The 136219-nt window shown below is 45.7% G+C and overlaps 1 protein-coding gene across 1 annotated transcript; it reads right to left on the reverse strand.

The window, feature by feature from the left end:
* Positions 1 to 9107: 9107 nt before the first annotated feature.
* On the reverse strand, positions 9108 to 103180 carry CDK12 (cyclin dependent kinase 12). The gene is made up of 14 exons (XM_069751667.1): positions 101399 to 103180; positions 92821 to 93684; positions 75864 to 76040; positions 73468 to 73607; positions 48269 to 48439; positions 47994 to 48183; positions 47856 to 47912; positions 46220 to 46321; positions 46016 to 46093; positions 31120 to 31236; positions 30800 to 30931; positions 20603 to 20805; positions 20005 to 20439; positions 9108 to 12915 (listed from the first exon to the last, which is right to left on the reverse strand). The coding sequence occupies exons 1-14, from the start codon at positions 102409 to 102411 to the stop codon at positions 12224 to 12226; spliced, it is 4371 nt and encodes a 1456-aa protein (XP_069607768.1). The 5' UTR covers positions 102412 to 103180; the 3' UTR covers positions 9108 to 12223.
* Between the last annotated feature and the right edge of the window lie 33039 nt (positions 103181 to 136219).

Consider the following 136219-nt stretch of genomic DNA (forward strand, 5'->3'; position numbering starts at 1 on the left):
GCGCGCGATCTGCGCTGTCATCCCTTTCGTCGGTGGGGGCGGCCATCTTCCTGGGGCCGCGCGTGCGCAGATCGAGTGCTCTGCTGCACGGGGCTTCAGGAAAATGGCCGCGGGATGCCGCGTGTGCGCATTAGAGATCGCGGCGGCCATTTTCCCAAAGCCGAGTTTGCATCTCGGCTTTGGGAAAATGGCCGCCGCGATCTCTAATGCGCACGCGCGGCATCCCGCGGCCATTTTCCTGAAGCCCCGTGCAGCAGAGCACTCGATCTGCGCACGCGCGGCCCCAGGAAGATGGCCGCCCCCACCGACGAAAGGGATGACAGCGCAGATCGCGCGCTGTGTCTTCACCACCACGCCACTACGCCACCAACGTAAAGCTGAGGAAGAACCAGCGATGTCACCACGCCCTCCCGACCTGACCAGCCTGATTGACAGGCGAAAACGGCGACTTTGGTAAGTTATTTCTCAGCATACATGGGGAATCGGGGTACACTACATACACTATAGGAACACACAGCGCAGGCCCTATTTAACAGTATTTATAGCTCAATCTCAAAAAACGGGGTGACAGGTTCCCTTTAACTCATCTCCTCTTACCCAGGAAGTAATTTGTTTCATGTCTGAAGTTTTTTCTCTTAAAGTGGGTTCTACTCATGTGGAAAAATTAAGATGTTTTGCTCTAGATAATTTGCCTGCTGGACTGGTACTAGGAATGCCTTGGCTTCAACGCCATAATCTTATCATTGATTGGGTGACAGGGAGATCACTCAGTGGGGATAAGCAAGGTACTGGATGGTGAGACAGAAGGATAGTAAGGTGGAAGCCGGAGGTCAGGAAGTCCAGTAAGCGAATGGATAGAAACACAAAGCAGGGAAGCCACCAGGATCAAACAGACCAGATAAGGCACAGAGCGCAAACAAAACAGTATGCAGATGCACACCAGGGAGTCAGGCACATAGCCAGAAGGAACTTATAAAGGTACCTTCACACAACGATAATGTTAACGATATCGTTGCTTTTTGTGACGTAGCAACGATATCGTTAATAAAATCGCTATGTGTGACAGCGACCAACGATCAGGCCCCTGCTGGGAGATCGTTGGTCGCTGAAGAAAGTCCAGAACTTTATTTTGTCGCTGGATCTCCCGTGGACATCGCTGGATTGGCGTGTGTGACACCGATCCAGCGATGTCTTCACTGGTAACCAGGGTAAACATCGGGTAACTAAGAGCAGGGCCGCGCTTAGTAACCCGATGTTTACCCTGGTTACCATCCTAAAAGTAAAAAAAACAAACACTACATACTTACCTACCGCTGTCTGTCCCCGGCGCTGTGCTCTGCACTCCTCCTGTACTGGCTGTGAGCGTCGGTCAGCCGGAAAGCAGAGCGGTGACGTCACCGCTCTGCTTTCCGGCCGCTGTGCTCACACAGACAGTACAGGAGGAGTGCAGAGCACAGCGCTGGAGGACAGACAGCGTTAGGTAAGTATGTACTGTTTGTTTTTTTTACTTTTAGGATGGTAACCAGAGTAAACATCGGGTTACTAAGCGCGGCCCTGCGCTTAGTTACCCGATGTTTACCCTGGTTACCGGCATCGTTGGTCGCTGGAGAGCGGTCTGTGTGACAGCACTCCAGCGACCAAACAGCGACGCTGCAGCGATCCGGATCGTTGTCGGTATCGCTGCAGCGTCGCTTAATGTGAAGGGGCCTTTACTCACAGAGAATCCTAGTCCAGCCTGGGTATAAATATCCCGCCCAGATCCAAAAGGAGGCCACAACAATTAACCCTGAGAGGGCAGGACATTGACCCTGTCCAAACCATGACAGTATCCATTTACATAGATTATGTTTAGTGTCTTGGTCCTCCATCAGGAGTTAAGTCACTGCGGACAATTGTCATTTGCCAGGTCACATACAAGCCTGGCATGCATTGTGTACATGTTATTTTCTAATAAATTGGATAATTGCAAAATACCTGCAAAAACCTGCTACAATATCCGCAGCATGTCACACCACTCCATGCAGAAGCAATAGCCACTGGATACAGGGATTTTTGTGTACTCACTGTAAAATCCTTTTCTCCGAGCCACTCATTGGAGGACGCAGGACCGTGGGTGTATGCTGCCCAAACCAGGTCAGTGACAAAGCAGTAGGAGATCATAAACATCAAATAAAGACACAACATGTCAACAAAAGAACAATAAAATAACCATCAGGTTAACAGGGTGGGTGCGGTGTCCCCCAATGAGTGGCTAGGAGAAAAGGATTTTACGGTGAGTACAGAAAAATCCCCGTTTCTCCTTAGCCTCATGGGGGAAAGGGGGGGGGGGAAGAGACAGAACCGTGGCACGTCCTAAAGCAGACCCTGGGTGGGGATCATAACAGATCAAACCCCACATACCAACTGACTAGAGGTGCGCTACTGCCACCCGCAGAATCAGTCTTTCCAGGCCCGCATCTACGAAGGCCTGAGTGTGGATATTCTGGTGCTTCGAGAATGTGTGCAGACCGGACTAAGTTGCAGCCTTGCAGACCTGTTCCGCCGACACCTGGCACCAAGAGGCACAGAAGAAAATTCCATTTTGTATCTGGAGGACACCAGGTCCCTGACCCATTCATCGAGAATAAGAGAGCCAGGCTTGACAAAACAAAAGTAGGTGACTGCCTACTTTGCTGGTGTCGACCGGATAATCCATCATGTACTTTGAGGTGGGAAATCCCTTCCTGCGACTGTTAGGAAGCACAAATAAGGCTTCCGACTTACGGAAGGATACTGTCCGCGAGATGTACCTTCTGAGAGCCCTCACCCCATGAGTGCCGGGTGCCGGGCAAAACAAGGTCAGAACAATGTCCTCGTTAAGGTGAAAAGAAGAGACCACTTTGGGCATGACGGACGACGACGGACTGAGAACCACCTAGTCCTGGTGAAAAATTAGGAGAGGGGCTCGATAGGACGGGGCTTTTAACTCAGAGACCTTCCTGATTGACGTCACCACGACTTTCCAAGAAAATGTCAGCGAGACGTCCTTCAATGGTTCAAAAAGTCTTCTGAAGAACACCCTGGACCAGGTTAAGGTCCCAAACATCCAACGGCATGTCGAGATCTGACCTTTGAGGTAGCTAAGCGCCAGGCCTGAATCTAGGCTGGTCTGGAGGAACTCCAAAATGGTAGGATTGGAGAAGACGAGGGGAGTACGTCAACGGCCTCTGCATCATGCAAAAAAGGTTTTCTAGGTGTGGTGATAGATGCATACTGATGCAAGTTTCCGGACGCTAATCATGGTAGAAACAACCTGTTGGAAGAACCCAGCCTGGTTTAGGACCCAGGATTCAATGGCTAAGCCGTTAAACACAGGGCCCGTGAGTTCGGGTGGCAAATTGGGCCCTAGGAGAGCAGATCTGGTCTATCTGGCAGTCACCAGGGGATGTAATCAATGAACTGCACTAACTTTGCCTACCACGCCCGGTGTGGCCAATCCGGAGCGACTAGGATCTCTGGGACCTCTTTTGCCTTGATCTTCCTGATGACACACTGAAGTAACAGAAGCGGGGGAAACACACAGAAGATGAAACTGACGCCACAGAAGAACCAGTGCATCCACTCCAATGGATTCCGGATCTAGAGACCGAGCTATGTACACGGGTACATTGGCGTATAAACTTGAAGCCATCAGATCCCGGTCCAGGTTCCGTCTGCGATGACAGATCCGCTGGAAGACCTCTTGATGAAGTGTCCACTCTCCTGAGGCGAGACCCTGATGCTGAGGAAGTTTGTCGCCTAGTTTCCCACGCCCGGGATGTGAACTCTAAGATGACCGAATGCTGATCAGCGCCCCTGGGAAGTGTGCTGACGAACGACCGCTCCCAAGCCGAGAAGACTGGCGTCGGTAGTTACCCCCAGCCACTAAACTGGGAGAAGGAATTTCCCCTGGTTGAGGGAAGATCTGAACGCCCACCCACTGAGCAACTGCTTGACCAGAGGCCCAGCCGGTCAAGAGGATATGAAGAAAAGATGGATGCTAGAAACTCCCTCTTCCCCATCGTGGTGATGACCGAGCAGAGCGACTCCATCCTGAAGCACCAGATCTTGACAAACTTGTTTAAAAGTTTCAGGTCCAGGATAGGACGTACCGTTCCGACATTCTTTGGAACCACAAATAGGTTCGAATAGAAGCCCTCGAACTTCTCGTTTTTCTGGAACCAGAATAATGACCTTGTGGTGGCGTAGCGAATCGAAGACTCAGTAAAAGGATTGTGTCCGCGCCTCTGTTTTGGGTGGGGATGAGTGGGGAAGAACCTTTCAAGAAGACAAGAAAATTCTATTTTGCATCTGTAGGACACCAGGTCCCTGACCCATTCATCAAGAACGACACGCCTGACGAAACCAAAGTAGGTGACGGCCTACTTGATTGTGTCAATCGGAAAATATATGGGACCTAGAGCCCTATATCTGGCTGTTTGGGACGGATCTTTCACGACTGGTTGGGTCTATACGAAACCTCGTGGCCCCAGTCCCTACACAGAGAGCGTCCCAATCTGGAAGAGGCGGTCATAGTGGACCAGCCCGGATTGCTGCGAAAGGACTGGAAAAGGGTGTTGCTGATGCCGAAATGGCCGCCTGGTCTTTTGCTGGAGAAGTAATCTACTTTTCCCACCTTTGGTGTTGGAGATAAGCTAATCCAGCTTCATTCCAAATAAACGACCACTCTGGTAAAGCAGAGACGTTAAGGACCTTTTAGAAAGAGTCCACTCGCAATTCCCTGAGCCACAATGCTCATCTAATGGAGATGTCGTGTGCAGCCGCAATAGAGGCCCCATTAGCTGCTTCCAGGGAAGCATGCACCAAATAATCCCCAGCTAGGGAGATCCGGTCTGCCAGGTCCGCTGCCTCCAGGGGAAGGTCACTATCCTGAATGGTTCTGGACAGAGTATCAGCCCAAGAGACCATAGCCTTAGCTACCCACGTTGCGGCGAAAGAAGGAGAGCCGCGTCTGACACTCCAAAAACTGAACAGGCCAGACTTTCTAACTGATGGTCCATGGGATCTTTAATGGAAGAACCATTTGGCCAGGATAGGAGGGTTTTGGTGGTCAGACGCAATACCGGAGGAGACGAGGACACTTCCTTCCATAGATCTGAAGAAAATAGATATCTCGTTTTAAGTGGTTTCTCCATGCAAAGAATTTTTCCGGTCGCTCTCTGTGCCGCTGGACCATGTCCTGAAATTTGGGATGGTTAAAGAAAACCTTTGAGAGCATCTGGTCCAAATGAAGGACACCCTGTGATCTGGGGCAGAATTAGAGTCCTCGTCAATCTTCAAAGTCTGATTGACGGCCTCAATGAGGCTATCCAGCGTCCCTTGATAATCCTGGGAATCTAGTACAAATAGTATATCGGACTCGGACTCCTGGTTACTACTTTTGAACCCTGGGTGAGCGAGAAACGGAGCTCAGGCTACCGAGGCACGAGAGGCCCAGGAGACAAGCTATGGACCCGTTTCCTAGATGCCTGTGGATTGTTTGATTGAGAACGGCCCCTCCTGGCCGGCGACTCCTGTTAACTAGAGGAGCCTTCTAAGACAGGCAGACAAATGCCCCGACCAGTGGGGGTGGTCTTAGAGGGACTCAATCGCTTTAGGCAGAAAAACCTTTGACTGTGACCGGTACACTAGTTTCAGTGGTGGCGGAGGACTCCTGAGCACAATTGGGATCACAGGCCTTATTGGATGCTTTAGGGAGAGACATGGCATACCCCAGAATGTCCCTGCTGCTGTTGATGTGCTCCAATAGGGAGGATCAGAGCCCAGTGACCATTGCAGAGGATTATATATACACTGCTCAAAAAAATAAAGGGAACACAAACAAGACTATAACTCCAAGTAAATCAAACTTCTGTGAAATCAAACTGTTCACTTAGGAAGCAACACTGTTTGATAATCAATATCACATGCTGTTGTGCAAATGGAATAGACAACAGATAGAAATTATTGGCAATTATCAAGACACTCAAAGGAGCGGTTCTGCAGGTGGGAACCACAGACCACATCTCAGTACCAATGCTTTCTGGCTGATGTTTTGGTCAGTTTTGAATGTTGGTTGTGCTTTCACACTCGTGGTAGCATGAGACGGACTCTACAACCCACACAAGTGGCTCAGGTAGTGAAGCTCATCCAGGATGGCCCACCAATGCGAGCGGTGGCAAGGTGGTTTGCGGTGTTTGTCAGCGTAGGGTCCAGAGGCTGGAGACACCACCAGGAGACAGGCCAGTACACCAGGAGACGTGGAGGGGGCCGTAGGAGGGCAACAACCCAGCAGCAGGACCACTACCTCAGCCTTTGTGCAAGGAGGAACAAGAGCACTGCCAGAGCTTGGCAAAATTACCTCCAGCAGGCCACAAATGTGCATGTGTCTGCCTAAATGGTTAGAAACGGTCTCCATGAGGATGGTCTGAGTTCCCTACGTCCACAGATGGGGGTTGTGCTCACAGTCCAACACTGTGCAGCACGATTGGCATTTGCCACAGAACATCAGGATTGGCAAGTTCGCCACTGGTGCCCTGTTCTCTTCACAGATGAAAGTTCACACTGAGCACGTGACAGACGTGAGTCTGGAGATGCCGTGGAGAGCGATCTGCTGCCTGAAACATCCTCCAGCATGACCAGTTTGGCAGTTGGTCAGTAATGGTGTGGGGTGGCATTATTTTAGAGGGCCGCACAGCCCTCCATGTGCTCGCCAGAGGTAGCCTGACTGCCATTAGGTACCGAGATGAGATCCTCAGACCCCTTGTGAGACCATATGCTGGTGCGGTTGGCCCTGGGTTTCTCCTAATGCAGGACAATGCCAGACCTCACGTGGCTGGAGTGTGTCAGCAGTTCCTGCAAGATGAAGGCATTGAAGCTATGGACTGGCCCGTCTGTTCCCCATACCTGAATCCGATTGAACACATCTGGGACATCATGTCTCGCACCATCCACCAACGTCACGTTACACCACAGACTGTCCAGAAGTTGGCGGATGCTATAGTCCAGATTTGGGAGGAGATCCCTCAGGAGACCATCCGATACCTCATCAGGAGCATGCCCAGGTGTTGTAGGGAGGTCATACAGGCACATGGAGGCAACACACACAACTGAGCATCATTTCCTTATCTTGAGGCATTTCCACTTAAAGGGAACCTGTCACCCCGAAAATCGCGGGTGAGGTAAGCCCACTGGCATCAGGGGCTTATCTACAGCATTCTGTAATGCTGTAGATAAGCCCCCGATGTTACCTGAAAGAGGAGAAAAAGACGTTAGATTATACTCACCCAGGGGCGGTCCCGCTGCTGGTCCGGTCGGATGGGCGTCTAAGGTCCGCTGCAGCGCCTCCCATCTTCATTACTAGACGTCCTCTTTTGATCTTCAGCCACGGCTCCGGCGCAGGCGTACTTTGCTCTGCCCTCTTGAGGGCAGAGGATAGTACTGTAGTGCGCAGGCGCCGGAAAGGTCAGAGGCCCGGCGCCTGCGCACTGCAGTACTTTGTCTGGCCTCAACAGGGCAGGGCAGAGCAAAGTACGCCTGCGCCGGAGCCGTGGCTGAAGATCAGAAGAGGACGTCTTGTAATGAAGATGGGAGGCGCCGCAGCGGACCGGAGACACCCATCCGACCTGACCAGCAGCGGGACCGCCCTTGGGTGAGTATAATATAATGTCTTTTTCTCCTCTTTCAGGTAACATCGGGGGCTTATCTACAGCATTACAGAATGCTGTAGATAAGCCCCTGATGCCGGTGGGCTTACCTCACCCGCGATTTTCGGGGTGACAGGTTCCCTTTAAGTTGTATCAGCCTGTAACTTCCCTTTCCACTTTGATTTTGAGTATCATTCAAAATCCTGACCTCCATGGGATATTCATTTTTATTTACATTGATCATTTGTATGTTTTATTGTTCCCAACACATTCCACTATGTAATGAAGATTTGCAACCAAAATATTTCTGTGACATCTAGGATGTGGTATTTCAGTGTTCCCTTTATTCTTTTGAGCAGTGTATATCACCATCCAGATCTTATCCTGCCTGAGGCCCCAAGTGAGCGGTCCTCCACAGGGGAATAGGCAGGCTGAAAGAGCAGTGAGGAGGCCTGTTACAAAAGGTCTGATGCGACCGGTATAGGAGCTGCCACCATATGCGACCAGGGGGCAGGTGAAGAGCGCTGCTGGCAGAAAATACTGCCACTGAGGTTCCAGGAAATGTCACCGTGGGCATGACGTGGTAGGCGGTGACAGCGCTATTATCCCATGGATACGGGAGCTGAAGTACGAGGGCCGCCGAGAATTCCAGGGGAAAGTCTTGCAAGGAACGAGATGCGCCAAGAGGACTGTGGAGTTGGCGCCATTGTCTGAAGAAAATGGGCCAAGCACCGCCGCGACATCATGACAAGGGCCGGAGGGGGAGGAGTTTCTTTAAAATAGGCCCAAACCGGGGCCTAAATTTATACATGCCAGCCGGAACGCACCCGGAGGAGAGCGAAGGCTGTGGCCTAAGTGCTTCACCCGCTGGTGTCGGAGCCCTCCACCAGCGCCGCTGCATTCACCAAACCACGTCCCGGGCTCACACTTACTGGTGGTGTGCATCCCGGTCTGGAGACCGCCGCAGCGCAGAACCTGGACTGAGAAGCGCTCCTCCCTTCAGGTCAACTACATTATGGAAGGTGCAGGGAGCCCTCAATCCACCATTCCTTTGACAGGGAGGTGGAGAGGGACTGTCTGCCCTCCATTCATCGCCGCTGTTCAGACACGGGCGATGCAGTGGGGGCCGCACGGACACCATAGAGCCTCTGGACATCCTAAGGGTGGACTCCTTTAGGATGGAGCAGGGCTGTTGGTCCGGCTGAAATAAGCATGGCTCAGAAGAGGGTACATGGAGGCGACACGGTTCTCATCCATTGTTGGTGTGGGGAGATCGGAACCCTGAAGGGAACCGTCGCCCCTAAAGAAGCTCAGGCATGGCTTCAATGGTGGAGGAGGGGGTACGCGGAGGCGGCACTCCACGTTCTTGCCTGTTGTTGGTTTGGGGAGATCAGAACCATGAATGTTTTTATATTAAACGTGTAGTATATTTAAACAATTTTTGGAAATATTTTATTTTTCTCCATATCACAAACTTTATTAAGATTGGAAATTCACAATGGCTACTGGGTCTATTCGACTCATACTTCTCTGCTTTTTCAGGAAATTCACATGTACATTAGCAGCAATAGCAGACTCTGACCCTATCATTTGTATCGAAGCACAGGATTCAAAGAAAACGCATTTAACAAAATGGAACAAGATAAAAGCCAACAAAAATGCCTAGCATTTTAAAATTCATCATTTTGTGCATTTTAAATTACAAAAGAAAAGATTGTGTAATCCAAATAATATGTTGTAAATGGTCCCCATACTATGTCCCTCTTTGATAAGCTTAGGTTCTCAATATTATAACGTACTGCAGAAAAATCACTGGAAATTAAAAATAGTTTTCTGACGGATTGTTTGTCATACTAGGTCTATGGTGGCCTTAACATTCTGGTCGGCGCTTGGCACTAAATTTTTTAGGCTAGAGAAGTGACAGTGGGTTCATACAGTCTGATCAGAGGGTCGGGGAGTGTTTATGTCCGATAGACACCTCTCCATTATTAATCCCTGGGCTTGAAGTCAGCGGACATAAAATAGCTGACACCAATCCCACTTGCCACCGCACCAGGGCAAGTGGGAAGAGTGGAGTCTAAGCGCAATAATTGGAGCATCTAATGGTCATGTCATTTCTGGGGTGGCTGAGAGCTTATGTTCTTAGTCTGGAAGGGAACTGTCTGTTGGGGGGGGAGCCTTTGCTGGTTAGTAAGTTTGGGGACAGGCATCATAATTTTTTCTCTTTTTACGATGGGGGGGGGGGTCCCCCTATAATAACCAGTAAAAACTAAGCAAACAGCTGTGAGTGGTTATTAGTATTCTGGAAACCTTTATAGCTATTGGCCCCTTCCTAAAACGCCAGTCAGCTGTCGGCTTTTTTTCAGTTGGTTAGGAAAACTACAGGGGACCCAACGCCGTTTATAAAAAAAATTAAAAAAAAAATGTAATATGCGTGATACGCTGCGAGTGCTGACTACAAGTCTCATCAGCATTGCCTGGTCTCGCTGATCACACTGCGACAATGATGAGATCTGCATTCAGCACCCAGGAACAGTGCGAACTGTACGTTTTTTTTCCTAGGCACTGATGCCACACATATGGTACACGCAGACACATAGCACCAGTACTGTTTTTTCCAGTACCAGAAATAAATAGGGTTGCCCACTACTGGGCAAGACAACCCAAACTTGATCAATTCAGGACCTCGAATAAAATAAAGAAATCTATACTTGGCATCGATATCATCATTCCGTGAGAGTTGTGTGACTTGTGTCACATGCAGGCTGCAATCATTAGATGCAGCCGTTACTATTTTGTTAAAGTGGATGCCTTCCCAGTAAGAACATTGATAACATGCGGGCAAAGACTGGATATTCAGTGGCTGCAGCCAGTATGCAACACAAGTAGTCACGTCGCTCAATGGGAACAACAGCGCTGCTGCAAGAGGCAAGCATGGACAGCTTTTATTTTAATTAAGGTCCTGAATTTATTAAGTAGTGGACAAACCCTCTAATCGTTGAGTGACAATTGAATAAGTTTGCATAAAATTTCCTTTAGACTGTATCTCTCTAATTAAAATGAATCAGTAGCACTACAAAACGTTTCCTTTAAAAACAAAGAAGTCAATCAGGTAAATACAGAACAGACAGATCTGCGTGTGATGGCGACCATATGACAATTTTTCTTTTTTAAAACTCGACTTAGCCATCAGGAAAAAAAACCCCATAACACTTGGATAGATTTGTCAAACCTAAATGCAAAGTGCTTTTCCTCCTTGCAACCAGATTCCCTTTTACATGTTTTCTTAGAAGTCTCTTTTTTAACTGAAAGGACTTTGCTCTATTTGGTAGCTATACAACAAGGCTGACTACACACATCAGACATTCATTGTGCAAGTACGGAGCGCGATGTAAGGAACGGACTCCTGACCCAAACTCTACAGCCTTATATATGCCTAGGAGGCTGATGAATTTAGGACCGGCCCAGATATCGTAGTCTGTATTTGGATCATGAATGTTGGTGGTATAAAACCTGCCTGGCGGGTCCAGTTCTTCTACATACAAATAAACAAATTTATCAAAACTGGTAACAAATCTCTCCAAATCTGCAAAAAAAGGAGTTTGGGGTTAATACAGTGTATGCGGCTTACCATTATAGCAAATGAACAATACAGGATCGAAACAGCAAATTCACTTAGTAACCATGTAAAATCACCAAATTTAATTTTAGCCATTTGTGTTTATTGATCTAGGCCCTTTCAACAGCTGGAAAAAAACAAAAAAACAAAAAAAAAAACAACCTTTCACGATGTCAATTGCATTTCATAGGAAATAAAAAGGGAAAACAAAAATTTGAAATTTGAGTCACAGTGGCCAAAAAAACCCCTAAAAAAACAAAAAACTTATAGTATAAACTTAAAAGGGCATAGCAATAATACCTGTCCAGTCTGTTTTCGTAGATCTCCCTAAAGTCAGACGATTCTCTGCCAAATTTGAGGTAAATGAAAAAGTGCCGCAGATTAGAGAACAGTGAGACGATGTAAGTCTATTCCAGCAGTTTATGACAAGGGAAAAAAAATGAGCATAAAAAAACAAAAAAAACAAAACGTGTTTTTACACAGCTAGCTGTATTCATGTGGTCTCTCTCCTGTTTGTTTCCTGAGCGATAAAACTTACCACTTAATCGCCATAAGGGTCTATATGCAACAGAATCAGCATGGCGAGCCCTTTACTGGCAGAGGAGATTACTTAAAACACATAACCTGTACTACACAGCCTGCCATAACGATCTTAAAACATGGATACTTGCCATTTCTGATGAACCGTCACAAAATAGAAAAATTAATACGGGATGAATAAACTAAGTCAAAATATTGAGGTGTCCAACACACATCGGTGGAGCAGCAATGAACCATTCTCAAGTCGGCACCACTTTTCTCACACCCCTTTTCCCAACTAAATTTCAAGGCTCTGTGGGTATAGAAGTATTGCAGCTATTACAATTAGCCACATTGTATCTGTCACCTTTATGGGAAGCAGATTGGAAGGATGGAGGTTTCATGGCAAAGTCACTGAATTTCAGTAAGGGACTCCTCTTCCCCGGCCTCCTCTCGGAGTTGCACGGGTTGGTGCTCTGTATGCCTTGCTGAAAGCCTGAGAAGGGGCAACCCAAGTTTGGTTTGTACTTGCTACTGCAGTCTCTGACCCCAACTCACTGTAATTAGAGATTTTGGCTTCTTGGTAAATGTGAGAACTGTTACTGATCTCCTCTATTTGTCCAGTTGGCGGTACTGTGCCAGAGTGCATTCCTAGAGGGACCCTTGTAAACCTGAGGTCTTGATCCCCTGGGAATTGCAGGGATCCTGTTCCCTGGTAACCGCTTGTGTCCTCCAGTTGTGCTGGGAATGTCCTGCTTTTAGCTACTGACTGAGGGGAACAATCCCCAAGTGCTTGCCCTGAGTCTCTGTCATCAGAGCCTACATTATATACATCCTCTGGGCCCTCAGAGCTGCAAGTCCTGGAGGACAGTTTTCGGGATAAGTCTGAGGGTAGTCTGTGACCTTCTCTAACCCCTTTCACAGGGTCTGGGTCCACTTCAGAAGGAGTTAATTGTTGAATCTGGGCGGTTGTTACCACTGGATTCTCATCTGCAGCATCTCCCTCTGGAATGGGTGGTGGAGGAGGGGGACCCGGAGGATCAGGTGGTCTCTTTTCTGGAGGCAGGATACGAGGGTGAGAAGCTGGGGAAAGGTTACCTCCTTTGACACCATCTTAAAAATGCATATAAATAATAGAAGGAAAAAAAAAACAAACAAAAAAAAAAAACACATTTACACATGGAAGCTCACACAGATTGTGAATGCAAAAGAGAGAACGACATTAAAAAATACATTACAAGCTATACTGCAAAATAACTACTGCAAATATTTGTGCATGGGGCAATATAAAGTGGACAATCCCTCTTACCTGTGTTCTGCCAGCTCCCCAGTTGTTGTAAAGACAGTATATCTCAGCAAGCTCCAGAGTACAGAGCCCCAAACTAACCATATCCTAGTCTAATATTCAATGATCTGTGCACCATTATCTCTCATAAAGAACACAGATACATTTATTCGAAGTTTGGCTTTTCTCAGTCAAGTCAATGAGAAAACCAAGCAAAAAATGTAATATATTACTCGCCGGCCACACACCGTACAGGCACAGCGCATATCAGCACTCTACTGTCTTATCAAATCCATAGACTGTGGGGCAGCAAACAGGGCACAGCACTCCGATTCTGGTACTCGCGAGGATCCCAGGTGTCAGACCCAACAGTTTAATAGCCATGACCTATTCTATGGATAGATATTAACTAGGTATAACCAGAATATAATGAGGTCAGATATTCTGACATTCTGGGGAATGGATTGTTTTCTCTATTTAATTTAGCCAAGGAATAAGATGCTTCTAAAAGAAACAAAACAAAGACAATTACCCCTGATATCTGACCCTTTCTGCCGGATTGGAAGAAAAGATGTCCTGATCACAAGTCAACCTGATCGTTCAGTGAATTAGTGGCCTCAGCGGCCAGGTAACCGGTCGTCATCACTTCCACTCTGAGCACTATGTGAGCTAGGTGTCCTGCCCATTATCAAAGAAAAATCTATTTGTTTTACCCCAAGCAACAAATGAGCTTGGAAAGTTCTAAATTCTCCATGAATTCTTACAATACTCACTTTCCAATTATTGGCATTATTGTGATGTAGCAAATCTTATACTTAACGTCACCCCCTAAGACCAGTACATTACTTGTCAGTATGCCAGACCACATCACTAGGGTAAACCGTTTTTTTTTTTTTTTTAATATTCACATTGCAAAAGAGTTAACGTTTTTTGTTTTAGACTGACATACCTGTATAAAGGCTTGTTTTCAGCAGTGATTTTTTTTTTTTTTTTTTTTTTTTTTACAGAACTAGTATATTAGTATGCAGAACTAATTATTTGGGAGGCAGAAATAAAAAAATTAAAAGTTAAAAAACGCAATGCTGGTACTATTACTTTTATGCTGTACACTTTATAGTCTAAAAATCATTTTTTTATTATATAATTACTCACAAGGAGCTGTTTATTTTTTTAACCAGTACAACACTGGGAGCCATTTCCCCTTCATGCCCAGCCTTATTTTACAGTTTTTATTTTTTTCATAAGTGCACTTTAAGAAGCTCTGGGAGAAGAAAATATTTTTTTTTGTTCGGTTATTGAAATAATTTTTGTTTTTTTTTGCAATATGTGTGAAGTCATTTTTTATTTATATTTTATGCAGATATCAAGGAAAAATATAAATAAAAAGTTAGTCAATTTTTAACATTGATTTGGACTGGCAGTGGCTTTTTTTTAAAGGGAACCTGTCACCCCGAAAATCGCGGGTGAGGTAAGCCCACCGGCATCAGGGGCTTATCTATAGCATTCTGTAATGCTGTAGATAAGCCCCCGATGTTACCTGAAAGAGGAGAAAAAGACGTTCGCTTATACTCACCCAGGGGCGGTCCCGCTGCTGGTCAGGTCAGATGGGCGTCTCAGGTCCGCTGCGGCGCCTCCCATCTTCATTCCAAGACGTCCTCTTCTGATCTTCAGCCACGGCTCAGGCGCAGGCGTACTTTGTCTGCCCTGTTGAGGGCAGAGCAAAGTACTGCAGTGTGCAGGCGCTGGGCCTCTGACCTTTCCGGCGCCTGCGCACTGCAGTACTTTGTTCTGCCCTCAACAGGGCAGACAAAGTACGCCTGCGCCTGAGCCGTGGCTGAAGATCAGAAGAGGACGTCTTGGAATGAAGATAGGAGGCGCCGCAGCGGACCTGAGACGCCCATCCGACCGGACCAGCAGCGGGACCGCCCCTGGGTGAGTATAATCTAACGTCTTTTTCTCCTCTTTCAGGTAACATCGGGGGCTTATCTACAGCATTACAGAATGCTGTAGATAAGCCCCTGATGCCGGTGGGCTTACCTCACCCGCGATTTTCGGGGTGACAGGTTCCCTTTAAATTGTTATTTTTTTCCCATTTATTTCGTACATTGAGCCCTCACCCTCTAAAAGTTCATTAAAGATCTTTGGGTGTTTTAACATTTACATACTATTATTAATATTGCTAATTTTCCTTGTACATTGCAGAGCAGATCTGTGTCTGCTAGGACCCTGCAGAGACTGTTCCCTCCCGGTGATCACATGATTACTGGGCCAGGAAGTGTAAGCACTGTCAGTACTTCCTATATTGGAGAATAAACAAAACTTGTTCAGTAATGTGTATACAGCAATTATGAAGGCTATTGGGAGTCCCAGCCATTACTTACAGCCGGGTTCCTGTTCCTGCAGCTGCATAATCCTTGTGGCTGCAGACTCTGCAAAGACATTCCTAAACAAGCTTTGCAGAAACATTTGCAGATTGGCCATAAATTTTCAGACGTTAAGCAGCCCGCAAGTCATTGAAGCTTCCGCAAGGGAACTTCACCATACAAATTCTTCTCTATTGCAGTGTATCAGGACTGGTAACCCATTAAGGAGTGAAGGAAGGGTTTAAAATGGGCTTCCCCTTCTCAAAGTGATTGTAAATTACAAGACTATGCCATCATTTTATGACTGGTGGGGTCTGACACTGATTAAAGGATAAAGTTATCATTGAACAGAAGCCCTGCCAGCCACTGGAAAATGCTAGGCTGCAGTTTCCGAACGGATCAGTTTTTCTTCGGATCAGTAATCATCCCTGAGGTTGGACCCCCACTGGAGGGGTTAATACAGATTAGATGATGGACAGTCTGGTAAGCGGCAACCAGTCCTCTAGCGATAATCTCCTGCTGATAAAACACGGATTGTATTGATAATACAGAAAACTGCTGAGCAAGTAAATCACTTGAATCAGGTTTTCTGTCCCTACATCTTGCTGCTCCCACATGTTGACAGATTGCCTTTAATGAGGAGATGGAATTACCCTTTAATTAGACTACCATTGACCAGAGGTGATGGTATATTCTTGAAATATAGTTCTAATGAGAAATATAAACCTTACTACAAATTTTCATGTAAAGTCAATGCACGTGAGAAGTTTTGTTGCTTCCAAATGTTACCATCTACCAGCACAAATCTAGACGTCCATGCACACTAAACTATGTTTGTTGAGGTGGAGAAAATTTCTTAACGCTACATTAAAAAAAAAAAAAAAAAAAAAAAACTTGACATAGAAGTGGAAAATGATGTTGTTAGTCACACATTAATCTAAAACTTGGCCAAGACACAATTACCGTATTTTTCGGACTACAAGACGCACTTTTTCCCCCCCAAAAAAGGGGGGGAAATGGGGGGTGCGTCTAATAGTCGCAATGCAGGCTTACCGTGGCGGCAGAGGTGCGGTGGCAGAGGTGCGGTGGCAGAGGTGCGGTGGCAGAGGTGCGGTGGCAGAGGTGCGGTGGCAGAGGTGCGGCGGCAGAGGAGGTGCAGTAAGCGGGGTCCCTTTCTCCGGTGAGGTGATGCAGCAGCCCGGTATGCAGCAGAGCCAGGTGAATCCTGTTGTCATCGGTGGTGGTGGCCATTTTCCCGAGGCCGCGCGTGCGCAGATGGAGCGCTCTGCTTCCCGGGGCTTCAGGAAAATGGCCGCCGCGATCTCCATTTGCGCACGCGCGGCCTCCCACGGCCATTTTCCTGAAGCCCCGGGAAGCAGAGGGCTTCACCTGCACACGCGCGGCCTCAGGAAGATGGCCGCGCCCACCGATAACAACAGGATTCACCCGGCTCTGCTGCTTACCGGGCTGCTGAGTCACCATACCGGGGAAAGGGACCCCGCTTACTGCGCCTCCTCTGCCGCTGCACCTCTGCCACCGCACCTCTGCCGCCACGATAAGCCTGCATTGCCTGCACGGTAAGCCTGGGACCCCTCTCACGCCATACCTCTCACTGCACCTCCTCATCCCAGCACCTCCTCATCCCAGCACCTCCTCATCCCAGCACCTCCTCATCCCAGCATCACCCCACCTCTGCCGACACCTTGCCTCCTGTGACCCTGCTCTGCCACCGCCAGCCCTCAGGTAAGATACTGTAAATTCGGACAATAAGACGGACCCCCATCTTATAAAAAATCTTTTTTTCTGCAATTTTCACCCCAAATTTGGGGTGCGTCTTATGGTCCGGTGCGTCTTATAGTCCAAAAAATACGGTAGTTTCATGAGTCACAGATAGCAAAAAAATCCTTAACAAAACTTATGGACTTAACACTTACCTACAATGCACATACCGTATGTACTCAAGTATAAGCCGAGATTTTCAGCCCATTTTTTTGGGCTGAAAGTCCCCCTCTCGGCTTAGGCTACTTTCACACTAGCGTCATATGACGCACGACACAATGTGTCGTGGCAACGTACCGACGCATGCTGTGAAAGCGCAGCACAACGGGGGCAGCGGATGCAGTTTTACAACGCATCCGCTGCCCCATTGTGAGCTCCGAGGAGAAGGGGGCAGAGTTTCAGCGCGCATGCGGTCGGAAATGGCGGACAACGCACCAAAAAACGTTAAATTCAACGTTTTTTGGTGCCGACGGTCCGCCACAACACGACGCAACCGTCGCACGACGGTTTCGACGTGTGGCAATGCGTCGCTAATACAAGCCTATGGAGAAAAAACATCCTGCAGACAACTTTGCAGAAAAAACGCATCCTGCAAAATGACGCGTTGCGACGTGCGTCGTACGACGCTAGTGTGAAAGTAGCCTTATACTCGAGTCATACCCAGGGGTCGGCAGGGGAGGGGGAGCGGGGCTGTCTAATTATACTCACCTGCTCCTTACGCAGTCCCTGCACGTCTTATCCCTGGCGACGGCAGCTTCTTCTTGTACTGAGCGGTCACATGGTACCGCTCATTACAGTAATGAATATGCTGCTCCACCTCCCATAGGGGTGGAGCCGCATATTCATTACTGTAATGAGCGGTAACAGTGACCGCTCAGTACAGGAAGAAGCTGCGGTGCCGGGAAGCAGGGACTGCACAGCGCCAGGAGCAGGTGAATATCACGCAGCGCTCCCCTCCCCGTTATACTCACCTGCTCCTCGTTCTGGCGCCGCTCCGTCTTTAGCGTCTTCTGCAGTGACGCGCAGGTCAGAGGGCGCGATGACGTGGTTAGTGCGCGCCCTCTGCCTGAACGTCGGTGCAGAAGACGCTGAAGATGGAGCGGCGCCGGAACGAAGTCAGGTGAATATTGCAAGTGCCGGGGGCCTGAGCGATGGAGAGGTGAGCATGTGATTTTTTTTTTTTTAATCGCAGCAACAGCAAATGGGGCAAGTGTCTGTATGGAGCATCTTATAGGGCCATAACGTTTGTGCAGCACTACATGGGGCAAATATCTTTATGGAGCATCTTATGGGGCCATAATTAACGTTTGTGCAGCATTGTATGGGGCAAATGTCTGTATGGAGTATCTTATGGGGCCATAACATTTGTGCATCATCTTATGGGGCCATAATTAACGTTTGTGCAGCATTGTATGGGGCAAATGTCTGTATGGAGTATCTTATGGGGCCATAACATTTGTGCATCATCTTATGGGGCCATAATTAACGTTTGTGCAGCATTGTATGGGGCAAATGTCTGTATGGAGTATCTTATGGGGCCATAACGTTTGTGCAGCATTATATTGGGCAAATTTGTCTATGGAGCATCTTATGGGGCCATTATTAACCTTTATTCAGGATTATATGGGGCATATTTTAATATGGAGCATCTTATGGGGCCATCATAAACTTTATGGAGCATTATATGGGACTCTTGATTCAATATGGATATTCAAAAACACAACCTACTGATGTCTCAATTAATTTTACTTTTATTGGTATCCATTTTTACTTTTGACATTTACTGGTAGCTGCTGCATTTCCCATCCTAGGCTTATACTCGAGTCATTAAGTTTTCCCAGTTTTTTGTGGTAAAATTAGGGGGGGTCGGCGTATACTCGGGTTGGCTTATACTCGAGTATATACGGTATGTTAAAAAGAAAAGAAACATTACTGTATATTAATACAAAACTGTGTGATGTACAATGGATGCTCATGTTTGCATTAACTCCTTAACGGCAGTACTCACTGCTTCACAATCTCAACTCCTATGCGCCCGACTAAATCTTCTAGGTATCACAAAGCTGGGTCCCACTATTAGGGTGGAAAGCAGCAAAAGAGGCCTTCACTCACCCAGACAGTGGCGACTGTATGGGCAAGGTTTGGCCTGCTAGAGCTTCCTACTGGCAATAGCCAATTCTTTAAGAAGCAGGGCCTGCAGTTAACAGCTAATCACAGGGATATTTTACAGGATACTTTATTATTAATCTTTTTGGCAAATGTAATTGAAGTGTTTGTATACTGTGCAGGTCAAGTGTGAACGCTACCGAATGGGGGTGAAAGACCGGAACGAGATGAGAGGTTAGCTCATATTATTTATGCCAATGATAGGTGAAGTAATAGAAGAAAGGAGGGGAGGGGTGAAAGAAAATGGATGTAATTGTGCAATACACAAGCGATATGAAGTTAGGATTTATTAACTCCATTATACATATGCCATCTACAGTTCAATCTTTCAAGGTGCAATAAATGGTGCAAATAAAAAGATTAAAAGAGAATGGTTTAAATTTTACAGTTTATTATAAACCAAAATACACGAGTGTGAGGTCTCTGGGTTCTCCACTCAATAAGCTAGAAAGCCTCTCCCTGTTGCATAGAAAACTACAGAGTGCAAAGACAGATGTTTTATACACCAGGTCTTCACAGTCTCCTCAGTTATTAAAAATAAGGCCCTGCCGTGCCTACTTGTAAATTCAGTGTGGATAAGACGGGTGACTCAGGGTGAGCAGAATTTACCTGCGTCATCCTCCTCCAACACCGCGCTCTCCTCTTCTTCCTCTGGTCTTAACTGTACAGGTGGATTTACGCTGCTCTGTTCTCCATTGCTTTCCCCAGGGGCTTGCACCACCTCCTGAGGTTTGATGAACTGGCTCAAAAGGACAGCTAAGACGTTCTGCACATCTCCCTGAGTTGACAGCCCCTCCACTTCTGCTTGTTCTTGGGCTGGATTTTCTTTCTGGAGCTCCACTGTCTGGACTGGTGCAGGAGTGGTAGTCATTGCAGTGATAGATTGGTTAAGCGCATCCAGTTGTAGCTGCATGTCTGGGTTGGCCTGAATGTTAAGGAGCTGGGATATCTGGGCAACACTGAGATCTGTTTGACTTTGGAGTAGATTTAGCAGGATAGCCAGTTCACTCTGATTTAGCTGCTGTGTAATATCCACCAAAACAGCTAGAAAGGAAAAGGACAATATTTTATAAATGCAATTGTCTTTAAGTAACTTAACATTTTAAATTGCATTTGGACCACATCCAAAGAAGCCAAGTTTCCTGAAGACAAAATCAGACAAAATTTTACCATCATGTCGTCCACAGATTTACATAAGAGTACTCACCAGAGTCTGCTGTACTAATCTCAGCCTTCATAGGTTCAGGGGGTGCGGGGCTACTGTTTATTATAGGGTCTGCTGAAGGAGCAGTCACACTTTCCTTTCGTGGAGCCTTAATGGCAGGAGGCTCTTCTATAACAATGCCACTTTGCCGCTGTCTTCTCCGCTTCTTACTCCAAAGCTCATGGCAGTCCTGCCAATGAGGGAGGCTGCAGGTAAAGCATTAGAAAGGAGAAAAGTGTTATCATAAAAAAAATATATCCATAAAGAAAACATAGCTATTGACATTACATACTACATATATTTAGATAAACAGTGTATAGCTATATATACAGTGGTTACGGAAAGTATTCAGACACCTTTAAATTCTTCAGTTTCATTGTAGCCATTTAGCAAATTCTAAAAACTTCATTTTTTTCTCATTAATGTACACTCTGCACCCCACCTTGACTGAAAAAAAAAAAAAAAAAAAAAGGTAGAAATGTTTGCAAATTTATTAAGAAAAACCAAAATATCACATGATCATAAATAAGTGTTCAGACCCTTTGCTCAGTATTGAGTAGAAGCAGCCTTTTGAGCTAGTAGAGCCATGAGTCTTCTTGGGAGGTCTTTCACACCTGGATTTGGGGATCCTCTGCCATTCTTCCTTGCATATCCTCTCCAGTTCCGTCAGGTTGGATGGCGAACGTTGGTGGACAGCCATTTTCAGAGCTCTCCAGAGATGCTCAGTTGGGTTTAGGTCAGGGCTTTGGCTGGGCCAGTCAAGAATGGTCACAGAGTTGTTCTGAAGCCACTCCTTTGTTATTTTCGCTGTGTGCTTAGGGTCATTGTCTTGTTGGAAGGTGAACCTTCGGCCAAGTGTGAGGTCCAGAGCACTCTGGAAGAGGTTTTCATCCAGGATAAGGGTTGATCGATCACCATAAAAATCGGATCGGAAAGGATTGGTCCGATCACACTTGAAAATCGGCGATCGGGAATTCCGATTCTCATTGAAGTCAATGGGGATAAAAAAAAAAAAAAAAAAAAAAAATCGGCATTCCTAAAACACCTATTTTACATTGTGGTGTTTTCTAAATGAATAAAAACGCCAAAATAACATGTAGAATTGGTAATCGGAGGCAGCGGAGCCAGAGAAATCAAATAATAATGGGCACAAGTAATGTTTTTAGTATGAATAGCGGTTATAATGGGCACATTTGGTCTACGGGTCAAAATAATAACGTAATGCTTGGCAAACTCTTTGGAATTTACTTTTTCTTCATTCATTTCATTTTATTCTTCAATGGTGGGCACGGCGTTGTAGATACCATTATCACGCCTATGGATCTCCCAGGCTGAGGTGCCTGCTTCGCTCTTTTTTCCGCTAAGATCAAGGGTAAAAATAGTTATTACATGATTGTCTGTCGCTTCCGCTACAATCTACGCCTGAGATGCAGGGAGGCCATACACTGAAACCAGCGGGGAAAACCACAAAATTCACTATAGATACTGAAGACCCGAAATCACACCAACATCTTTCTGACCCATGTCGCACACGACAAGATGCTCGAAGGCTCTAGTCTACAGCTAACGCCCAGTCGCCACAGTCAATAAAAATGTTGAAGAGATCTAAAGCTGCGCACCACAATCCAAAATAGAGTGCGCTGTAGCAAGAGTCCAGCCTACATTTTTGTCTGCACATCATTCCGCGGCAGCAGCATTGATGCCATGTTTGCTGTTCCTTGCCCTGGGTACAATAAATGGTACCAGGTTCTACCCACTATTAATTTCATTTTTTTTGTTACCTTTCATCCTTCTTTCTTAAATAGCTCATTCTGATAGCTTTTTTTAAGAAAATGTGTTTATTGTTAAAAAAATAAAATAAAATTTTGCTTGCCCTATTCCTCTGTTGTGTCGGAGTAGGTTTAAATATAAGAACTTTGTATGGTTTAGCGACATTTGAAAAAATACACCTTCCGGGAGGCCTGTCTCAGGGGACTCTCACCGGGAGGGATCAGTGTTCAGCTTGCCCCGCAGCAGCAGGGAGTCTCCAGGGGTACCACGAGGAGGAATGGACTCACCCCCATACACTGTTTCGCCGTCTTCTGTTTAGACTTATTTTTTTCTTCTTCTGCATTTTATCATTCTGCTTATTCTTTTTTTTCCTGGTCTTCTGGTATCTGGTTCTTTGGTTCTGGTGCTCCTGCTCTGTGGACAGCTTCCTCCCAGTCCTGGAGGCACTGAGCTGACATGTGAAACACTCAAAGTAGTCCCCTCAGGTGGAAATGAGGACATCATCGAATGTACCAGTGTATCTTGGAACTCTTGCATTTTACGATCCCGGTTCAACGGTGTTATCAGGGTTTGTAGGTGGTCCCGGTAGCGAGGATCCAGGAGGCTGGCCACCCAGTAATCATCAGTGTTGAGAATGCGAGCGATACGGCGGTCGTTTCGAAGGCACTGCAGCATGAAATCACTCATGTGTTGCAGACTGCCAAATGGCCACGCCCCACTGCCCCCTGCTTGAGGCGTGCTGCTCTGTCTCCTCTGCATCCCCCCATCCTCGCTGTAAATAACGACTACCAGTGTGTGGTGTACCACCCTCCTCTGGCCATACTACTTCCTCCTCCAATTCTTCCTCCTCTTCTTCATCAAAAAGTGTTCCCTGTCTGGACCTTTGTGAGTTGCCGTGTTGCCTGGCTAACAACCCACCCGTAGAGCTGTCGGTAGACTGTCCCGATACAGAAGTCATTGTCAGCATTTGTTCCTCCTCCTCCAAAACTGCATACCTGATCCCCAACAGTTTTTTCAAGGAGGCATATGAGGGGTACAGTGATGCTGACTATGGCATCATCCGTGCTCGACATGAGAGTGGAATCATGAAAGGGCCGCAAAACACAGCAGATGTCCTTCAAGTAAGCCCACTCGACACATGTGAAGTGTGGCCGGCGAGTTGTGCGACTCGTTTGTGCCTGATGCAGCTGGAATTCCATTACTGCCTGCTACACACAACCTCTCCAGCATATGCAACGTGGAATTCCACCTAGTGTGGACATCGCATATGAGGCGGTGTTCAGGCAGGTTAAATCTTCGCTGCAGAGCTGCAATGAGCGCATTTTGTATGCTCGAACGGCGCAAGTGAGCACACTCGCCAAGGACCTTGTGCAGAAGATCTTCAAGATCCGGATAGCTTATAAGAAAACTCTGCACGACCAAACTTAACACATGTGCCAGGCACGGGATGTGCGTCATATTGGCAACACCCAGAGCTGCCACCAGGTTTCGCCCATTATCACACACCACCATACCTGGCTGGAGCTTGAGCAGCCCAAACCACTGGTCGCTCTGCTGCTTGATGGCATTCCACAGCAACTCTGCAGTGTGGCTTGTATCCTCCAAACTAATTAATTTCAACACGACCTGTTGACGTTTGGCCACGGCAGTGCTCAACTTGGTCATGTCAGTGGACGGTTCACCAATACTTGTGAATGTAGATGGTGCCAACTGCTGTGCGGAGGAATCTGAGGAAGTGGAGTAGGAGGAACAGGCAATGCGAACGGACAAAAGTCCTGCAATCGTTGGCAGGACCTGCGCAGTGCCACTATCCACTTCTGTACCAAGCTCCACAACATTTACTCAATGGGCAGTGAGGGAAATGCAGCATCCCTGACAGTGCTTACTGGTCCACGCATCGGTGGTCAGGTGGACCTTGCCGCTGATGGTGTTAAGTAGCGCACGCTTAATTTTTTTCTCCACGTGGTGTTGCAGGGCAGAGGCGGATTTTTGACTAAAATAGTGGCGGCTAGGAACACAGTATTGTGGGACTGCCAATGCCACAAGGTTGCAAATGGTGTCAGTGTCCACCAGCCTGAATGATAGCACTTCAAGGGCCAGCAGTTTGGAATGCTAGCATTGAGGGCCGTGCGCTGGGGTGGCTTACCGGAAATTTCCTTTTTCGAGCCCATAACTGTGGAACGGATGGCTGCAGGCTAGAATGGGACTGTGAGGAAAACCGGGATTGTGAGGTTAGTGGCGGTGTGACAGTGACGATGGCTGTCTGTACACTACTGCAGGAGGACGTTCCCTTTCTCTCCTGGGAGGAACAAGCTACAACGTTAGTGGAAGAGGTGGCACATGGAGCTTCAGGTTGCACAAGATTTTTTATGTGACTTGTCCACTCCAACGTGCTTGTTCCTCAAATGCCTCAACATATTGGTGGTATTGAGGTTGTGGACGTTTTTCCCTCGCTTCAGAGTTAGATGACACAGATTGCATCTGACTGTTGTAATGTCACCGGCAACTTGGTCAAAAAAGGCCCAGGCACCACATCTCTTTGGAGCACCTCTTGCACTAGTTTTTGCGTTGGTCCTGCTTCTTCCGGGTGATGAAGTGGAGGCTACAGGCAACCAACTCTCGCCCCACACTCTACTCCCTTTTTTGGCCCTCTGCTGCTGTACTGTTGTGGGAATCTCTTCCTCTGAGCTGCTACCACCACTTTGCTGTCCCTCACACCATGATGGATCAAGGATATCATCTGTTGGACCCTCTTCGAACACCTCAGACGATTGCTCCTCCCATGTCGTTTGTATATTACAGGACGCACCAGCTAATGTCACCTGAGTTTCATCATCATCTGATGCGTACTGTGGTCGACTGACTGTGTGCACAGGGTTACCCGCCTCTTCTTCTTCTGAGAGAAAAGTTTGGCATCACTGCTTAAAAGCTCTTCTTCCTGTTGTTGAATACTGCCTGACTGGCCCCCTGATCGAAAGGCAACAGATTCTTCAAACAGAAGTAAAGATGGCTCCTGTACTGGTCCCTCTAACTGCCTGGGTAATTTGGCAGGTGGTGGTGAAGAAGCAGAGCGGTGCTCTACACTGACACAAGCGGACCCTGTGCTCTGTATCTCAGGGATGAGGAACGAATTGAAGTCGATGCCACAGCTGCCATCCATCCAACAACGGTTTCAATTTGTTCCTCCCCCAGCAATGGGATACCACGACCTCCAACAAAGCTGCGCGTGAAGGACTGTTCCCGGGAATAGCTAGTGGCTGAATCACTTGTGCCCACAGCAGGCAAAGATTCTCCACATCCTCTCCCTGCAACACCTCCGAGACTGCGGCCATGTCCCTTACTCCCTGCCTTCCTGATCTCTCTAGACTTAGATGGGCGGAAGAGTTCTCCTATTTAGTGTGCCTAAACCTGTAAAGCTGCAGACAGGTGTAAAACACTAATTGGATCTAGTTTGGCGTAATCTTTAATAGAAACTGGTGTGGCCTAAATGAATATGAACTGGTGATGTGTGAACTGTATTTATCAAAATCTGCTGAATATGAACTGGTGTTGTGTGAACTGCATTTATCAAAATCTGAAAGGATCACAGAGTTTTTGTAGCAGTTGCACCGTGGGGGCGTAATCTACGGTGCAAAAGTGGACTCTACAAATATTCTGCGAATACTAGGTGAGAATGTGCAAGGCGGCACAATCCCACAACAAAACTACGGTAGTGTGATTACACCTCGACTGCTGCACAGAGGTGTAAACCGACACTAATTGGAAGTATTGTGGTGATTCCAATTAGAGCGCAATCACACACAAAATGCAGGTGGTAGTATTAGGAGTTTTTTTGTAGCAGCTGTACCGTGGGGGCGTAATCTACGGTGCAAAAGTGGAAGCTACAAATATTCTGCTAATACTAGGTAAGAATATTTCCTAATTCCCACACCTCTCCCCTTCCCAGTCCAAAATAAGAGATATAGGATCACCCAACTAAATAACTTTTGTTCCCTCTATCCAATTCTCAACGGCTGCAGTCCGAACAAAATAAATGATTGGTGGATGGTGTGCTGAAACAGCAAAAAACAGGCGCTGCAATCTGCAGAGAATGCAGTAAGCAGACCAGTGTATTCTGCACAGTGACGCTGCTGGCTCCTCAGAACTCTGTGCAGGTCTTAAGAAAAAAAGCACAGGGTAGTGAAGCACAGTCAGTGAAGGTGCTTTAACACTGGAGGTGTTAAAAAGATAGGACAAAAACGCTAATAGAGACAATATTTTCGCTCTCTCTCTCATGACAGAGACAAGCTCTCCCTAACTGAATTCACAGCAGAGTGAACACAAAATGGCGGCGCCAGCCTTTTAATAGAGCCCCATCACAGCCAATCACAGTCATGCCAGTAGATAAAATGCCTACTAGCGTTTCAGGATGTGCCCACACTTCACAGGCTCTTCATTGGGTGGTTCATGTGTCAATCACAAGCATTGTGCAAAAAAAAAAAAAATGCACTTCCGATTTCCGATCACATTCAAAGATCGAAATCGGTATTCGGAATTCCGATCATAGTGAAAATCGGTATAATTCCGATTTTACATGATCGGATCGAGCAATCCTATCCAGGATATCTCTGTAATTGGCCTCATTCATGTTTCCTTCAATGACAACCAGTCGTCCTGTCCCTGCAGCTGTAAAACACCCTAATAGCATGATGCTGCCACCACCATGTTTCACTATTGGTATTGTATTGGGCAGGTGATGAGCAGTGTTTGGTTTTCTCCACACATACCGCTTAGAATTTTCACCAAAAAGGTCTATCTGCGTCTCATCAGACCAGAGAATCTGTTTTTTCATAGTCTGGGAGTCCTTCATGTGTTTTTTTTAGCAAACTCTATGCAGGCTTTTATAGGTCTTGCACTGAGGAGAGGCTTCCGTTGGGCTACTCTGCCATAAAGGCCAGACTGGTGGAGGGCTGCAGTGATAGTTGACTTTGTGGAACTTTCGCCCATCTCCCTACTGCATCTCTGGAGCTCAGCCACAGTGATCTTGGGGTGGTTCTTCACCTCAGACCAAGGCTCTTTTCCCACAAGTGCTCAGTTTGGCTGGACGGCCAGGACTAGGAAGACTTCTGGTGGTCCCAAACTTCTTCCATTTAAGGATTTTGGAGGCCACTGTGCTCCTAGGAACTTTGAGTACTGCAGAAATTCTGTTGTAACCTTGGCTAGATCTGTGCATTGGCCAGTTCCTTTGACCTCATGATTCTCATTTGGTCTGACAGGCACTGTGAGCTGTGAGGTCTCATATAGACAGGTGTGTGACTTTCCAAATCAAGTCCTATCAGTTTAATCACAGCAGGACTCCAATGAAGGAGTAGAACCATCTCATGGAGGATCACAAGGAAATGGACAGCATGTGACGTAAATATGAGTGTCTGAGCAAAGGGTCTGAATACTTATGACCATGTGATATTTAGTTTTTTCTTTTTTAATAAATTTGGAAAAATTTCTACATTTCTATTTTTTTCAATCAAGATGGGGTGCAGAGTGTACATTAATGAGAAAACAAATGAACTTTTTAGAATTTATCAAATGGCTGCAATGAAAAAGAGTGAAACATTTAAAGGGGTCTGAATACTTTCCATACCCACTGTATATATATCCATATATCATACTACAACTTTCAAATCCACATCAAGATCTAGCAGCAAACTTCACTGGAGAAGTTGTATTTGTGAAGGCAAACATGGAAATGCTTTGAATCAAACAATTATATTTACATTTGTTTTTTTTTTAAGCTTTATTTCTTGCAAACTATAAACTATGTAGGATACAGTTTAATGTAACGAGTTTTACATGCAGACTACATAGCTTGAAAAAAGAAAAATCTTGAAAAAGAGACATCAGAAAGTTACTGCACTAGAGGGTAATTAGAAAGTCATTTTTGGTCAAACAAGAGCTTTGAAAGGGATTTCCAGTTTTCGAGCAGAGGTTTGTTAAAAAAAAAAAAGCACGAAAACAGTCTCCCTCCCCACAGATGTAGCACTCAATCTCCCCCTGTGCTCCTGCCGCTGTCTGTAGCACTTGCAACAAAAATGAGCCCAGCATCTCTGCCGTGTTGACCACAAATGCCAGTCAGCTCAGTTATTGGTTATACACAGGGTGGGCCATTTATATGGATACACCTAACTAAAAAGGAAATGGTTGTTGATATCAACTTCCTGTTTGTGGCACATTAGTATATGGGAGGGGGAAAACTTTTCAAGATGGGTGGTGACCATGGCGGCCATTTTGAAGTCGGCCATTTTGGATCCAACTATTTTTTTCCAATGGGAAGAGGGTCATGTAACACATCAAACTTATTTAGAATTTCATAAGGAAAACAATGGTGTGCTTGGTTTTAACATAACTTTAGTCTTTCAGGAGTTATTTGCACACATTTTATAAGTGGTCAGAAAATTGTAAAGTGCTGCCCATTGTGTTGGATTGTCAATGCAACCCTTTTCTCCCACTCGACACACTGATAGCAACACCGCAGAAGAAATGCTAGTCTAAGGGGGTCAGATTCCATGTAAGAATGCTCAGACCTGACACCCATAATGTTCTGGTGCACCATCTTGCTGGAAAAACTCAGGGAACATGCCATCTTCAGTGCATAAAGAGGGCAACACATCATCATGTAGCAATTTCAGATATCCAGTTGCATTGAGGTTTCCATTTATGAAGAATGGCCCCACTATCTTTGTACCCCATATACCACACCATACCATCAATTATGGTTGTCAGGTTCGAGCATTCCTACATGAACAGTATCCTGGAAAGCGGAATGGTCGTCGTGGTCCAGTTGAATGGCCAACAAGGTCTCCTGATCTGACCCCCTTAGACTTTTATCTTTGGGGTCATCTGAAGGCAATTATCTACGCTGTCAAGATACGAGATGTGCAGAATCTGAAACAACGGATACTGGAAGCCTGTGCTAGCATTTATTCTGCAGTGTTGCTATCTGTGTCGAGTGGGAGAAGAGGAATTGCATTGACAATCCAACACAATGGGCAGCACTTACAACACATTTCATAAGTGGTCATAAACTTGTACATACCTCATGAAAGAATATAGTTAAGTTAAAGCCAAGCACAACATTGTTTTTCTTATGAAATTCTCAATAAGTTTGATGTGTCACATGACCCTCTTCCCACTGAAAAAAATAAAGTTAGATCCAAAATGGCCACCACCCATCTTGAAAGGTTTCCCCCCTCCCATATACTAATGTGCCACAAACAGGAAGTCGATATCACCAACCATTCTCATTTTAGTTAGGTGTGTCCATATAAAGGGCCAACCCTGTAGACATGAGTTCAGGGCTACAGACACCAGTAGCAGCGGCAGAGGCACAGAGCTGGACCTGGGGAGGGCAACTAATGTAAAACTTGTTTTTACATAATAATAATAATAATAATAATAATAAATAAAAAAACTGGGTCAAGGGTTTTCCACAACCCGTGAACAGCTTTAAGCTTCCTATACAGTGAGAAGAATGTACGGGTTGCCAAGAGTGATGCAACATGAAATTTAGCCAATGACATAAGTCAGTTTATTTTTTATATAATAGTTTTTTGCGCTTACAAAATTCTGCATGATGAGATTCTGCCCCTCACATGCCTCCACTTAAAAGGATTCACCAATAACATAACAAAATGGGCTTTGTCATGTAACTCAAACAGCAGTCCATTCTAGTCACATGTCAGGACGGGTTGCAATATGAAAAAACAGATTCCAAGACATTGTCTCAACTTACAGAGCAGCTGTACTGCAAGCACACATACTGGAGCTGCTGGAGAAGCTCTGTGAATTAAGACATACATCTTCTTGAGGCAAACTGAACATTCTTTTAATATATAATCTCCAGTCACAGTCTTTCTCTAGCAGTGTCTGTACGCGTGCTTTTGGTACAGCTCCTCTGTCAGTCGAGATACAGGTCTTTGGAATGGTTTCTTCAAGACTGCAGACCATTTGACATGTAATTAGGACGGGCTGCCATTTGAATTATGTGATGGAGCCTTTTTATTACATTCTTGGGAGAATCTCTTTAAAGGCTCATGCACATAGTTCCTTGCACACATAGCCTGGATGATGCTTATGATTGTAAGCTTGTGAACAGAGTTCTAAATCCTATTAGTATCTTGAATTATGTGTTACTCTGTGATGTCTGATATTGTCTTAACATGTCCCCTCTGAATTGTATACTGCTGCAGAATATGCCAGCGCTATAGAAATAAAAATTATTATTATGGCACAAGGAGTTGGTAAGAATTTATATTTCACAATTTTTCTACAGTAAATACCTTTGTACTATGGCATGAATTGATTTAACAAACACATTGAAGGCTATAAGGGTCCATATTGCACATCTGTACAATGTAAAAAAGCTGCAAAATATTTAGACTTGTATGAGCTTACTCAGGTGGTGGCATCTTATGGACATCAACATCCTTTAGGAAGTCGCTCAAGAGAGCCTGTTCCGCAGTGCAACGCTTATTGGGGTCCAGAGTTAGCATGTGGTCCAGTAGATCCAGTGCAGGGGTAGGGATGCTTGTAGTCATCAGGGTAAAAAAAATAATTTTTTTTTTACATGGAGATTAACAAAATGACAACATTAAAAACATGAGTGAACTAAATGGATTACAGTACAACTGAAATTTCCCAGTTTCACCAAACACAATAAGATCTAATGTTTGCAAGATTGCAAGTACATTTCACAGAAAATAAACTAGACTCACAAGGAGAACTCCTCTCGTAACCGTCGTCTATACTGTTTCTTGGGCTTCATGGTGTTAAAATATGGCAATTTAATGACATCTGGCCAAACTGCTGGACAAGGACTTCCACAGAGCCGACTACAAAACAAATATAGCCAAATTTAATCCCAGTAAGAAAACATATTTGCTATGACTTATGTGGGAGGAAGAACGTTACTTCAAATATTTATTCAGTGTCCACAAAGTGAAGGCCCACTCATACATCTAATTATCAGACGATGAATACAGAGGGGGAGGGGAGACTTGTGAGCTAGAAATCCACAGCAATCACTAGAAGTGTTAAGGTACCGTCACACTAGACGATATCGCTAGCGATCCGTGACGTTGCAGCGTCCTCGCTAGCGATATCGTCCAGTGTGAAAGGCAGCAGCGATCAGGCCCCTGCTGTGCTGTCGCTGGTCGGGGAAGAAAGTCCAGAACTTTATTTGGTCGCTGGACTCCCCGCAGACATCGCTGGATGTGTGACACCGATTCAGCGATGTCTTCACTGGTAACCAGGGTAAACATCGGGTAACTAAGCGCAGGGCCGCGCTTAGTAACCCGATGTTTACCCTGGTTACCATCCTAAAAGTAAAAAAAAACAAACACTACATACTTACCTACCGCTGTCTGTCCTCCAGCGCTGTGCTCTGCACTCCTCCTGTACTGGCTGTGAGCGTCGGTCAGCCGGAAAGCAGAGCGGTGACGTCACCGCTCTGCTTTCCGGCCGCTGTGCTCACACAGACAGTACAGGAGGAGTGCAGAGCACAGCGCTGGAGGACAGACGGCTGTAGGTAAGTATGTACTGTTTGTTTTTTTTTACTTTTAGGATGGTAACCAGGGTAAACATCGGGTTACTAAGCGCGGCCCTGCGCTTAGTTACCCGATGTTTACCCTGGTTACCGGCATTGTTGGTCGCTGGAGAGCGGTCTGTGTGACAGCTCTCCAGCGACCAAACAGCGACGCTGCAGCGATCCGGATCGTTGTCGGTATCGCTGCAGCGTCGCTAAGTGTGACGGTACCTTTAGCATTACATTTTGCTCACACAAAAGTGGCCTAGGGCTTAACCCCTTAGCGCAAATGGTCATACCAGTCCATCCACGCTGAGTTCGCATGTGTGGAGGGGGCTCAGGAGCTAAGCTTGCTCCACAGACAAAATAGGTTTTTAAAAGCAGCGACAGGAGCTTGTTTTCATCACTGCTGTGTAACCATTTAGATGCTGCAAGCATTTAAATGGAATGATCAGCAATGTGTGCACCGGCTCCAAAGCAACACGTACGGTGTGTACCGATGGATGGTCAAGGTAGCAGGGGGCTTGCTGAATACCATCATGGTATTCCTGTGAAATTCAGCCAAGTACCATGAGGACAAAATAGAAAGTTTTAAACAAATAAAAAATATAGATTTTTACAAATATAGAAATCACAACCTTTTCCCCAGTTACATATAAAGAAAGACTTAAAGAAGAAAAAAAACAAAACAAACAAAAAAAACAAAACAGAAAACTCACCACAATTGGGTATTGCTGGATGCATAAAAATATGGTCTATCAAAATATAAAATTAACTAGTACAGTAAACACAATACAGAGAAAAAGTCAACACTATCCAATTATTATTATTTTTTGACAAGGTTTTAACCTTTTTTTTTTTCCAATCACTTCAATCACAAAAACAAAAAACTAAACCAATTTAACCCCTTCCCGACCTTTGACGCCACGTAGGCGTCATGAAAGTCGGTGCCAATCCGACCCATGACGCCTATGTGGCGTCATGGAAAGATCGCGTCCCTGCAGATCGGGTGAAAGGGTTAACTCCCATTTCACCCGATCTGCAGGGACAGGGGGAGTGGTAGTTTAGCCCAGGGGGGGTGGCTTCACCCCCTCGTGGCTACGATCGCTCTGATTGGCTGTTGAAAGTGAAACTGCCAATCAGAGCGATTTGTAATATTTCACCCATTATAACGGGTGAAATATTACAATCCAGCCATGGCCGATGCTGAAATATCATCGGCCATGGCTGGAAATACTAATGTGCCCCCACCCCACCCCTCCGATCGCCCCCCCAGCCCTCCGATCTGGCCGGTACACTGCTCCGGCTCCCCTCCGTCCAGTGCTCCGCTCCCCCCCGTGCTCTTGTCCGCTCCCCCCGTGCTCCAATCACCCCCCGTGCTCCAATCACCCCCCGTGCACTCCGATCCACCCCCCCCCCCCCCGATGCTCCGTTCCACCCCCCGTGCTCCATTCCAGCCCCCCCGTGCTCCATTCCACGCCCCCCGTGCTCCGTTCCACCCCTCCCGCACTCCGATTCCCCCCCCCCCCCCCCCCCGTGCTCCCCCCCCCACCCCATCATACTTACCGATCCAGCCGGGGTCCCGTCCGTCTTCTCCCTGGGCGCCGCCATCTTCCAAAATGGCGGGCGCATGCGCAGTGCGCCCGCCGAATCTGCCGGCTGGCAGATTCGTTCCAAAGTGCATTTTGATCACTGAGATATAATCTATCTCAGTGATCAAAATAAAAAAAATAATAAATGACCCCCCCCCCCGCTTTGTCACCCCCATAGGTAGGGACAATAAAAAAATAAAGAAATTTTTTTTTTTCCACTAATGTTAGAATAGGGTTAGGGTTAGGGGTAGGGTTAGGGGTAGGGTTAGGGTTAGGGGTAGGGTTAGGGGTAGGGTTAGGGCTAGGGGTAGGGTTAGGGGTAGGGGTAGGGTTAGGGTTAGGGGTAGGGTTAGGGCTAGGGTTAGGGTTTCGGTATGTGCACACGTATTCTGGTCCTCTGCGGATTTTTCTGCTGCGGATTTGATAAATCCGCAGTGCTAAATCGCTGCGGATTTATGGCGGATTTACCGCGGTTTTTCTGCGCATTTCACTGCGGTTTTACAACTGCGATTTTCTATTTGAGCAGTTGTAAAACCGCTGCGGAATCCGCACAAAGAAGTGACATGCTGCGGAATGTAAACCGCTGCGTTTCCGTGCAGTTTTTCCGCAGCATGGGCACAGCGATTTTTGTTTCCCGTAGGTTTACATTGAACTGTAAACTCATGGGAAACTGCTGCGGATCCGCAGCGTTTTCCGCAGCGTGTGCACATACCTTTAGAATTAGGCTATGTGCACACGGTGCGGATTTGGCTGCGGATTCGCAGCAGTGTTCCATCAGGTTTACAGTACCATGTAAACATATGGAAACCAAATCCGCTGTGCCCATGGTGCAGAAAATACCACGCGGAAACGCTGCGTTGTATTTTCCGCAGCATGTCAATTCTTTGTGCGGATTCCGCAGCGTTTTACACCTGTTCCTCAATAGGAATCCGCAGGTGAAATCCGCACAAAAAACACTGGAAATCCGCGGAAAATCCGCAGGTAAAACGCAGTGCCTTTTACCCGCGGATTTTTCAAAAATGGTGCGAAAATATCTCACACGAATCCGCAACGTGGGCACATAGCCTTAGGGTTAGGGTTGGAATTAGGGTTGTGGTTATGGTTAGGGGTGTGTTGGGGTTAGGGTTGTGGTTAGGGGTGTGTTGCGGTTAGGGTTGTGTTTAGGGTTATGGCTACAGTTGGGATTAGGGTTAGGGGTGTGTTGGGGTTAGTGTTGGAGGTAGAATTGAGGGGTTACCACTGTTTAGGCACATCAGGGGTCTCCAAACGCAACATGGCGCCACCATTGATTCCAGCCAATCTCGTATTCAAAAAGTCAAATGGTGCTCCCTCACTTCCGAGCCCTGACGTGTGCCCAAACAGTGGTTTACCCCCACATATGGGGTACCAGCATACTCAGGACAAACTGCGCAACAATTACTGGGGTCCAATTTCTCCTGTTACCCTTGTGAATCAAAAAAAATGCTTGCTAAAACATAATTTTTGAGGAAAGAAAAATGATTTATTATTTTCACGGCTCTGCATTATAAACTTCTATGAAGCACTTGGGGGTTCAAAGTGCTCACCACACATCTAGATAAGTTCCTTTCGGGGTCTAGTTTCCAAAATGGGGTCACTTGTGGGGGGTTTCTACTGTTTAGGCACACCAGGGGCTCTGCAAACGCAACGTGACACCCGCAGACCATTCCATCAAAGTCTGCATTTCAAAAGTCACTACTTCCCTTCTGAACCCCGACGTGTGCCCAAACAGTGGTTTACCCCCACTCATGGGGTATCAGTGTACTCAGGAGAAACTGGACAACAACTTTTGGGGTCCAATTTCTCCTGTAACCCTTGGGAAAATAAAAAATTCTGGGCTAAATAATTATTTTTGAGGAAAGAAAACGTATTTATTATTTTCACGGCTCTGCATTATAAACTTCTATGAAGCACTTGGGGGTTCAAAGTGCTCACCACACATCTAGATAAGTTCCTTTCGGGGTCTAGTTTCCAAAATGGGGTCACTTGTGGGGGGTTTCTACTGGTAAGCCACATCAGGGGCTCTGCAAACGCAACGTGACGCCCGCAGAGCATTCCATCAAAGTCTGCATTTCAAAACGTCACTACTTCAATTCCAAGCCCCGGCATGTGCCCAAACAGTAGTTTACCCCCACATATGGGGTATCACCGTACTCAGGAGAAACTGGACAACAAATATTGGGGTCAAATTTCTCATGTTACCCTTGGGAAAATAAAAAATTCTGGGCTAAATAATTATTTTTGAGGAAAGAAAACGTATTTATTATTTTCACGGCTCTGCATTATAAACTTCTATGAAGCGCTTGGGGGTTCAAAGTGCTCACCACACATCTAGATAAGTTCCTTTCGGGGTCTAGTTTCCAAAATGCGGTCACTTGTGGGGGGTTTCTACTGGTAAGCCACATCAGGGGCTCTGCAAACGCAACGTGACGCCCACAGAGCATTCCATCAAAGTCTGCATTTCAAAAGTCACTACTTCACTTCCGAGCCTCGGCATGTGCCCAAACAGTGGTTTACCCCCACATATGGGGTATCAGCGTACTCAGGAGAAACTGGACAACAACTTTTGGGGTCAAATTTCTCCTGTTACCCTTGGGAAAATAAAAAATTGCAGGCTAAAAGATCATTTTTGAGAAAATAATTTTTTTTTTTTTTTTTTCATGGCTCTGCGTTATAAACTTCTGTGAAGCACTTGGGGGTTCAAAGTCCTCACCACACATCTAGATTAGTTCCTTTGGGGGTCTAGTGTTGTGAATTCTGTGGCTGAGTTCACTTCTGTGGTCACAAGTGGTATTGCAGTCTCTGGGCTTCCTCCCTCAGGTGTTTTGGTGAGCTCGTTGGCTGCCTTGCTATTTAGCTCCACCTGAGTCTGTCTTCCTTGCTCCTTGTCAATGTTCCAGTGTTGGATCTGAGCTACTGCATCTTTCCTTGGGCCTGCTGCTCTGCTAGATAAGTGCTTCTAGTTTGTTTTCTGTTTTTTCTGTCCAGCTTGCTATTAACTTTTGCTGGAAGCTCTGAGAAGCAAAGGGGTGCACCGCCGTGCTGTTAGTTCGGCACGGTGGGTCTTTTTGCCCCTTTGCGTGGTTTTCGTTTTAGGGTTTTTTGTAGACTGCATAGTTCTCTTTGCTATCCTCGCTCTGTCTAGAATATCGGGCCTCACTTTGCTGAATCTATTTCATTCCTACGTTTGTCTTTTCATCTTGCTAACAGTCATTATATGTGGGGGGCTGCCTATTCCTTTGGGGTATTTCTCTGATGTAAGTCAGGCTTGTATTTCTATCTTCAGGCTAGTCAGCTCCTCAGGCAGTGCCGAGTTGCATAGGTAGTTGTTAGGCGCAATCCACTGCTGCTTATAGTTGTGTGAGGATAGATTAGGTACTGCAGTCTACAGAGATTCCACGTCTCAGAGCTTGTCCTATTGTTTTTGGTTATTGCCAGATCTCTGTATGTGCGCTGATTACTGCACGCTGTGTTGCCTGATTGCCAGCCATAACAGTCTAGTTTCCAAAATGGTGTCATTTCTGGGGGATCTCCAATGTTTAGGCACACAGGGGCTCTCCAAACGTGACATGGTGTCCGCTAATGATTGGAGCTAATTTTCCATTTAAAAAGCCAAAAGGCGTGCCATCCCTTCCAAGCCCTGCCGTGCGCCCAAACAGTGGTTTACCCCCACATATTGGGTATCTGCGTACTCAGGACAAACAGGACAACAATATTTGGGGTCCAATTTCTCCTATTATCCTTGGCAAAATAGGAAATTCCAGGCTAAAAAATCATTTTTGAGGAAAGAAAAATTATTTTTTATTTTCATGGCTCTGCGTTATAAACTTCTGTGAAGCACCTGGGGGTTTAAAGTGCTCAATATGCATCTAGATAAGTTCCTTGGGGGGTCTAGTTTCCAAAATGGGGTCACTTGTGGGGGAGCTCCAATGTTTAGGCACACAGGGGCTCTCCAAACGCGACATGGTGTCCGCTAACAATTGGAGCTAATTTTCCATTCAAAAAGTCAAATGGCGCGCCTTCCCTTCCGAGCCCTGCCGAGTGCCCAAACAGTGGTTTACCCCCACATATGAGGTATCGACGTACTCGGGAGAAATTGCCCAACAAATTTTATGATCCATTTTACCCTGTTGCCCATGTGAAAATGAAAAAATTGAGGCGAAAAGAATTTTTTTGTGAAAAAAAAGGACTTTTTCATTTTTACAGATCAATTTGTGAAGCACCTGAGGGTTTAAAGTGCTCACTAGGCATCTAAATAAGTTCCTTGGGGGGTCTAGTTTCCAAAATGGGGTCACTTGTGGGGGAGCGCCAATGTTTAGGCACACAGGAGCTCTCCAAACGCGACATGGTGTCCGCTAACGATGGAAATAATTTTTCATTCAAAAAGTCAAATGGCGCTCCTTCCCTTCCGAGCCTTACCATGTGCCCAAACAGTGGTTTACCCCCACATGTGAGGTATTGGTGTACTCAGGAGAAATTGCCCAACACATTTTAGGATCCATTTTATCCTGTTGCCCATGTGAAAATGAAAAAATTGAGGCTAAAAGAATTTTTTTGTGAAAAAAAAGTACTTTTTCATTTTTACGGATTAATTTGTGAAGCACCTGGGGGTTCAAAGTGCTCACTATGCATCTAGATAAGTTCCTTGGGGCGTCTAGTTTCCAAAATGGGGTCACTTGTGGGGGAGCTCCAATTTTTAGGCACACGGGGGCTCTCCAAACGTGACATGGTGTCCGCTAAAGAGTGGAGCCAATTTTTGATTCAAAAAGTCAAATGGCGCTCCTTCCCTTCCATGCCCTGCCGTGCGCCCAAACAGTGGTTTACCCCCACATATGAGGTATCAGCGTACTCAGGACAAATTGGACAACAACTTTCGTGGTTCAGTTTCTCCTTTTACCATTGGGAAAATAAAAAAATTGTTGCTAAAAGATAATTTTTGTGACTAAAAAGTTAAATGTTCATTTTTTCCTTCCATGTTGCTTCTGCTGCTGTGAAGCACCTGAAGGGTTAATAAACTTCTTGAATGTGGTTTTGAGTACCTTGAGGGGTGCAGTTTTTAGAATGGTGTCACTTTTGGGTATTTTCAGCCATATAGACCCCTCAAACTGACTTCAAATGTGAGGTGGTCCCTAAAAAAAAATGGTTTTGTAAATTTTGTTGTAAAAATGACAAATCGCTGGTCAAATTTTAACCCTTATAACTTCCTAACAAAAAAAAATTTTGTTTCCAAAATTGTGCTGATGTAAAGTAAACATGTGGGAAATGTTATTTATTAACTATTTTGTGTCACATATCTCTCTGGTTTAACAGAATAAAAATTCAAAATGTGAAAATTGCGAAATTTTCAAAATTTTCGCCAAATTTCCGTTTTTATCACAAATAAACGCAGAATTTATTGACCTAAATTTACCACTAACATGAAGCCCAATATGTCACGAAAAAACAATCTCAGAACCGCTAGGATCCGTTGAAGCGTTCCTGAGTTATTACCTCATAAAGGGACACTGGTCAGAATTGCAAAAAACGGCAAGGTCTTTAAGGTCAAAATAGGCTGGGTCATGAAGGGGTTAAGTTTGCCATAATTGTACTGACCTAATCATGTTTCCAGATCATTTTAACTATACAATGAACAGAGTAAAAACAATGGTGGCATTGTATTTCTATTTTCTATCACTTTATGCTTCTTGCAATTTTTTTCCCTTTTTAAGCACATTGTATGTATAAAAAAAACAAAACAAACAAGCAACTTTGAAATGTACCTCTTATTAAAATTTCTCTTTGTTCTCAGGAATTTCTAATCCTATAATTTACTGTTAATAGTCACGGTTACCGGCCAACACTGTAGTTTATCAGAAGTGGCCGTTGTTTAGGCAAGAAGCGTATGCTTAGAAGTCCACTGCTATAGAGCTTGTGAGCACTGCTCTGAAGCTGGCCAGATGCTCCTAAGATGTGCAGACAGTACACAGTTCACCAGATTAAGCTGTTAATCATGTGGAGAACACCACTCCCTGGCACTTGGGAGCTGAGAGCAGTGCAGCTTTGAAAACTGAATGCGAGACACTTTTAAAGCGCCACTCCAGCGGGGTTTTTTTTTATTGCACACCTGGAGTGACGCTATAAATCAGGGGTCATCAAACTACGGCCCGCGGGCCACATGCGGCCCGCCACGGACATATATCTGGCCCCTGGGCCTGGCCGATATTGAACTTCACTACAGTTCAATGCCAGCGGGCCCTGTAATTGTGGGAGGAACGACTAGGCGGCAAGGAAAAGCGATGCGCAGCCCATCGTATGCAGCCCAGACCACGCGATTGTCGTCACGCCACGTGTTCCAGAAGAAGACGGAGTCCAGCGGGCGCCTCTTCAGAGCAGCAGGGGACATAGGTGAGTACTGTTTTGGTTTTTTTTTAACACTGGGTCCGGTCTATCATGCCTATTGGAGACCTATGCTGCCTATTGGGGACATTTACATGCCTTTTTGAGACTCTCGCATCACACCAGTCTGAGCCTGAGGTAAAAGCAGAGCTCCACCAATATGGGCACTGATGAGACTGAAAGGATATGGACTGGCGAGGATGCATTGATGGGCACTGATCAGACTGCATTGATGGGCAGTGCAATCTGTATATCACTTGTGTGGTCAATTTTATTGCTGGTATATTGTTTTTGTAGCGCTGTATGTATGTATGTATGTATGTATGTATGTATGTATGTATGTATACATACACATTATATATATACATACATATATATAATTATATATATATATATATATACATATATATAATTATATATATATATATATATATATATATATATATATATATATATATATATATATATATATATATATATATATACACACATATATATATACATACACATACACACACACATTTTACTAATAGGAAAAATTGAAAAACCGTGCGCTGGATCTTTACGACGGTTCTATAGAAATTCATTTTGCTCAACATGTAGAAAGATTACCCATATGGTGCGCTGCAATGTGTATTATATGTTTACAGACTTGCCAGAGGAAAACCCAAACTTTACTTGTCAGAAATGCAAGGTTATGACTCTGGAAACAGAGACTTTTTTTTGCAACGGAGTGTTTTTGGTTTTACTGTGGTCTTGTGTCTTCAACTTTCTTGGTGGTGTGTGAACATGTTCCTACAGACTTGTTCAGTGTGCAAGTAGCCCATGTGTTTCTGTTTCCATAATTGTTCTCTTGTGTCTACAAGACTAGGGAGTCCACCACTCCTTGTAGGCTATCTGCTCAAACGCTGTTCCACTCAGCATGTCCACATGGACATTTCCTCTCTGAGCCCTGCTCTTACAGGTAATATACAGATGATCAGGTTTTTAAATACATCAGATAGGTATTGCATACATCAGTTAGGACTGCTCTATATGGGTATACCTTGACGTTTGGTGGAGCAGCTTAGTATACATTTTTTGCAAAAAAAAACATAACCGAATACCCTGTTTTTTTACATCTTTTTATCTTTTTACTAGCACTTGCTGACTACTGTGATTTTTTTTTTGCAACAGAGTGTTTTTGGTTTTACTGTGCTCTTTTGTGTCTTCAAGCTTAGGACTATGTTGGAGGAAAAGGTGCAAAGTCTTAAGTAGAGAATAGCTACACTGAAGCTCAAAGATTATGAGGATTTCCTTGACAGAACAGAAGAATCTCTTCAGAATGTTGCAACAGAAGAACTTTTCAGTGTTCCTGCAGAAGCTAATGACAGTAGAAATATCTATTCAGAATATTCGAAGAGAAGCACCTTTTAATATACCTGCAGAAGAAGAGAAGTGGAAGCATGGGACCCAAAGAAGCAGGAGGATGAGGAAGCAAATCAGCACCCATACTGCTGGAGAACCATTACCAGGCTCTCCCGCAGCACAATTTTGAAGATTTACATTAAAAAAAGTGCTTTACTTGCAAAAAATAAATAAATAAAAAACTCTAGTAAGAAACCGGAAGTCTGTTGAAGGTAGAAAACGAAGCACTGTGGTGAAAAGAAAAAAAAAAAAAAAAAAAAAAAGTGGTGGTCATTGTGGATTCCCTACTGAGAAGAACATAAACCATTATCTGCCGACCGGACATTACCTCTCGAGAAGTGTGCTGCCTTCTACATGCCCAAATCACAGATGTATCTGATAGGGCAGGGGTCCCCAACTCCAGTCCTCAAGGCCCACCCACAGGTCATGTTTTCAGGATTTCCTTTGCATTGCACAGGTGATGCAATTATTACCTGGGCAAGACTAAGGAAATCCTGAAAACATGACCTGTTGGTGGGCCTTGAGGACTGGAGTTGGGGATCCCTGTGATAGGGTATCAAGACTCCTTAGTGCTACAGACGACTAACCAAGCCTACTAAAAGACGTAGGAATAAATTACACAGCAGAAAATGACAGACTAGATGCAGAGACTTTGAATTCTATGTTAGGAAAACATATCTCCACAGACACCCAAGCTTTAGAAAATGGTAGCTCTGCAGAAACAGTTGGGTAAGAACACAAGAAGAGAAGAACAGAAATGAAACTATTGTAGGTGTTTACTATAGACCACCTGGACAGACTGAAGATATGAACTCTTTACATCAGATGTCTCTATTCCCAAAAACGTATGACATGGTCATGGGAGACTAACTATCCAGATATTTGTTAATCTTTAAATAATAATCTTTATTTTTATATAGCACTAACATATTCCGCAGCGCTTTACAGTTTGCACACATCATCATCGCTGACATCGATGGGGCTCACAATCTAGAATCCCTATCAGTATGTTTTTGGAATGTGGGAGGAAACCGGGGTACCAGGAGGAAACCCACGCAAACACGGGGAGAACCTCCGTGCAGATGTTGTCCTTGGTGGGATTTGAACTCAGGACCCCAGCGCAGGAAGGCTGCAGTGCTAACCACTGAGCCACTGTGCAGCCCCGCGCTGTTGGGAATCACTCTCAGGCAAAAGTAATGGGTCCAGAAATACACATACATATTTGGTATTGCTGCGTTCAGAGTTAAACGATCTATTAAGCTATAAAAAGAATTAATTCGGTCGGTAAATATAAAAGTGTCAAAAAGTCAGAATCACGTTTTTTTGGTCACCGCAACATTGCATTAAAATGCAATAATGGGCAATCAAAAGATTGTATCCACACCAAAATGCTATAATTAAAAACGCCAGCTCGGCACGCAAAAAATAAGCCCTCGCCCAGACCCAGATCACAAAAAACAGATGCTACAGGTCTCGGAAAATGACATTTTTAAAAAAAAAATTTAACCCCTCTCTGCCATTTATCGTACTATTCTGTCCATGTGACCCGAGACTTACTTCCATGGACGGAATAGTACATCATCGCGATCAGCCGCGAACATGGTGGAGGTGCATGGCCGATCGCAGCCGGGTGTCAGCTGATTCTCACAACTGACAGCCGACACTAGGTGCCAGGAGCGGTCACAGAAATACGAACACGATCCCACCATTTCGGAAGCCGTCGAAGGGGACGACAGCCCCTGTGCCTTTGGATTGGGGACCCCGGACGTGACGCGGGGTCCCAATCGCTGCCATGGTAACCCGATGTCCTGACGACATCCGGGTTACCAGAGCGAAGAAACTTCCTGGTCATGCGCAGCGCATGATCACAAAGTCTCCCCGTCAGTGCAGAGCTGACAGCTTATATGGCATTCAATTCAAGACAAAAAGAGTCCTTGAATAATTAATAAGTCCATATCCAAGGGACAACACTTCAATCTTTCAAAAGACTACACAACTATATTCTTTGTACACCATGTTCACAGAGATAGGTGCCAAAGAAAAATTTGAAGTGACAACAGATCAATTTTTAAAACTATATTAGTTTTTATTCAATTAAATAAAAAAACATAAAAAAGATATTCAGGAACACGAGACAACTGGAAAGAATGGAGATTACAAAAAGGAAATTACAGCAGACATAATTAAATAAAAAGTAATAGTTTTAAAAATTGATCTGTTGTCACTTCAAATTTTTCTTTGGCACCTATCTCTCTGAACCTGGTGTACAAAGAACATAGTTGTGTAGTTTATATGGCATGCAGATGCTGCTTCATCTGCAAACTATAGAAGCGATCAGCCTGCACAAAATGATTGTCCCATAGTGGGACAAAAAGTGTAAAAGTCAGAATAAAGTAAAAACAAAAAAACAAATGTTTTTAAATCCCTAAAAATATATAAAAAAAATAAATTAAAAAAACAATATTTATTCTAATCATTAAATAAATATTTGAACGAAAAAAAATCTAACTAATATAAAAGTACATATTTGGTATCGCCGCATCCGTAATGACCTGACCTATAAAACTGTCCCACTAGTTAACCCCTTTAGTGAACACCATAAAAAAAAAAAAAAAGACAAAACAATACTTATCAAACCGCCAAAAAAACGTGGAATAACACGCGATCAAAGAGACGGATATAAATAATCATGGTACTGATGAAAAAGTCATCTTGTTCCGCAAAAAACAAGCCCCCATAAAGCTCCATCAGCAAAAAAATAAAAAAAAGTTATAACTCTTAGAATAAAGCGATGCAAAAATTATTATTTTTTATCCAAAATAGTTTTTATTGTATAAAAGCGCCAAAACATAAAAAAATGATATAAATGAGGTATCGCTGTAATGGTACTAACCTAAAGAATAAAACTGCCTCATCAATTTTATCACACATGGAACGGTATAAATACCCCACCCCCCCCCCAAAAGAAATTCATAAATTGCTGGTTTTTGTTCATTCTGCCTCCCAAAAATTTGAATAAAAAGCGATCAAAAAACGACATGTGCCCGAAAATGGTACCAATAGAAACATCAACTTGTCCCACAAAAAAAGAAAAAAAAAAAAAAAAAAAATAGACCTCACATGACTCTGTGGGCCGAAACATGGAAAAATTATAGCTCTCAAAATATGGTGATGCAAACTTTTTTGCAATTAAAAAAAAAATGTCTTAGTGTGTGACAGCAGCCAAACATTAAATCCTGCAATAAGGCCTCTTTCACACGTCCTGTTATTTCCGGTACCGGAGGAGTCAGAGTCCGTGTGTGTAATACTTGCGGCACACGTGTGGCGTGCGTGTGCTGCATCAGTGCCACATGGATGGGCACCAGGGAAGAAGCGTTACAGTAAGCGCCATTTCCCGACGCTGAGTGTTGAACACAGCTCTCATCATTCTCCCTGTAGCAGCGGCAAGTGGGGTAATAGTTGTGGGGTTGATGTCACCGGTGACATCAAGCCCACAGCTTAGCAATGGAGAAGCGTCTATAAGACACCTATCCATTACTAAACCTTAGTACACAACATGGTAAAACCCCGCAAAAAACAAGCCCTCACCTAGCCATATTGATGGAAAAATAATAAAAAAAGTTATGGCTCTGTGAAGTAGTTTAGCGAAAAACCAAAGCAAAAAGGTTAATCTTTCTTTTCAGTTTTGAGTTAAAGATATGCTCGTGCTCCAGGGCGGCCTAGATATATATATATATATAGATATATATATAGATATATATATATATATAGATATATATATATATATAGATATATATATATATATAGATATATATATATATATAGATATATATATATATATATATATATATATATATATATATATATATATATATATATATATATAGATATATAGATATATATATATATAGATATATATATATATATATATATATATATATATATATATATATATATAGAGAGATATATATATAGATATATATATATATATAGAGAGATATATATATATATATAGATAGATAGATAGATAGATAGATAGATAGATAGATAGATAGATAGATAGATATATATATATATATATAGATATATAGATATATAGATATATAGATATATATATATATACACACACATACCCTTCTGCAGGCAGGCCTCGGTGCTGCAGCATGACCCCATAAATAATATATTTAATTATTGTTTTTGATGGCATACGTAAATTTAAAAAAAAATCAGTCTGAAACTGGCGCTGGCCGTGCCTGCGCAGTAGCAGCTATCGGCAATCCGATAGCTTTCTCTAATAAGATACATTAAAGTTTCACATTTTCTTGTGTACTATGGAATTATCAAACTTCATTGTGCCATTAATGACATCATCATGAAAGTCTGACAAGTCTACACCCACATAGATAAAATAGATTAGTCTCCTTCATTGGACTAAATCCAACACCAATTGAGCAGCAAAACACATTTTATGTACTAGAACAAATCCAACAGTCTGAAGGAAGCACGAGTCATTTTGCTATGGGCCTCCGACCACTGTTTGCAGCTCTATGCTTTTCTTTTGCTCAGTGGATTATACTGAAATCAAATCAATTTTCCTATAATAACGATTATTCCCTCCAGGAACAGACTTCCTCCTGTACGATGCAAATAAGTATATACAGGAGAATAAAAAAAAAAATAGATAAATAAATGTACCTAATTAATTCAAGTTGTGCCAACTCCTGGTTAGCCTGGAATATAGGTTTCTTTGTGAAAAGTTCACCCAAGATACAGCTGGAAGGAAATAAAAAAGGTGAAGAGCATAAACTTGAGTTAAATTATTTTCGATTGTTTCGGGATCCAGTTTATAGGTTCCCACAATACTGATAGCCATTTATCAGCTTAGTTACATCATCTTACCCACAACTCCACACATCGATGGCAGGAGTGTATTTCTCCTCTCCCAGCAGCAGCTCTGGAGGTCGGTACCAGAGTGTTATCACCTTATTTGTGTATGGACGGCTAGAAAGAGAAGGCTGCATTAGGTATTGGAACTGATCCTGTCATACTATACTAATTAACATTATCATGGCGGTTATATCTTGTACAAATTCCCAGGATGCTCCTGACTACTGGCGTTTGTGATAATTACCAATTCACAAAACCATCTACTTATATAATTGCCTTGTAATGTTTTAATTTCTTGTTCTGTCCAGATGTCACCGTATCCCAGAATTCCAAGCGGAGGAAGTTCACCGATCGCCATATTCAGTCACCCAAGTGATGGGTGTCTCAATATGGAAACTGCTGCTGGTACCAGCCTATTGCGCGGTACCACCAGCAGAACACCGTCGCACCACACACACTCATACACTCACACGCACCCATTCACACTCACAGCCTCTTGCGCGGTATCACCAGCGGAACACCGTCGCGAATACGCCACCTCCGGGATCAGCCGAATGATTCGCTGACTGCCGCCATCTTTGTACAGGAGGAGTGCATGCGCAGTTTTAATGTAACCGCCGCTGTCTGCACAAAGATGGCGGCGGTCTGATTTACTGCACCTGCGCAAATTACGCATAGGTGCAGTGAATCACTCAGCTGATCCCGACCACAGAGGAAGCCGGTCACATTAAAAGGGTTCTCCCACGAACAAAAGTTTATTTTAAAAAATTGACTGACTGTACGGAGCATACCACATCTCCTGGGCAGGGGAGGAAGCAAAAGATAATACTGACATTACAGCAGGGGATCACAGTGGATTCATTTTGTGAAGTAAAATATTTCACAGGCCGTTTTTAAAAAATATTTTAGCTCACAAAATGTATCCTCTGCGATCTCCTGCTGTAATGTCAGTATTGTCTTCCTCCCCTGCCCCGGAGCTGTGGTATGTTCGGTACACAGTCAGACACAGACTATTTTTAAAATTAACTTTTGTTTGTGGGAAAACCCCTTTAAAAAGCAAATATCAACGTCAACATGGCTCCTCTAAAAGTACGCCAATGACAATGAAAGGAAAGCAGCAAAGGCACAACATCGAAGACAAAAAAGGACAAATGAGACTCTTGAAGAGAAACAGCATCGCTGGGACAAAAACAATGCATATAAGCGTAGGCGTCAAGCACACGAGTCCCCTGATGCAAAAGTCATTAGATTGTCACAGGTTGCCATTAGGCAACAACAGCTCCGCATCCCTTTCTCCATCGTGACATTACCGTCCTCCCGATGAGAGAGCATTGGGCCTCCATCTAGTCTCTAATAAGAGTACAATAAAATGCTTGTCCTATTTCAATAATTCCTGTAGGAATGGATCGCTGATTTCTCTGCTGTAAATCCCAGTGACTTGTGGGCTTCCACAGTAAAGCCGAGACCCCCTGTGCGTGAATGGCACTCAGTAGAGACCCTCAACTGTGGCTAACGTTTTGAACCTTCTTTTTATGCGGTAGAGTGGTAGAAAAAAAACTGACACTTATCGTACAGCTTCTTCAATGGAGCAGAAGGACTGATTGAGAAGGGAAAAAGTAGACTAAGTGAAATAAATGACACCACTTACCTTTCTTCTGAGTTATATAACCGTGCCAGTCCAAAATCAGCCAGCTTAATCTGCCCACTACAACAAGAATATCATATGAATGTTTAAGACTCTTAAACCAGGATCTACAGAAAAGAAGAAGGAGGCGCAGTCTCCTACCTGTTGTTTAACAAGATGTTGGAGCACTTGATGTCCCTATGCAGGAAATTCTTCTTGTGACAGTAATCAAGGCCTTCCATTAATTGTTTCATGAAAGATTTTATATGGTCTTCAGAGAATTGTACCAAACCAGATTCTAGCAGCCCCATAAGATCATGATCCATATATTCGAAGACCAAGTAAAAGGCACCTTAAACAGGAAAAAAATTAGCAAAGTTAGAAATTCTGTATGCGATTTAATTCAGAATTACAACAGTAATAGTTTCTGCTGTCACCTTTGTCTTTCTTAAAGTCCAGAGCATCCTGCTTATCGGTGACTATCTCCTTCATGTTCACAACACTTCTGTGGATGAGCTGTCGGAGGATTTTAATCTCTCGGATTGCAGTGATTGGAAAGCCTTCTTTCTCATTATCGAGACGCACTTTCTTTAAGGCAACAAGTTCTCCTAGTAGGGTAAAGTTAAAGACCAAAAGAAAATATGTAACACTTAGATAATTGACATAGAATGACAATTGTCCGTTACCAAAAGCCATTAGTCTCATCAAACAAATAATAATAAAAATAACACACCACTGCTTCTGGTTGACAGGTGTAAATGGCCTGATTACAGCAGCATGCCTCTCCAGAACAGTTTTCTTTAAAGAAGTCCTCCCATGAACAGTCTGTGTATATTGGTATATTGCTGTAGTGCCAATTTGTTCATACACGCCGCAACGCAGTCTTCTCTTTCTAGTGAAGTCACTGCTCTTCAGACTCTCCTAGTCCCACTGTGTTCTGTGTAACTCTGAAGTCTCTTTCATGATGTGACACTCCAAAGACTTATAATGTAAAAGTTACTTTCAGGTCATACAGAGCCCAGTGAGCCCCAGGGAGTCTGAAGATCGGCGACGTCTGGATACCAGAGACAACAACATCAAGGAGAGTATATGAACACACAAACAACACACACCTAAAGTTCATTCAGGTTAACCCATTGTTTTATTGTTTTAGCAAATGCCAATGGTACAGCACTAGGCAGGAGGGTGTCTCTTCCCACAGTATAGTCTTGCCTGGGATCTTCTAATAATCACGCCTTGTTGGCATGATTGACAGCCTGCATACATTCCCTGTTATGGTAGGACCATTATGTTGTCTGTCAATCACGCCCAGGGTTGTATAATTAAAAGATCTGAGCAAGGACTAGTCCTGATTTATTAAAAGTATGAGATGCTGTAAAATAAAAGTTCACTTTTTAACCCCTTCACCCCACCCCCACCCCCACCCCCCCCCCCCCCCACCCCACCCCCCACCCCACCCCTCAAGGTGCTTAAAACCACATACAAGAAGTGTATTAACCCTTCATGGGCTTCACAGGAATTTTTTAAATGTGGAAAAAAAAATAGTATTAACTTTTTTGCACAAACATTTACTTCAGATCCAATTTTTTTTTTTCACAAGGTAAACAGGAAAGAATGGATCACAAAATTTGTTGTGAAATTTCTCCTGAGCATGCCAATGCCCATATGTGGGGAAAAACCACTGTTTGGGCGCACGGCAGAGTTCGGAAGGAGCACCATTTGACTTTTTGAATGCACAATTTTCTGGAACAATTAGCGGACACCATCTCGCGTTTGGAGAGCCCCTCATGTGCCTAAACAATGAAAATCCCCCACAAGTGATATCATTTTGGAAACCAGACACCTCAGGGAACTTATCTACATGTGTGGTGAACACATTGAACCCTCAAGGTGCTTCATAGAAGTTAATAACGTTGTGCCATGAAAACAAAATTATTAAAAAAAATAAATAAATCACATTTTCGCCACAAAAATGTTATTCTGGCCCCAAAGTTTGTATTTTCAAAAGGGTAAGAGGAGAAATTGCACCATACAATTTGTAGTGCAATTTCTCCTGAGTACCCAAATACCCCACGAGGGAGAAATAGGGATTTTTGTATACTCACCGTAAAATCCTTTTCTCCGAGCCACTCATTGGGGGACACAGGACGGTGGGTGTATGCTGCTGCTACTAGGAGGCTGACACTAAGTAAATACAAAGAAAGTTAGCTCCTCCTCTGCAGTATACACCGCCCACTGGCTCCAGATAATACCAGTGCGTAGCAAAGCAGTAGGAGATTAACAAGATTTAACCGTAGGAAAATGTCAAAGACTAAAACACTCATCATAAGCAACAAGCCAAAAACAAGGGTGGGTGCTGTGTCCCCCAATGAGTGGCTCGGAGAAAAGGATTTTACGGTGAGTACACAAAAAACCCTATTTCTCCATCGTCACCTTGTGGGACACAGGATCGTGGACGTCCAAAAGCAGTCCCTGGGTGGGAATTAACAACCCAACAGAGTAAACTTATGGCACCTGCTGTCTACAGGTGCGCTACCGCTGCCTGCAGAATACGCCTACCCAGGCTTGCATCTGAGGATGCCTGAGTATGGACATTGTAATGCTTTGAAAAGGTGTGCAGGTTAGACCAGGTCGCAGCTTTGCCAACCTGCTCTGCAGACGCTTGATTCCGAATGGCCCAGGAAGCACCCACCGACCGAGTGTGCCCTGAGGCCCGCAGGGATAGGCTTGCCTCTGACATGGTAAGCCTCTTGAATGGTCGACCTAATCCATCTGGCGATTGTCGACTTAGAAGCGGCCAGTCCCTTCTGGTGTCCCGCCGGGAGCACGAACAGAGCATACGTCTGACGAAAAGATGCTGTCCTGGACACGTACTTCCTGAGAGCCCTGACAAGATCCAAGGAGTGAAGAACCTTCTCCACGCGGTGCGTTGGAATAGGGCAAAGAGACGGAAGTACGATATCCTCATTGAGGTGGAAGGAAGACACCACATTCAAAAAGAAAGGGGACGGTCTGAGGACCACCTTGTCTCGGCTGAACGTAAGGAACGGCGTCCGACAGGAAAGAGCAGCCAACTCCAAGACTTGTCTGATCGAGGTAATAGCAACGAGAAAGGTCACCTTCCATGAAAGAAGAAATAAAGGGATGTCCTGCAACGGCTCAAAGGGAAATTCCTGCAGGACACCCAGGATCAAATTAAGGTCCCAAGCCTCTAGAGGCGCTTTGTAGGGAGGGCCACATGAGAGACTCCCTGAAAGAACGTTCTGACCTGAGGTTTAGAAGCAATTTTTCGTTAAAAAGGGACTGACAAAGCCGAGACCTGCCCTTTAATGGAACTCGGTGAGAGCCCCAGGTCGAGACCAGATTGAAGGAAATCCAGGATGGTAGGGATGTTGAAAACCATCAGAGGGCGACCTCTGCTTCTGCACCAATCAAAGAAGATCCTCCAGGTCCAATGGTAGATGCGCGATCACACTGGTGGAAACTACCTCACTGGAAAAACCTGCTTGAGTCAAAACCCAGGACTCAACAGCCATGCCGTCAAATACAGGGCCCCTGAATTCTGGTGGTAGATCAGGCCCTGAGAAAGTAGATCTGGACGATCTGGTAGGCACCAAGGAACGTGTGCGATGAGCTGGACCAGCTCTGCATACCACGCCCTGCGAGGCCAATACGGGGCGATGAGAATCATCAGGACACCCTCTGCACTGATCTTCTGGGAAGCAGGGGCGGGGGGGGGGGGTGGGGGGGAGAAACAGGTAAGGGAGGCGAAGCTGACTCCAAGGAAGGACTAGCACGTCCGCCCCGATCGCTCTGGGGTCCCGGGACCGGGCCACAAACTGAGGTACCTTGGCATTGAACCAGGAACCCATCAAGTCTACGTCCGGAGTACCCCAACGAAGGCAAATCTGTTGGAATATGTCCTGATGGAGAGACCACTCTCCTGAGGCAAGACCTTGCTGGCTTAGGAAATCCGCGGCCCAATTCTCCACTCCTGGAATGTGAACGGCCGATATAACCGAGTGGTTGTTTTCGGCCCAGCGAAGGATGTGCTCTACCTCGCGCATTGCAGCTCTGCTGCTAGTTCACCCTTGATGGTTTATATAAGCCACAGCCGTGGCATTGCCCGACTGGATACGGATGGGGCGGCCTGCTAGGAGATGATGGAACCGCTTTAGGGACAGCCGAATCGCACGTATCTCCAGGATATTGATGGGAAGAAGAGACTCGTGATGAGTCCAGGTTCCCTGCGCAGTGTGATGGTGAAAGACTTCTCCCCAGCCTAGGAGGCTGGCGTCGGTAGTGACTACCAGCCAATGGACTGGGAGGAAGGAGCTCCCTTGGAGGAGAGAGGATCGGAGCATCCACCATTGGAGTGTCTTGATCCGAGGAGAGAGAGGATACAGTCGGACGAGGGAAAATGGACTCCCGTCCCATGCATCCAGCAGAGTGTGCTGGAGGGAACGGAGGTGTAGTTGCGCAAATGGAATAGCCTCCATTGCAGCCACCATCTTCCCGAGAATCCTCATGCCAAAAAAGATGGAACAGGGGGGATGGCTGAAGAAGCTTCCAGACCCACTGTTCAAGAGCCAGGACCTAGTCCCGAGGAAGAAGCACCAACCCTAAGGAGGTGTCATGCTCAGGAAAGAGATCCGTTAAGCTGGAACAGGAGATTACTTTTTTAAATTGACCAACCAGCCCAGCCAAGAAAGAGTATCTAAGGAAATGCGGACGCACTCCTCGTAGGCTTGGAAAGATGGGGCTTTGACCAGTAAGTCGTCTACGTAGGGAAGCACGACTAGACCCCGAGAATGCAGAATGGCCAAGACAGCCGCCATGACCTTTGTGAAAACTGAGTGCGGTGGCGGGTCCGAAAGGCAAGGCCGTGAACTGAAAATGTTCGAAGCGAAGAAACCTTTGATGAGGTGGGAAGATTGGGATGTGGAGGTACGCATCCCGGATGTCGATGGATGCTAAGAATTCGCTGTGTTCCATCGAGGCAATGATGGAATGGAGAGATTCCATCCTGAAATGACGGACTATGACAAATCTGTTCAAGAGCTTTAGGTCCAGGATGGGCCTTACTGTTCCATCCTTTTTGGGGACCATAAACAGATTTGAATGAAAAAACCGCAGAACCTTTTGTCCTCTGGGACAGGGACAATCACTCCATCTTGTCGGAATGACTGAATGGCCTGGGGAAAAGCCCGAGCGCGCATTACTGCTTCGGGAGGGCGGAAAGCAAAAAAAAAAAAAAACGGGTTGGAGGGGGAGAGGAAAAAAAAAAAATCGATTTTGTAACCGGAGGACACCAGATCCCTGACCCACTCGTCATGAATGACTGCGAGCCAGGCATGACGAAACAAAAGAAGGTGTCCGCCTACTTTGCTGGTGTCGTCCGGACGAGATTGCGAGTCATTTAGAAGAAGATGGTTGGGGTCTGGATCCCCTGGACCTAGACTGTGTGGAACGGCCCCTCCAGGAATGGTTGGGCCTGTATGAAGCCTGAGGGCATTTGTCTCTGCCGGTGCCCCGAGCCAGGGGAACTGGCTGAGGAGTGCCATGCATAAGTTCCACAAAAGGGCCGAAAACAAGCCTGTGGCTGTCGTCGGAACGATTACCGGAATCTCTGCTGGGGGAGGGAAGTACTTTTTCAACCTGTAGCGTCTGAAATCAGTTTGTCCAGCTTTTCGCCAAATAGACAGCCACCGAGATAAGGCAGAGACGTGAGGGACTTTTTAGATGAGTCCGCTCACCAGTTCCTCAGGCATAGCGCTCTCCTAATCGCTACATCGTTTGAAGCCGTAAGTGTAGAGCAGTTCGCCGCATCCAGGGAAGCGTTTACTAAGTAATCGCCCGCCAGGGAAATTTGATTTGCTAGCTCCTCTATTTCAGAAGGAAGATCGCTGTTCTGTAAGGCCTTATGAAGAGAGTCTGCCCAACAATTAACGGCTTTGGCTACCCAAGTAGCAGCGAAGGAGGAAGAGTGCCGAGCCTGAAGCATCAAAAGCTGAGCAGGCGATACGGTCAACTAGGCCATCTGTGGGATCTTTAATAGAAGATCCGTCCGGCACGGCTAGGACAGTTTTAGAGGACAAACGTGAGACAGGAGGATCCACAGGAGGGGATTCTGTCCATTGTTTGCTGAGATCAGGAGAAAAAGGATATTTGGACTCCAGAGATCTCTGGCCCTGAAAGCGTTTGTCTGGATGCTCCCTATGTCGCTGGACTATGTCCTGGAACTCCGGGTGATTGGCAAACACTGTGTGAGTACGTTTGGTCCTTTTGAAAGACACCGAATTATCTGTACTGGAGGTCGCCGATTCCTCATCAACCTGAAGGGACTGGTTGACGGCCTCGATGACCTGGCGACTCCAGATCTAGGAGGCCCATCAGACTCAGGATCAGAGTCCTGGTCGGAAGAGGTTCCTGGGGAGCGAGATCGGGAAGCGGACCTAACGGACGCCGAGGCACCGGAGGGCCTGGGGGACGAGCTACGGACGCGCTTCCTAGATGACCGCTTGTGCTTAGAATGAGAGCGGCCCCTGCAGGCTGAAGATTCCGCAGCCGTAGGGGAAACATCCTGAATAGGCGCATTAGTGGTTCTGCTCCTGGTTGCATCCTGGAGGGACTCGATAGCTTTAGTCAAAGAAGCCATAGATTGCGAAAGTGACAAAACCCACTCAGGGGGGGCTGGTAACCGTGGGCTCATTTGCGGCGGGGGACTCCTGAGCGCATTTAGAGTCACAAGCATTACAGAGAGGAGCAGTATGCCCGCTTGGTAGCGCAGCCTGACAGGAGGTGCAAGAAGTGAAGAACACACTTTTTGCAGACTTTTTGGGTTTATGCAGAGACATGTTGTCAGTTAACCTCTGTGCAGAGCTGTGGGGCACCTGTGCAGCTAGTGAGTGGAGCACTGTATGCAGGAGTAGGAGGGCCTGAGTCAGTGTGCAGCGCACCTATCTAGATCCTGTGTCCAGATGCCGCACTGAGACGGAGAGGATTTGGTGGCGTTCTGAGGGTTCTGAGAGACACCGGGAGCTCTAGGCGTGCATAACCTCCGTCCAAGATGGCCACCGAGAGGCGCTTCCCGCAGTGTGCGAGAATCGCTGAAGCGGTGGGCGGAGCCTAGCGCGTGACGCGGAATGCGGCCTAGCTGAGGCCGAAGTCAGGGACTAAATTAGCAGTGTCCGGCCGCGAAATACGGCCGAGCCCGTGGTGCGCTCGGGAGCCCGCCCCCCCACCCCCCACCCCTATCAGACTCACTGCTTGGGGTCCTCTTCAGGTGAGGAACGAGGGGAGGTATAGTCAACCTCAGTCCACCGCCCTCTTGATGAGGGGGTGGACAGGGACTGAGGAGCTCCATGCAGCACCATTGTTCCACAGTGGTGGTGCAGAGTGAGGGCGGCCGGACTGTGCCCAGGAAAAGTGCCTCTGTGTATCCTAAGGGTTCGCTCCCCTAGAATTTCACAGGGCTAGTTCACGGCTGAACATCCCACGTTGCAGGAAAGGGTACGGGGAGAAAACTCGCAGTGCTCGCCTTTTGATGTTTCGGGGGGAGATCGGCCCCCTTAAAAGGGTCCGTCGCCCCCTTCATCCTCTTGCGCAAAATTAAAAAATAAAACGTCTGGGGGGAAAAAAAAAAAAAAAAATCAGACGCAGTGTGCCTCCTCCTAAGGACACTAAGCAAGAACTGGTATTATCCGGAGCCAGTGGGCGGTGTATACTGCAGAGGAGGAGCTAACCCTTTTTGTATTTACTTAGTGTTAGCCTCCTAGTGGCAGCAGCATACACCCACCGTCCTGTTTCCCCCAATGTGGCGATGGAGAAAACCATTTGTTTGGGCACACAGCAGGTCTCGGAAGGGAAGTAGAATCATTTGACTTTTTGAATGCAAAATTTCCTGAAATCATTAGCAGAAGCCATGTCCTGTTTGGGGAACCCCTAATGTGCCTAAACCCCAAGGTGCTTCACAGAAGTTTAGAAGTTTATTACATTAAACTGAAAAAAAAAAAATTAAAAAACAAAACATATTAAAAATTTTAGTCCCAAATTTTGCATTTTCATGAGGGTAACAGGAGAAATTGCACCATTCTATTTGTTGTGCAATCTCTTCCGAGTACGACGATACCCCATATATGGGGGAATACTACTTTTGAGGCACAGTGCAAAGCTCAGAAGGGAAGTGGCGCCTCATTGGAGTTCAGATTTTGCTGGAATTGTTTGAGGGTGTTATGTCACATTGTCAGAGCCTCTGAGGTGCCAGAACAACAGAATCCCCCTTATTGTACAAACTACATTCTCCAATGAATTCATCTAGGGGTGCAGTGACAATATTGACATCACATGTGCCTCACAGAATTTTATACCATTAAGAGGTGAAGAAAATAGAATTAGTCTCATCAGTAATTCGGTTTCTAGGAACCTTCCATGACAGCAGCATAGGAGGAGGTCTCCCCGCCCTAATGGGGGACAGGAAACACAAAGAGGTTAAATACCCTCCCCTTCCTGCAACCACCAGTGTTTTTTCTGGACACAGTAGCATGTATAATTACCAGTCAAGTGCAGGAATCATTCAATAAGAATAATCAAATAGGGAGGGAAATTAGTGCGGTCGTGGAAGGTTCCTAGAAACAGAATTACCGGTAAGACTAATTCTATTTTCTACAGTCACCTTCCACGACAGCAGCATAGGAGTAATACCAACAGTTTAATTTCTACGGGAGAGACAACAGCCTGCATAACCCTTCTGCCGAATGTTAAATCCCTGTTAAAGTCTAGTCTGCAGTGCCTGGTGAATGTATGGACCGAAGACCAGGTGGCGGCTATGCATATCTGCTCAGTACATGCGTCTCCTCTCTCTGCCCACAATGTCGACACCGATCGTGTAGAATGGGCACTTATTGATGAACGAGGAGATAAGTTCTGTGATGAGTATGAGAGAGATATGGCTTGCTCGATCCAATTAGCAATTGTGTTTTTTTGCCGCCTTCTTGCCCTTGTTCCTTCCTGCGTGTTGAATGAATACATTCCGGTCAATCCTCCAACTCTGTCTGCTGGAGGTAATAGAGAACAACCCTTCGGACATCCAGGGTGTGGAAGGACGACTCATTGTTGGAAGGATTTCGGCTGAATGAGGGCAGCACTATGTCCTGACCTCTATGAAAATCTGACATTACTTTAGGCATGAATGTAGGGTCCAGACGGAGGACTATACTATCTGCCGTTACTGTTAAGTAAGGCTCCTGCATGGATAGGGCCTGTAGTTCTATCTGTCTAGCTGAAGTAATTGCCACTAAAAAGACGGTTTTGAGAGTAGGAATCCTTAAACAAGCTTCCGATAAAGGCTCGAATGGGTCTCAGGTTAAGCTATTAAGCACGGGGGAGTGCGACTATGAACTCTGGGACGGATTCTAATGGCTGAGGTAAGGAAGTGTTTTATCCAATGATGACTAGCTAAGTTCTGGTCAAAAAAAGAACTAAGCTGAGACCTGAACCTTTAAGGTACTAGGCTTACGTCCCATATCAAGGCACTTCTGAAGGAAGTCTAAGATCTGAGCAATGTTTGGATGGAATGGGTCTGGAGTGTTCAGAGAAAACCAAGATGAAAATTCTTTCCAGACTGCCATAAATGGCATTAGTTACAGGTTTCCTGCTTTCCTGAAGTGTTTGAATTACGTAATAAGAAAGACCTTTTGCTGTTAATATTTCGGCTTCAGTAGCCAGGCCGCAAGGTTCAACCTGTGTAGGTTTGGCTGTAACAGGGAACCTTGGCGGAGAAAGTCGTCCTTCTGAGGCAGTAGTAGTGGGCCTTCCTGGGCCATATCCAACAGGGCGCAGTACCAACTCCTTCCTGGCCACATGGGGGCAATCAGAATGGTAGCAAGCCCATCGGATTGGATTTTCTGTAGTGTTTTTGGCAGAATCAGGATTGGTGGGCAGGCGTAGGCGAGGTTGAACCTCCAGGGGTGCGAGAAAGCATTTACCTACCATGTTGCCGTGTTTAGGGAAAAGTATGTTTCTACTTTTGTGTTCTGGCTGCTCGCGAATAAATCCACATCCGGGATCCCCCATCATGTTACTAGGGAGAGGGAGACCTCCTGGTCTAGGCACCATTCCCCTGGATGTACATCCCTCCTGCTGAGAAAATCTGCCTGGGTATTGGCAGGTCCCTTCAGATGGACCGCTGTGATAGACAGGAGGTGTCTTTCCGCCCAGAAAAAAATCCTTGCAGCTAATGATTTTAATTTTGCGGATTTTGTGCCCCCCTGGTGACGGAGGTACAGTACTGTGGTCATGTTGTCGGAGTATATGCGCACATGATGACTTGGAAAAGAGCCGATGCAGCCTTCAGGCCCTCTTCCACCGCCATCAGTTTTCTGAAGTTTGATGAGCTGGCTCTGATGTCTGGGGACCATATGCCCTGGAAGTGAGATTTCTCCACCATGGCTCCCCATCCCCACCGACTGGCATATGATGTAAGTATCTTTAGTGGAAGCTGGTCCCAGCTGACCCCTTGTTGGAGATTCCGGTGACACAGCCACCATGCCAGAGATAACCTGACATGATTGGGAAAGAGAACTTTTTTTTGGATAGGGAGTTCTGCTGGCTGTCCCAGGATGAGAATACCTGTGTCTCAAGGGCTCTTGTATGGGCTTGGGCCCATGATGCCATCTGGATGCAAGATGTTAAGGAACCTAGGATAGACAGAGTGCCGAAGGGTGGGAGCCCTCAGGATTCTCTACTCTGAAATCTTCTGTACCAGGTCGAGCTGGCGCTCTCTGGGCAGGAAGGATTTCCTTATTTCTGAATTTAGTAGGACCCCTAGGAATTTTTTCTTTGTGGAGGGGAGAAGGTCTGATTTCTCCAGGTTCGGGATCCAACCCAAGGATTCCAGTATTTCTAGAGTCCTTGTCATATCCGTGTTTAGACGGGAGATGGATGGAGCGACAAGGAGGTCGTCCAAGTAGGGTATAATGCAAATCCTCTGATGTCGAATGAAAATTACTGCCTCCGTCATGATTTTGGTGAACACTCGAGGTGATGACGAGATGCCAAACGGGAGGACGTTGAACTGATAAAGGCCGATTTGATGACCCTGGGAAATTGCAAACCTGAGGAACTTCCTGAACTTTTGATAGATGGGAACATGGTAATAGGCATCTCTCAAATCCACTGTAGCAATCACCCAGTTTTGACCAATAAGGGGAATCGCTGACCTGATCGACGCCATCTTGAATCTCCTGTATGAAATTACCCGATTCAGGTTGATAATAATCCTGTGCTTCCTGAAGGTTTTTTGATCAGAAAGAGGCAAGAATAATGACACCTGCCTATCTCTTGCTGGGGTACTGGAGAAATCACTCCTGCCTGGAGTAACTCCTGAAGACCCGACAAATGCGCCCCAGGGATGGAGATTTTGTAATGGGGTGATCCTTAGGCGCAGAGGGGGGAGGACTCTCAAACGCTAATTTTAATCCATCTTGGATGGTACAGAGAACCAACTGGTTTGAGGAGATGGTCCGCCATTGGTGGATGAAGCTCGAGTCGACCCCCTACAGTCCGAGAGTAGTCACTGTTTGTCAGGGGTTTGCTGGTGTTCGGGGACAAAGATATTCCTGCCCTTCCCCACTTTGCGATAACTCCGGCGGCCCATTTTGCCCTGGTCTTTGAATTCTCTTTGAGAAGTCTGAACTTTGGAGGGACGAAAAAAAGTTTTTTAGGATCTCTGTTCGGGAAGTGCCTTCTTTTTGTCCGTGGCCTTCTCTAATATATCAAAGGCTGGGCCAAACAAATAGTGACCCTGAAATGGAATGGCACAAAGCTTCGCTTTAGATGTGATGTCGCCACTCCAGGATTTCAGACATAGGGCCCTCCTAGCAGAGTTGGAAAGGACTGCAGATTTGGCTGCCACCCAAACTGATTCCGCCGAAGCATCGGCAAGGAATCCCGTGGCTTTCTGGAGAAGGGAATCCAGAATCACCTCCCTAGAAGTTCCCTGGGTAAGGTGATCCTCCAGGGTATGGAGCCAGCGAAACAGAGACCTAGCAACACAGGTAGATGCTACGTTTGTTTTAAAGGAGGTTAGTGGAGCTATCCCAAGATCTCCTTAGCAGGCTTTCGATCTTTCGATACATGGGGTCACTGAATGGAGAGGAGTGCTCAAAGGGAAGGGCTGTCTTTTTCGTCACTCTAGATACCTGTACATCTACCTTCAGGGTATCCCAAAGAGAGCAATCTCCGTCTAACGGGAAGCATTTTTTTTTAATTCAGAGGGAACACTAAGGCCTTTCTCAGGGGACTCCCATTCCTGAAGAACTAGGCTCTGAACATTCTCATGCATGGGAAATCCCTTTAGCTTTCTAGATTTGAGGCCCCCAAACATTTCGTCCTGCACGGATTGCTTCACCTCCTCCTCCTCCTCAACCCCCATTGTCCCCCTGACCATACTAATTAACTCCTGTATGTCTTCAGAGGAAAAATAATATTTTTTTATTATCTTTTTTGGGGGTGGAAGTGGAGCCCTCATTCTCCCATATATCCTGAGTCTGAAGTACATAATTCGCCAGAGTCCGAATCAGACTCCAGACACTAATTTCCTCTCTTTTGGGGGAGGGGCTGCGCTAATAAGGTCTGGGAAAGGGCCTATACTGAGGATTGAACCTCCCGTTTAATAAGGGTCTTGATACTTTCAAACAGGGAGGGTTGTTCGGTGCGTACCACCTCGTCAGTTGCAGGATTGGCAAAGCTTCTTGTATGAGGAAGGAAGCCTGTTAGCACATATACCACACTTGCGGTCTTCCGCCGCCTTCTTGGATGTTTTATCCTTCTTAGGGGCAGGGGCCTTGTCTCCCTAAAAAAAAGAGAGAGAAGGGGACTAAGCCTATTTGCCACCTAGAAGTAAGGGACTTTTATCCACTACTTACAGTAGGAGGGAGGACGCTGGGCTCAGCAGAGGCATAGGGGGGATTTTGTCGCCGTCCATAGTCTGTCTATCCGTCCAGTGTCACACAAACAGACAGTGGGCCTTACCTGATGGCATCCCCGGACCAGGGTTAAGAAACAGAGGTCTCAGCATCATGTATTGCATGCTCCTCCTCTCCCAGGTCAGCAGGTGGGGGGGGGGGAGGCCTAAGTGGGAACTCCCCATGTGGCAGCGGACTCTGCATAGACAGCAATAATGCCGGGCGCACATGCCTTCCACGCTGGAACGCACCAGAGGAAAACCGGAAGTTCGGCATAGCGTCACTTCCGGTGCGCTCGTAATACAGAATCCGCGCCAGAAGGAGAGGAGGAAGCCGGGGAGCAGCAAGAGGACCCTGGCAGCAAGTCACCGCCCAGCTTTACCCCCCGAGGGGGCGCGGGACGGGCAGGAAGGAGGGTCCCGAGTCGCATGCATGCATGGAGACGGGATCAACAATGGAGGAAGGATAGCAGAGCACCTGACCCCCACTGCCCGGCTGCAAGTAAGTAAAGCTGGGTAATCCAGTTGCTGGCCACGCAGCGCCCAGAAGGACCTCTTCATGCCCCATGGGGAACAGGAAAAACACTGGTGGTTGCAGGAAGGGGAAGGTATTTAACCTCTGTGTTTCCTGTCCCCAATTAGGGCGGGGAGACATCCTCCTATGCTGCTGTCATGGAAGGTGACTGGGGAAAGAATAAATTACATTTTTACCACTAAAAATTTTGTTTTAGCCTCAAGTTTTTACTTTTTCTAAGGGATAATAGGAAATTTGTTTACAACAAACGGAGTGTGTTATCTTGAGTGCGCCAATGCCCTATATGTAATTGGGAAATATTTTTCAGACAGTGCAAAGCTCAGAAAGGAAAGAGCGCAGTACTATAATGCAGATTTTACTGTTATGGTTTGTGGGTGCCATGACCCACTGGGAGAGCACCCGAGTTGCCAGAACAAGAGAAAGACCCCTCCCACCCCCCCATAAATGACACCATTTTACAAACCACCGCTTAATTCATCTAGGGGTGCAGTGATCATATTGACACCACAGGTGTGTCACAGAATTTTATACTTTTGGGCTGTGACTAAAAAATAATTTTTTACCAACCAAATTTTGTTTTAGCCCCAGATTTTACATTTTCACACAAGAAGTTGGTAAAAAATGGCACCATAAATAATCCCACAATTTCTACTGAACGTAGCAATACCCCATATGTGGCTGTATAGTACTGCTTAGTACCATACAGAGACTCGGGAGGGACAGAGTGCCATTTGCCTCCTGGAGTGCAGATTTTCCTAGAATAGTTTGCGGACTCCATATGCACAAACCCTGATTGCTAGAAGAGGAGAATCCCCCCTCAAGTGACCCCATTTTGGAAATTATACCCCCTTGGGGAATTTATCTACAGGTGTAGTGACGATTGACTCCAAGGGTGTTTTCCAGAAACAAGCAGCAAATAATGTTGCCGGGTGAAAATGGCAAACTGCCGTTGTAGTGACCAGTATGCTGTAGTGACCAAGTACATTATGCTTCTGGAGACATGCACTCGTAAGTTTGAGATCCTGCCTACACTACCTAAATGTAGAAATTTTTTGCAAATTAAAAAAGAAAAACGGAAATATCACATGGTCATAAGTATTCAGACCCTATGCTCAGACACATATTTAAGTCATGTGCGGTCCATTTCCTTGTGATCCTCCTTAAGATGGTTCTACTCCTTCAATATCGCTGATTGGTCACGCCTGGCTGGGCGTGACCAATCAGCGAAGCGTGGTTCAAATCCCGTGCCAATTCGCGGCCGGACTGCGCCTGCGCTGATTGGTCGCGGCCGACCGAGCGCGACCAATCACTGAAGCAGTGTATAAATTCGGCGCCAATATCGCCGATTGGGCGCGACCAATCAGCGAAGCGTGGTTCAAATCCCGTGCCAATTCTCAGCTGGACTGCGCCTGTCGCGATCAATCAGCAACGCGGGATTTTCATTACAGACAAACAGAATTAGAGGACTATATAGTAGATTATTCTAGCAGAGTTGGACTAAACCAGGGACCTAGCAGGAATGCGAACTGATTCAGTAGAGGCGTCCGCTAAGAACCCCGTTGCATTCTTAAGCAGCAGGAGGGAGTCTAACAACTCCGCTCTTGAGGTCCCCTGAGACATATGACTCTCCAACTTATCCATCCATCGAAAAAGGGATCTAGCTACACAGATGCACGCCATGTTTGTCTTAAGTGAGGAAGTGGAGGTCTCCCAGGACTATTTTTTAGCAGGCTCTCCACCTTCCTATTAATTGGGTCCTTAAGGTGGGAACAGTCCTCAAAGGGGAGTGAAGTCTTCTTGGCTACCCTTGCTACCTGTACGTCCACTTTAGGAACGTCCCACTTAACAGATTCACCCTCTAGAGGAAACCTATGCTTAAGCTCCGAGGGGGTGCTCAGCGTTTTTTCCGGAAACTCCCACTTGTGAGAGAACATGTTCATGATGTACTCATGGACCGGGAACCCAATTTGACTGCCTGCCTTCAATCTTCCAAACATTTCATTTTGGATTGTTTGCGGAACCTGTTCCTCCTCCAAGCCCATAGTGTTACGGACTGCACTAATTAATTCCTCCATATATTCCAAGGAGAATAAATATTTCTTAGCCTCGGATATTTTATGGGACGACGATTCTTCCCATTTCCCTGAGGCCAAGCTATAAGAGCCCTCAGAATCGGATTCAGAGTCCTCTATTCGGAGCTTCCTCTTCTTAGGAGGAGATGGTCCTGGTGAAGGAGGAGGAGCATAAAGGCAGCCAAGGAGGATTGTACCTCCTGTCTGACCAGGGCACAGATTTTGTCCTGGAGCGAGGGATGATCACCTTATCTGTGCACTCCTGACATAGCTTCTTCTCCCATGGAGATGGAAGCTGCTTAATGCAGAGGGCACATTTAAGGACCTTCTTAGCCGGGTTTTTGTGGGCAGACTTGTCTCCCTAGGAAGAGAGAAGTATACCGTAACTAAGAAGGGACCCACTATCACTACCATAAGACCCGGACTAGAACCCCCTTCCACAGACTTACTGAGGCCGAGGCAGCGCTGGGCTCTGCAGATGCAGGGCAGGAAGCAGACACACCATACATACTTGCAGGGATAAGCCTTACCCAGAGGGGTCTTATAGCAGGTTTATATAGAGATAAACCCTGCCATCAGCGCTAACGATTTTTCCCCCGAGTCCTGAGCAGGCTTCCGGAAGTGACTTGTGCACTCTAGTGATGTCACTTCCGGGTCGCCGAACAGCGCGCTGAGGAGGAGGAAAGCCGGAGAGTTCGGGGACGCCTCCGGCCATGGGGGATCACTGGTCCGCTTTACCCCCAGCGGAGGCGCAGGTGGGCCAGGAAGGTCCCAGAATCCACCGCAAGCGGGGAGACGGGAGTAGGACGGAGCAGGAAGGCAGAGCCCACAACTACCACCACTGCCTGGCTACATCATACAGGTACACTGCAGCGCCAACCACGCAGCATACACAAAAAAAACCTCTCCATGCCCCATGGGGGACAGGAAAGAATGGTGAATTGGAGGAGGGAGAGGCTCTTTGTGCTTCCTGTCCCCCATTAGGGCATGGAGACAACTTCCTATATTGTCGTGGAAAGTGACTGGAGAAAAATGAAATAGTCACCTCTCCTCACCGGCCGCTGCTCTGCTCCGGATTTCTCAGCGTCGCTATCTCCTGGCTATCTGCACTGTGACTGTTCAGACAGAGTTGTGATGTAATCGCGCCTTCTGACCTGAAACATCAGAGGCAGAAGACGTGGAAGACGCCACAGAGCAGGAACGGGGAGAGGTAAGTATTGCAAGCGTCGGGGCCCCGAGGAATCCATTCACTATAATGAGGCAGCAAAGTTACTCTGGACTCCCGTCTGGCCTCTGTTCAGCGGTGTCCTTTTCAAAGGTGCAGAAAATTGTGGCCGACTGCACTTTACTGCAATCCTAAAAAGACGGACACCACCAGATCACAGGCCCTATGGCATCCACAGTGCCTCCATCTGCCTCATTATAGGAGATCTTCCGCTAGAGGTTCTGTCTGAATCACATATTTCAGAGATTTACACGGTGTAATCCCGGTGTAAGAGCTCAGAACAGAGCACAGGATAAATGTGGGCCAAGCCTTACTGCGATCTTTGGGAGGCAGAATGAACCAAACAGCAGATGAAGATTTGGTTTTATTTATTTTTTACACCATTCCTCGTGTAGTATAAGTGATTAGGTGACTTTATTCTTCGGTCGTGCGATTACAGCAATACCAGATTTATAGATTTAAAAAAAATAGGCATCACCATATTTTGAGAGTTCAAATTTTTCCATATTTTGGCCCACAGAGTTGTAAGGGTGCATTTTTTGTGGAACGAGTCAATGTTTTTATTAGCAGCATTGTCAGACATTTTTTGATCACTTTCTCTTCCGATTTTTGTTATGCAGAATGAACAAAACAGCAATTCTGTAATTTTTTTTTTTTTCCTGCGTGTGGTAAAATTGATAATTCAGGGGGCGTGGCTATGTAAGCCAAGAGAGAAGACGCACCTTTTGGAGGCTCCCATCATCCTGACTCGAATCCGGCCATTAATCCCCCTGAACTGCAGCTGCACCGGCTGAAGCGGTGCTCTGAGAGCTCGGGAGACCGGCGACCCCTCGAGCGGTGGCGGTGGAGCGCTGGAGAGCCGATATCTGTGGCGGCCTGGAAGAGCAGTGAAGTCCCTGAGCTGCGGCGGCCATCTTTGAGCGCGGCTCCGGCGGGCGGGACGCAGTGCCGGCGGCGGCTGAAGCCGGGTGGATCTCCTGGGAGCGCGGCAGGCACCTATATACAGCGGGGACGCTGTGGAACATCGAGGAGCAGGAGGCAGGTGCCGGGTCTGGAGCGGCGGGCGGGCCCTGGGGGACGGCGGCTATTACCACAGCGCACTCTCCAGCAGCAAGGAGAGAGGCGCTATATAGCAAGACTGCGGTGCATTCAGGAGGTGAGCTACCGGCCTGAAACGCTAAAAGGGGCAGAGCGGTGTGCGCCCTGAAAAAATTGGGCCCTGCACTCCCCTTATCAAAAACCCCTGCTTGCACCATAACTTTGGAGGGATCGTCCCCCCTCCCTGCTGTTCTGCCTGGGGAACTGTGGCTGCTCTGGGACGCAGTGCCTGGGCAAATTCCTAAGTTGATACATTTGCAAATATCTGAGACTCTTTGCTTGGTTTGCTGCCTCTCTGGGGTGCATCCCGGTGTTTGGCCCTGTCCGGTCTGCTAGTGGAGAATAGACTGCCATAATAATAAATCTGGTCCTTTGGTGGGGATCTTCTGCTAATCACCATGCACCATCCTAAAGGAGCGGGGGCTGCTGACAAGTTGAGGAAATATGCCAGAGACGATGCCCCAGATAATACACGCTCTCTCAGAAATAATCCTACGCAGAGTCAACGCAAAAATCGTCTTTCTGACAGCAATGAGGAGGGAGAACAAGACGAACTGACTCTTAAACAAGCATCTGAGCAGTTGATGCAGGCCATATCTCTCACCAGGTCCTCTCTCACTGAGAAAATAGAAGACGTGCATACTGAAGTGGGCCGTCTGCGACAAGATATACAAACTATGAGAGGGCGTATTTCAGAGGTAGAAACAAGGGTGTCTCAGATAGAGGACACCATTGCCCCAATAGAGGCTAAGCTATCAAAGGCCACTGGCTCTGTGAATGCCTGGAAGCAAAAGGCAGATGACCTGGAAAACAGACTGCGTCGTAATAACATCCGAATTATTGGCCTGCCGGAACGCTCGGAGGGTCAGCAACCTGAGCAATTTCTAGAGGATTGGCTTAAAACCTCCCTGGGAGACGGATTCTCCTCAACATTTTCTGTGGAAAGGGCCCATAGGGTCCCAACGAGACCTCTTCCCCCCGGAGCTCCGCCTCGACCTTTTCTGGCACGTCTCCTTAACTGCAGAGACAGGGATGCAATTCTTCGCTTGGCAAGGCAGAAGACCCCTATTAAATTCAATAACGCCACCATATCAATCTTCCCGGATTTTTCTATGGAACTTCAAAAGCAGCGAGTTCGATTTATGGAAGTCAAAAAGCAGCTCAGGGATAAAAACATCATTTACTCCATGCTTTATCCAGCTCGACTCCGTATTGTTCATGAAGGCTCCTCCTTGTTCTTTACTGACCCGGCGGAGGCGGTCGAGTGGTTACGGTCATACAAGGGGCCTAGTACCCCGGACTCTTGAGTAGCTCTTTCTATCTGATGGCAACGCAATCTAGAGCTCTCTACGTGGGTGCTGAGTTTGTCAACTATACCGGACGCTGATTCCAGTGAGGGTATCCCCTATTCTACTCAACTATAGGAGTGTAGGATTACACTCCCCCACCGTTTAAATGTTGTTTGGTTTGGTATTTTACACCAGTTTTGATTGTTTGTTATGTTTGTTAGTCGCCAGTGATAACCTTATGCTCTGTATGATGTTCCTGATTCCCGCCCAGGCTGTGGTGTACATTATGCCTTTTCCCGAACGTAGATATGGGATCTGAGATTGTATGTATGGCGTGGAACATACGGGGTATTAAGACTCCTCGAAAGAAAATTAAGGTATTTTCACAAATTAAAAGGTATCATCCACATATTGTAGCACTTGTGGAGACGCATTTGACTAGAGACACAGCTAAGTGTACGCAAAAGCCGTGGGTGCAGTGGTCCCTTCACGCATTTCACACCAGTTACTCCAGAGGGGTCTCCCTGTTGGTACATAGGAATGTCAGGTGGGAGGCTAGAGAGTCACGACGCGATCCCGAAGGTCGCTTTGTTTTTGTTCATGCCTTTATTAATATGCGGGAATATGTGATATTATGTGTTTATAACCCACCCCCGGCCGGCATATCGGTTCTCCGCATGGCACTGGGTTTCTCCCTAAATTATCCTAATGCTAGTGTTATCTGTATGGGAGACTTTAATTTAGTCATGGATAATCTTAAAGACAGACTGAGACTAGACAGCGAGATATCAAGGGGGCCCCTTTCTCAATCTCCCTCTCAATTGGCATCATTTATGAACGGTAGCGGATGGTTAGACCTATGGAGAACACGTCACCCTGAGACAAAGGAATATACTTGTCATTCTTCAACTAGGCAGTCTCTATCCCGTATAGATTACATATTTGGATCTAGTGACCTAGCGCTATGGGTGAATAGTGTCGAACATGGTAGCAGGGGGATATCAGATCACAGCCCAGTTGTTCTCAAACTTAAATACGGTCAATCAAATAATAATATACCTTGGAAATTGAATCCCTTCTGGCTGAAACTGATAGATGCTAGTGATAGAACGGTTGATCAGTTAAACTGCTTTGTCTCTACTCACCCAGACCCCTCGAATCTCAATCTGTTCTGGGACACTCTAAAGGCATACTTGAGGGGATGTCTGTCCTCTACAATCTCCTATATAAAGAGGGTGACGGCGGGGGAGGATGACGAGATGGAGCGACGGCTGAAGGACTCGGAAGCCGCCTATGTGGCCAATCAAACTAACGGCAACAGGGTGGAGTGGCTCACTTCCCAAAGATTATACACCCAAAATATAGACACTAAATCAAAACGTAAATTATTTTTTACCCGTCAGTCTTATTTTGAATTGGGGAATCAGGCCAGTACACTCCTAGCTTTTTTGGTACGTCAGCATAACACCTCCAACACGGTACTACAGATTAGGACACTCGATGGTTCGTTGGTATCCTCCACCGAGGAAATTCTTCAAAGTTTTTGTAATTACTATAAGTCACTGTACAAATCGGGTAGTGGTCTTGGGGTCCCTGAATGTACAGACTATTTATCAGACATAGCATTCCCCTTACTGAGCCCAACCCAGCGAGCTTTTATGGAAGCCGAGTTTACTCTGGAGGAGGTGGAACAGGCTATAATGGACATGGCCACCGGGAAGGCCCCTGGACCTGACGGGTTTCCCGTTGAGTTCTATAAAAAATATCGGGACCACCTGGCACCACTTTTATTGAAGGTGCTTCAGAATATATGGGAGGGAGAAATTATGCCTGAAACATTTTATGATGCAAATATCATTGTACTTAAGAAGGAGGGAAAAGACCCCTTGGAATGTGGATCATATCGCCCCATATCATTGGTGACCGTAGATTATAAAATCTTCACTAAAATATTGGCCACTAGACTAAATACAATCATATTAGATCTTATACACCCAGATCAAACAGGCTTTATGCCCGGGAAAAGTACCTCTATTAATATTCGGCGGGTCCAATCAGTGATTCAATATAGTTCCCTAGAATTGGACAATAACTGGGCTCTGGCATCCCTAGACACAGCTAAAGCGTTTGACTCCCTCGAATGGCCTTTTCTTTCCGCATGTCTGCAGAAATACGGTTTTGGAGATAAATTTATTAGAGGGATAGATACACTATATAGGAATCCTAGGGCACGGGTAATTGTGAATAACTATCTCAGATTCCTTTACTTTACAAAGGGGAACCCGTCAGGGATGTCCTCTGTCCCCGGCCCTCTTTGCTTTGCCCTCGCGATAGAAGCCTTGGCAATACGCATAAGGTCCTCCACGGATATCAAAGGAATAAGTATTGCGGATCGTGTGGATACCATCGGTCTATATGCTGATGATATGATCATATTTATTGATAAAACAGAAGAAACACTACCACGAGTAATAACGACTATAGATAATTTTAGCAAATTCTCTGGTCTCTATATAAATTGGGATAAATCTGCTCTGATGCCTCTGTCTCATGCGCCGATGCCCTGTCTCAAAAATCTCTCGTCACTACCTGTAGTCTCCAATTTCAAATATCTAGGAATACATATGTCTCAATATAGTCAGCTGGACCTACGACTTAATATTTATTCACTATTGGACCTGGCCAAATCTAAATTCATAACTTGGAGCAAACTCCCTCTCTCCGTTGCAGGTCGCATTAATTTAGTTAAGATGATATTGCTCACCAAATTTAATTATTGTCTCCAACATAGTGCTGTGCCAATACCCAAATCTTTCTTTGCAAACTTAAACTCCCTGACCACGTCCTTTATATGGGGGAAGACTAGACCCAAACTCAAGCTATCTACTCTACAGAGACCGACAAGGGGGGGGGAGGGGCAGCCTTACCAGACTTTTATCTATATTATCTTGCCGGGCAGGCTAGAGCGATAAGCAAGTGGATGCCTAGCAACCCCCTACCCAATTCAGAAAGCCATATAATCCATTCTGCCCGGATTGACTGTCCACTGGGTTTTTTGGAAATGGAGAAAGTCAGTGCTCCCCGTTTGCTGCCATTGCTTCGACAAGCGAGATTAATATGGAGGCAAATTAAAAAAGTTATTAAATGTACAGATATAATAGCCGAAATGCCACTGTGGTATAATAGTTATTTTCCAGAATTACTAAATCACCCATCTACTGAGTTCTGGATCTCATATGGTGTTCTCTCGGTAGGTAATTTATATAACCAGGATGTTTTTGTGTCCTTTGAGCAATTGCGGGATACCTACAATATCCCAAGATCTCAATTCTTCCGTTTTTTACAGCTGAGGTCAGCTTTCCAGTCACATATGCGAAATGCAGGTGCAAGTCGAGCAATTTCATCTTTACCCCTTATAGGCATTCTCAAATCACAGGGTCCTCAGGGACTCATCTCCTCTTTATACACATATCTATTATCCGTGGGAGATGGGCTCACTATTAACTCCTTAAAAAAGAAATGGGAGGGACTCCTTCCCGATACACTGGGAGAGGAGTGGGAAGATATTTTGGAATCTCCAACTAAAGTTTCTCCCTCAGTTAACAATAGGATGACCCAGCTATATATTATATATCAGACTTATCTGACTCCGACACGACTTTTTAAAATGGGCCGCCTTCAGACGTCAGACTGCCTAAGATGTCATGCGCATGATGCGGATTTTATCCACATGATATAGAGGTGCCCGGTAATCTTTCACTATTGGAAAGAAGTCACGACATTGTTAACGTCTTTATTGTTAATCCCTGTCCCACTTGAACCATTGACTTGCCTATTTGGGGTGTGGGATACAGAGACCTGGGATCACCATACTGGGATCTTCCTTCGAGAAGCGCTCTTCTTAGCACGAAAGGTACTGGCATTAAGGTGGATGGGTAGCTCCTCCCCGTCTCTCGGAGCTTGGATTGACCTGGTGAACTCGGTTATCCCATATGAAAGAACACTACCATAATAGAGGGTGCCCAGGTAAATTCGAAAAAATTTGGGGTAGATGGAACTCACCTCAGCATACTCTGTAGTCTGCGCGGATTAGATATATGCACGGGAGGGAGGGCATGTGGTTCGGGGACATCGTTGCAGAGCAAACTTGAATCTGTTTTCTTTTGGCGACTTATTACTAATGGTTAAAGTTGTTTAAGTTGTATAGTAGGTATTTTATAGGTACTAGTGATTCAACATGCACAGTCTATTACCTCTGAACTTTGGATGCGATGATGTTTTGTAATCATTTGTATCTGATGGTATGTTTAATAATGATAAATGTAATATGTGCAATGTTTGTCTACTCTGAAATTAATAAACGAGTTTAAAAAAAAAAAATTGATAATTCAGTTTTATTCTTCGGTCTGTACGATTACATCGATACCACAGTAATATAGTTTTTCATGATTTGGCGCTTTTATGCAAAAACCATTTTATAGAGAAAATTAATTTTGTATTGCATTATTCTAAGAGGTGTAACTTTTTTATTTTTCTGCTCATGGAGCTGTATTGCGGTTTATTCCATTTTTTGTTAGTCGGTATAATAAACCATTGTTTATTTTTTTATTATAGCGATTGGAGACAGGGAACTGGACAGTTTCCCTTTAACCCCTTAACGACCGTCGATACACCTTTTAACGGTGGCAGTTAAGGGTACTTATGCCTCAGCGCCACTTTTTAACGACGTTGAGAAATAAGTGCATAGCGCCCCCAAGAGTCAGAATTTCTCTGGGATCTTGGCTACCAGGGGTAGCTGAGACCCCAGAGAACATAACTCGGGTCGGTTTTTACCAACCCCAGTGTTGCGATCGCCGTTATCAACGGAATAACTGCAAAAGCAAGAAGAAGAAAAAAAAAAGAGTACGATTTCCCATCTAAATTTCTTTCACCTCTGATGTGATCGCACATCAGAAGAGAGAGAAATGGAGTCCCCTGATCCCCCTTGTAGTTCCGGGTACCTGCACCTACCCGTGCAGTCCCCCGGCGTCTTCTTCCGAGAAGAAAATTGCGGGCACAACAATAAAAAAAATGTATTTATTTCCATTTTTCCATTAGGGTTAGGGCTGGGGCTAAAGTTAGGGCTGGGGCTATGGTTGGGTTAGGTTTGTGGTTAGGGTTATGGTTGAGATTAGGGTTGGAGTTAGAATTGGGGGGATTCCACTGTTTAGGTACATCAGGGGGTCTCCAAATGCGACATGGCACCATCACTGATTCCAGCCAATTTTGCACTGAAAAAGTCAAACAGTGCTTACTCCATTCTGAGCCCTACCATGCGCCCTAACAGTGGCTTTCCCCCCCTAACAAACGGGTTTCGGCGTACTCAGGAGAAATTGCACAACAAATTTTGTGGTTTATTTTCTCCTGATACCCTTGTGAAAATAAAAAAAAAAAAATTGGTTCCAAAGTAATTTTTTTGTGAAAAAAATGTAAATGTTCATATTTTCCTTCAACATTGCTTTAGTTCTTGTGAAGTACCTAAAGGGTTAGTAAACTTATTGACTGTGGTTTTGCACACCTTGAGGGGTGCAGTTTTTAGAATGGTGTCACGTTTGGGTATTTTCTGTTATATTGAACCCCCAAACACTTCAAATGTGAGGTGGTCCCTAAAAAAAATGGTTTTGTAAATTTTGTTAGAAAAATGAGAAATCGCTGGCCAACTTTTAACTCTTATAACGTCCTAACAAAGAGTTTGAAAGTTGAAAAATTTTCGACAAATTTCATTTTTTTTCATAAACAAACAAGTCATATAGAAGAAATTTTACCACTAACATGAAGTACAATATGTCACGTCTCAGAATGAGTGGGATCCGTTGAAGCGTTCCAGAGATATAACCTCATAAAGTGACAGTGGTCAGAATTGTAAAAATTGGCTTGGTCATTAAGTACCAAAATGGCTCTCTCCCTAAGGCTACTTTCACACTTCCGTCGGTATGGGGCCGTCGCAAACCGTCGGCCCGACGGACGTTGTGCTAAATTTAGCACAACCTGGGCAGCGGATGTAGTTTTACAGCGCATCCGCTGCCCATTGTAATGAGCGGGGAGGAGGTGGCGGAGTTTCGGCCACGCATGCACGGTCGAAAATGGCTGACACGTCGCACAAAAAAGTTACATTGAACTTTTTTTGTGCCGACAGTCCGCCAAAACACGACGGATGCGACGTGTGGTCCTACGTCACAATGCGTCGCTAATGCAAGTCTATGAAGAAAAAACGCATCCTGCGGGCAACTTTGCATCATGCGTTTTTTCTCCAAAACGACGCATTGCGACGTAGCCCAAACGATGGAAGTGTGAAAGTAGCCTAACAGGTTAATATAACAGACTCACTAACATAACCGCATTAATTAGGTAATAAGCAGCTTTTTTTCCCATTCTTGCACTATATAATTTCTGATATAACTATACATTACTTACCAGTGTCTTTGTCCTTGGCTTTATACACTTGTCCATAGGTCCCTTCTCCAATGATACCAATAATGTCAAACTTGTCCACACATCGCTTTCCCCAATCAATTTCTTTCTGCTTTCTTTCGCCATAACGGGGACAGCAAATTCTAACACACAAGTAGAGAAAACAAGTGAGAACGTTAACATGAATATCTAGGCTGGATCAAGTTTGAAGAAAAAGGAATGATTTACATTGTCTAAAGTGTTAAGAGAAGATCCTAATTAGTGGCATTCCCTCAATATTCATGCAGCACATCAGATAACCACCAATCGACCAAACCACTGCACGACCAGCTCCACCCTCGCCTACTGTATCCACACCCAACCCTTGTAGATTGTGAGCTCTCGCAGGCAGGGTCCTCTCTCCTACTGTACCAGTCGCGACTTGTATTGTTTAAGATTATTGTACTTGTTTTTATTATGTATACCCCTCACATGTAAAGCACCGTGGGATAAATGGCGCTATAATAATAAATAATAATATCCGGTCAAATAAACAGTTGATAAATCCTGGACTTGAGCATACTGCTGAACGCCACAACCACAAAGTATTGGAAGCAATTTTGCCAAGACACATAAAATTTAGGACAACCACAGCGTTAACTGCAGATAATTATACAGTGCATGACATACAGTTGTGGCCAAAAGTATTGACACCCCTGCAATTCTGTCAGACAATACTTAGTTTATTCCTGAAAATGATTGCAAACTCAAAATCTTTGGTATTATCTTCATTTAATTTGTCTTAAATAAAAAAAAAAAAAAAAAAAAAAAAAAAAAAACACAAAAAGAATTGTCCTAAAGCCAAATTGGATGTACCGTAATTCCACATCAAACATAAAAAAGGGGGTGGACAAAAGTATTGGCACTGTTTGAAAAATCATGTGATGCTTCTAATTTGTGTAATTAACAGCACCTGTAACTTACCTGACGCACCTAACAGGTGTTGGCAATAACTAAATCACACTTGCAGCCAGTTGACATGGATTAAAGTTGACTCAACCTCTGTCCTGTGTCCTTGTGTGTACCACATTGAGCATGGAGAAAAGAAAGAAGACCAAAGAACTGTCTGAGGACTTGAGAAACCAAATTGTGAGGAAGCATGAGCAATCTCAAGGCTACAAGTCCATCTCCAAAGATCTGAATGTTCCTGTGTCTACCGTGTGCAGTGTCATCAAGAAGTTTAAAGCCCATGGCACTGTGGCTAACCTCCCTAGATGTGGACGGAAAAGAAAAATTGACAAGAAATTTCAACGCAAGATTGTGCGGATGCTGGATAAAGAACCTTGACTAACATCCAAACAAGTTCAAGCTGCCCTGCAGTCCGAGGGTACAACAGTGTCAACCCGTACTATCCATCGGCGTCTGAATGAAAAGGGACTGTATGGTAGGAGACCCAGGAAGACCCCCCTCCTTCCCCGAGACATAAAAAAGCGAGGCTGGAGTTTGCCAAAACTTACCTGAAAAAGCCTAAAACGTTTTGGAAGAATGTTCTCTGGTCAGCTGAGACAAAAGTAGAGCTTTTTGGGCAAAAGGCATCAACATAGAGTTTAAAGAACACGGTCCCTACAGTCAAACATGGCGGAGGTTCCCTGAAGTTTTGGGGTTGCTTTGCTGCCTCTGGCACTGGACTGCTTGACAGTGTGCATGGCATTATGAAGTCTGAAGACTACCAACAAATTTTGCAGCATAATGTAGGGCCCAGTGTGAGAAAGCTGGGTCTCCCTCAGAGGTCATGTGTCTTCCAGCAGGACAATGACCCAAAACACACTTCAAAAAGCACTAGAAAATGGTTTGAGAGAAAGCACTGGAGACTTCTAAGGTGGCCAGCAATGAGTCCAGACCTGAATCCCATAGAACACCTGTAGAGAGATCTAAAAATAGCAGTTTGGAGAAGGCACCCTTCAAATATCAGGGACCTGGAACAGTTTGCCAATGAAGAATGGTCTAAAATTCCAGCAGAGCATTGTAAGAAACTCATTGATGGTTACCGGAAGCGGTTGATTGCAGTTATTTTGGCTAAAGGTTATGCAACCAAGTATTAGGCTGAGGGTGCCAATACTTTGGTCTGGCCCATTTTTGGAGTTTTGTGTGAAATGATCAATGTTTTGCTTTTTGCTTTATTCTCTTTTGTGTTTTTTTCATTTAAGACAAATTAAATGAAGATAATAATACCAAAGAATTTGTGTTGGCAATCATTTTAAGGAAGAAACTGAGTATTATCTGACAGAATTGCAGGGGTGTCAATACTTTTGGCCACAACTGTATATACCATATGATTATACAATGGCAGTGTTATTTTCATCACATAGTGTCGACATATCGATGAGACTCATTTTTTATAGTGCATATTAGAGACTTACTTTGGTCTCTTCCTTAAAGGTTGCTGAGGAGGTGTTGCCGCTTTAGGCTCTGGTGAATCTGGAGGAGAAGGATCCCCTCCTAGCAGTTCAGGAGGCAACGGTAGATCAGTGAGAAGACGAGGAGGCCTTTTCTCCTTATTTCTCTTGACGGGTTTGGAAGGGATAACTTCCATAGGACTGTGAAAAAGGATAGTTTAGTTAAGCAGAACTGAATCAATGATACAAAAGCAGAGTTCTCAGGAAAACACACTAACTGATTAAAAAGAACAATACAACTAGCTGCCAAATGGATAAGGACCAGTCTCAAACTGGGCTGAAATAAGTAGTCGCCATCTAGACACAGGGAGTTTCCAAAAAATGCTTTATATTCCATATTCCAGAGGTTATCAGTATCAAACTGAGCTTTACCATGGCTAGCCTCTCTGCTGATGGTCTTGTTCTTTGTTACCAAGCTACATCAGTGGCGTCATGACATGACCAAGGCAGCCAATCACTGAGCTCAGCAGTGATGCACAAGTAATTGGTATGATAACTGTTGAGCTTTGCAATTGGCTGCAGAAGTCACATGCAGTAGTGATGATGCCATCGATGCAGCCTGTCAATAAAGACCAGAGATAGCAGCAGAGAGGCAAGAGTGAGTAAAGAGCAGTTTGTTCATTTTAAACTCTGCAAGCTTACTGAATAGGAAAAAAAAGGTAATTTTTCATCTACTTTGCCTGAAAGACAATGGCAGGCATCCATTTTTTATACAAAAACCACTAATCATAACAGACTGACTGCAACCTCTCACGTGGTGGCATGCTTTGGAGAGGCTGTGCTTTTACAGCATCAAGTCATTATTCCCTATTAGCATCACATATAGGAAACATTAACACCTCAAAAGGAGCCACTTAGCATCCCACAAATGATGATCCAAAGGTATAAATACAATTTGTGAGGCAACCAAAGCACATATGTGGATATCTAGTGATAAGAGGGGGCGCTGCACTCTACTACACACATTCATAAAGAGGATAAAATAAGTATTGAACACGTCACCAATTTTGTAAGTAAATATATTTCTAAAGGTGCTTTTAACATGAAATAATACCAGGATGTCAGTAACAACCCATCCAATGCACACATGCAAAGATAACAAACCATAGATGTTCATAAATTAAGTTATTTGTAACAATGAAAAATGACAGGGAAAAGTATTGAACACACTTTTTGAGGTTTGTTTAGTACTTGGTAGAAATGCCCTTTTAGCAAAGACAGCTTCAAGATGCCTCCTGAATGGAGAAACTAGTTGCACGGATTGCTCAGGTGGGATTTCGGCCCATTCTTCCACACAAAAACTCTTTAGATCCTGAAGGTTCCGTAGACTTCTATGAATTCTGAGCTTTAATTCCTTCCATAGATTTTCTATTGGATTCAGGTCAGTTGACTGGTGGGCCATTCTAGCAGACTTTCTCTCTCTGAAATCAATTGAGAATTTCCTTGGCTGTGCGTTTGAGATCATTGTCTTACTGAAATGTCCACCCTCGTTTCATCTTCATCATCCTGGTAGATGACAGCAGATTTTAATCAAGAATGTCTCGGTACATTTGTCCATTTATCCTTCCGTCAATCATATGAAGTTTGCCAGTGCCGTATGCTGAAAAACAGCCCCACATCATGATGTTCCCACCTACAAACTTCATTGTTGGTATGGTGTTTTTGGGGAAATATGCAGTGCCTTTTGGTCCCTAAACATGGTGTGTATTATGGCATACAAAGGGTTCAATTTTGTTTTCATCTGACGAGACTATATTCTCCCAGTATTTCACAGGCTTGTCTAAAATGACTTTTTTTCATCATTATTTACACAAGAAAATTCCATGGCAGACAATATGATCAGTGATAAGAAAAATTCCCCATTAAATGTCACCTGCTTAACACTAGGACTACTGGACTCGTGACCCCGACTAGAACTACTGCAAGTAAGTAGTCAAAATGACTATACCAGTAGTCCTAGTGTTAACCCAGCAGGAAGTACGTCGGCGTCTATATAAAAAAAAAAAAATAAAAAAAAAAATCACTAAAATTGACAAATCTCCGAGCCCGGATGGGATACACCCCCGAGTACTGCAGGAACTAAGTACAGTCATTGATAGACCATTATTTTTAATCTTTAAAGACTCCATAATAACAGGGTCTGTACCACAGGACTGGCGTATAGCAAATGTGGTGCCAATATTCAAAAAGGGGACAAAAACTGAACTCGGAAATTATAGGCCAGTAAGATTAACCTCTACTGTGGGTAAAATCCTGGAGGGCATTCTAAGGGTATGTGCACATGTAGGAAAAGAGGTGCAGAATTTTCTGCACAAAATCCGCATCTCCTGGCACAACAAAATCCGCATCTCCTGGCAGAATCCGCAGCCGCAGATTTGCCGCAGTTTTTATGCGGAATTGATGCGGATTTTCAGCAGTTTTTGCCACTGCGGAATTTTAACACGGAGGGGTACAGAAACGCTGCAGATCCGCACAAAAGAAGGGACATGTACTTCTTTGAAATTCGCAGCAATTCCGCATTGATTTTTCTGCACCATCTGCAGCTTTTTTTTTTCCCATAGAACATTATACTGTACATCACAATGCGGATCTGCAGCGTTTGAGCGGAAAAATCCGCTACAGATCCGCAGCAAATCCGCATCGTGTACACAGCCTATGACATGCTATACTGGAGTATCTGAAGAGGAATAACCTCATGACCCAATATCAACATGGGTTTACTAGGGACCGTTCCTGTCAGACTAATCTGATCAAGTTCTATGAAGAAGTAAGTTTCGGACTGGACAAAGGGAACGCAGTGGATGTAGTGTATATGGACTTTTCAAAAGCTTCCCGCACTGACTGTCAGCACCGGCCGGCCGTAAAGCAGAGCACAACGGTGACGTCACCGCTGTGCTCTGCTTTACGGCCGGCGCTGACAGTCAGTGCAGGGAAGCTGACGCCGGAGGACGTGACAGACACCAGAATGTAAGTATGTACGGTTTGTTTTTTTAACTTTTACAATGGTAACCAGGGTAAACATCGGGTTACTAAGCGCGGCCCTGAACTTAGTAACCCGATGTTTACCCTGGTTACCCGGGGACTTCGGCATCGTTGGTCGCTGGAAAGCTGTCTGTGTGACAGCTCTCCAGCGACCACACAACGACCTAAACAGTGATGCTGCAGCGATCGGCATCATTGTCTATATCGCTGCAGCATCGCTAAATGTGACGGTACCTTAAGTCACTTTATCCCAATAAGCCAGTGAAGAAATCCTTAGCCTGGTACGCATTTTTCTTTACCTCTGATCTGAATGCATGCAACATACCTTTACCTCTGAATTGGTGATCACTGATTATAAAAACTTTGGGGTGAATTATGCCTTAAAGTAAAATCTGTATCAGGCTTGCAGGTATTATAAATTTTATACTTGGACTAGAATCATTTTTGTTTATTACTGAAATCCTCTGAGGAAAGAAGCAACTGTTCTGGACTTGTCGCTTTTTAATCTATTTTGCCTATCGAAGTCATCCATTGTGCTGCTACATTGGTGAAAGGACAAAGTACTGTGCAGAAGAGATCAACTAGTCTTTTAGAGGTGCACAAAGAATTTGTATAGAGATTGAAAAGCTAAAAGGTACCGTCACACTCAGCGACGCTGCAGCGATATAGACAACGAGCCGATCGCTGGAGCGTCGCTGTTTAGGTCGCTGTAGAGACGTCAAACACGGCAACACCAGAACGATGAAGGAGCGATCCAGTGACGTAAGGGCGACTCGCTTATCGTTATCACTGGTTGTTAGCTCCATGTAAAAACATTGCAGGCATCGTTGCTTTTGCTGTCAAACATGACGATACACGCCGACCTGACAACCAAATAAAGTTCTGGACTTCTAGCTACGACCAGCGATGTCACAGTGGGATCCTGATCGCTGCTGCGTGTCAAACAACGAGATCGCTATCCAGGACGCTGCAACGTCACGGGTCGTTGTCGTTCTCGTTGTAAAGTTGCTCAGTGTGAAGGTACCTTTAGAAAGAGTTAAAAAGTCCTATCTAAATATCCCCTTTTCTAAAAGTAGAATACCTGATGATCAGCAGATCGCTGTATATAGGGTTGCTGTACCCCCTGATGATTGCAGAAAGTCTGGAGAAAGTCGCTGCAGATAGCGGCACCAGGATAAATGGAAACATTTCCAACGAATGTGTGCCCATGTAATGGTTGACACTGAAGAGGGAGTTGCTTTTACAAAAGCTGTCTGCTGTGGTTAACAAAGGTGAATCACAGGTGAAGGCAGCAAGAAAGAGGCTCCCGAGGAGAGGAGTCCTGCCTGCAAATCGCTCTCCTGTGATCAGTGGTGCTACTACAGGACATGGTAGTTGCACTTCAAAGTCTACAACAGTACATTTAGTAAATTTTGGGGCACTTGATAAAATATTAGGGGACTAAATTACAGATAACTCTTTGCAGTACATTACGAAGGTTGTCTCATCTTGTTTAACAGAACACCTAAAATAATAATCCATACACCTACTCATCACCTACTGTATTCTCACCCATCCCTTGTAGATTGTGAGCCCTCGCGGGCAGGGTCCTCACTCCTCCTGTACCAGTTATGACTTGTATTGTTTAAGATTATTGTACTTGTTTTTATTATGTATACCCCTCCTCACATGTAAAGCGCCATGGAATAAATGGCGCTATAACAATAAAATAATAATAATACATATGGGGGCTAGTATGCATCATAAACACCAAAAGAAGAAGAAATGCAAGCCACATAAAATCATAAATTATATTTACCGTATATACTCGCGTATAAGCAGAGTTTTTCAGCACTTTTTTTGTGCTGAAAACGTCCCCTTCGGCTTATACACGAGTCATTGTCCAGAAAGCCGTCGGGGAAGGGGGAGCGGAGGAGCAGTGGCAGGAGCCGGCGGCTGTGGCTGTAACTGTTCAGCTGCTAGAGAGAAATATTAATTTCTCTAATAGTGCACAGTGACAGCTGTCGGCTTCCGGAAGACATCATACTCGCCTCTCCTCCGCGCAGTTGCTAAGCGATCACATGGCACCACTAATTAAGTTAATGAATATGCACGCATCTCCACTCCCACAGGCGTGGAGGGCATATTCAATACCTTATCTTGACAACTGCCAGCAATCGTAATAATAAGTATCTTATCAATAAGTCTTTATGTACTATACATCATATGGGAAACACGTGTCTGGCATCGTGGGACCCTGCTAATACGTTGCCATCACTCATGGACCTCTTTGGGTATCATTTATATGAATTATTTATTAGATTTGTGCAATACCTAATCTATTATATAGGAGGCCTATTTAGGCACAGCACTATAGAGAACCTTATACCTTACCACACTAAACTGATGGGTTTTATTTAAATGAATTGTTTTTTATATTTGTGCAATACCAGATATATTACATATGAGGCCCACTTGGGAACAGCACTATAGAGAACTTTATATCTTACCACACTTACATGTGATTGGTCTGCGATTCTGTACACCCACTTAAATATAATACATTTTAAATGTATCTTTGTGTCATTATCATATTTAACCCCTTAACGACCGCCGATACGCCTTTTAACAGCTGCCGCTAAGGGTACTTAAACCACAGCGCCGTTAATTAACGGCGCTGTGGAAAAAGTAAATAGCGCCCCCCAGAGTCGGATTTTCTCCAGGGTCTCGGCTGCCGGGGGTAGCCGAGACCCCAGAGAACATGATTCGGGGTTTTTTTTTTTTTTACCGACCCCGCTTTTGCGATTGCCGGTAATTAACCGTTTACCGGCGATCGCAAAAAAAGAAAAAAAAAACGCGATTTCCCTTTTAATTTCTCTGTCCTCCGATGTGATCACACACCAGAGGACAGAGAAATGGGGTCCCCAATAGCCCCCCGATACTCACCTGTCTCCCCCGGTGCTCCTCATGGCTCCCGATGGGCATCTTCTTCCGGCAAAAAAATGGCGGGCGCATGCGCAGTGCGCCCGCCACCGGAAGGATCTTTGGGGTCTCGGCTGCCGGTAAAGAACCCCTGTTTTGCGATCACCGGTAATTAACCGTTTACCGGCGACCGCAAAAAAAAAAAAAAAAAAGCAAAGTAATTCTCTGTCCTCTGATGTGCTCGCACATCAGAGGACAGAGAAATAGGGGGATTCGGGGACCCTATCATACTCACCGATGTCCCTGGGTCCTCCTGCTGCTCCTCCTGGCCGCCGGGGGAAAGAAAATGGCGGGCGCATGCGCAGTGCGCCCGCCATCTATCGCCATCTGCCGGCCAGCAGGAGAAGAGCAGTTGGGGCTAAAATTAGGGTTAAGGTTAGGGCTAGGGTTAGGGCTAAATTTAGGGTTAGGGTTCTTTCACACTTACGTCGGTACGGGGCCGTTGCAATGCATCGGCCCGACATACCGACGCACGTTGTGAAAATTGTGCACAACGTGGGCAGCGGATGTAGTTTTTCAACCCCTTTCGCTGCCCAATCTATGGGGTCACTTGTGGGGGGTTACTACTGTTTAGGTACATCAGGGGCTCTGCAATCACAACATAACGCCCACAGACCATTCTATCAAAGTCTGCATTCCAAAACGGCGCTCCTTCCCTTCCGAGCTCTGCCGTGCGCCCAAACAGTGGGTTACCCCCACAATTGGGGTATTGACGTACTCGGAGAAATTGCACAACAACTTGTGTGGTCTAATTTCTCCTGTTACCCTTGTGAAAATAAAAATTTGGGGGATAAAAGATCATTTTTGTAGAAAAAATGCGATTTTTTAAATTTTCACGGCTCTAAGTTATAAACTTCTGTGAAGCACCTGGGGGTTTAAAGTGCTCACCACACATCTAAATAAGTTCCTTAAGGGGTCTAGTTTCCAAAATGGGGTCACTTGTAGGGGGTTTCCACTGTTTAGGCACATCAGGGGCTCTCTAAACGTGACATGGCGTCCAATCTCAATTCCAGCCAATTTTGCATTGAAAAAGTCAAACGGCGCTCCTTCACTTCCAAGTTCTGCTGTGCGCCCAAAAAGTGGTTTACCCCCACATATGGGGTATTGGCGTATTCAGGAGAAATTGCATAACAAAATTTATGGTTACATTTCTGTTTTTACACATGTGAAAATAAAAAAAATGGTTCTGAATTAAAATGTTTGCAAAAAAAAGTTAAATGTTCATTTTTTCCTTCCACATTGTTTCAGTTCCTGTGAAGCACGTAAAGGGTTAATAAACTTCTTGAATGTGGTTTTGAGAACCTTGAGGGGTGTAGTTTTTAGAATGGTGTCACACTTCGTTATTTTCTATCATATAGACCCCTCAAAATTACTTCAAATGTGATGTGGTCCCTAAAAAAAAAAAAATGATGTTGTAAAAATGAGAAATTGCTGGTCAACTTTTAACCCTTATAACTCCCTAACAAAGAAAAATTTTGGTTCCAAAATTGTGCTGATGTAAAGTAGACATGTGGGAAATGTTATTTATTAACTATTTTTCGTGACATATCTCTCTGATTTAAGGGCATAAAAATACAAAGTTTGAAAATTGCAAAATTTTCGCCATATTTCCGTTTTTTTCATAAATAATCGCAAGTAATATCAAAGAAATGTTACCACTAACATGAAGTACAATATGTTACGAAAAAACAATCTCAGAATCAGCGGGATCCGTTGAAGCGTTCCAGAGTTATAACCTCAAAGTGACAGTGGTCAGAATTGTAAAAATTGGCTCGGTCATTAAGTACCAAATTGGCTCGGTCACTAAGGGGTTAAACCTTTGATTCCTTTTTCCCATAACCTATGTAGTACAAAAAGACTTATTATTGGCAAGATATTTACTATTACAATTACTTTCCTCAATACCTGTGGTGTTCCATTCTTTTATATGTTTTTAATTCTGGTGGTTACTAAAGTAAGATTATTGGTACTCACCGTCAAATCTTTTTCTCGGAGCCTTCATTAGGGGAACACAGGAAACCATGGGTGTATGCTGCTGCCACTAGGAGGATGACACTACGCAAGAAAAAGGGTTAGCTCCTCCCCAGCAGTATACACCCACCAACTGACCGAAAGCTAATCCGTTAGTGAGAAAGTAGTAGGAGAAATAGAAACCAGGGCGGGTGCTGTGTCCCCCAAAGGCTCAGAGAAAAATATTTTACGTTGAGTACCCAAAATCTTACTTTCTCTCTCGCTTCATTGGGGGACACATGAAACCATGGGACGTCCCAAAGCAGTCCCAAGGGTGGGAAGAAGTATAATATCTTCAAGTCAGAGCTCAGGCCACTGCGGCTTGCAGGACCTTTCTATCAAGGTTTACATCTGATGAAGCATGAGTGTGAAACCTGGAAAACTTGGTAAAAGTATGAATGGAAGCCCATGTAGCAGCTTTGCAGAGCTGCGAGGCCGACACGGCTGAGGGAGCACTGTCCTGGAGGCGCCCAAAGAACTCGTGGAGTGTGCTGTGCCCTTTCACACATCAGTTTTTTGCCGTCAGTCATAATCCGTTGGCTCGATGGATCTGTCGCAGATTGTGAAAAACAGATGCGACGGATTTGGTTTTTTAAACGGATCCGACTAGCAGAACTGGCTAATTGGATCCAAAATATATCGGAGCATGCTCAGTTAAAAAAAAACCTAATCCGTCGCCAGATTCCGTCATTTGACGGATCCGGCGCCCTTTCGAGCAAAACGATTTTTCGATGTACACAAAAAAAGGTTACTTTGTCCGTTGTCTCTGGCCGCCGGACAAACAATTTTCAAAGGATCCGGCAAATAACGGATGAAACGGGAGGTCATCCGTCGCTAATACAAGTCTATGAGAAAAAAAACAGATCTGGCAGCATCAATCGCAGGATTCATTTTTTAAAAAATTCGACGGATCGCGACTGATGGCAAAAAACTGATGTGTGAAAGGGTCCTAGACAGTAAGCTTCCAGAAAGGTGGAACGGATCCATCGAGAAATGGTAGACCTGGACGCAGGGAGACCTTTCCGTGGACCTTCTGGGATTATGAACAGAGAATCTGAGAGCCGAAGAGGTTCAGTCCTGGACAGTTAAACAGGTAAAGCTCTCACCCTGTCCAGTTTAGTGACCGCTTTCGGGGAGTGAGACGGGGACAGACAAAAAGATGGAAGTACGATGTACTCATTTAGATGAAAACCGGAAACCACCTTGGGAAGAAAGGATGGAACTGGACTTAAAACCACCTCGCTCTGGTGAAGAAAACCGGTAAGGAGACAAGAAAGCGCCGCTAGCTCTGAAACCCGTTTGATGTAATAGCGACCAGGAAAGCGACCTTCCAGGAAAAGAATGTGAAAGGGATCTCACGCAGTGGATCAAACGGAGACTCCTGTAAGACATCGAGCACTAAGTTAAGATCCCAGGGATCTACTGGGGGGCTGGTAGGGGGGAAAGAAGTTAGCAACTCCTTGAATTAATGTTTTGAGATACCTTTGGAAAAGAATGGAAAAGGCAGAAACTTGTCCCTTAACCCCATATGACGTACTATCCCGTCAAGGTGCCCTGGGACTTAATTCCCAGTGACGGGATAGTACGTCATATGCGATCGGCCGCGCTCACGGGGGGAGCCCGGCCGATCGCGGCCGGGTATCAGCTGCCTATCGCAGCTGACATCCGGCACTATGTGCCAGGAGCGTTCACGGACCGCCCCCGGCACATTAACCCCCGGCACACCGCGATCAAACATGATCGCGATGTGTCGGCGGTATAGAGAAGCATCGCGCAGGGAGGAGGCTCCCTGCGGGCTTCCCTGAGACCCCCGCAGCAACGCGATGTGATCGCGTTGCTGCGAGGGTCTCCTTACCTCCCTCCCTGCTACAGGCCCGGATCCAAAATGGCCGCGGCATCCGTGTCCTGCAGGGAGGGAGGTGGCTTACCAAGTGCCCGCTCAGAGCAGGCGCTTGGTAAGCCTGCAGCGCTGTAAGTCAGATCACTGATCTGACAGATTGCTGACAGTGATCTGTGATGTCCCCCCTGGAGCAAAGTAAAAAAAAAAAAAAATGTCCACATGTATTAAAAAAAAAAAAAAAAAAAATATTATTCCCATAAATACATTTCTTTATCTAAATTAAAAAAAAAAACAATAAAAAGTACACATTTATTATCGCCGCGTCCGTAACGACCCAATCTATAAAACGGTCCCACTAGTTAACCCCTTCAGTGAACACCGTAAGAAAAAAAACGAGGCAAAAAACAACGCTTTATTATCATACCGCCGAACAAAAAGTGGAATAACACGCGGTCAAAAAACCAGATATAAATAACCATGGTACCGCTGAAAACGTCATCTTGTCCCGCAAAAAACGAGCCGCCATACAGCATCATCAGCTAAAAAATAAAAAAGTTATAGTCCTGAGAATAAAACGATGCAAAAATTATTATTTTTTCTATAAAATAGTTTTTATCGTATAAAAGCGCCAAAACATAAAAATAATTATACAAATGAGGTATCGCTGTAAACGTACTGACCCGAAGAATAAAACTGCTTTTATCAATTTTACCAAATGCGGAACGGTATAAACGCCTCCCCCAAAAGAAATTCATGAATAGCTGGTTTTTGGTCATTCTGCCTCACAAAAATCGGAATAAAAAGCGATCAAAAACGGTCAAATAAAAATGTCAACTCGTCCCGCAAAAAACAAGACCTCACATGACTCTGGACCAAAATATGGAAAAATTATAGGTCTCAAAATGTGGAGACGCAAAAACTTTTTTGCTATAAAAAGCGTCTTTTAGTGTGTGACAGCTGCCAATCATAAAAATCCGGTATAAAAAACGCTATAAAAGTAAATCAAACCCCCCTTCATCACCTCCTTAGTTAGGGAAAAATAATAAAATTTAAAAAAAAATGTATTTCCATTTTCCCGTTAGGGCTAAAGTTAGGGTTAGGGGTTGGATTACATTTACGTTTGGGATTAGGGTTTGGATTAGAGTTAGGGGTGTGTCAGGGTTAGGGGTGTGGTTAGCGTTACTGTTGGGATTAGGGTTAGGGGTATGTTTGGATTAGGATTTCAGTTAGAATTGGGGGTTTCCACGGTTTAGGCATATCAGGGGCTCTCCAAATGCGGCATGGCGTCTGATCTCAATTCCAGCCAATTCTGCGTTGAAAAAGTAAAACCGTGCTCCTTCCCTTCCGAGCTCTCCCGTGCGCCCAAACAGGGGTTTACCCCCAAATATGGGGTATCAGCATACTCAGGACACATTGGACAACAACTTTTGGGGTCCAAGTTCTCTTGTGTAGGGCAGCACGGTGGCGCAGTGGTTAGCACAGCAGCCTTGCAGCGCTGGAGTCCTGGGTTCAAGCCCCACTAAGGACAACATCTGCAAAGAGTTTGTATGTTCTCTCCGTGTTTGCGTGGGTTTCCTCCGGGCACTCCGGTTTCCTCCCACATTCCAAAGACATACTGAAAGGGAATTTAGATTGTGAGCCCCAATGGGGACAGCAATGATAATGTGTGTAAAGCGCTGCGGAATATGTTAGCGCTATATAAAAAAATAAAATAAAGATTATCTTGTTACCCTTGGGAAAATAACAATTTGGGGGGGGGGGCTAAAAATCATTTTTGTGGGAAGAAAAAGATTTTTTATTTTCACGGCTCTGTGTTGTAAACTGTTGTGAAACACTTGGGGGTTCAAAGTTCTCACAACACATCTAGATAAGTTCCTTGGGAGGTCTAGTTTCCAATATAGGGTCACTTGTGGGGGGTTTCTACTGTTTGGGTACATCAGGGGCTCTGCAAATGCAACATGACACCTGCAGACCAATCCATCTAAGTCTGCATTCCAAATGGCGCTCCTTCCCTTCCGAGCTCTGCCATGCACCCAAACAGTGGTTTACCCCAAAATATGGAGTATCATCGTACTCAGGACAAATTGTACAACAACTATTGGGGTCCAATTTATCCTGTTACCCTTGTTAAAATACAAAACTGGGGGCTAAAATATTTTTGTGGAAAAAAATTTTTTTTTATTTTCACGGCTCTGTGTTATAAACTGTAGTGAAACACTTGGAGGTTCAAAGCTCTCAAAACACATATAGATAAGTTCCTTAGGGGGTCTACTTTCCAAAATGGTGTCACTTGTGGGGGGTTTTAATGTTTAGGTACGTCAGGGGCTCTCCAAACGCGACATGGTGTCCCATCTCAATTCCAGTCAATTTTGTATTGAAAAGTAAAACGGCGCTCCTTCCCTTCCGAGCTCTGCCATGCGCCCAAACAGTCGTTTACCCCCACATATCGGGTATCAGCGTACTCAGGACAAATTACACAACAACTTTTGGGGTTCAATTTCTTCTCTTACCCTTGGTAAAATAAAACAAATTGGAGCTGAAGTAAATTGTTTATGAAAAAAAGTTAAATGTTCATTTTTATTTAAACATTCCAAAAATTCCTGTAAAACACCTGAAGGGTTAATAAACTTCTTGAATGTGGTTTTGAGCACCTTGAAGGGTGCAGTTTTTAGAATGGTGTCACACTTGGGTATTTTCTATCATATAGACCCCTGAAAATGACTTCAAATGTCATGTAGTCCCTAAAAAATATTGGTGTTGTAAAAATGAGAAATTGCTGGTCAACTTTTAACCCTTATAACTCCCTAACAAAAAAAAAAAAGATTTGTTCTAAAATTGTGCTGATGTAAAGTAGACATGTGGGAAATGTTACTTATTAAGTATTTTGTGTGACATATCTCTGATTTAAGGGCATAAAAATTCAAAGTTGGAAAATTGCAAAATTTTCGCCAAATTTGTTTTTTTTCACAAATAAACGCACGTTATATCGAAGAAATTTTACAACTATCATGAAGTACAATATATCACGAGAAAACAATGTCAGAATCGCCAAGATCCGTTGAAGCGTTCCAGAGTTATAACCTCAAAGGGACAGTTGTCAGAATTGTAAAAATTGGCCCGGCCATTAACGTGCAAACCACCCTCGGTGCTTAAAGGGTTAATAGAACTAAGGGACAGTCCGGACTCCAGACCCGACTGCAGAAAAGACAAAATGGATGGAAGGTAAAAACCATTGGTGCGATCTGATGAATCTCACACCAGCGAAAAATGCTTTCCATGTACAGTGGTAGATGAGAGAGGATGAAGGCTTCCTTGCTTTAATCAGGGTCTGGACGACCTGATCAGAGAATCCAGCCGACTTCAAGATTGCGGCTTCAACAGCCATGCCATTAAACTGAGCGACTGAGAACTCTGGTGGAAGAGTGGCCCCTGCGACAAAAGGTGTCCACTAAAAGGTTGACCAACTCTGCGTACCAGGGCCTTCGTGGCCAATCCAGAGCAATGAGTATGATGGGTATTCCCTCAACTTTTATCTTTTTGATTACCCTGGGGATCAGCATTAGAGGTAGAAATAAGTATGGAAGGGAAAACTGTGTCCAGGGCATCGCTAGTGCATTGAATCTGATTGCTAGCGGGTCAAGGAACCTTGTGGTTGAGTCTGGACACCATGAGGTCGACGTCTGGAGTCCCCCAGCTGAGGCAGATCCTGTGAAAGTGACTGATTCAGTGACAGTTTGCCTGCGGCGAGACCTTCTCGGCTGAGAAAGTCTGCTGCCCAATTTTCGACTCCTGGAATGTGTACCGTGGAAATTGCTGGGACATTCTACTTGGCCCAAGACAGGATCCAAGCGACCTCTGCCATCACTGCCCAACCTTTGAGTTCCCGCTTGATCGTTGTCATATGCCACCGCCGTGGCATTGTCGGACTTGACTTGATTCGGACATCCGTGAAGAAATTCCTGCCAGTGAAGCAGGGCGAGAAATATTGCTCGGAGTTCCAGAATGTTGATCGGAAGGGATGATTCCTGCGCTGACCATCTACCCTGGACCGTCAAATCTTGGAAAACTGCTCCCCAGCCGAGAAGACTGGCGTCCGTTGTTACTATATTCCAACAAATAGGCAGGAAAGACCTCCCGAGATGGACCGACTGGGAACACTCCAACCATTTCAGGGACTGCTTTTATCTGCGAAGGAACTGAGAAATAAATCCAGGGAACGGATTGACTTGTCCCATCTAGCTAGAAGGAAGAGTTAGAGAAGATGCGTGTGGAACTGAGCAAACGGTACTGCTTCCATTGAAGCAACCATCTTGCCTAGTACGCTCATGCAGAATCGGCCGGAAGTGAGAGAACCTCTGAGAGACCAAAACCCGCGCATAAATGCTAGAGACTTTTCCTTGGGTAGGAAAATCTTTGCTTGGGCAGTGTTGAAAAGCATTCCCAGGAAAACAAGACGTTGGACCAGAATAAGCGACGACTTTGCAGTGTTGACAATCCAGCTCAGACGAGAAAGAGTGTCCAGGGTGATCCGTAGACTCTCCTGGCACGCCGAGGGGGTTGCGGCCTTGATGAGGATGTCGTCTAGATAAGGAACGACGAGGATGCTCCTGCTGCGTAGAATGGACATAGCCATTATTTTCGTACAAACTCTGGGGCGGTGGCTAAGCCAAACGGCAGCGCTGTTAATTTAAAGTCCCTGAATGGCGAAACGAAGGACTCTCTGGTGCGGGGCAGAGATAGGAATGTGCAAGTAGGCATCTTGAATGTCGACCGAGCAGAGAAATTCCTCTGGCTCCATGGAGGCTATTACGGATCAAAGAGACCATCTTGAAGTGAAGCAGTCGCACATATTTGTTTATTAATTTGAGGTCCAGGATGGGATAAACTGAAATGTCCTTTTTTGGCACCACAAATAGGTTTAAAGGGAACCTATCACCCCCAAAATCGAAGGCGAGGTAAGCCCACCAGCATCAGGGGCTTATCTACAGCATTCTGTAATGCTGTAGATAAGCCCCCAATGTATCCTGAAAGATGAGAAAAAGAAATTAGATTATACTCACCCAGGGGTGGTCCCGGTTCGATGGGCGTCGCGGTCCGGGGCCTCCCATCTTACGATGACGTCCTCTTCTTGTCTTCACGCTCCGGAGCAGGCGTACCTTGTCTGCCCTGTTGAGGGCGCCAGGTCTCTTACCTTTCCCGGCGCCTGCGCACTGCAGTACTTAATAGGGCAGACAAAGTACGCCTGCGCCGGAGCGTGAAGACAAGAAGATGACGTCATCGTAAGATGGGAGGCCACAGACCGGATCGCGACGCCCATCGGACCAGAACAGGACCAGGACCGCCCCTGGGTAAGTATAATCTAACCTCTTTTTCTTATCTTTCAGGATACATCGGGGGCTTATCTACAGCATTACAGAGAATGCTGTTGATAAGCCCCTGATGCTGGTGGGCTTAGCTCACCTTCGATTTTGGGGGTGACAGGTTCCCTTTAATTAAAAATTCTGAGAAACGCTCTCGTGTGAGAATGGAGACAATAACGCGAACCTTGATGAGGGAGTCGACGGCTTTGAAAAACCCTGGAATGAGAGACGTTCTTTGGTGGACAGGACTCGAAAAAACTAAATCAAGTTAGAGTAGAAAACTATCTTGCAACCGTATGAGATAACGTCTCGGACCCAGGAGTCGTCGGCTACGGATAGTCACTCATCCCGAAAATAAAGGAAACGACTGCCCACCCTGAGAGACCTTGAACACCAGGTCGGGGTTGGTTTAAAGGAGGGCCTTCTCCTCTGTTGATGCCCTGGGGACTTGTCCTGTCAGGGGTTACTCTGAGTTGGGAACCTCCAAAAGGAACGAAAAGGAACTGTGCGGCGGGGCGCACGTTTGACTCTCTGTTGGGGTAGAGACGTACTCTTTCCTCCCGTGGCATTGGAGATTATTGTATCCAACTCTTCTCTGAAGAGACAAGAACAATGGAAGGGAAGACTTGTAGGGACTTCTTTGAAGCGGAGTCCGCGTTCCAAGCTACCAGCCACAGGACTTGTGGATGGTGATAATGTTGCCAGCTGCTAGAGCTGAACAGGAGGCTGCATCGAGGGACACGGACAAGAGGTATTTTCCCACGTGGCCGATTTGGTCCGCAAGATCTGACAGCTCGTCTGTAGGGGCACCAGTGTTGATACCCTGGCGGAGATGTCTCGCCCAGGCAGAAACAGTCTTAACTACCCAGGTAGCCGTGAAGAAAAGGCAGAGGAAAGCGCCCGTGGCCTCAAAGGCAGACTTGGCCAACAATTCAATGTATCTGTCGGAAGGTTCCTTTAAAGCCTTGACAAAGGCTCAGGAGGAGCCAAAACGTTGCCCAGGATGAGTGGGGCAAAATAAAGTTTTTTCACTTTTTTCCACCTGAAACAATTATTTTGTAGTGGGTAGTGGAGAGGACCAGTCCGCATCGTCTCTTGCGGATGCCCGCAAACACTCTTGATGTGTTAGGAGGCATAGGGTTACGCATGGTAGACATGAGAGGGTACAGTAGTGACACAATCCCACACTGTGCTCCCGGTCTAATGCCAATTACACTCGATCGCCCAGAATCACAAGCTGAATCTGCATAATAGAAAGCATTAATAAAACACAACAAAAAACCTAAGGTAGAAACGGGGCTGAGGGCAGCCATGTGTCCACCTCCTACTGACACTAAGCTAAATCTGATTAGCTTTCTGTCAGTTGGTGGGTATATACTGCTGGGGACGAGCTAACTTTTTTTGGATAGTGCCAACCTCCTAACGTCAGCAGCATACACCCATGGTTTCCTGTGTCCCCCAATGAAGAGAGAAATAAAATTTATCACGATTTTATACAGCTTGTATTTCTTCTTCTTTTGGTGTTTCATCTCGTTAAACAGGTAAAATTGCAAGATGCTAGAGAGGAAAAAAAAAAAGGAACTTGCCATTTTAACTTATGAAAATATAATAATATCTATAATTTACTGCTTGTTGCCCAAGTTACTCGCCACCTCTGAGACAAGGATTTATTTTTCTCCTGTAAACAGTATTAATGGTAACAGTCATAGAAGATCTAGATCGACAAAACAAGGAGACATTTTGTAACTGTACATATCTGAAGACTCACCTTTCCATGTCATCTTCTCCTAGTAATAAAGGCGGGAGCGGCAATAAAGGAAGTGTAGAGGTTTTCAAGTGTGGGATAATGAAGTTAACTTGTGGCTGTGGCTTAGTAGTGGACACTGATGGAGGCTGGGAATTTGACTGAACGGATGCAGTTGATGCCCGGGTATGACTGGTGGGAGTCACTGAAGGTGCCACAATGGCAGGAAGGGGTACGAATGTCAATGAGGGTGGAGGAGGTAAAGGTGGAGGAGGCTGCTGAGCAACAGCAGGTGAAGGAGGAAGAGGCGGTAGTGGAGGAGGCGGTGAACATGTGGGTAAAGGAGGCTGGGGAGACTTCAAAGGAGGCAAAGGGGGAGGAATATCCTTTTCTTTCTCTTTGTCCGTCACTGCCTCTTTTGGCGCTAATACCTCTTCTTTGATGGGGGTACATTTAATTTCCTTTACTACTTGAGTTTTGGGATCCTTAGTTGATATCAAAGGTTTCTTTTCAATTTCCTCTGTTTTGATGGAAACAGATATCGTCTTGTCCACATTTGCTGTAACTGAAAGTTCTGTATCAGAAACAGATTTGTCCATTTTAAGAATTTTGGTTATCTTTTTGGCATCCATCATGGACAGTCCTTTCCCATCACCAGTCTCTCTTTTTATTAACGGACTGCCCTTGGAATCTCTACCTGCTGCTGCGGCAGCTAACGCTCGCTCCTTTTTCTTACGGCTAAGCTCTGCACCTAGACTGGAGTTTAGTGGCAGCCGAGCAGGTGAAATACTGGAATGGCGACTTCGGGACTGAGACTTCTTATTTTTCCGGGAAGACGACGACTTCCTTGAGTATATGGGACTCCTGCTTCGGGATTTGACAGACTTTCTGTAATAAAAAAAAAAAAAACTATCAGTACTAAGTAAAAAACACAAAGGGGTTAGTTGCACATCAGTTGTCAGATTTTAAACAATCTTGTGAAAACTGCAGCAAGCCACAATATGAAATCACTATGTATTTAATGTCAAACAGGGTAAGGCCGGTCACTAGATGGACACACAGTCGAAAATGATCTAGGTATTGTTTCTAAGTCACATTCTGCACTTATTTTGTTTCCAACATCCTTTCAACTATAAGGTTATCAAAACAGTTATGCAGAATCTATGCAGTAATAGTAGTAGATATACTGACAAGTCTAGCAAAGGAAAAGTACAGAACTGCACTGCAAGCAAAGCAACAAGTTAAAGAAGCACTCCCAACAAATGTTATCCTCAATACATTGCAGTCATCATACTATATAGCAATGTGTACTTACAATTGGTCATTTTGTCTTTCTACCCAGCTAATTCTTCTCTTTTCCATTAGGTCAGTGACATCACATGCTTAAAAACTGACTAGCCAAATCCTTCCAACCTCTATGTAGAAACAGGAGGTCACTTTTCCCTGCACGAGTCATAAGTCACTGCAAAAGTCCCTGGCTGGGAGGAAGGGGGGGGGAGATGGGGGGGAGAGCAGCTAGGTCAGGATTTGAAGGGGGGGGGGGGGCAAGATACTTCCTGTTTCTACATAGAGCAGAGAGAGGAGAAGAATTATCTGGTGAAAAATGAAATTGTAAGTGCATATTACTTTAAAATGAATATATGGTAAGAACTCCTTTCCTTCAGCACATATCTGCCCTACATCCTGAATGGGGATAGGAAAATCCCGCTGTGCTTATACACAAGGCCCAGTACACACAGGTTGTACTGTACCTCCAAATGCCTACAATTTCAAAGACAGACAGCGTAAAAGGAAGGGACTTCCTCCACAAAAATCACTAAAACTTATAGTTATCAAAGGAGGAACTCTCCTTACACCTCTATTGAGGTCCGATAACACCGAACTTGACTTAATATCCACTAAATATGCCTCAACGTTATCTTTAACTTATCTACTATATAATTGTCTAAGGGTCACTTCCGTCTGTCTGTCTGTCACGGATATTCATTGGTCGCGGCCTCTGTCTGTCATGGAAATCCAAGTCGCTGATTTGCCATGACCAATCAGCGACAGGCACAGTACGGAAGAAAATGGCCGCTCCTTACTCCCCGCAGTCTGTGCCCGGCGTCCGCATACTCCCCTCCGGTCAGCGCTCACACAGGGTTAATGGCAGCATTGACCGCGGTGTAACGCACTCGTTTAACGCTGCTATTAACCGTGTGACCAACTTTTTACTACTCATGCTGCCTATGCAGCATGAATAGTAAAAAGATCTAATGTTAAAAATAAAAAATAGTTACATACTCACCATCCGGAGCCCCCGGATCGAAGCAAACGGTTACCGATGCTCCTCGCGACGCCCCGGTGACCGCTCCATGCATTGCGGTCTTGCGAGATGATGACGTGCGGTCTCGCGAGACCGCTACGTCATCATCTCGCGACACCGCAATGCACTCTTCAGACCGGAGTGCGCGAGGAGCATCGGTAACCGGCCGCTTCGATACGGAGGCTCCGGATGGTGAGTATGTAACTATTTCTTATTTTAATTCTTTTTTTTAACAGGGATATGGTGCATACTACGTGGCTCTGTGCAATATACTTCGTGGCTCTGTGCAATATACTTCGTGGGGCTGGGCAATACACTACGTGGGCTGGGCAATACACTACGTGGGCATGCATATTCTAGAATACCCGATGCGTTAGAATCGGGCCACCATCTAGTACTATATACTAACTGAGACAAAAGAGTGTAACAATAAGGCTATGTTCACACGTCAGGATTCTTTGCAGAAATTTCCTGAACAAAACCGGACATTTTCTGCAAGAAATCCGCATGCGTTTTTTTCGCGTTTTTCTCGCTTTTGTTTTTTATGTTTTTTTCCGGAGCTTCCCAATGCATTAAAAGAGCAGAAAACCCGCGAAAAAAAAAAAAAAAAAAAAAAAAAAAAAAAATCGGAAAAAATTAATGAACATGCTGCGTTTTTTATTGCGGAAAAAAACGCAACATGTGCACAAAAATTGCAGATTGCATTCTATTAATAGGATGCTTAATGGATGCCTTTTTTTAGCGAAAAAAAAACGCAAAAAAAAAAAAACACGAAAAATCCGAAACGTGTGCACACAGCCTAAAGGATATTTATTACACACAAACACACACAAGTCTGAAGCCTACTACATACATATATATTTATACCCAAGCTGGCGAAAATAAAATATATAAATATATATATATATATATTCTAACGCATCGGGTATTCTAGAATATGTATGTCCACGTAGTATATTGCCCAGCCACGTAGTATATTGCCCAGCCACGTAGTATATTGCCCAGCGCCACGTAGCATATTGCACAGCCACGTATGACACAGGTTAAAAAATAAACACTCACCTTCCGCAGGCGCGTTGTAGCACTGTCACCTGTGTGGGGTGCAGGCGGCATCTTCCGGTCCCAGGGTGTGCTGATGTCACGGTCACACGACAGTGACGTCATGGCAGGTCCTTGTCGTGCAGGACCTGCCGTGACGTCGCGGTCACATGACCGTGACGTCACGGCAGGTCCTTTTCGCGCAGGCGCACAGGACTTGTGATGACGTCGTAGTCACATGACCGTGACGTCATGGCAAGTCCTTCTCCCAGACCATCCGTGCGATCGGAACGTGCCGGTTGGATCGCGAGGAGCGGGAAAGGCGGCGTAGGTGAGTATATAATCATTTTTTATTTTTTTTATTTTTAACATTCAATGTTTTTACTATTGGCGCTGCATAGGCTGCGTCAATAGTAAAAAACTTGGTCACACAGGGTTAATAACAGCGGTAACGGACTGCATTACACCGCGGCATAACGCGGTCCGTTACCGCTGCCATTAACCCTGTGTGAGGGCAGACTGGAGGGGTGTATGCGGGCGCCGGGCAGTGAGTGCGGGGAGTAAGGAGCGACCATTTTCTTCCGGACTGTGCGCGTCGCTGATTGGTCGCGGCAGCCATGACAGGCAGCTGCCGAGACCAATCAGCGAACGAATAACCGTTACAGAAGGACAGACAGACGGAAGTGACCCTTAGACAATTATATAGTAGATATATACACACACACAACTCTAATATAGTAATATCACTACAGTATACAGTAGTAACCCACAATTAAGATATGACACAGTAAAAACCCACAATTAACTGCCCAAATAGCCTAAATCGCCCAAGTCACACATTCAATATCAGACCTCCCATCTATAGCTTACTATCCCTAATGAGGAGTAAAGGGCCTCATAAGAAAAGGGGATACAGAGTATACTTAACCACCATGTACGTCCATGATCTTCCCAGCAAGCAAGAGAGGCAAAACAGAAGAACCACATGCTCTTGTCCCTTTTATGTGACCAGCTAAAAGAGGTGTGTCTAGCCCCAGGTGTGTGGAATGAGGTCAGAAGTCTATTGTCCACTGGCAAAGGTACATCCCCTCAATAACCTGTCTTACCAGCTCAAAGGCAGACCTACTTTGCAATACAGCAGCCTGGAGGAGGGGTTTCGCTCCTCCATGTGGGGGTGTATATACACAAAACATGCATTAACCCCTTCACAACATGCACCGTACTAGTACGTCGCATGTCGTGTTTCCCCCATTGATGTGGGCTCCGGCGCTGAGCCCACATCAAAGTCGCGACATTTCAACTATTTTGTACAGCTGACATGTGCATGTAATAGTGGCAGGTGGAACCGTGATCCACCTACCGCTATTAACTAGTTAAATGCCGCTGTCAAACGATGACAGTGGCATTTAACTACCGTCATGCATCGGCATGACAACCTGAGGTCTCCTTGAGACCTCTATGGTTGTTGATGCCGGCTTGCTGTGAGCGCCACCCTGTGGTCGGCACTCATAGCAAGCCTGTAATTCAGCTGCATAGGAGCGATCTGATGATCGCTCCTATGTAGCTGAGCCGATCCAGTTGTGCCAGCTTTTGAAGCATGGCAAAAGTTTAAAAAAAAAAATGTTTTATAAAACATGAAAGAAGAAAAAAAATATATACCGGTATATATAAAAGTTTAAATCACCCCCCTTTCGCCCCATTCAAAATAATATAAAATAAAAAAATAAAAAAACTTACACATTTGTTATCGCCGCGTTCAGAATCGCCCGATCTATCAATTAAAAAAAAAATTAACCTGATCGCTAAATGGCGTTGCGAGAGAAAAAAAATTCAAAACGCCAGAATTACTTTTTTGGTCGCCACGACATTGCATTAAAATGCAATAACGGGCGATCAAAAGAATGTATCTATACCAAAATGGTATCATTAAAAACGTCAGCTCGGCACGCAAAAAATAAGCCCTCTCCCGACCCCAGATCACGAAAAATGGAGACGCTACGGGTATTGGAAAATGGTGCAATTTTTTTTTTTTTTTTAGCAAAGTTTGGAATTTTTTTTTCACCACTTAGATAAAAAAAACAACCTAGACATGTTTGGTGTCTATGAATTTGTAATGACGTGGAGAATCACAATGGCAGGTCATTTTTAGCATTTAGTGAACCTAGCAAAATAGCCAAAACAAAAAAACAAGTGTGAGATTGCACTTTTTTGCAATTTCACCACACTTGGAATTTGTTTCCCGTTTTCTAGTACAAGACATGGTAAAACCAAAGGTGGGATTGCACTTGGTAAAACCAATGGTGTCGTTCAAAAGTACAACTCATCCAGCAAAAAATAAGCCCTCACATTGCCATATTGACGGAAAAATAAAAAAAAAGTTATGGCTCTGGGAAGGAGGGGAGCGAAAAACAAACACGGAAAAATGAAAAATGGCTGCATCTTGAAGGGGTATTGAACACATCTCAATATAAAGATATACATTTTGGGGCACTTCCCTTCTACAGAAATAAAGTGTCTTTTTTGGTATTATGTATCCAATTTATTTGGATACATTTTAGCTCAAAACTGTCCAATAACAACCAATCTGTGCTCTGCTTTCATGTTTCCAAGAATGTAATCTACACTGTGATTGGTTGTAATGAACACCAAACTGCAGGGGCCAGTCGTTTATGTAAGCAGTGAAGAGGCTGCAGCACTGGCACAGACTCACAGGCCAAGTCGGACATTCCTTTGCCATATCCAGCCACGCACCATTGTCCCATATACCCCTATGGCATTAAAAGTACAGTGCTTGAGAGTGCAGACAGCTTGAAGCTTACTGGAGGAAGAGGCACATCTCCACAGACTTAACATTGATGGCCTGTCCTACAAAACTGACTATCTGCTCCTTCATATGTTTTTGTTGCTCAGTCCCACCCCCACAATCTTTGGGGCTGCGAGCTGTGACGTTCAAGTAGCTGAAAACTTTTTTTTCAATGGCTCATTTATGGCTCTGTACCATTTCATGTAGAAGCTGGATATTAAGTGTCATAAATTAAATCATGTTCAATCAGTTAAAGGCAGTACAGCTTTTCTTGGTCATCATTCATATTTTTTGGCACTAAAATAAACACGCTCTAAGCGCAGTTTTTTTTCCTCCAAGGCACGTTGTTTTTTTTAGTGAAAATCACTTTAGGAAATGATTCTTCTTTGGGGATTTTTGGGTGTTCTTTTTCTTTCTTGAACTTTTTTTGACAAATATTTGAAGATTTTTTTAAAAAAAGCTTTTTCCCCTGAAGCATTTTGGGAGTTTTTTTTCCTTAAGGGTGCTTTCACATGGTGCTTTTTTCCATGTTCACAGGACCTGTCGGGGCCTGCATCCCCCCCCCGCCACAAAACAGGATTTGAACGTATGCGGCGTTGGGGGCCATAGACTATAATGGTGCAGGCAGAGCGAACATGCACTCTGCAGTGCATCATTTTTGGGCACATACGCCTACTGGAGACAGGAACCAGATGCAGTCGGCTACGTCCAAGTGTCCGCCTTCAGTAGGCGTATACACCCAAAAAAGATGCAGGCCAGAGTGGACGTTCGCTTTCCTGGCACAATAATAGTCCATTGCCCACTTTGCGGGGGGTTCGGATGCAAGCCCCGACAGGACCCATAAACGTGGAGAAAAGTGCAACGTGAAAGTACCCCATGTGGTTTTTTACAGCTTTTTGATTGGACATCACATATTTTAGGAACTAATTTCATCAGCAGCTACTTCAAAGATGTGATAGTCATTTTCTGCCCCCTGATGTTTTTAAAAACGTAAAGAAGAAAAAAATGCTTAAGACTAAATATGTACAAACAGCAATGTAGTTTAAAATAGAAATTAATAGGAAGAGTCTCGAGTTTTTGCAGAATTTTTTTTAGGCATTTTCCAAGTGGACATGCCCCAAAAACTGCGTGTGCACATATCGCAAGGGTAAGTGCCCACGATCAGGAAATAGCAGTGCTTTGGAAAAACAGATTTTCGTTGCGTTCAATCACGCAGTTAAATCCGCATGTGTTCATTGAAAAATGTGGATTTACGGCATCCAATACATTTCACTGTGGAAACTGACATACTGCGGCTCAAATCCGCACTGTGGGCGAGTTTACACAGCGTCAAATAGAAGCACAGTGGGCATCAAATTTATAGAAATCCCATCCACTGTGCTTGTAACCTAGAACGCAGCATTTTTGATGCGGCGCAGTTGAGCCGAGTCCAAAACTCTGCTATTCTTGATCGTGGGCACATACCCCAAGAGGGACAGTATATGATATATAAGAAGCACTGTTTTGTACCGACATTTGGTGACTGATATTAATCGGGTGTCCGTATTGTATGTATAATGTATATGTATTACACACATACATTGCACATTACACAACTATACAACCCAAACCTGCTAACTACTCTCCCTCGCCTTCTACGGCCTCATCCAGACGTCAGCGTTTTACACGTATGGAAAGAAAGAAAAAGTGTCATCAGTGTTTGGTCAGTGTTTTTCATGTACGGATAAATGAATGAACAAATTTTCTTCTATATATCACAATGTTAAACATGGACGGCACAAGGATGCTGCCATCTGTGTGCTGTGTGTTTAACATGGCACTTTTCATCTGTGCTTTCAGAAAAAAAAAAAACTGCTGTCTCCATGGGTTTTGTATGGACACATGGTATGTGTAAAAATATGAACATGTGAACAGCCCCATAGGCTGTAATTGGTACATGCTGTATCCATGAAAAACACAGATAGAACACGTATGTAAAACAGACGTCTGAAGGAGACAGAAGAGCTTTTAGTTGGCAGGGTGTGATCAAGAGAAAAAGTCCAAACAGGGCTCAACTCCCCAAGTACAGCATGAAAGTTCTTTTCAGGCAAGTAGAAGCTGTAAAAAGAAAAGAAAAACAGCCAAATCTTATCTTAATGAGCTGAAAATCATGGCACACTTAACTAAATGTCCAATTTCCCTGCAACAGTCACCTCAGGGTAAATGTTGCATGACACAGCAGCCATCCAAATGAAAGGCCGTCCATGTAATGCAATGACTACTCTACATTTACTGTAGACCCTCCCCTAATTTTACACGCCCATAGCAAGACCCTGAATTGGATCTCTAAGGGATTCTTGGTAGGCCCCCTTCCTTTTCTATAAGTTACTACACTTAGACAATTTCTCAGAATGAAAGAGCAAGAAATAGAATAAAAATTGAAGTAAAATCAGAATAAGCTAGAAAGAGAAGGTCACCTGGGTAAAGGACTCCGGCTGACTGAGCGCTTGGACACAAAAGGGCTGCTGGACCGCCTGCGTCCATATGGACTTGGAGATCTCCCACTGTAGGATCCACTTCCTCTTTCATAGCTGGAAGATCTCCTCCTGTAAGGGCTGACCGAACGCTGCCTCCTGCTGTACGGGCTGGGGGAACGTGTGTTAGTCTGATAAGCAGAGGGCTCTTTGTAGTTTGGGCTGTCTACGCTTTTCTTGTATGATTCAACGTAGTTACTGGAGCCATGGGAACGAGGTGGGCTTCCATCATAGTCCTGCCCACCTGATGCATCAGAATGACTGTCATCCTGTTTTGGGCTGCTGCCGTATTTTCTACGTGGACTTCGACCTTTCCTCTTGGGGCTGTCAGAAGTTTTGTAACGCTTAGAAGAGTCCTTTCTGCGGTGGCTTTTAGTTCGCTCCTTGTGTCCCGATTTAACTTCCCGCTCTCTACGGGATTTCTCTCTGTGCATCTTTGACATTCTGACCTCTTTATTCGCGGACTTCGAGCCGCGTCCATGCTCTTCTGGTTCCTCAACCACCCGTTTGGTCACACCTGACGTCCTTTCTTTAGAGCTCATCACCTTGCTCACAGTGGTCTCCTGGCTTTTCTCAGGTTTACGTTCCCTTTCTAATTGTTTACTTTTGGCCAACTCTTTGACCTTCTTGTGCTGATGGCGGTGGCGTGATCTATGAGCCTTTTCGCTCCCTCTATGCTCATCACTGTCTCTTTTCTCTGTCTTAGAAGAGACGTCATCTGAGAAGGTGTCGGAATCCGAGCTTATGTCATCATACTCCACCAGCTTTAGCGTCGTTGTGGGCATCAAAGGCTCAAGCGTCACTGGGGAATCTCGGATATATTTTGCCTTGTGCCGCTTGTGTTTTGTGCCTAACCGTTGACGGTCTTTGTTGTTGCTGCTCCCACTGCTTTGCAGCATGTTAGACACAGGCCCTCCGCTATCCTTCTTGTTCCCATGCCGCACTGGGTTTGGCATTCCTCTGCCGAAAAAAAAGGGGGGTGGGGAGGGGAGAACCCCACAAAAATGAAGTAAGTTTCCTTGGCCAAGTTACAAGACGGCACCGTCCTTGGTCACGTGGCTTCTGCCCGCATTCACAGGCACTAGTGCGGCATAGAGGTGGCGTGTCGTCAGTAGGAGATATCGGGCGAGACGACTAACCTCCCTCCATATAAAAAGGTCTTTATCACTTTTCCACAAATTTCTCGGATATAATGGCGTGCTCGTTGTCCCTGGACGGGATGGAGGAGCAGGATCTGGCGGACGCTCAGATTAGAAGTCACAGTCTGAAGACGCTCATTGGGTCAAGAGGGCTTGTCCAGACCCATAGTCCATGGCGCAGACCGTACACGTCTGTACAGAGCGGAGAAGTCTGGGTGTGTGGCGCCTCCTACAGGAGCCCTAGTCCATAGTGTCAGCCCCTGGTGGCAGAAGATGAGGGGCTCCTCACATTGGGGTGGCTGCAGGCGGAGCCCTCTCCTCAGGTTCCTGTCTGACTTCCCTGACAGAGGAGAGGCGTGCAGGCCTCCTGTCTGCTCCTGGCTGTCAGCACGGTGCGGCCTCCCCTCACTGCTCAGCACTCGGTCACCTCACGGTCTCCTCCAGTCACAAAGTGCCGGTAAATGGGAACGAATCTCGCGGGATTCCGGCGGGAACAGATACGTTGTCCCCCGAAGGAAACGGCCGCCTTGCGTTTCCACAGGCAGCGGTGTAACCCTTCTCCTCCAAGTCTCGCGACAGCTGAGCTTCCCTCAGGTAGCGGCCTCTATCCAAATCTCGCGAGTTCTCGCCGTCCTCTTTCTCTATCACCGCGAGAATTCGTACCAAACGCAATCGCTCATCCTGCGCCTTGCGAGCAGTGCGGCCTGATCTCGCGAGATGCCATTTCCTGCTTGCGGCACATGGTGGTTTTCTCGCGATGACGGAGCGTGATTTCTTTTTTTTTCTTTTTTTTCTTTGGACGTCAGAACTTTATTCATGATTTTGCTGACACTGGTCACGTGTTACACTTCCAATCACAGTGGAGTAATAGTGTGAAAGTAAAGGAAAAGTCCACTGACGACATGGCAGCTGCTGCTGGGGAGATCAGGTGTCTGGAAATAAAGGCGCACTATCACCAGAGAAAGCACTGCATGTGTTATTAGTGTGGCTGCAGGGCATTAAAGGGGTGGTCTGGTGAAGACAAGGTCTTGCTTATCCTATACCTCATAGATCAGTAGGGATCTGACCCCAGATCTGCACTGAGCAGCTGACTGGGATCTTATACCGTTAAAGCGTCTTTCACACTTGCGTCGGTACGGGGCCATCACAAAGCGTCGGCGCAACGTACCGACGGACCGGTGTGATTTTCTGCACAACGTGGGCAGCGGACGCAGTGTTTCCACGTGTCTGCTGCCCATAGTAAACTCCCAGGGAGGAGGGGGTGGAGTTACGGCTGGGCATGCGCAGTTTAAAATGCAGGACACGACGTACGAAAAAACGTTCCCTGTAACATTTTTGCGCTGCGACGGTCCGCCAAATACTGACGCATCCAGTGGACGCGAGGTGTGGCCATACGTCGCGATCCGTCGGCAATACAAGTCTAAGGGAAAAAAACGCATCCTGCGGGCACATTTGCAGGATGCATTTTTTTCCCAAAACGACGCATTGTGACTGATCTAAAAAGACGGAAGTGTGAAAGTAGCCTTATGTGGATGAGAAGTGCACATAATAATAATAATCTTTATATAGCGCTAACATGTTCCGCAGCGCTTTACAGGTTGCACACACAATCATCACTGTCCCCGTTGGGGCTCACAATCTATATTCCCTATCAGTATGTCTTTGGAATGTGGGAAGAAACCGGAGTACCCAGAGGAAACCCACGCAAACACAGAGAGAACATACAAACTCTTTGCAGATGTCGTCCTTAGTGTGGTTTGGACCCAGGACTCCAGCACTGAAAGGCTGCTGTGCTATCCACTGCGCCACCGTGCTGCCCACATAACCGGGTCCATTCATTCCCTATAGGACTACAGAACGCTGTGCTCAGGTTTTCCAGCACCCCAATAGAGAATGTGTAGGGGGCCGGAGCCAGGGCTGCTGTCATGGCCGACAATAACCCCTGAATCACCCCCTGGTCCCCTCCCAGCACAAGATCATGTTTTCTTCTCTGAGTACCTCGGTGCTGCTTCTCTATGTCATCTGCGATCTCCCAGCACGAGAGTGTATTCCCTACAGACGGTTCCGCAATTAAAGAGTCACAGTCCAGCTTCACTTTAACTTCAACTTCTTTACTTAAAGGGAACCTGTCACCCCCAAAATCGAAGATGAGCTAAGCCCACCAGCATCAGGGGCTTATCTACCGCATTCTGTAATGCTATAGATAAACCCCCGATGTACCCTGGAAGATGAGAAAAAGAAGTTAGATTATACTAACTAACCAGGTACCACAAACATGCAACACATTCACACTCCAGGCCACCAGGGGGAGCTTTTGATCCTATTTACTAGGTGACTCCCCATCTATCTTCTATATATATAATTGTCTAAGGGTTTTTCCGTCTTTCTGTCTGTCTGTCTGTCCTGGAAATCCCGCCTCTCTGATTGGTCGAGGCCGCCAGCGACGGGCACAGCGACGATGATGTCATAAAGGACGTAGACATCCCGCGTCTGATTGGTCGAGGCCGCCAGGCCTCGACCAATCAGTGACGGGCACAGTATCGACGTAGATGTCATAATGGTTGCCATGGCGACGATGATGTCATAAAGGTTGCCTCGACCAATCAGCAACGGGCACAATCTGCCGCGAATTCTGGAATCATCATTGTCCATATACTACGGGGACATGCATATTCTAGAATACCCGATGCGTTAGAATCGGGCCACAATCTAGTATATCCTGGAAATCCCGCGTCTCTGATTGGTCGAGACCTGGCGGCCTCGACCAATCAGCGACGGGCACAGTATCGACGTAGATGTCATAATGGTTGCCATGGCGACGATGTCATAAAGGTTGCCTCGACCAATCAGCAACGGGCACAATCTGCCGCGAATTCTGGAATCATCATTGTCCATATACTACGGGGACATGCATATTCTAGAATACCCGATGCGTTAGAATCGGGCCACAATCTAGTATATCCTGGAAATCCCGCGTCTCTGATTGGTCGAGACCTGGCGGCCTCGACCAATCAGCGACGGGCACAGTATCGACGTAGATGTCATAATGGTTGCCATGGCGACGATGATGTCATAAAGGTTGCCTCGACCAATCAGCAACGGGCACAATCTGCCGCGAATTCTGGAATCATCATTGTCCATATACTACGGGGACATGCATATTCTAGAATACCCGATGCGTTAGAATCGGGCCACAATCTAGTATATCCTGGAAATCCCGCGTCTCTGATTGGTCGAGACCTGGCGGCCTCGACCAATCAGCGACGGGCACAGTATCGACGTAGAAATATCGACGTAGAAATCCCGCGTCTCTGATACTGGCGGCCTCGACCAATCAGCGACGGGCACAGCGACGATGATGTCATAAAGGACGTAGAAATCCCACGTTTCTGATCCAGAGACGGGCACAGTATCGACGTAGATGTCATAATGGTTGCCATGGCGACGATGATGTCGTAAAGGTTGCCTCGACCAATCAGCGACGGGCACAGTCTGCCGCAAATTCTGGAATCATCATTGTCCATATACTACGGGGACATGCATATTCTAGAATACCCGATGTGTTACAATCGGGCCACAATCTAGTATATATATAACTGGTAGTCTGTAGGGAAAGGTAGTGAGTTCCAGACAGCAGTCTGAGGAGGACAGAGGGTTTACGGAGCTGTGTATGCCACAGTGCTACAGCTCCTGGAAAGAGACATTTAGAAAGCAGAATTGATTGCGGTGAGCGTGCAGGAGAGAAAGCACAGGTGAGGATACCAGAGGGGGACCAGCCCCGAGCAGGCTACCTCCTTCTGAGGTGCAGGACACCGGTGGCTGGGACGCCGAGGTTGTGAGGACCTCCACACCTTGCATCGGGGACCGGCAGGACAGCTAATTGCACGTTACCTGTCCGCACCCACACCAAGGAGGCATGGTGACACCCCACAGAGCCGGGTCATCTAAGACAGGGGTCCCCAACTCCAGTCCTCAAGTCCCACCAACATGTCATGTTTTCAGGATTTCCTTAGTCTTAGACAGAGAGAAAGAGATAACATCTGTGAGACCCTTATGTGAAGCTTCTAGCAGTAAGGGACTACACCACTAGAGCGCTAAGGAAGGCTTCTATTCTCCATCTGGATAAGGGGACTCTGGACTTGCCTCCAAACCGGCCGGACCCTACCTGCCCTGTGATCCAGTGCCCTGGACTGTGGCTGCTGAAACCAGCAGTAAACAAGGTAAAGAGACTGCAATCCTGTGTCCTCGTTCTTCTCTGCACCTCTCACCATACCACCATCTACATACTGGGAGCCCTGGGGATATACTTCACCTGTGGGAAGATATACCATCTAGCTGCCATAACATCACCCCAGCAGACCCCTTAAAGCAGCGTCGGTCACCCTGACCGAATACCACAGGTGGCGTCATGAACATAAACTTTTTCCCCTTTAAAGACCTTTCCCTTTTACATGGGCGCCCAGGGTCACGGACCGGGTGGCAGCCACCATGACATCCCCCTGTGAACATCGGACCCGGTACCGAGTAGCCCACGGCCCTGACAGGGCAACTCATGGTCCAGTCCGGGGCCTCCTATCTTCATAGGATGACATCCTCTTCTTGTCTTCACGCTGCGGCTCTGGTGCAGGCGTACTTTGCCTGTTGAGGGCAGAGCAAAGTACTGAAGTGCGCAGGTGTCGGGCCTCTCTGACCTTTCCTGGCGCCTGCGCACTACAGTACTTTGCTCTGTCCTCAACAGGGCAGACAAAGTACGCCTGTGCCGGAGCCGCAGCGTGAATACAAGAAGAGGAGGTCATCGTAAGAAGATGGGAGGCCCCGGACCGCGACTCCCATCGGACCGGACCGAAGCCGGAACGCCCCTGGGTGATAATATAACCTCTTTTTCTCATCTTTCAGGATACATCTGGGGCTTATCTACAGCATTCCAGAATGCTGTAGATAAGCCCCTGATGCTGGTGGGCTTACCTCATCTTCGATTTTGGGGGTGACAGGTTCCCTTTAATTAAAAAACCTGAGAAACGCTCTCGTGTGAGAATGGAGACGATAACGCCAACCTTGAGGAGGGAGTCCACGGCCTTGAAAAACCCTGGAAAGAGGGACATTCTTTGGTGGATGGAACACGAAAAAACAAAATCGAGGAAGAGTAGCATTATCCAGGATACAGTCATTCATAACACTTGGAAACGCTTTCCCTTGCCTTTTCTCTCTGCCGCTAAGCATTTTCCCGGGACGGTTCATTTCCTCCGGTCCCTCAGTGTCCTCAATGCCCAGAATTCCTGCTTCTCGTGAGGGTATTTTCTGCCGTTTCGCTCGGGTCCTTAGAATAGCGGCCCATGCAAAAATCTGTCACATCTTGGATACCTTGCTCCGATTCTGCTTAGACTTCTTCCCGTAGCTCTGCAGTCCCACTTATACTGCACCGCTATCTCTGGTGTTGCTGTGCTTCGTTCTGTACTCTGGCCCCCTGGATACTAACTGCTGGGCCCACTCTTCTGACAAACGTTGCGGGGCACGATGTTGCCCTGGGTTAGCCAGCCCTGTGTTCCACACAGGCGCCCCAGCCCCAACAGACTAAAACCGGGAAGACCTCACTTACTTATCCCACCGTGCCCCTCTTACAGTTAAGCTAGGTTCACATTGCGTTCATTGACTACGTTAAACGGAATACGTTACACTGCGGCATAACGCGGTGTAACATAGTCCGTTAACGCCGCCATTGAATGCAATGGCGAACGCATCGCTAGCGCACGCCCACAATGGGCGTGCGCTAGCGATGTGCTGTCATTTGAGTGACGGACCCGAGACTCTGGCTGCAGCGTTTCCGGGTCCGTCACAGTGCAGATGGAGCAAGCAGATGCTCCATCTGCACTAGCGTGATGTAGCGCAGGCACTTGAGCTAGCAGCAGCCCGTTAGCGTATGTGCTGAACGGGCTGCTGGTAACGCAATGTGAACCATGTGTTTGCACTAACTACACTATCTCTATAATGCCCCCATCTAGTGGCCAACTTGGTGTACTGCTCCCCTAACACTAAGCCTAATGACCGGCCCGGGGTACCTACTTTCCCTATCAAACAGTAAGGGCTCCTTCTCACTTGCGAGAAATACGGCCGAGTCTCGCAGGTTAAAACCCTGCTCTGGCGCCGGCACTCCAGAGCGGAGCGTGCAGCTCCATGTATTGCTGTGCGGCCGCACGCTCCGCTCTGGAGCAAGGTTTTAACCTGCGAGATTCTGACGTATTTCTCGCAAGTGAGAAGGAGCCCTTAATGTGCAAATAATCAGACATGTACATATAAACAACCAAACATATGTACATTTCAGAGTAATACACTCAGGACCGGACTGGCCATCGGGCAGTTCTGGCAAATGCCAGAAGGGCCGGTGGCAGTAGTGGGCCGCTCGAGTGTGCCACTGTCGGCACACTCCCCCCACCGTCGGCACACTCCCCCCGCTGTCGGCACACTCCCCCCGCTGTCGGCACACTCCCCCCACTGTCGGCACACTCCCCCCGCTCTCGGCACACTCCCCCCGCTGTCGGCACACTCCCCCCGCTCTCAGCACACTCCCCCCGCTCTCAGCACACTCCCCCCCACTCTCGGCACACTCCCCCCGCTCTCGGCACACTCCCCCCGCTCTCGGCACACTCCCCCCGCTGTCGGCACACTCCCCCCGCTCTCGGCACACTCCCCCCGCTCTCGGCACACTCCTCGGCGCCCCGCATTCAACTATACAGTTGAATGCAATGATGGAGGAGAAAGCGTCTGCTGACGCTTTCTCTCCCATCATTCTCCACTCTGCCTCTGACACTGCGGGTGCGCAATGACGTCATGTCATCGCGCACCTGCTGTGTGTCGGGCGGGCAGACTGCAGCTGCTGAGACCGGAGCTTGGAGCAGCGCGGGGCAAGAGGAAAGGTGAGTAGAGTGTTTTTTTTTCTTATATATACATCAATGAGTGATAACTGGATTGTGGGGCTATGGGGGGGCTGGATTACATTCTATGGGGGCTAGCTGTATTACATTCTATGGGGGCTGGCTGTATTACATTCTATGGAGGCTGGCTGCATTACATTCTATGGAGCTGGCTGCATTACATTCTATGGGGGCTGGCTGCATTACATTCTATGGGGGCTGTGCTGTATTACATTCTATGGGGGCTGGCTGCATTACATTCTATGAGGGCTGAGCTGTATTACATTCTAAGGGGGCTGTGCTGCATTACATTCTATGGGAGCTGGGCTGCATTACATTCTATGGGGGCTGTGCTGTATTACATTCTATGGGGGCTGTGCTGCATTACATTCTATGGGAGCTGTGCTGCATTACATTCTATGGGGGCTGTGCTGCATTACATTCTATGGGGGCTGTGCTGTATTACATTCTATGGGGGCTGTGCTGCATTACATTCTATGGGGGCTGTGCTGTATTACATTCTATGGGGGCTGTGCTGTATTACATTCTATGGGGGCTGTGCTGTATTACATTCTATGGGGGCTGTGCTGTATTACATTCTATGGGGGGCTGGGCTGCATTACATTCTAGGGGGGCTGTGCTGTATTACATTCTATGGGGACTGGCTGCATTACATTCTAGGGGGGCTGTGCTGTATTACATTCTATGGGGCTGTGCTGTATTACATTCTATGGGGACTGAGCTGTAATTATGTTATATAGTCGTGTTACACACCCCTCACTTCTTGTAACCTACAAGTGTACAAAGATATTATACAGTCACCATGCGACAAGTGGGCCTGTGTGACTTCAAATGCCAGGGCTGAATTTTAGTCCCAGTCCGGCCCTGAATACACTTTAGGTGTAGCTGTACTCATATACATGGCTGGTAATACACTTATAGGTGTAGCAGTACCACCGAGTATAAAACATATTCGTGATATTAAATATGTAATGAATGTATGAAATGGTGGAGCATGCGTACTGCTGATCCATTTTAACGGGTAAAAGTTCTCCATTCTGCTGAAAGGTGCAGATCCCAGTGGTCAGACCCCACCAATCAGAAGCTATTCTCTATCCTCTTGTTTTTACTGGACAACCCCTTTTAACTACATCTATACTTAAAGTGGCAAAACCCCTGTATTTAAAACCCTGAGTGCCCTCTATGGGGCTCTGACCGCACATCCTGTTTTATGGACCTTGGAAGAGATGCAAACGTGCTGCCATTGACAAGAAGAAGCTGCTCTTTGTACAGATAGAAGCCTCTGCTTGTCACATACAGAACAGCAGATCCCTGCAGCATAGTGGTTAGCATTGCTGCCCTGGGGTCCTGGGTACAAATCCCACCAAGGATAGCATCTGTTAGGTATGCATTTGTGTATGTTCTCCCTGTGTTTACCTGGGTTTCCTCCCACACTCCGAAGACATACTGATGGAGAATTTATATTGTGAGCCCCATTGGGGACAGTGATGATAATGTCTGTAAAGCGTTGTGGGATTAATGGCGCTATATAATAAAGATAAATAAAATCCTGCAAGAATACTTATATCTATGAAATGCTATGTCTTTGTTAGAGAGAATTTATAAATGGACACGTATGAAGTCAATGAATGCTTATACTGAAAGTGAAAGGTGATTGTGTAGGAGGTGCGCTGATGTCAAAACATGCTCTCAGTGCTCAAGATGGGGCACTACAGTGGGAGCCACATGAGAAGAGAACTCTACCTTAGGCCGGTTTCACACGTCAGTGGCTTTGGTAGGTGAGGTGACAGTTTCCTCACGTACCGGAGCCACTGACACATGTAGACACATTGAAATCAATGCATCTGTTCAGATGTCATTGATTTTTGCGGACCGTGTCTCCGTGTGCCAAACACGGAGACATGTCAGTGTTCGTGGGAGCGCACGGATTACACGGACCCATTAAAGTCAATGGGTCCATGTAAAACACGTACTGCACACGGACGTTGTCCGTGTGCAGTCCGTGTGCCGTGCAGGAGACAGCGCTACAGTAAGCGCTGTCCCTCCCACTGGTGCTGAAGCCGCCATTGATATCTTCTCTGCAGCAGCGTTTGCTGTAGAGAAGATATGAATATTCCTTTTTTTTTGTTGTTTCTCGTGTTTAAAATAAAGATCCATGTCCCCACTCCCCTCCCACCCCCTGTGCGCCTGCCCACTGTTCTTAAAATACTCACCCGCCTCCCTCGCTGGCTGGCGCTGCTTCCTGTCCTGGCCGCACCTTCTACTGTATGAGCGGTCACGTGGGGCCGCTGATTACAGTCATGAATATGCGGCTCCACCTCCCATAGGGGTGGAGCCGCATATTCATTACTGTAAATGAGCGGCCCACGTGACCGCTCATACAGCACACCCCTCATTAAGACCTGCGTACAAAATGTCAGTTTTAATGACTCAGGGCCTAAGTGTTTTCCTGCCACTCTCCACCAACTCTTGTTTATTCCCTCAACTCCACAATCACTGACTGACTCCTCAGAAGCTCACATGGACCTCTGGCCAGCACCATATTGGCATACTGAGTTTCCACTTACAACAGCACACGCTCACCGTCATGCAGTGTATGATGCTATACACAGTACAAGCAACCAATGACGCCAACATGGAATAAAGTAAATATACAAAATTATCAAAGTGGCGATCTGGTCCAACATAATAACATATGTGGTAAGAGTTTGACAAGAGTCCGCTCCCACCTCTTAACAATCGGACATGTACCAACAAGTTCAGTAAGAAAATAAGAAGATTTTTAATGTGAAGGAGATTTACCATTTTGAATAGGTATTATACGTACGGAACAAGCTTTCATGTAGTGGACATGTAAGTCAGTGCTATGCACAGAATTAATAGGATTTCCCTAATAAAGAGTTTTACACATGGCATAATGCAGTATTACAACTGTGTGCAAGTGGTTTTAAAGATATTCTGTCAGTAGGATCAACTCTCCTAAGCCATTATATGGGCATGCAGGCCATAGGACGCTGAATAAAATGATATCTTGATATCTGTGATCTGATGTCTTATTCCAGGGAAATCCACATTCCCTTAGAATCTGCCTCAAGAGATTATGTTAATGGGGAGTGACCAGTGTGAGACATGTAGATCAGGAGAACAGGCCATCAGTCATGACGTCTCACAATGGTAACTTCTGCATTCATTTAATCCCTTTATGACCTTGGACGTATAGGTACATCCAAGGTTGTCTCACCCTGTTTGACGTGGGCTTCGGCGATGAGCCCACAACTTTTCTGGATTTCATCAGCTGACATGTGCCCCTAACACCTGTGGGTGGAATCGCGATCCACCTGTTGATGTCAAGATGTTAAATGTCGCTGTAAATCTCTGACAGAAGCACATCACAAACCCCACCCAATCAGCACCCTTGTCACACACATATTTGGTATTGCTGCATTCAGAATTGCTTGTTCTATCAATATATAAAAATAATTAATTTGATAGGTAAACGGCGTAATGGGCAAACAATCAAAGCGCCAGAATTATGTTTTTTTGGTCGCCACAACAATGTATTAAAATTAAATAATGGGCGATCAAAAGATCGTATCTACACCAAGTTGGTATCAATAAAAATATCTGCTCAGAATGCAAAAAATAAGCACTCACCCAATCCAAGATCACGAAAAATAGAGATGCTACGAGTCTCGTAAAATGGAAACTTTTTTTTTTACAAACTTTGGATTTTTTTTTCCATCACTTAAATAAAAAGGAATCTATACATGTTTTGTATCGATTAACTCGTAATGACCTGGAGAATCATAATGGCAGGTCAGTTTAAGCATTTAGTGAACACGGTAAAAACAAAAGAAAAACAATTGTGGAATTGCACCTTTTTTGCAATTTCACCGCACTTTGAATTTCTTTTTCCCGTTTTCCAGTTCAAGATATGTTAAATACAATGGTGTCGTTCAAAAGTAAAACTCATCCCACAAAAAAACGAGCTCTCACATGGTCATATTAAGAGAAAATGGCTCTGGGAAGAAGGGGAGCAAAAAGCGAAAAATCAAAAGCGGAAAAACCCAAGGTGGTGAAGGGGTTAAAATAAACTCTGGAGGTAGATTCTCAGCGAGATCTATGTCCGTCCCATAGATGTGAACAGCTCATTTACATATATAAGGAAAACGTGGCTATCACTGGAATAAGATCGGATCTCAGATGTCAAGATATCATTTTCTTCACCTTCCTGTGACCTGCATGCCCATATAGAAGGCGTAGGACGGTTGATCCTATTGATAGATTCCCTTTAAATAAAGATGAAATCACGGTTTATTATCCAAGATAGTAGGTTATCCCTTACCCTATGAATAGGGGATAACTCACTAATCTAAGTGGGTCTGACCGATATGACCCCAGCTCAGTACAGTCCCATCTTGAATGGTGTAGAGGTGCGCATGCTCGATCTCCTCTCCTTTAATTGACTATGGGGCTGCCACAGATAGTGCAGCAATGTACTCAGCTTTCCTCGACAGTCCCAAAGAGCGGAGCTTGGGTATGCACACCTGAGCGTCATTCAAGACCGGACGATGCAGAGGATTTTATAGCCTGTTCCCAGGATCGCTGTGACTCCCAGCAGTCGGACTGTCTGTCAATCATCAATAAATTAGTGGATAATTTACTAATTTAAGATTAATTATTTAAGCAAATTATTCACAGTAAGAAGCGATCTTAAGAAAAATGAGCAACTGAGAGGCAAAGTATATTCAAAATTGTGTAACTTCATGAATCGGAGTAAATGTTAACGAGAGGTGCACTGCAAAAACCTTTAGGCTATATTCACACTTTGCGGATTTTGCTGCGGATCCGCAGCGGATTTGACCGCTGCGGATCTGCAGCAGTTTTCCATGAGTTTACAGAACAATGTAAACCTATGGAAAACAAAAAACGCAGTGCACATGCTGCGGAAAAAACCACGCGGAAACGCTGCGGATTACATTCCGCAGCATGTCACTTCTTTTCTGCGGATTTTCACCTGCTCCAATAGAAAACTGCAGATGAAAATCCGCAGAAGAAACCGCAGTAAAAACCGCGATAAATCCGCAGTAAAAACCGCGACGGGTTTTCACTGCGGATTTTGGAATTCTGCTGCGGAAAAATCCGCAGTAGAATCTGCAAAGTGTGAACATAGCCTTAGAGAACATGAGCCTGTTTGTTAAGGATGTGCATGTTTTATTTCCTTAATGTATTGCTGACATTGCAGTTCCCCTGTATCGTCACAAATTGGTGCTCCGTGCGGTGCGGTGATAACAGACACTTTCACTATTTCACTCTCATTTCCTCTTTTTTTTTATTTTTCTTCTGTACATGACAATCATAGGTGGAAAGATTCTAGCCTAACCAAAGTGTCCTAGCAATTCCCTAAGGCTGGTTTCACACTTGCGTTTTGATCTGCAGCGTTTTAAACGCAAACGCATTTGGTGCAAAAACGCGTTTAAACGCTGCGTTTTTTAGGCGCATGCGTTTTTGCATGTTTTAACGCAAACGCGGCGTCTTGACGCGTTTACAAGCGTTTTTCCTGCGTTTGCGTTTTTGAAACGCATGATGAGAAGTGTGTGACAGCTGCCAATCATCAAAATCAACTAGAAAACCCACTATAAACAGTAACCCTAGGGATCCTAACCCTAACCCTAACACAAACTCTAACACAAACTCTAACACAAACTCTAACCCTAACCCTAAAACACAAACTCTAACCCTAACCCTAAAACACAAACTCTAACCCTAACACAAACTCTAACACAAACTCTAACCCAAACTCTAACCCTAACCCTAACCCTAAAACACAAACTCTAACCCTAACACAAACTCTAACACAAACTCTAATCCAAACTCTAACCCTAACCCTAACACAAACTCTAACACAAACTCTAACCCAAACTCTAACCCTAACCCTAAAACACAAACTCTAACCCTAACCCTAACACAAACTCTAACACAAACTCTAACCCAAACTCTAACTCTAACCCTAACACAAACTCTAACACAAACTCTAACACAAACCCTAACACAAACCCTAACCCAAACTCTAACCCTAACACAAACTCTAACCCTAACCCAAACTCTAACCCAAACTCTAACCCTAACCCAAACTCTAACCCTAACTGCTGCCCGGGGCTTCAGGAAAATGGCCGCGGGATGCCGCGCGTGCGCAGATGGAGATCGCGGCGGCCATTTTCCTGAAGTTGAGATGCGAACCCGGCTTCAGGAAAATGGCCGCCGCGATCTCCATCTATGCACGCGCGGCATCCCACGGCCATTTTCCTGAAGCCCCGGGCAGCAGAGGACTCCATATGCGCACGTGCGGCCTCAGGAAGATGGCCAGGGAAATAGCGCCGATCGCGCGTTTTTTCTTCTCCTGCCCAGTGGATTCAGAAGATGGGCATGCGCAAACCACTACGCCACCAACGGAAATATATGCAAGATCTGGGGGAAGAACCAGCGATGTCGCTATGCCCATCTGACCTGACCAGCCTGATTGACAGGCGAAAACGGCGACTTTGGTAAGTTATTTCGGCAGCTTAGGGGTGGAATCAGGGTACACAAAATACACTATAGTAACGCACAGCTCAGGCCCTATTTAACAGTATTTTTATCTCGTACTGAAAGTGACAGGTTCCCTTTAACGTGAAAGCAGAACATGAGCCAAGTTCCAGAATTAGATCGAGCATTCATGAGAGCCACCTCAGTGCCCATCATCTAGAGGGGCTTGGCACTGAGCGCAGAATGTAGCAGGGGTCCGAGGCAATAGAAGCTCTTTGTCACAACCCAATGCACTTTCAGCATCATTTGCATATTGCTTCACAAAGTTAATTTCTCTGCGGTAGAACAAAGCTTTGGGAAAAAAGAAACTACAGTACACAGACTTTTATTTCATTGACAACATTGACTTGTATTTGTAACACTAATGACGGGAGGTGCCTGAGCGCAGCGTTCTCTATTTAGTAGTGTCACCAGGTCCCTGTATCCTGTATTGTATGAGTCTGAATCTTTTCCTTTATTCCGTGATGTGTAGTGCTGATCCATGTGCCATGGGTACCCTGATGCCACTCCAGCGGTACCTAAGCCGGACAGTGCTCCTTCAGTACCTGTGGCTGATGCTGCTCTGGTGGTACCTGAGCCTGTAACCACACCAGCAGGACCTGTGCCCAGCATCGGACTGGAGCACCTTGGGCCCACCAGAGAAAATCATTCAGACCACCAATTGTGCGATAAAACACGCTAATATCAGGGTATAATATAAGGTAGTACACATCTTAATTATGTAGCAGGGGTTGGGGTAGCCCCCTCAAACAAAATAAAGTAGCCCCCTCATAGGGTACAATGTATCCCCCTCACAGAATATAATGCAGCCCACTATAGAATATAATGTAGCCCCCCCCATAGAATATAATGCAACCAGCCTCAGAGTATAATGCAGCCCCCATAGGGTATAATGTAGCCCCCTTAGAGTATAGTGCAACCCCCCTCATAAGGTATAATGCAGCCCCTTCATGGAATATAATGTAGCCCCTTCATAGGGTATCATGCAGCTTCCCCCATAGGGCATCATGCAGCTCACTCCCCCCATAGAGCATCATGCAGCTCACCCTCCCCATAGGGTATCAGGCAGCTCACCCTCCCCATAGGGCATCATGCAGCTCACTCCCCCCATAGGGCATTATGCAGCTCACTCCCCCATAAGGCATCATTCAGTTCATTCCCCCATAGGGCATCATGCAGCTCACTCCCCCCATAGGGCATCATGCCACTCACCCTCCGCATAGGGCATCATGCAGCTCAGTCCCCCCATAAGGCATCATGCAGCTCACACACCCCCTTGCCCCATAGGGCATCATGCAGCTCACATCCCCTCCTTGCACCATAGGGCATCATGCAGCTCACCCCCCTCCTTGCCCCATAGGGCATCATGCAGCTCACACCCCCTCCTTGCCCCATAGGGCATCATGCAGCTCACATCCCCTCCTTGCACCATAGGGCATCATGCAGCTCACCCCCTTCTTGCCCCATAGGGCATCATGCAGCTCACACCCCCTCCTTGCCCCATAGGGCATCATGCAGCTCACCCCCCTCCTTGCCCACTGGGAAGGAGCACCCCAATGATTGCCCCCCTGAAGCGGGGTGCCGATGTGGCACTTGGGGGCCTTATAAAGGCTCTCTGCTCTGCCATCTATATATTCCTACTAGGCATTGCCGGAATCTGGGCACACAGAAGTAATGGAGTTTTAGAGAAGAGATCAAAATGATGAGAAAAAAAAAAAGTTAAAAAAGTTTTATTACATAAAATGGAAATTGCTGCATCCGTTACGTTACGACACAAGAATAATGCATTAAAAGGAGCGTCCCTACAAAAAAAAAAGCCAAAATATCCCAGAGAAAGACTCTAAATGGAATTTTACAGATTCCACCAATTTCGTTTTCACCTATTGAGCCATGCTAGGGGTGAGGAGTGCAGTTTTAGGTCATATCACAGAGTATAAAAGCCTCAGTTTTAGTGGGAATCCGCCATGAAGTGAGGTCAGCGAGTCCAGAGGGGATGCAGGGACAGGGCACTCTGGTGGGGTCTCACATGCAGTAGAGTCGCTAGGGGGGATCCTATGTTTTCCCCCTATAGAAGTGACGATGGCAGCCTTTCCCGGCCATTTCCTGCCGTGTGTCCTCTCCATCCTAACGTCACCCCATATAGACCTCTCTCACACTTCCCCGCTCTCCCAGATCCCCATCCTCTACCTTTGCTCTCATCACCTCCCTCTTCTCCTTTCTTCTGCGTCCCCCAGGGCTGGGAAATCTTCCCCTACAAAAAAAAATAAAAATCCAGGCTCGTGGGAAGTGAGTCCTACCGCTCACCCACGTTACGCAGACTCGCCAGCGACTGAAATGCTTAAAAATCCTCCCCACCAGGAAATCCCTTAACACTTTAAACGACTTTTCCTCAGATAGATGAGCAATAAAAATGAGCAAAAAAAATAAAAAATTCTGAACAAAATTCTCCAGCGCTGACGTTACGCCATTTATCCCTATACAACCCGAAATGCGGATAAACGAACACCATGTAAACTAAACAAACAGCCCGGTCCCACAGAAGAGAAGTAGGGGTCTCGCTACGGGTCGCCATGGAGATGTGGTTCGCAGTATTCTGAGGCCTAGCGGCTGGAAAGTGTGGCCGATGTTTGCATTTTCGTCGCTGTGAACGTGCGCGTACAAACCGCTGGTTAATCCGTCTACTGTTGTGAATGGGAAGGTATACTGAGGAGGGCGGCCATTTTTTTATTTATTTATGTTTTTTTAAGAGACCCCCTTTTTTTTTTGGTCCCAGAAGGAATTCTCTCACACATCTCGCTTTCTCTCTTGTCAAACATTCAGGGAGAGATTTATCTCTGGAAATATCTCATGTATAGTGGGGGCCGTGAGAGAGGGGAGGGAAAAAGAAACGAGAACATGGATGTCTGAGGGAATAACACAAGACGAGCCACGTGAGAGGGACGAAAACAAACTGTGAGAAGAGGAGAATGACATAAACAAAAGAAAAAAAAAATTGATGTCTCCTCTCAGTTTTTTTATGCAAGGGTTGTCCCACAGAACGTTCTGTGCGCTATAAAATATTATAAAAAATATTATATTCCATTTCTCCACTGCAAATAGAGCATGAAGCAATCAACCATAGCAACCAATCAGACTCTAGCTTACATTTTTTCATAGTATATTTGAAAATGATAGAAGCAATCTGATTGGTTGCTACATGAAACTGCCCCAATTTCTGCCTGCAGTTGTTTTCATAGACCAGGGCCTATATGTACACCTTAGTTTTGTATATTTGTCCGCTGCTGAGAGTCCACCACCCCAGACACGTCACACATACAACCAGCCAGGACTGGTCAATAATAAAGAAAACACAAAAAAAAGCACAATACTCACCTCTCCTGCTCGCTCCCACGCTGACTCCAGCAGCGGCTCTGCTCCGATGTCAGGAGCTACGGCCTCACACACAGCAGGTGCGCGATGAAGTGACGTCATTGCGCACCTGCTGTGTGCCAGCGGCGAGGGGAATCACGGGAGAGGGAGCGTCATCTGACGCTCTCTCCCCATTAATGAGCGCTGGGGGGCGGCGTTGGCACCGGGACCCCTGGCTTACGGCCCCATAGCGGCCGTGTGAGCTGGGGGCCCCTGAGGGAGCAGCGGGGGGGCCTTTGTCTGCGGGCACTAATAGCGGGCAGTGTTTAGTTGCAATTTGCCGCAAACGCTGCCCGCTATTATAGTGAAATGAATTCACTCCTCTCCACGCCCATGGGGGCGTGGGGAAGCGTGAATATTCATTTCACTTTAGCAGCGGGGACAGGCTTAGGCTACCTGTTACCCGCTGCTTCTCCGCTGGTACTGGGGGCCCCATAGCAGCTGCATGGGGTGCCGCTATTAGCGACACCCCACTTGCTGGGGGCCCCTGGAGCAGCGGGGGCCCTAGGAACTGCTGGCACTGTATGCCAGCAGGTGTCAGGGCCTGGGCCCACCGGAGAATCCCTGCCTGTGCCTGATGCCGCACTGGCGGTATTTGAGCCTGTAACTGCACCAGCAGTACCTGTACTCGTTGCCACGCTGGCGGTACCTGAGCCCGTAACCACACCATCAGTACCTGTGCCTGATGCTACTCTTTCGGCACTTGAGCCTGTAACTGAACCAGCAGTACCTGTGCCTGATGCTGCTCTGTCAGCACCTGAGCCTGTAACCACACTGGCAGTACCAGTGCCTGATGCCGCTCTGGCAGTACCTGAGCCTGTAACCAAACTGGCAGTACCAGTGCCTGATGCCGCTCTGGCAGTACCTGAGCCTGTAACCACACTGGCAGTACCAGTGCCTGATGCCGCTCTGGCAGTACCTGAGCCTGTAACCACACTGGCAGTACCAGTGCCTGATGCCGCTCTGGCAGTACCTGAGCCTGTAACCACACCAGCAGCACCTGTGCCTGATGCCACTCTGTTGGCACCTGAGCCTGTAACTGCACCAGCTGTACCTGTGCCTGATGCCTCTCTGGCAGTATCTGAGCCTGTAACCACATCGGCAGTATCCATGCCTGATGCCGCTCTGGCGCTACCTGAGCCTGTAACCACACCGGCAGTACCAGTGCCTGATGCCGCTCTGGCGGTACCTGAGCCATAGCTCCCAACCATCCCTCATACTGCGGGACTGTCCTGATTTTGAGGCTGTGCCCCACAGTCCCACATGGGACTCTACTTCTCACACACATCCAGCAGGAAAAGCAGCCGACATGCCCCCTTGTATTAGGCCACACCCCCTCCGTATCTTCTTCTTCCGAAGCGGTGGTTCAGAGAGCGAGAGAGGACATACTGAGGTACGAGTACGTGAGTGTGTGTGTGTGTCAGTGTGTCAGTGTGTGTGTGTGTGTGTACTGCACACATACATGCAGGTGGCACTGCTGTGCTTACAGTACAAGGCATTATAACCAGGAGTAGTTAGTAGCAGAAGTTAGAGCAATCCAGTGCAGCCTGTTAGTCATAGGCACAGTATATATACATATATATATATATATATATATATATATATATATATATCCTTTATATACTACAGCAGTTATGAAGTGGAGCCAGTGAATAGTGGTGTTGGCTGAGTGCATGCAGAGTTCGCAGAGCTGGGCTACATTGCAATATGCAAGATCTGTGAGGCAGCAGTGTGGACAGCGACAGGTGGTGAAATTGTTGCCTGCATTGTAAGCAGAGCTGCTGGGACACATCTACAGCCACTACTGTACACTGGCATCGTCATGTGGGGCCATTATACTGTACGCAGCATCATGTGTGGCCATTTTACATTGTGGAGGATCATGTGGAGCCATTATACAGTGCGCAGCATCATATGGGGCCATTATACAGTATGGAGCACTGTATGGCCATTATACAGTATAGAGCATCATGTGTGGCCATTACACTGTACGCAGCATCATGTAGGGTCATTATCCAGCATGGAGCATCATGTGTGGCCATTATACTGTATGTAGCATCATGTAGGGCCATTATTGTTGTGAATTCTGTTATCGAACTCCCTCCTGTGGTCATGAATGGTACTTCGGCGAGTTCTGTCCATGGACTCCCTCTGGTGGCTGTGAGTGGAGCTGCTGCTTCTGAGGTTCCTTCCACAGGTGACTTAGTTTTTCCTTTGGCTGGCTGCTCTATTTAACTCCACTCAGATCGTTACTCCACGCCAGCTGTCAATGTTCTTGTACTGGTTCAGTTCGCTCTTGGATCTTTCTGGTTACCTGTCTACTCCAGCAGAAGCTAAGTCCCTGCTAGTTAATTATTGGTTCATTGTTTTCTTGTCCAGCTTGCTATCATGATTTTGCCTTGCTAGCTGGAAGCTCTGGGAGGCAGAGTGGCACCTCTGCACCGTGAGTCAGTGCGGAGGTCTTTTTGCACACTCTGTGTGGTCTTTTTGTAGTTTTTTGTGCTGACCGCAAAGTTACCTTTCCTATCCTCAGTCTGTTTAGTAAGTCTGGCCTCCCTTTGCTGAAACCTGTTTCATTTCTGTGTTTGTGACTTTCATCTTATCTCACAGTCAATATATGTGGGGGGCTGCCTTTTTCTTTGGGGAATTTCTCTGAGGCAAGGTAGGCTTTATTTTCTTCTCTAGGGCTAGTTAGCTCTTAGGCTGTGAAGAGGCGTCTAGGCAGAGTTAGGTACGCTCCACGGCTATTTCTAGTTGTGTGATAGGATTAGGGGTTGCGGTCAGCAGAGCTCCCACTTCCCAGAGCTTGTCCGTTGTTAGTTTAACCATCAGGTCATTTCGGGTGCTCCTAACCACCAGGTCCATAACAGTACAGCTGGCCAAAAGTGTTAATGCATCTCAATAGAGGGATAAGAGAAGTTCTGAGACCATTTTTTTTTCTCTGCAGTGTGTTTTGTCTTTCTTTTCCCCTAAACCTCTGGGTGGTTCAGGACACAGATGTAGCTATGGACATTCAAGGTCTGTCCTCTTGTGTGGATCATCTCACTGCAAGGGTACAAAACATTCAAGATTTTGTGGTTCAGAATCCGATGTTAGAGCCTAGAATTCCAATTCCTGATTTGTTTTCTGGGGATAGATCTAAGTTCCTGAATTTCAAAAATAATTGTAAACTGTTTCTTGCTTTGAGAACCCGCTCCTCTGGTGACCCCGTTCAACAAGTAAAAATCATTATTTCTTTGTTGGGTGGCGACCCTCAAGACTGGGCATTTTCCCTTGCGCCAGGAGATCCTGCATTGCGTGATGTAGATGCGTTTTTTTCTGGCGCTTGGATTGCTTTATGATGAACCAAATTCAGTGGATCAGGCAGAGAAAATCTTGCTGGCTTTGTGTCAGGGTCAGGATGAAGCGGAGGTATATTGTCAGAAGTTTAGAAAGTGGTCTGTGCTTACTCAGTGGAATGAGTGTGTCCTGGCGGCAATTTTCAGAAAGGGTCTTTCTGAAGCCCTTAACCCCTTTCTGACATGGGACGTACTATCCCGTCGAGGTGGGGTGGGCCCCTATGACCATGGACGGGATAGTACATCCAGCGCGATCGGCGGCGCTCACGGGGGGAGCGCCGCCGATCGCGGCCGGGTGTCAGCTGTTTATCGCAGTTGACATCCGGCACTATGTGCCAGGAGCGGTCACGGACCGCCCCCGGCACATTAACCCCTGGCACACCGCGATCAAAGATGATCGCGATGTGCCGGCGGTGCAGGGAAGCATCGCGCAGGGAGGGGGCTCCCTGCGGGCTTCCCTGAGCCCCCCGCAGCAACGCGATGTGATCGCGTTGCTGCGAGGGTCTCCTCACCTCCCTCCCTGCTCGAGCCCCGGATCCAAGATGGCCGTGGATCCGGGTCCTGCAGGGAGGGAGGTGGCTTCACAGAGCCTGCTCAGAGCAGGCACTGTGAAGCAGCCTGCAGTGCTGCATGTCAGATCGATGATCTGACAGAGTGCTGTGCACACTGTCAGATCACCGATCTGTGATGTCCCCCCCTGGGACAAAGTAAAAAAGTAAAAAAAAAAATTTCAAATGTGTAAAAAAAAATAAAAAAAAATATTCCAAAATAATGGAAAAAAAAATAAAATATTCTTCCCATAAATACATGTCTTTATCTAAATAAAAAAAACAAACAATAAAAGTACATATATTTAGTATCGCCACGTCCGTAACGGCCCGACCTATAAAACTGGCCCACTAGTTAACCCCTTCAGTAAACACCGTAAGAAAAAAAAAAAAAACGAGGCAAAAAACAACGCTTTATTATCATACCGCCGAACAAAAAGTGGAATAACACGCGATCAAAAAGACAGATATAAATAACCATGGTACCGCTGAAAGCGTCATCTTGTCCCGCAAAAAACGAGCCGCGATACAGCATCATCAGCAAAAAAATTAAAAAGTTATAGTCCTGAGAATAAAGCGATGCAAAAATAATTATTTTTTCTATAAAATAGTTTTTATCGTATAAAAGCGCCAAAACATAAAAAAATGATATATATGAGGTGTCGCTGTAATCGTACTGACCCGAAGAATAAAACTGCTTTATCAATTTTACCAAACGCGGAACGGTATAAACGCCTCCCCCAAAAGAAATTCATGAATAGCTGGTTTTTGGTCATTCTGCCTCACAAAAATCGGAATAAAAAGCGATCAAAAAATGTCATGTGCCCGAAAATGTTACCAATAAAAATGTCAACTCGTCCCGCAAAAAACAAGACCTCACATGACTCTGTGGACCAAAATATGGAAAAATTATAGCTCTCAAAATGTGGTAACGCAAAAAATATTTTTTGCAATAAAAAGCGTCTTTCAGTGTGTGACGGCTGCCAATCATAAAAATCCGCTAAAAATCCCGCTATAAAAGTAAATCAAACCCCCCTTCATCACCCCCTTAGTTAGGGAAAAATAAAAAAAAATGTATTTATTTCCATTTTCCCATTAGGGCTAGGGCTAGGGCTAGGGTTAGGGTTAGGGCTAGGGCTAGGGTTAGTTCTAGGGTTAGGGCTAGGGTTAGGGTTAGGGCTAGGGTTAGGGCTAGGGTTAGGGTTAGGGCTAGGGTTAGGGCTAGGGTTAGGGCTAGGGTTAGGGCTAGGGTTAGGGCTAGGGTTAGGGCTACAGTTTGGGTTGGGGCTAAAGTTAGGGTCGGGTTGGGGCTAAAGTTACAGTTAGGGTTTAGATTACATTTACAGTTGGGAATAGGGTTGGGATTAGGGTTAGGGGTGTGTCAGGGTTAGAGGTGTGGTTAGGGTTACTGTTGGGATTAGGGTTAGGGGTGTGTTTGGATTAGGGTTTCAGTTATAATTGGGAGTTTCCACTGTTTAGGCACATCAGGGGCTCTCCAAACGCGACATGGCGTCCGATCTCAATTCCAGCCAATTCTACGCTGAAAAAGTAAAACAGTGCTTTTTCCCTTCCGAGCTCTCCCGTGTGCCCAAACAGGGGTTTACCCCAACATATGGGGTATCAGCGTACTCAGGACAAATAGGACAACAACTTTTGGGGTCCAATTTCTCCTGTTACCCTTGGGAAAATACAAAACTGGGGGCTAAAAAATAATTTTTGTGGGAAAAAAAAAGATTTTTTTATTTTCACGGCTCTGCGTTATAAACTGTAGTGAAATACTTGGGGGTTCAAAGTTCTCACAACACATCTAGATTAGTTCCCTGGAGGGTCTAGTTTCCAATATGGGGTCATTTGTGGGGGGTTTCTACAGTTTAGGTACATTAGGGGTTCTGCAAACGCAATGTGACGCCTGCAGACCATTCCATCTAAGTCTGCATTCCAAATGGCGCTCCTTCCCTTCCGAGCTCTGCCATGCGCTCAAACGGTGGTTCCCCCCAACATACGGGGTATCAGCGTACTCAGGACAAATTGGACAACAACTCTTGGGGTCGAATTTCTCCTCTTACACACGGGAAAATACAAAACTGGGGGCTAAAAAATAATTTTGGGGGGAAAGATTTTTTTTTTTAATTTTCACGGCTCTGCGTTACAAACTGTAGTGAAACACTTGGGGGTTCAAAGCTATCACAACACATCCAGATGAGTTCCTTAGGGTGTCTAGTTTCCAAAATGGTGTCACTTGTGGGAGGTTTCTACTGTTTAGGTACATTAGGGGCTCTGCAAATGCAATGTGACGCCTGCAGACCATTCCATCTAAGTCCTCATTCCAAATGGAGCTCCTTCCCTTCCGAGCCCTCCCATGCGCCCAAACAGTGGTTCCCCCCCACATATGGGGTATCAGGGCACTCAGGACAAATTGGACAACAAATTGTGGGGTCCAATTTCTCCTGTTACCCTCGGGAAAATACAAAACTGGGGGCTAAAAAATAATTTTTGTGGGAAAAAATTTTTGTTTTATTTTTACGGCTCTCCATTATAATCTTCTGTGAAGCCCTTGGTGGGTCAAAGCGCTCAGCACACATCTAGATAAGTTCCTAAGGGGGTCTACTTTCCAAAATGGTCACTTGTGGGGGGTTTCTACTGTTTAGGTACATTAGGGGCTCTGCAAACGCAATGTGACACCTGCAGACCATTCCATCTAAGTCTGCATTCAAATGGCACTCCTTCCCTTCCGAGCCCTCCCATGTGCCCAAACAGTGGTTCCCCCCACATATGGTGTATCATCGCACTCAGGACAAATTGGGCAACAAATTTTGGGGTCCAATTTCTCCTGTTTCCCTCGGGAAAATACAAAACTGGGGGCTAAAAAAATAATTTTTGTGGGAAAAAAATTTTGTTTTATTTTTACGGCTCTGCATTATAAACTTCTGTGAAGCACTTGGTGGATCAAAGTGCTCACCACACCTCTAGATAAGTTCCTTAGGGGGTCTACTTTCCAAAATGGTGTCACTTGTGGGAAGTTTCAATGTTTAGGCACATCAGTGGCTCTTCAAACGCAACGTGGCGTCCCATCTCAATTCCTGTCAATTTTGCATTGAAAAGTCAATCGGCGCTCCTTCCCTTCCGAGCTCTCCCATCCGCCCAAACAGTGGTTTACCCCCACATATGGGCTATCAGCGTACTCAGGACAAATTGTACAACAACTTTTGGGGTCCAATTTCTTCTCTTACCCATGGGAAAATAAAAAATTGGTGGCGAAAAGATAATTTTTGTGAAAAAATATGATATTTTATTTTTACGGTTCTACATTATAAACTTCTGTGAAGCACTTGGTGGGTCAAAGTGCTCACCACACCTCTAGATAAGTTCCTTAGGGGGTCTACTGTCCAAAATGGTGTCACTTATGGGGGGTTTCAATGTTTAGGCACATCAGTGGCTCTTCAAACGCAACATGGCGTCCCATCTCAATTCCTGTCAATTTTGTATTGAAAAGTCAATCGGCGCTCCTTCCCTTCCGAGCTCTCCCATCCGCCCAAACAGTGGTTTACCCCCACATATGGGCTATCAGCATACTCAGCACAAATTGTACAACAACTTTTGGGGTCCAATTTCTTCTCTTACCCTTGGGAAAATAAAAAATTGGTGGCGAAAAGATAATTTTTGTGAAAAAATATGATTTTTTATTTTTACGGTTCTACATTATAAACTTCTGTGAAGCACTTGGTGGGTCAAAGTGCTCACCACACCTCTAGATAAGTTCCTTAGGGGGTCTACTTTCCAAAATGGTGTCACTTGTGGGGGGTTTCAATGTTTAGGCACATCAGGGGCTCTCCAAACGAAACATGGCGTCCCATCTCAATTCCAGTCAATTTTGCATTGAAAAGTCAAATGGCGCTCCTTCGCTTCCGAGCTCTGCCATGCACCCAAACAGTGGTTTACCCCCACATGTGGGGTATTGGCGTACTCAGGACAAATTGTACAACAATGTTTGGGGTCCATTTTTTCCTGTTACCCTTGGTGAAATAAAACAAATTGGAGCTGAATTAAATTTTTTGTGGAAAAAAGTTAAATGTTCATTTTTATTTAAACATTCAAAAAATTCCTGTGAAGCACCAGAAGGGTTAATAAACTTCTTGAATATGGTTTTGAGCACCTTGAGGGGTGTAGTTTTTAGAATGGTGTCACACTTGGGTATTTTCTATCATATAGACCCCTCAAAATGACTTCAAATGAGATGTGGTCCCTAAATAAAATGGTGTTGTAGAAAAGAGAAATTGCTGGTCAACTTTTAACCCTTATAACTCCCTAACAAAAAAAAATTTTGGTTCCAAAATTGTGCTGATGTAAAGTAGACATGTGGGAAATGTTACTTATTAAGTATTTTGTGTGACATATCTCTGTGATTTAATTGCATAAAAATTCAAAGTTGGAAAATAGCGACATTTTCATAATTTTCGCCAAATTTCCATTTTTTTCACAAATAAACGCAGGTACTATCAAAGAATTTTTACCATTGTCATGAAGTACAATATGTCATGACAAAACAGTGTCAGAATCACTGGGATCCGTTGAAGCGTTCCAGAGTTATAACCTCATAAAGGGACAGTGGTCAGAATTGTAAAAATTGGCCCGGTCATTAACGTGCAAACCACCCTTGGGGGTAAAGGGGTTAAGGATGTCATGGTGGAGAAGATTTTGGATTCTCGTATTTCAAGACGGAAACTCCAGTACCTGGTCAAGTGGAAGGGTTATGGTCAGGAAGATAATTCCTGGGTTTTTGCCTCTGATGTTCATGCTGCCGATCTAGTTTGTGCCTTTCATTTGGCTCGTCCTGATCGGCCTGGGGGCTCTGGTGAGGGTTCGGTGACCCCTCCTCAAGGGGGGGTACTGTTGTGAATTCTGTTATCGAACTCCCTCCTGTGGTCATGAATGGTACTTCGGCGAGTTCTGTCCATGGACTCCCTCTGGTGGCTGTGAGTGGAGCTGCTGCTTTTGAGGTTCCTTCCACAGGTGACTTAGTTTTTCCTTTGGCTGGCTGCTCTATTTAACTCCACTCAGATCGTTACTCCATGCCAGCTGTCAATGTTCTTGTACTGGTTCAGTTCGCTCTTAAATCTTTCTGGTTACCTGTCTACTCCAGCAGAAGCTAAGTCCCTGCTAGTTAATTATTGGTTCATTGTTTTCTTGTCCAGCCTGCTATCATGATTTTGCCTTGCTAGCTGGAAGCTCTGGGGGCAGAGTAGCACCTCCGCACCGTGAGTCAGTGCGGAGGTCTTTTTGCACACTCTGCGTGGTCTTTTTGTAGTTTTTTGTGCTGACCGCAAAGTTACCTTTCCTATCCTCAGTCTGTTTAGTAAGTCTGGCCTCCCTTTGCTAAAACCTGTTTCATTTCTGTGTTTGTGACTTTCATCTTATCTCACAGTCAATATATGTGGGAGGCTGCCTTTTTCTTTGGGGAATTTCTCTGAGGCAAGGTAGGCTTTATTTTCTTCTCTATGGCTAGTTAGCTCTTCGGCTGTGAAGAGGCGTCTAGGCAGAGTTAGGTACGCTCCACGGCTATTTCTAGTTGTGTGATAGGATTAGGGGTTGCGGTCAGCAGAGCTCCCACTTCCCAGAGCTTGTCCGTTGTTAGTTTAACCATCAGGTCGTTTCGGGTGCTCCTAACCACCAGGTCCATAACAGTACACCTGGCCAAAAGTGTTAATGCATCTCAATAGAGGGATAAGAGGAGTTCTGAGACCATTTTTTTTTCTCTGCAGTGTGTTTTGTCTTTCTTTTCCCCTAAACCTCTGGGTGGTTCAGGACACAGATGTAGCTATGGACATTCAAGGTCTGTCCTCTTGTGTGGATCATCTCACTGCAAGGGTACAAAACATTCAAGATTTTGTGGTTCAGAATCTGATGTTAGAGCCTAGAATTCCAATTCCTGATTTGTTTTCTGGGGATAGATCTAAGTTCCTGAATTTCAAAAATAATTGTAAACTGTTTCTTGCTTTGAGAACCCGCTCCTCTGGTGACCCCGTTCAACAAGTAAAAATCATTATTTCTTTGTTGCGTGGCGACCCTCAAGACTGGGCATTTTCACTTGCGCCAGGAGATCCTGCATTGCGTGATGTAGATGCGTTTTTTTCTGGCGCTTGGATTGCTTTATGATGAACCAAATTCAGTGGATCAGGCAGAGAAAATCTTGCTGGCTTTGTGTCAGGGTCAGGATGAAGCGGAGGTATATTGTCAGAAGTTTAGAAAGTGGTCTGTGCTTACTCAGTGGAATGAGTGTGCCCTGGCGGCAATTTTCAGAAAGGGTCTTTCTGAAGCCCTTAAGGATGTCATGGTGGAGAAGATTTTGGATTCTCGTATTTCAAGACGGAAACTCCAGTACCTGGTCAAGTGGAAGGGTTATGGTCCGGAAGATAATTCCTGGGTTTTTGCCTCTGATGTTCATGCTGCCGATCTAGTTCGTGCCTTTCATTTGGCTCGTCCTGATCGGCCTGGGGGCTCTGGTGAGGGTTCGGTGACCCCTCCTCAAGGGGGCGGGTACTGTTGTGAATTCTGTTATCGAACTCCCTCCTGTGGTCATGAGTGGTACTTCGGCGAGTTCTGTCCATGGACTCCCTCTGGTGGCTGTGAGTGGAGCTGCTGCTTCTGAGGTTCCTTCCACAGGTGACTTAGTTTTTCCTTTGGCTGGCTGCTCTATTTAACTCCACTCAGATCGTTACTCCATGCCAGCTGTCAATGTTCTTGTACTGGTTCAGTTCGCTCTTGGATCTTTCTGGTTACCTGTCTACTTCAGCAGAAGCTAAGTCCCTGCTAGTTAATTATTGGTTCATTGTTTTCTTGTCCAGCTTGCTATCATGATTTTGCCTTGCTAGCTGGAAGCTCTGGGAGGCAGAGTGGCACCTCCGCACCATGAGTCGGTGTGGAGGTCTTTTTGCACACTCTGCGTGGTCTTTTTGTAGTTTTTTGTGCTGACCGCAAAGTTACCTTTCCTATCCTCAGTCTGTTTAGTAAGTCTGGCCTCCCTTTGCTGAAACCTGTTTCATTTTTGTGTTTGTGACTTTCATCTTATCTCACAGTCAATATATGTGGGGGGCTGCCTTTTTCTTTGGGGAATTTCTCTGAGGCAAGGTAGGCTTTATTTTCTTCTCTAGGGCTAGTTAGCTCTTAGGCTGTGAAGAGGCGTCTAGGCAGAGTTAGGTACGCTCCATGGCTATTTCTAGTTGTGTGATAGGATTAAGGGTTGCGGTCAGCAGAGCTCCCACTTCCCAGAGCTTGTCGTTGTTAGTTTAACCATCAGGTCGTTTCGGGTGTTCCTAACCACCAGGTCCATAACACATTATACAGTATGGAGCATCATGTGTGGCCATTATACTGTACGCAGCATCATGTAGGGCCATTATACAGTATGGACCATCATGTGTGGCAATTATATTGTACGCAGCATCATGTAGGGCCATTATACAGTATGAAGCATCATGTGTGGCCATTATACTGTACACAGCATCATGTGGGGCCATTATACAGTATGGAGCACTGTGTGGCCATTATACAGTATTGAGCATCATGTGTGGCCATTATACAGTATGGAGCATCATGTGTGGCCATTATACAGTATGGAGCATCATGTGTGGCCATTATACTGTATGCAGCTTCAGGTAGGACCATTATACAGTATTGAGCATCATGTGTGGCCATTATACTGTACGCACCATCATGTAGGACCATTATACCGTATGGAGTATCATGTGTGGCCATTATACTGTATGCAGCATCATGTGGGGCCATTATACAGCATGGAGCACTGTGTGGCCATTATATAGTATTGAGCATCATGTGTGGCCATTATACAGTGTGGAGCACTGTGCGGCCATTATACAGTATGAGCATCATGTGTGGCCATTATACTGTACGCAGCATCATGTGTGGCCATTATACAGTATTGAGCATCATGTGTGGTCATTATGCTAATTTGTAAAGCGCTGCGGAATATGTTGGCGCTATATAAATAAAATTATTATTATTATTATTATTATACTGTTTGGAGCACTGCTTGGCCATTATACAGTATTGAGCATCATGTGCGGCCATTATACAGTATGGAGCACTGTGTGACCATTATACAGTATTGAGCATCATGTGGGGCCATTATACAGTATGGAGCACTGTGTGGCCATTATACAGTATTGAGCATCATGTGTGGCCATTATACAGTATGGAGCACTGTGTGGCCATTATACAGTATGGAGCATCATGTGTGGCCATTATACAGTATGGAGCATCATGTGTGGCCATTATACTGTACGCAGCATCATGTAGGGCCATTATACAGTATGGAGCATCATGTGTGGCCATTATACTGTACGCAGCATCATGTAGAGCCATTATACAGTATGGAGCATCATGTGTGGCCATTATACTGTACACAGCATCATGTGTGGCTATTATACAGTATGGAGCACTGTGTGGCCATTATACAGTATTAAGCATCATGTGGGCCTATTATACAGTATGGAGCACTGTGTGGCCATTATATAGTATTGAGCATTATGTGTGGTCATTATACAGTATGGAGCACTGTGTAGTCATTATACAGTATTGAGCATCAAGTGTGGCCATTATACTGTACGCAGCACAATGTAGGGCCATTATATAGTATGGAGCATCATGTGTGGCCATTATACTGTACGCAGTATCATGTGGAGCCATTATACAGTATGGAGCATCATGTGTGGCCATTATACTGTATGCAGCATCATGTGTGGCCACTATGCAGTATTGAGCATCATGTGTGGCCATTATACAGTATAGAGCACTGTGTGGCCATTATACAGTATTGAGCATCATGTGAGGCCATTATACAGTATGGAGCACTGTGTGGCCATTATACAGTATTGAGCATCATGTGTGGCCATTATACAGTATGGAGCACTGTGTGGCCATTATACAGTATTGAGCTTCATGCGTGGCCATTATACTGTATGGAGCACTGTGTGGCCATTATACAGTATTGAGCATCATGTGTCGACATTACACTGTACGCAGCATCATGTACGGCCATTATACAGTATGGAGCATCATGTGTGGCTATTATACTGTACGCAGCAGCATGTAGGGCCATTATACAGTATGGAGCATCATGTGTGGCCATTATACAGTATGGAGCACTGTGTGGCCATTATACAGTATTGAGCATCATGTGTGGCCATTATACAGTATGGAGCACTGTGTGGCCATATTTTTTTCTCTTTATAATTATTGTTTATGAAACAGTGTGATCAGCAGTGCTAAATGGGTGTGGTTTGAGCATGGATATGGGTGTGACTAGTTGTGAAATGGGTGTGGCCTAAAATTTGCAGCGGCGCACTTTGCGTGCCGCAACCTTTGTCCCTCTTTGCCTTCTTCAAAAGTTGGGAGGTATGCCTGAGGCTGCCGTCACACTAGCAGTATTTGGTCAGTATTTCACATCAGTATTTGTAAGCCAAAACCAGGAGTGGAACAAATAGAGAAAAGTATAATAGAAACACGTCACCACTTCTGCATTTATCACCCACTCCTGGTTTTGGCTTACAAATACTGATGTAAAATACTGACCAAATACTGCTAGTGTGACGGCAGCCTGAGCCTGTAACCACACCGGCAGTACCTGAACCTGATGCTGCTCCTGCAGTATCAGCACCTGTAACCATTCTGGCAGTACATTGCATGCCATATCTGTTACAGATATCAAGTGTATGTTTTGTAACCATCATCCATTTCTGTTGAAAAGCACGTAAACCTGGGTGTATTTTTCCACTTTCCACAGTGTGAACAACTCTTAAGGTACCGTTACACTAAATGACTTACCAACGATCACGACCAGCGATATGACCTGGCCGTGATCGTTGGTAAGTCGTTGTGTGGTTGCTGGGAAGCTGTCACACAGACAGCTCTCTCCAGCGGCCAACGATCAGGCGAACGACTTCGGCATCGTTGAAACTGTCTTCAACGATGCCGAAGTCCCCATGCAGCACCCGGGTAACCAAGGTAAACATCGGGTTATTAAGTGCAGGGCCGCGCTTAGTAACCCGATATTTACCCTGGTTACCATTGTAAAAGTAAAAAAAAAAACACTACATACTCACATTCCGATGTCTGTCACGTCCCCCGCCGTCAGCTTCCCTGCACTTTCTGTGTCAGAGCCGGCCGTAAAGCAGAGCCAGAGCACAGTGGTGACGTCACTGCTGTGCTCTGCTTTACGGCCGGCGCTGACAGTCAGTGCAGGGAAGCTGACGGCGGGGGACGTGACAGACATCGGAATGTGAGTATGTACTGTTTTTTTTTTTTTAACTTTTACAATGGTAACCAGGGTAAATATCGGGTTACTAAGCGCAGCCCGGCGCTTAGTAACCCGATATTTACCCTGGTTACAAGTGAACACATCGCTGGATCGGCGTCACACACGCCAATCCAGCGATGACAGCGGGTGATCAGCGACCAAAAAAAGGTCCTGATCATTCCCCAACGACCAACGATCTCCCAGCAGGGGCCTGATAGTTGGTCGCTGTCACACATAACAAGATCGTTAGCGGGATCGGTGCTACGTCAAAAAAAGCGTGACGTTGCAACGATATCGTTAACGAAATCGTTATGTGTGAAGGTACCTTTAGGCCGGAGTCACACTCCCGTAGAATTCGGACGAGTGATATGTGAGAAAACATCGCATAGCACTCGGACCAGTGTTAATCTATGGGGCAGCTCCCATCACCGTATTTTTCCTCAGGTGTATTCTACGTGCGTATAAAATCGCAGCAAGAAGAGCTTACAAGAAAGGTTTGGCCGAGTACAGCCAACAAATCCACCATAATTTATACCAAAAAAGTGGTGAAAATTACAATAGAAATGGAATTATACTTATTTTTCCACAAAACAAATGTATCACCTATCAATATCTGCCATGTACAGATTGGATTGATCAGTAGAGACAATGGCGTCCGTCCACTTAGCTTTATCAAGAATCTGGATGGTGGTCTGTTTATTACAAGCAATGGTTGAGTATGCAGACTACAAAAAAAGAAGTTAAACCAATAGCAAACTACCTCCTAACATCTTTTATAGTCATTGTCGTGTGGTTCCCAAAATATTCATTTATGCTGTTTTTTCCAGCTGCCCAATGGAGATTGGGCGTGCACAACTAAAGATTCAAGATGGTTGTTCCTGGGTTCAAGAGCCCTAGTCTTGGTATTGCAGGGTTTGGAAAGGGTCCTAATCATCAGTAAGACTGGGGTCACACTTGCGAGTTCAATGTGAGAAACTCGTGCGAGTCTCTCGCATCGTGTCCCGGGACTGCCGCCGGCACTTGGGACTGGAGTGTGCGGCTGGCTGCGTGTATTTCTATGCAGTCACACACTCCGGTCCGAGTGCCAGGACTTGATGCGAGAGACTCGAGTGAGTTTCTCGCATTGAACTCACCAGTGTGACCCCGGCCTAAATGTTATAATGGAAGTTATTCTCAAAACGTAATATTTTGGGAATAGCCTGTTCAAGTTTGCCTAAGTGCTTGTGCAGACGACCATACATTCGGTCCGAATGCAATCAAAATATTGGATCGCAGAGGACCAGTGTTGTTGTATGGGGCCGTGCAAATGTCTGATTTATTCCTTGGACAGAGCCAGTCGGAGGAAAAAATCTCAGCATGCACGATTTGCATCCAGTATCCGGATTGCACTCGGCCATGCAAGTCAATGAGTCCGTGGGAATCATCAGACCACACTCGGATGACATTTTCACAGACTGACAGAATGGAGAAGATGGAGACATTCTTCTCTCTATCTTCTCCTCATCCGAGAGAATCGGATCGCACTGTGATCAGAGTGTGATTATCTGAATCGGACCAATTTCCTCAGATGAGAGATAATACGGTTGTTTGACCCCGACTTCATACGGCCCCAAAAAGCTCCCGGAAACATCCACTGTCTGCCAGAATTGTGTAACGTCCACCTCTTCTGAGGACGTGGGCTTCAGGATCGACAGTAAGCGTATGGGCCCACTATTGTTCTTCTGGCTTATGTGTGACCTCCATTCACTTCTTTGGGACTATCGGAGTATAGCGCATGTAAAACCACCACCTTCATAGACAGTGAATGGCGCAATCACCACTCGTGCACTACCACTCCATGCACCCTGGGAACAAGTAACAAGAAATATCTGGATGTGCTCGTATATTATGTCCGAGTCCCTGCGGCTGCATGATTTGCTGTGGTCAGACAGCCTCAATACATGTGGGCATTATTATTATTATTTATTGTTATAGCGCCATTTATTGCATGGCGCTTTACATGTGAGGAGCGGTATACATAATAAAGACAGGTACAATAATCTTGAACAATACAAGTCACAACTGGTACAGAAGGAGAGAGGACCCTGCCCGCGAGGGCTTACAATCTACAAGGGATGGGTGAGGATACAGCAGGCGAGGATAGAGCTGGTCATGCAGCGGTTTGGTCGATCGGTGGTTACTGCAGGTTATAGGCTTGTCGAAAGAGGTAGGTCTTCAGGCTCTTTTTGAAGGTTTCGATGGTAGGTGAGAGTCTGATATGTTGTGGTAGAGGGTTCCAGAGTATGGGGGAAGCACGAGAGAAATCTTGTATACGATTGTGGGAAGAGGAGATAAGAGGGGAGTAGAGAAGGAGATCTTGTGAGGATCGGAGGTTGCGTGTAGGTAAGTACCGGGAGATGAGGTCACAGATGTATGGAGGAGACAGGTTGTGGATGGCTTTGTACGTCATGGTTAGGGTTTTGTACTGGAGTCTCTGGGTAATGGGGGGCGAGTGAAGGGATTGAC

Source organism: Ranitomeya imitator, chromosome 2, assembly GCF_032444005.1.
Source record: "Ranitomeya imitator isolate aRanImi1 chromosome 2, aRanImi1.pri, whole genome shotgun sequence".
Lineage (NCBI taxonomy): Eukaryota > Metazoa > Chordata > Amphibia > Anura > Dendrobatidae > Ranitomeya > Ranitomeya imitator.

Bases quoted from the DNA above. Each gene is read 5' to 3' on its own strand.
- CDK12 (XM_069751667.1), bottom strand. From the start codon at position 102,411: ATGCCAAACCCAGTGCGGCATGGGAACAAGAAGGATAGCGGAGGGCCT. The intron at 73,608-75,863 runs GTAAGTCTCTAA...CTTGTGTGTTAG, and splicing joins CCTTTAAGGAAGAGACCAAA to AATTTGCTGTCCCCGTTATG. The intron at 46,094-46,219 runs GTAAGATGATGT...ATTTCCTTCCAG, and splicing joins ATCGATGTGTGGAGTTGTGG to CTGTATCTTGGGTGAACTTT.